This window comes from Neodiprion pinetum, chromosome 4, assembly GCF_021155775.2.
Source record: "Neodiprion pinetum isolate iyNeoPine1 chromosome 4, iyNeoPine1.2, whole genome shotgun sequence".
Taxonomy (NCBI): Eukaryota; Metazoa; Arthropoda; class Insecta; order Hymenoptera; family Diprionidae; genus Neodiprion; species Neodiprion pinetum.
In genome coordinates, this window is record NC_060235.2 from 305257 (window position 1) to 446198 (window position 140942).

At 38.9% G+C, this 140942-nt stretch overlaps 13 protein-coding genes and 3 long non-coding RNA genes across 35 annotated transcripts; 7 read left to right on the top strand and 9 right to left on the bottom strand.

Annotated features, from left to right (window-relative positions):
- Positions 1-1683: 1683 nt before the first annotated feature.
- On the bottom strand, positions 1684-9934 carry LOC124217879 (uncharacterized). 3 transcript variants are annotated; one of them, XM_069135586.1, is made up of 7 exons: positions 9916-9934; positions 9647-9777; positions 7692-8075; positions 7197-7588; positions 6664-6778; positions 5648-6098; positions 1684-5510 (listed from the first exon to the last, which is right to left on the bottom strand). In XM_069135586.1, the coding sequence occupies exons 2-7, from the start codon at positions 9699-9701 to the stop codon at positions 3860-3862; spliced, it is 3048 nt and encodes a 1015-aa protein (XP_068991687.1). In that variant the 5' UTR covers positions 9702-9777; positions 9916-9934; the 3' UTR covers positions 1684-3859. The 3 variants fall into 3 exon arrangements, with proteins under 3 accessions (XP_068991687.1, XP_046479984.1, XP_046479983.1); XM_046624028.2 differs by lacking the exons at positions 9647-9777; positions 9916-9934 and adding an exon at positions 9166-9527; XM_046624027.2 differs by lacking the exons at positions 9647-9777; positions 9916-9934 and adding an exon at positions 9044-9126.
- Positions 9935-9966: 32 nt separating this feature from the next.
- On the top strand, positions 9967-12256 carry mRpL37 (mitochondrial ribosomal protein L37). The gene is made up of 7 exons (XM_046624047.2): positions 9967-10363; positions 10463-10645; positions 10739-10966; positions 11024-11143; positions 11212-11318; positions 11423-11605; positions 11689-12256. The coding sequence occupies exons 2-7, from the start codon at positions 10473-10475 to the stop codon at positions 12108-12110; spliced, it is 1233 nt and encodes a 410-aa protein (XP_046480003.1). The 5' UTR covers positions 9967-10363; positions 10463-10472; the 3' UTR covers positions 12111-12256.
- Vti1b (Vesicle transport through interaction with t-SNAREs 1b) lies at positions 12075-14135 on the bottom strand. Of its 3 annotated transcripts, none has more exons than XM_069135588.1 (3): positions 13875-14129; positions 13438-13678; positions 12075-13015 (listed from the first exon to the last, which is right to left on the bottom strand). In XM_069135588.1, the coding sequence occupies exon 3, from the start codon at positions 12872-12874 to the stop codon at positions 12530-12532; it is 345 nt and encodes a 114-aa protein (XP_068991689.1). In that variant the 5' UTR covers positions 12875-13015; positions 13438-13678; positions 13875-14129; the 3' UTR covers positions 12075-12529. The 3 variants fall into 3 exon arrangements, 2 of the variants coding, with proteins under 2 accessions (XP_068991689.1, XP_068991688.1); XR_011176984.1 differs by lacking the exon at positions 13438-13678 and having other exon boundaries at positions 12873-13015; positions 13875-14055; positions 14121-14135; XM_069135587.1 differs by lacking the exon at positions 13438-13678.
- Positions 14136-22140: 8005 nt separating this feature from the next.
- On the bottom strand, positions 22141-29573 carry FBXO11 (F-box protein 11). 3 transcript variants are annotated; one of them, XM_069135590.1, is made up of 9 exons: positions 29319-29573; positions 27501-27797; positions 26349-27137; positions 25410-26262; positions 25115-25335; positions 24821-25039; positions 24500-24707; positions 24215-24378; positions 22141-23123 (listed from the first exon to the last, which is right to left on the bottom strand). In XM_069135590.1, exons 1-8 carry the CDS (start codon positions 29413-29415, stop codon positions 24249-24251), a joined length of 2814 nt encoding a protein of 937 aa, XP_068991691.1. In that variant the 5' UTR covers positions 29416-29573; the 3' UTR covers positions 22141-23123; positions 24215-24248. The 3 variants fall into 3 exon arrangements, with proteins under 3 accessions (XP_068991691.1, XP_068991690.1, XP_046479988.1); XM_069135589.1 differs by having other exon boundaries at positions 22141-23278; XM_046624032.2 differs by having other exon boundaries at positions 22141-24378.
- Positions 29574-29585: 12 nt separating this feature from the next.
- Positions 29586-32473, top strand: Sras (Ras converting CAAX endopeptidase Sras). Of its 2 annotated transcripts, none has more exons than XM_069135591.1 (6): positions 29586-29716; positions 30402-30507; positions 30577-30715; positions 30799-31035; positions 31160-31222; positions 31328-32473. In XM_069135591.1, exons 1-6 carry the CDS (start codon positions 29601-29603, stop codon positions 31540-31542), a joined length of 876 nt encoding a protein of 291 aa, XP_068991692.1. In that variant the 5' UTR covers positions 29586-29600; the 3' UTR covers positions 31543-32473. The 2 variants fall into 2 exon arrangements, with proteins under 2 accessions (XP_068991692.1, XP_046480007.1); XM_046624051.2 differs by having other exon boundaries at positions 29691-29788.
- Positions 31460-39655, bottom strand: LOC124217884 (BTB/POZ domain-containing protein KCTD3). 4 transcript variants are annotated; one of them, XM_046624040.2, is made up of 11 exons: positions 39449-39655; positions 38866-39179; positions 38083-38244; positions 37786-37986; positions 37194-37673; positions 36984-37100; positions 35738-35758; positions 34936-35075; positions 34658-34844; positions 34298-34576; positions 31460-34142 (listed from the first exon to the last, which is right to left on the bottom strand). In XM_046624040.2, the coding sequence occupies exons 1-11, from the start codon at positions 39508-39510 to the stop codon at positions 33934-33936; spliced, it is 2172 nt and encodes a 723-aa protein (XP_046479996.1). In that variant the 5' UTR covers positions 39511-39655; the 3' UTR covers positions 31460-33933. The 4 variants fall into 4 exon arrangements, with proteins under 4 accessions (XP_046479996.1, XP_046479997.1, XP_046479995.1 ...); XM_046624041.2 differs by lacking the exon at positions 35738-35758 and having other exon boundaries at positions 34936-35096; XM_046624039.2 differs by lacking the exon at positions 35738-35758 and having other exon boundaries at positions 34936-35099.
- A 476-nt stretch (positions 39656-40131) lies between these two features.
- Positions 40132-45396, top strand: LOC124217878 (zinc finger protein 11). 4 transcript variants are annotated; one of them, XM_046624023.2, is made up of 5 exons: positions 40132-40446; positions 40527-40926; positions 41212-41289; positions 41379-41509; positions 41781-45396. In XM_046624023.2, the coding sequence occupies exons 2-5, from the start codon at positions 40743-40745 to the stop codon at positions 44775-44777; spliced, it is 3390 nt and encodes a 1129-aa protein (XP_046479979.1). In that variant the 5' UTR covers positions 40132-40446; positions 40527-40742; the 3' UTR covers positions 44778-45396. The 4 variants fall into 4 exon arrangements, with proteins under 4 accessions (XP_046479979.1, XP_046479977.1, XP_046479978.1 ...); XM_046624021.2 differs by having other exon boundaries at positions 40132-40426; XM_046624022.2 differs by having other exon boundaries at positions 40132-40376.
- A 628-nt stretch (positions 45397-46024) lies between these two features.
- Positions 46025-55463, top strand: Enoph (Enolase-phosphatase). Its single transcript, XM_046624033.2, has 6 exons — positions 46025-46741; positions 47299-47400; positions 48664-48854; positions 49379-49511; positions 49603-49726; positions 49818-55463. Exons 1-6 carry the CDS (start codon positions 46637-46639, stop codon positions 51485-51487), a joined length of 2325 nt encoding a protein of 774 aa, XP_046479989.1. The 5' UTR covers positions 46025-46636; the 3' UTR covers positions 51488-55463.
- Cpr (Cytochrome P450 reductase) lies at positions 54597-70732 on the bottom strand. Of its 4 annotated transcripts, none has more exons than XM_046624036.2 (11): positions 70572-70732; positions 61536-61747; positions 60821-61013; positions 59232-59381; positions 57866-57990; positions 57216-57404; positions 56892-57130; positions 56465-56796; positions 56115-56376; positions 55770-55998; positions 54597-55684 (listed from the first exon to the last, which is right to left on the bottom strand). In XM_046624036.2, exons 2-11 carry the CDS (start codon positions 61712-61714, stop codon positions 55540-55542), a joined length of 2043 nt encoding a protein of 680 aa, XP_046479992.1. In that variant the 5' UTR covers positions 61715-61747; positions 70572-70732; the 3' UTR covers positions 54597-55539. The 4 variants fall into 4 exon arrangements, with proteins under 4 accessions (XP_046479992.1, XP_046479991.1, XP_046479990.1 ...); XM_046624035.1 differs by lacking the exon at positions 70572-70732 and adding an exon at positions 64426-64452; XM_046624034.2 differs by lacking the exon at positions 70572-70732 and adding an exon at positions 62785-62891.
- On the top strand, positions 58403-60262 carry LOC138190881 (uncharacterized). Its single transcript, XR_011176941.1, has 2 exons — positions 58403-58803; positions 59171-60262. It is a non-coding gene; the product is annotated as an uncharacterized lncRNA (long non-coding RNA).
- Positions 70733-71123: 391 nt separating the features above from the next.
- On the top strand, positions 71124-77517 carry LOC124217893 (uncharacterized). The gene is made up of 3 exons (XR_006882939.2): positions 71124-71485; positions 76346-76468; positions 76658-77517. It is a non-coding gene; the product is annotated as an uncharacterized lncRNA (long non-coding RNA).
- Positions 73314-75269, bottom strand: LOC124217889 (putative transferase CAF17 homolog, mitochondrial). Its single transcript, XM_046624050.2, has 2 exons — positions 73681-75269; positions 73314-73455 (listed from the first exon to the last, which is right to left on the bottom strand). The coding sequence occupies exon 1, from the start codon at positions 74814-74816 to the stop codon at positions 73716-73718; it is 1101 nt and encodes a 366-aa protein (XP_046480006.1). The 5' UTR covers positions 74817-75269; the 3' UTR covers positions 73314-73455; positions 73681-73715.
- LOC124217888 (stearoyl-CoA desaturase 5-like) lies at positions 76998-80566 on the bottom strand. Its single transcript, XM_046624049.2, has 5 exons — positions 80228-80566; positions 79191-79321; positions 78863-79068; positions 78119-78304; positions 76998-78028 (listed from the first exon to the last, which is right to left on the bottom strand). The coding sequence occupies exons 1-5, from the start codon at positions 80469-80471 to the stop codon at positions 77629-77631; spliced, it is 1167 nt and encodes a 388-aa protein (XP_046480005.1). The 5' UTR covers positions 80472-80566; the 3' UTR covers positions 76998-77628.
- Positions 80567-83389: 2823 nt separating this feature from the next.
- On the bottom strand, positions 83390-88641 carry LOC124217892 (uncharacterized). 2 transcript variants are annotated; one of them, XR_006882938.2, is made up of 3 exons: positions 88502-88641; positions 84022-84348; positions 83390-83925 (listed from the first exon to the last, which is right to left on the bottom strand). It is a non-coding gene; the product is annotated as an uncharacterized lncRNA (long non-coding RNA). The 2 variants fall into 2 exon arrangements; XR_006882937.2 differs by lacking the exon at positions 88502-88641 and adding an exon at positions 84438-85283.
- On the top strand, positions 83791-108959 carry LOC124217886 (unc-112-related protein). Of its 3 annotated transcripts, none has more exons than XM_046624044.1 (8): positions 83791-83929; positions 104169-104402; positions 104977-105245; positions 105336-105755; positions 105835-106263; positions 106354-106566; positions 106655-106891; positions 107405-108959. In XM_046624044.1, the coding sequence occupies exons 1-8, from the start codon at positions 83791-83793 to the stop codon at positions 107603-107605; spliced, it is 2142 nt and encodes a 713-aa protein (XP_046480000.1). In that variant the 3' UTR covers positions 107606-108959. The 3 variants fall into 3 exon arrangements, with proteins under 3 accessions (XP_046480000.1, XP_046480001.1, XP_046480002.1); XM_046624045.1 differs by having other exon boundaries at positions 105339-105755; XM_046624046.1 differs by lacking the exon at positions 83791-83929 and adding an exon at positions 98841-98877.
- A 21385-nt stretch (positions 108960-130344) lies between these two features.
- Positions 130345-132555, bottom strand: LOC124217234 (glycerate kinase). The gene is made up of 3 exons (XM_046622632.1): positions 132286-132555; positions 130827-132200; positions 130345-130707 (listed from the first exon to the last, which is right to left on the bottom strand). Exons 1-3 carry the CDS (start codon positions 132553-132555, stop codon positions 130345-130347), a joined length of 2007 nt encoding a protein of 668 aa, XP_046478588.1.
- Positions 132556-140942: the final 8387 nt, after the last annotated feature.

Genomic DNA, 140942 nt, shown 5'->3' on the forward strand with positions numbered 1-140942 from the left:
TATTGAGACTTCGCTCAATCGATTTCTCTCGCAAAATTACGTCGGAATAGTGCCACAATTAATTTATTCCAGCACTTTTGAGAATCGCGAAAATTTTCGCCAAAAATACAAAGGGGTTAACCTTCCTTTTTTTTTGACCAAAAAATTTTTCGTCTCAGAATTGATTCGTATGACTCTTTCCCGACCAATTGGACCCCAAGGAACTCAGAAAACGCAGCAAAAGGAGCGTGGGATCAACGGGAGAGAAGATACGAGGAAAAAAGCACCTGCTGAAAAATGTCGAAAATTCAGGTTTTCGTTTTTTGGCTGTAACTTTCGGTGCGTTGATCGCAGCGTATTGGGACTGCGCTCAATCGATTTCTCTCGCAAAATTACGTCGGAATAGTGTCACAATTAATTTATTCCAGCACTTTTGAAAATCGCGAAAATTTTCGCCAAAAATACAAAGGGGTTAGCCTTACTTTTTTTTCATTTTTCGTCGAAAAATTTTTGGTCTCAGATTCGATTTGTATCGTCCTTTCCTGACTAATCGGACCCCCAGAAACTCAGAAAACGCAGCGAAATTGGCCTGGGATCAACAGCAAAGAAGTTACGATGGAAAAAGCACCAGCCGAAAAATGTCGAAAACTCAGGATCTCGTTTTTTGGCTCCAACTCTTCATACGTTGCTCGCAGCGTATTGCGACTGCGCTTAATCGTTTTCTCTCGCAAAATCACGTCGGAATAGTGCATCAAAGAATTTATTCCAGCACTTTTCAAAATCGCGAAAATTTTCGCCAAAAATGCAAAGGGGTTAGCCTTACTTTTTCTTCATTTTTCGGTGAAAAATTTTTGGTCTCAGATTCGATTCGTATCGACCTTTCCTGACCAATTGGACCCTCAGGAACTCAGAAAACGCAGCGAAATTGGCCTGGGATCAACAGCAAAGAAGTTACGATGGAAAAAGCACCAGCTGAAAAACGTCGAAAACTCAGGATCTCGTTTTTTGGCTCCAACTCTTCATACGTTGCTCGCAGCGTATTGGGACTGCGCTTAATCGTTTTCTCTCGCAAAATTACGTCGGAATAGTGCATCAAGCATCTTATCCCAGTACTTTTCAAAATCGCGAAAATTTCCGCCAAAGATACATAAAGCCTCACTTTTTTGCCTATTTTTTTTTAATGGATACTGTATAACGAGACTCAGTTTTTGGTATTTGTGTTTTGGCTTGGAGAGCAGACGAGCATCGATCAAGCTGAAATTTTGCCAACTTCAATAAATCTATTCATTAGTGTTTTAAATTAGTGCATGTAAGCGTGTATTTATTATATCAGTATGCTCATCAACGACGACACAAAATTGAAGCAACTGCGAGAGAAAGTAATTTTCGAGTCAAACGACGCGAAACCACGTAAATCGGCAGAGATCCGAAAGAATTTAATATGGAAAAACATTTTCTATCTAGTATTTTGTCACACATAGTTGCTTGAATCGTATACGGTGTCAAATCATCTGCTGTGCAAATCAAATGCTATTGATATATCATGATCATCTGTGATCCGAAACTAACACATCTAACCGCTACCCTAAAAAACATCTAACGCGTCAAATCATTGTAGTATATTTCAATAAAGTCTATAATGATTTTGAAGAAGACAAACTGATCCTATTCATTTCAATGAAGTATGAGACATGAAGAGGGTCATCACTTTAATGCTTAATATTTATTAAGGGTACAAAATAGGTATAAAAATACGATATCATATGATAATTGACAATTACAATACTTCTGTTATTCAATTTTCTTCGTAGTTTCTGTTTTAGATTATTTTCAATAATGCTGTCATATGTATGGTTATATAGTAGTAAAGAAGTCAAGTCAACGGAGTTTTTGTGCTAAATAGAATTATAAGATATTTGATATAGATCTTAGTTTGCAGCGTATTTTATAAATACATGTACGCCAAGTGCCTATGTTATTATCGAAAAGAACAATTATTACATTATACACACTAGATTACTTATTTTATTTCGCTTGTAACGATAATTCGCCATCATACATACGCCCACGCATTTAATTTGATTTTCCATTGAATACTACAATTTTTCCAAGCCTTATTGCGTATGGACTTAAGGTTAATATACAATATTGGTATTCGATTCAAGGCACTTTTATAATTGTGGACTGAATAGAAGAAAAGAAAAAAATTACTGTAACAATAATGACCGACAATGTCACATGTAACACGCCTGTCACACGAGCGGTAATGCTTTACGAATATAACGTATAATCATTTGTATGGAAATTAAATTCTAATTGCGCATCGCATTACGAATATTTTTCCATTGTGCCTAACGAGCCTTTTCTTGACTCAATTACTTTGGAAAGTTCACGTTAATCACGTCGAGAATGATTGATTGCAACAGAATACCCGTACACCGTCTATTATTATAAATAAACCTGACTGTGATATTATTAATAGAATGATTTTTGCTATCAGGTTTACAGATATTATATTTTAATATTGCTAATCGTTTGTACGGATCAGATAGTGAGAGTTTGATGAATAATCATTGAATTATTGGTCAAGTAAATCTCACCGTGATTTGATCCGAAATAGAATATGCGTACACTGCGTGTTTATTTACCATACGCCTCCGCAATTAAAATGGCCAATTTACGGGGATACGTATATACTGAAAAATAAGACCTCAACTGAACCCCAATTAATGAGAGTGAGGTACCTCTGTTATAAAAAAAACAAAGTCGATAATAGTTTCCTTTTCTTGGCTATTTTTTCAAAATAATATTAACGCACCGTAAATCAGCAAAATTTCATTTATAATATATTTCAAATGAAATTTATTAAATAATTTTCGTGACAGTTTACGCGAACAATTCACTTGCTTTGATAATTACAGTTATTAATTTTTTTCCCTCGATTCTAACCATAGTAACATGTAAAAAAAAATAGAAAGATATTATCTAGGAGGTAGGCTTACCTCAAGCGGAAGACCATTGTGAGCTTTTATACCAATCACTGGCATCATATTTGAGAAGAAAAGTTAAGTTGGTGTAATTTTTTCGATTCATGTTCATAACTTACTTATAACGTACTTATTAGATGAGGTGACTGTGCATACATTATAATCCATCAGCAAAAATTTTAAAGGATACAAACTTCTACATAGATGAATGATAATTGTAAAAAAACAAATAATTCACTTCTTCTTTCATTGTGTTATCACATGCTCGTCAAATTTCACATGTGAAGATGTTTTTGTGCGAATTCATCGCTCGTTATACTCATTGTTAGCTTCAATAACTGAAATCGCGTTGCTTCCACCACAATGTATTTTGTAACTCATATATTTGATTTCATTATGATGAACATTCCTTGAAAAAAGTATAAATACGATGTGAGATACATGAAATTTGGTTTTCACATCACCTTATTCACGAAACTTTATAATACATTATTATTATATTTACGACTTTCAAAGAATTATTTTGATTCGTTCTATTGTGTTTCTGATAGTGTTTTTTTCTTTAATTATTTTTATTCTTAGTGTGCTCATAACTGTGCTTAGTATGATTATCATCATTTTTATTACCATGATGACTATGAATATTATTACTAATAGTTCAGTTACCATTGTTGTTGTTATTTTTGCGTTCATTAGCTTTATTTTTATCAAACGTATGAACGTAATTTGGTTGTTTTCATTTCATTATTTCATTTTCATCATTAGCGGTAAGAATTTAGGCTATATTAGTGATTATTCAATGTCCCCCCTCCCCCCCTCCTCTTTCACTAAATCATTTAACCAATGGAAAACGCCAAGTATAATCAATGTAACAAGAAGTATATTGCTGTTATTTACTTTTGATGTACGGTAATAACTGGCAAAGCTTTGATCCCAATATCACTATCAGCATCGCTTTGTAAAAAATTATTCTTTATCTTGTTGCTGCTGCTTGCTACAAGCAGAACTGTACTCTGTTTTCCGTTTTGTAGCAGATTGAACGATTGAGGATGCCCATTCAGGAGCTTAACAACGTTTCCACTTTTTGGTAACGCAATGTTATCAGTAGATTTCTGCTGTAGGTTTATTCTCTGTGTCAAAAAACTTATAAGTCCTTTATTTTCTATTGTAATATTATTCGATTGATTGGTTTGTAAATAAATACGAGGAGAGGAGTTATGCGAGTTATGCGCATGATTTGCCTCAGCTTCATAATTTGTCATTGGATATTGAACTATGTGCTCGACCGCAACGTTAGCTCGTGAACTTTGATGTTTAAGCGTAGGAGATTGTTCTTGAAGGATGAATTGGTTAGAGTATTGCGTTTTCGTTCTTTCACGTTCTTCGGCCCCTGCGGCTTCACCATCTTCTTCTGCAACTTCTGTTTCACCTAAAATATATACACCTTGATTCTCTCTCAATGTAGTATCCCTGTCAGAATGTGATGAATTATTGTCTTGAGAAAGTTCGCCGTCTCTATCATTGCCAATTAAGAGACGTTGGTTTTCTTCCTCGCAGTTAATCATTTCTTCGGACTGCAGAGGATCTACAATATCCAATTGTGATGATTCGCCATTTTCTACGGCAACACGCATTTCGTCGTATCCAGCAATACTCGGATCTTCATCAACCTGTTCAGGTATTTCCACAGATTCCTCGTATTCAATTTCGTTTTCCAAACTCAAATTATCTTCAAAGTAATGCACGCACGTTTCCTCCTGTTGGTCATGTAAATTGTAGCAGTCTTCATCAGGATTTAAAACACTTGCGTCGTGTTCATAAGCCATGGTATTATCACCGCATCCCGTCACGTCAATCCCCTCAACATATTCAATCAAATCAGTGTTTGCTTTATTTGAATTTTCGTTGTATAAAACTTCTGAACGAGTATCAAAGCTATCGTCAAACGTTGCTTCCCCAGTTTTCACAACTCTTACGTCATCTACGTCATTATCCCCTTTAGTACCGACACTGATACACCGATCATCCATAGTCACATCATCTTTAGCTATCTCCTCATTGTATTTCAGAGTTTCCAATACGTTCTCAACCTTTACAAATTCCAGATTATTTACACCTATTTCAGTCTTGATGTCATCAGTCTTGTCTTCTTGAGAATCGTGAAAATATTCATAATTTCTGTAACGATCTGCTTTCACTTTAGTGTCACCTACTGCTACCACATTTTCATTATCCCAAAATTCGTTGCAACTGGTTTCACTGTCTTTATCTAATGCTTCATAATTGGTTTCCAATCCTTCGCCAATTTGAAGATTCACTTCAGGCTCATTGACATCCTGGTTTTGAAATTGTATGATAGCCTTTGGCGCCGTAACGTCCTCGTCAACCATGCTTTCGGAATTGATAGTCTCTGATCTTCTCTTAGGATTCGTTCGTACTTTTTGAAAGTCTTCCTCCGAAAGATGTAATAATTCTCCAGTTGTTGTCAGCACTTTACCGTGGCGTGTTTTCAAGTGACGTTTGTACGTGTTTCTTGTTTTAAACCTATTTTTTGAGCAAAAAGTTAAAATACCATAAAATCGAATCACATTTCAACTGTTTATTCTGTATTTGTTACAGATGATGGTAATTACGACTGTAATTAAAACCAACAACCACACAGAAACAAAGTCCTCTCATACCTTTGTCCGCAATCCTCACAGCCGAAAGGTGCTTCTCCGGTGTGCCGCCGTCTGTGTTCCCTGAAGTGAGAAGGATGCCTGAACTTTTTTCCACAATCTGCACACGTGAAACGTGTCTGGTTCTGATGAATCAACATATGATACTTCAGGCTGTGCCTTCTTGTAAATACAGCCCTGCATATGCGACATTCGTATGGCTTAATACCGGCGTGACTACGATAGTGAGACACGAGTGTTGTAGGTGCTGTGAAAGTTCGTGGTGGATCGCATATACGACACTGCAGGTTCCCTCCCGCTGGATTCCCCTTGCGTTTTATGCGATCCATTAGCGCCAAAGCCATTTCTCGCTCTTCTTTGCTTGTTCCTATAAACTTTGCCTTCCCTTTTGGCTTCGAAGGGACTGACATCTCCATATTTCTATCGTTCGGATCCTCAGACCAAGTTACAGACTCTAAAAATATTTATTGATTCAAGTTTATTACTGTAATAAGTACAATAAGAGCCATGAAATGCATCTATCTTCAATTGAATTAGAATTTCACTTTTCAACGGTTATGCAACTTAGTATGATTTTATCCACAAGATTGCTAGTTTGAAAACCATTATCATAGGTTGTGTCCAGGAAACCTAACCTGTCAGACTGACAAAATGGTCAGAATGTTTTCAGAAAGTAACAGAGACTTTGAAGTTGAACAACTGTATAATAGGAAAAAACACAATTTTCACAATCTAGATGAACCTCAAAGAGGTTGGATGGTTTTATATGTGGAATAAATTGTATATCGACCAGTATGAATAAATGGAGCATGTCATCTTCATAATTTTGTAAAGTTTACCAGAGTCAAGTTATTGTAATAATAAATGTAACATGTAGCTGTATGGGTGACAAAATGTATTAGTACTATATGTATGAATTGTGTAAATCAAGATAAATTTAACCAGAAATACATGCTTATGGAAGCGAGAGATGATAAACAGACTGATTATTCACTAGGTGGATAACAATTTTACCATACCTGGTACATAAATCGACTCTGATTCATCCTGATCAGCAGGTACGGAAATATCCTGAGCTATGTAAGGCAGCTCTTTCATGTGAACTCCGTCACTTTCAACCACCATTAGCATAATCTAAAAATAAAATGGTTCGGTGTTACGTAACGTAAATGAAAATCATAATGGTAATGAGAATAGAGCAACCATGAATTTGAACAATTCCTTCTATTACATAGTGAATTACACACTTGACTTTCCACTGTAAAATATCTAAAAAAAAAATTAATGGAATGACTAATTGGTCATTTCAGAGGGAAAAAAATTTCGAGTCAGATCCAACTCCAGAAATACTTACAACCATAATATCGAACAGAATACTACATGGAAAACAAATTCAAACATAGATTAATTCCAATAAGTAGGATAAATAGACTAGAAAGAATATACTTTTTTTTTGGCAATTGAAGCTATTGCGTGAAACTAAAAATTAGTAATGAAGTTGAAATTTTTTCGATTAACGCTAAATTTAAACTGTTTACGGTATAAAACATACATTTTCACCCATGGCTTGGTTGACCATAATTTCGTTCAAATCGGGGGTGGTTTTTTCGTCATTGTTGTCAACTTTAACATGCTCATAGTAACTGTGATCACCAAGAACCTGAAAACCTGAAATGTCTTGTGGCTCCTTTTTGACCTCAGCCTTGTGTTCCTCAGTAATTTTGTTCATCTTAGCCAGTGTCTTCTGTTTTTCAAATTCAACGAAACTCATTTCATTTGAAAGTATTTTGCGCAGATAATTGGTCGACTTTTCAGACTTAGACTCCTTGTTCTCTTTGTTTAAAACCTCAACTGGTTTTTTCTGTTGATTTGCCCTCATCTTTTTGGTCGCAGGACTCGACTTGGGACTTCGCTGCTTGATCGCTATCGCCGTGAAAGTAGAGTCTGAAAATAACGTGCTATCATCAAGCTACGCAAATTTCTTTCATTCCTCTCTCATGAGCATTGTTCTCTGTCAATATAACAAATTAAACATCAAGAAACTCACATGCATCCTTATCCCTTTTGAGGTAATCCAAGTGATCGGCAAGATGAGCCTTAATAGACATTCTGGCTCTGCCCTCGCTGGCAAAGCTTGTATACCTTTGCCCGCATCCAGGTACGAGAGCGCAAGTGTAAGAATACTGCCGCTTCAACTCATCGCTATTAAAAACAGAAAACTGTTTTACCAGCTGAGTAGCTGGCATTGCCAATAATTGGGACGTAGTGAAGGATGGCTCTTGTTGACATTTTCGTTTAACGGACACCCTCTTTGACTGAGATTTCAAAGGGACATTAGATTCCGTCCATTTTTTTTCCGAGTGTAAGGTCTGTGATGCAACTTCTGCCAGCATATCCAACAGCGCGCCAGGACTGTCCCTTCCCACGCCATCTGTTTGTTACAAATCGAATAAAGTTCAACAAAGATGCATGTTCAAAAACTGGGTTCTCGAACGAATCCAAATACAAATCGATATAACAATCAATTTTGAAATCAAGACTCTATTACTGAACTTTTATACTTGTTTAACAGAATATTATATTCATATTTGTATAAGGTAGAAAGTATTTACAGAAATTGTGTATCTCACAAGCTTTCTACTTATTTTGTTTGAATGATACATCAACATTTTCTGATCCCACATGATAATTTCTTGAAATAACATTTTTCGTAGTGGCAAAATATTTCTACATTGTAGATGATGGGTAAGATTGCAATAAAAATTAGTTATTCACAGTAAGAATTATCTTTCAATAACTGCATCGAGAAAAAATTGACCAAATAAGTACAATGAGTTTAGCTGAAGCCTTTTTATAAGTACACCTTCTCTGCCCTGAGGGAGGAGGTCCACGAATATTATAATGTATATAGGTTGACGTACATTATGTCAATGTTCGTCAGAAATTGAGTTGAATATTTTTATCGGATAGATTGCTATGTTAATATTACTCGTGGTGTAGTCGTTGGCAAATCGAGTGAAGGGAATGAAAATCGAATTAAAAAAAAAATAATAATAATAGTACTAATGTTTATAAGAAGGTGACATTGATCTGACTGTAATGATTTTAGATTACTTAGAAATTTCAAATTAATACATCACAAGTTGTATTGGGGTAATAAAAAAAACTTAAATATCGACAAGTACTTAAGAACGATAACATTACACTTGTTGCTTGGATAGCATTTTCGCGGTATTGCCCGCTTTCTGAACAAAGCAAGGTGATGCTAACTAACGACAGTGATTATTAGGCTTTTCGGTTATTTTTTTTCTTCAAAAAATACCTCTCACGGACGGTAGGAAGATGGACATGCATATGAAAATATAAGCCAACAGACAATAAATATAATATCATAATTACACATCGTGACGGTGAGGTTCGCATATGCAACGAGAAACGTCAAAACATTGTACGCCTCTATGTGTGGATGTGTGTTACAAATGCGTGCGCAGCCGACACGAATATACGTATCAGCTACTTACACTAAACGACATACGTTGCGTATAGTACATGACATGCGCACGTAGGTGTGCGGATGAGTGAGCACACTGTTGAGCATAGCTCCTGCAAGGCAGATTAGTGACGTCACAACGACAGTGATTTTACTTGTCAAATGACAATCGGAGGTCCATCCGTCAGAGTGATATTTTGGCATCGGCCATCGTTTTAACGTGAAATTTAGGCTAAAAGTTCACATTTCAAGCAAAAATATTCACCCGATATTCGACGATCGAGTATCGGACGCTGTCTTGTTGCTACTTAGCCTTATATGAGTGAAAAGTCAACGAAAAATACGACAACGCCGCGCCAAAGCGGCGTCAAACTAGCAGACGCCATCGGGACGCACAGCAGACGGATTTTAGAGCTTGTTTTCATAGCGGAACCTTTGAAATATCAATAGTTTTTTAACCCGTTATTTGTTCTAAACATAAATTACTCATTCTAGATAAAAGTACAACTTACGTTCTGTTCCGCTGTAATAGTTGTACACTCGTTTCAAGCTTGTTTTTGTATTCATTGTGACCGTTCACTTTCGCGGCGTATCCGCATTCCACTGCCTTCTGGTCGTCTCCAACTCTCCACTCCACCGTTTTCTATTGTTTATCACCAAAATTTCAACTTTGCAGGGCTGACAACCGTCCCGAGCCCGTTAGGTGCGTCTCAGGCCGTGTTCGTAAATTGACTGACAGTACTGAAAATTCCCTAGGACAGAATCAGAGCTATTCACGAACTTGGAAGCGCAAAAGAGATGAAAGATTGCTGACAGTACTGTCAGTCAATTTTCAAACACGGCCTCGATCAGCCCCCTGACACACGCTGCTTAAAAGTGGTTCGCAAAATGTCCCTCGATTCTGCCGCCAGTTTCGACCACTAGTAGGGCTAGTAGTCAGCGATGGCAGCGAGCGTGTCAGAAGTCTACTAGCGCTACGTAGAGGAACTAAAAAACGGGAACAAGACGCGTAAAGTTTTTTAGTATAGGAGCAGTGCTGAGTGTCAGGGGGCTGGTCCCGATCCTTGATGTCCCCTAGGGTCTAGTTTCACGATTCTGTCCGTCTCTACTCTGTCTGATACCGCTAACCGCTTGCGGCGTACCATCAACTTTTCGCATTGTGGCACATATCCTTGAATTAAGGATCATAGCCACAAAGGGAAAAATTTTTACTATTGCTGGAACACAAGGTGCGTAAAGAATCTTCGCCCTCATTCATACGACTGGTTTTTAACCTACCGAAAAATTTTTCACTCGTACGTATGTAAAAATGGATTGACATTTTATAGGTGCGGAAATATGAGACTCTCCTCAAGCCTATGGGCTCAACACCTAGGGCGAATGATAAAAAGGCATTGGTACATTCAAGGAAATCGCCCAATTATTCAAACTGCCACAGAAAGTTACCTCAAATCACAGAACATAGAAATCGTTGAACCAGAAATTTTGTTAGTAAAGCAATTGCCAGAGAGGTAAGTGAGTATTCGACTAATTCAAACGTATCAGCTGTTTACGTTGGTCGTAAAAAAAAATGAGCTAATTCCATTATCTTATTACACATTTAGATTGAAACTGAACGAACCGCTGATACCGCTACCACTACCTAAAGATAAAACTCATCCAAACTGGAAAGACAAACCCTGTTTGTCTTATCGTGATCATAATGTGTTACTCGAAGGTGTGGAACAGGCTAAAGTGTTGACTAAAACTGTTGAGATCGTCGACGGGCTACCAGAATCAGTGAATAATCTAATAACTGAGCATGATGAGCGTGTTGAAGAATTGGTGCTAAGGTAAAAAAATTTTCTATCACTTTCATGCACAATAATTTAAATGTGCTACATTCGTAGGACAGTGTACAATTCAACTATATATGATGCATATCAAGAACGTCTTCCTAAACCAAAAGATCCCGAAAGACCAGGATTTATGTTCCCAAGACCATATGGGATTTCTGCCATAAGAAAAGCGTGAGTATTGCTGTGTTTGCCAATTTTGTTGCCGCTACTGATAAAACTGTGTGCTGTATTAATTCCAGACGAAACTTATCGCAAAAGCTACTCCAACTATGCGAATCTTTGAGCGGTCCTCAAGTGGCATTTGAAAGAAATCTGATATACAATGGTGTCGTTAGTCTACCAATTGGTATGTGTCACTGTTGAGTAAAAAAGGGAAATCAGCCTATTGTAAATATACATATTATAAGTGAATAGGATTCAAATTATCATCAGCATATTCTGAATTTGTAGAAAAAGATGAGAAGCAGTTACAATTTGAGCTGAGAGCAGACATGCTTGTGACTTCTACAAGTCCTTTGAAACCTATGGCAAGTAAAGGTGAAGGGAATGACATTCAGTTGCCGAACCTTCATCCCATTGATTCCACAATCACTTTGGAGAAAGAAAATATCTACACCCTTCGGAACTTCTATCGTAAGTTATGTAATAACTAAAAACATTCAGTTTTTATCTTTGCAACAGCATCCATAACTTTAATTGCTCATTCATTTTCACAGCTATCATGAAAAACTCTCAGTGGATGAACGTGCACACAATTTTCGCACATTTTAATCCACGAGAGGTGAAAAATATTTATGAAACTCCCGTTACTGAGTCGCAAATTCTTGGACGTTCGCTACTCAAGTCATTCGCAGTAGGCGCAGCATGTGCAAGACAACGCTTTGGAAATGAAGTTCTAAGCCTACCAGAGCCTGTGACTGTCCAATGCATACAATCGGATGGAAAGATGTTTCACTTCTCAGTTTTGCAACTTAATACATTAGACTTGAATGGATCTGGTGGTGAAAGAAATATATGGTGGTCAGCTCCGAATATAAATCTCTATGAGAAAGCTGGTTATGAAGGCGGGATACCAACAGTCCAGAATTATAATCCCGAAGTATTCAGGAGAATATTTGCATTTTATAATAACAACTGAATTTTATTGTAACTTGTAATATTCGGTGAAAGTAACAGTGTCCTGTGCTACTGCTATAAGACAGCACTGTCCCTTTTACCAAATCACCCGAATTTATAGCTTGTATATAGTGTCATTTACTTAATATAAAAACAAAAATAACACAAGACGATTTGAATTCTCATTCAAATAATACATTGCCATTATACTTTACTCACAACAGCACCTCATCGCTTTCATGGAATTTACCATTGAGATAAAAACTGTTTTACAGTCGATCTAGACGCTTATTACATGTTCGAGATACATATCTGATGTAGTGGCTTTTCTAACATAGCAAATTGGTTATTGAATAGAAGCTAGTTGTATGTACATAAAATTTAAATACTTGGATATCGATTGGTACACATTTACAAGTGTCAATGATTATGATGTGCGAATCACTTTCTAAAGAATTTCAAATAAACGACAGCAGCAAGAATTCCAACTTCGAGGATGATGATCAATACTAAAATAAATTTATTCGTTAAAACTCTTCTTGTCATTGTTCGAAGAACTTTTTGCGTTTTGGTTAGCTCTTGATCAGTTTGTGATAAGCGCCTTTTAGCCCTCAGTAACGTCTCTCGCTGTTCTCCTAATTCTGCCACTACTTCTGTTCCAACTTGTTCAGTTTCTGCTGCAATGCGTTGCGATCGTGCAACCGAAGATGCAGAACGCTCCAGGGTTGCTCGGCTCTCCAAAAGTGTCTGCCGATGTTGGGCTTCCCAATCGGTGGCAGAATTCATTTTATATATTTAAAAAAAATTGTTTTAACAAGATAAATATGAATTGAAAGAGAAACAACAATTGCTTCTACGCGAGCCAATTCCTACTTTAAGCCCAATTTTCGGATTTGGTCATGATCTCCATAAACTCAGCTTCGTCAACTGTAATCACATACGAAATAAAGTGTAATTAAGTTCCTGTAACTTAATCGACAAATTGATGAATTTTTTTGAGGTATCAAAAATACTTGTTGTAATGTCAAGTTACTTAAACCGTCAAGATCAGTGTCAAACTCTTCAATCATAGATTGCATTTCATCGTCCGTTAATCCACTTCCAGTTCTCTGATTTACTTCTTGTAAATTTTTTAAACTTATTTTATTCGAATTTGTATCAGCAGTGAAGAGCGTAAACGCGTACTTTAGTTCATCCAAAGGATTTCTCTTAGCCATTTTATCTGATACTGTGCAGACGTTAATAATGAAGTTTTACAAGAGATGCAGCCAAATTTGAATATGTGTGCAAAAAATTTGCGTTAAAATGAAGTTACTCTGCTGACACATGTCGCACATTTCTAGACATACTTATGTAGTAGAAATCTTCATAGCCAATTTTATTCCCATGTGGCGGATCGTAAGTTCGCATAATTGACAAAATTTGTGCTTTTTTAGCTTCCAAGCCCAGGGCTCGAGTGGCAGCCTTCATCTCGTAATAATCAATGAACCCATCCTTATCAGTATCCAACAAATTAAAAGCTTCTTTAATGTGAATTTTTTCATCCTCAGAAAGCTGCCGTATCTTTTTACTGGCTGCGTTCGTTGGATTCTGGATTGCATTTTATATGTGATTACATTATTAGATCTGTCCGACATCCGCTAGCAATATCTGACAAATTTAATAGGGATAAAAAAAAAATGGAGACACAAAAGAAGTTAACGTGTCGCGCATTCGAGAGATACAAAATTGTACTTATTCCAGTTTCGAAATGAATTATCAGACCGATACATCACTAATAACTTACCATTTATACGCGATTCATACGAATACACAACTTAAAAGTTTGAATAACAAACTCTCGTAGGTACTTGGAAGGAACGACACTGACACTTTTGACGTTTCTTTGCAGGTTATGTTATTAGTTGGAGAAGTTTTCGTTTGGAGTGCAAATGTCCCGACATTTAGCCATCATCGATGATTTCGGTCTATAGCACGGTCTTATAGACAGGTCTGGGCACTCCAAGCCCCTTCCTATGTAACGCAGCGTGACCGTCTTGAAGCCTGTGCTTCTCAATTTGTGTACCAAAGACCGGAGCGCTGCAATCTCCGAGGCCGGTGTATGCGTACTAAGTAGGCCTCTCCCTCACTAGCGCTAGAGGCGAAAATTCACAACATCGGCTTCATTTTCGAGCACGGTTTTACAGCCGGAGTGTCCAGACCTGTCTATGAGACCGTGGTCTATAGTAAATAGAATATGATCCACTCACGGATTGTTCCGCCATTCAACAACTTATTTCAAAGTGTTTCAAAGCCTATCGGAATTTATTTCGATGAAATGAATTTTATGCGTCGTAAAAGCTCTAGTGTGTAGCATTACTACCACCATACGAAAATTGCGGGAGATTCAAATTGGTATTTCCCGGTTTCAAACATTCTTCAGTCAATCTAACTTGTAACAGTAACTTCTGTGAAAATGATGCATTTCGATAAACACTGAATACGTTGAGTAATAGATTGTATGTATGTACATAGCTATCCTGCCAAGAGATCATTCATAGGATTGCTTTGTATTCCGGCTTATATAAGTATATGTATATGCAGAGTGAATTCGTAACTGATACACTAATCTTCGCACTAACTAAGTGAGAACCGATCAAAGTTGTGTAAAACACACCTGTCTTAATATCAAACTTATACATTCATCTCCTCTACATGCAATGTGTGCCAATGTCAACCGAATCTTGCGTTTTGTGACCTCAAATGTGATCTAGCGACAGTTTTCAAATACCACACCATCGACTTTTCAGTCAGATATCACAGATTCTTGCATATTACTTAATGAACATTTTACCTGCGCCAACTTTTCTTTTGACTGCATACTTATGTTGTTATTTCTTAGGAAACACAATGTAGTTCTGCAACCCTTTTTTGCTTGTCTTAACTTGGATCCGATTCTTACAATAAATAAATAAATAAATAAACAAAACAGAAAATTACATGTGAGAATGTACTTTGTGATTCCTGCAACATTTATAATTCATTTTCGATTGGAACGTAAATAAAGTTGAGCATCTACACAGATCAAGGAAAAAATATCTATTTGGATGTGATAGTTGAACTATGATTTGGATATTAGGCAGGTTTTCACAATGAAAATACCATTACTAAAAAAAAATATTGGCCAGAGGCAATTTTCCAGAAATTTCCAAGTTTTGCTCTTCTAACGAATCTAAATCAAATATATGGCCAGCTTATCACTGGAAATCATTTATGTATGGGTTGTACTTTGTTTATGCTCAAGTTGTCTCCACTATTCAATTACTATCATTATCAATTCCTATGTGACAAAATTAAACTTACTTATTAAAAAGAGATAAAGTAAAATAGTTTCATAGAGAAAATATGCAGGTAATTTGTAAACAAAAAGAGATGGATGATTAAAAGCAAATGCAGTCACAATCAAGTTACAACATATACATATAGGTATGATCGAATGTATATGTGTATAGTAAGTAAACAAATTTTATATCACATCCTTCCAAAATTGCAATGTTGTGATCGACGTGTTTGTGGGGGAAAAAAAACAAGCATACTATTTGCTCGTATAATATAATACTTTCATTTATGAGAAACCTATCGGATTGTTTTAAATCGTAATAAGAAGTGGAAATTAAAATAAAAAATCATATAATTGTATAAGTAGGGTATTGAGCTACTAAGGAATTGTAGTATACAGGCAATACTAATTATATAATGGCATCGTTCAAGTATCAAGTGTAGTAGTAGTAATAGTAGTAGTAGTAGTAGTAGTAGTGGTAGTAGTAAGATTAATAATAATAATAATAACAATAATAACAACAATAATAATAATAGTTGACATTTCTATTTCTAATGCGTAGTATATCATCGATACCCAATTATTGGATAATCGATATAACGTTCGTGAAACATGTAAAGAAAAAAAAAAAAAAAGAAAAGTATGAACAAATTTACTTGAAGGCTCTTCGCCAGGCGTAAACTTGAACACTGCCATGGTCTCTAATAATCTGAAATTTGTCATCAATACTTTTTATTATCCAAGTATATGTATGCAGTCTAGTATGGTTCAGTGTAGTAGCGATATAATCATAGAGTCGAATACATTTAAGATAATCTATTTACAATTCAAGCCATATTATACTTATAATTGTAGTATGTTATATTACACACTAAAAATTATATTATTCAAATAAAAGCCCTGGCCATTTACTTTACTTGTACTGGCCTGAGCTTTAAAATAATTCATTTCATTTCATGAACTAATTTACGCCTATAATCATGTATGTATGTATATATGTATGTAATATGGTTTATATTTTATAAAATTGCACTCTTGCGCATTAGCGTTTACAATACAAAGCCCCCTCCCCCTGATCCCGCATTGCAAAGTAAAATTAACATTAAGAAAAAAGGAATCCTGCTTCCTTTCATTATACAACTGTTCGGTCTGGATTCGATTCTTTTCTTTACACTTACTTCTACTTCTATATGTAACATATGTGTGTGTGTGTGTGTGTTGACGCAACAGTTCAAATATACAATGTATTATGTTCATGATTAGTAACGTAAATGCCACCTTGCAGTACAGTACGGTTGTTTTTTTTCTTCTCTGATAAATTAAACTTATGTAGCGCGATGAACTCTGATAATTTATTACAGTTATTGACAGATTACTCAAAAAATAAAAATTTCAATCAATATCCATCAATGTGTAAATTGAAATGAATCCTGTAATTGGGATGAGATGAAAATGATCAGTTTTTGTTAAAACCGGTTTTGTAAAATCTCATCTACTGGATGACAAGATCTTCTTGTACTAATGAAAAACACCATTCTTTTGAAAAATACCGTACATACCTAGTACTTTTGATTATCATTACAATATATGTAAATAGTTATGTATGACTTAATATATGTCGAAAACTACGCGTAGCGTAATTGTCGCCGTTGCTGATACAATATGTGGATAATAATATTAATAATAAATTTTCGTAATATGTATCTGATCGTCAGATTGTAATTTAGAAATGTGAAAAGCGAAAGTGTAAATTGTGATACGTGTACATTCTATATATTCTTTTATTTTTTTAGTTCTATATAATATATAGAACTAAAAAAGTAAAAGAAAAATAGTTTAAAACAATTCTCTTTTCTTAGGAACTCACATTGGAATAAATTTTCATGAAACTTATAAATTAAATTGAAATTTTTCGAATTATTCATCAAAAACTGTTAAAATTAGTATGCATTGAAGTTTGACGATGAATATCTTTTAAACGCTTAACTTAATCGACAAATCATAAGACACCATTTTTGTAGAGCAGTTGATTTCCTACAAAACTATGAGTTGTGCAATTCATCAAAATTTTTTGTAAGCGAGTAAAAAAATTCATAAGCAAAACAGAAATTTCTCTTAAAATAATCAAACTTTAAGCTTTGATATCTTTTAAACGGTAAGATTTACGAAAAAATTGTAAGAGACCTTTTTTGTAGAGCGTTCGATTTCCTACAAGAATATGAGGAGAGATTTTTTAACGAACAGTTGTCAAAGAGATATGAATTTTTGTTTCTAATACTCAGGAAAAAATGCAAAATTGTAAAGCGGAGGACCTTGTTATCAAAATTAAGAGCTCATATTTGGTGAGAATTTTTTAGAGGTATCTAGCAACCGATTTTCAGAGTATAAAGTAAAAAAAAAAATACTCATTTTTTTTGGCCCACCCTAGTGTACATACAAATATATTGGCTGTGATTTCTGACTCTCTCTCTCTCTCTCTCTCTTTCTCTCTCTCCCCCCACCCCTCTCTGGGCGTGTGTTTGTGTGTGTGTCAGAAATCACAATTTACACTTCCGCTTTTCACATTGTGTGTGTGTGTGTGTGTGTGTGTGTGTGTGTGTGTGTGTGTGTGTGTGTGTGTGTGTGTGTGTGTGTGGGTCAGGATAATTTATTGTTGCGAGTTTAGAGGTTGACAGAGTGTAAAAAGTTTATTCTCTGTTCAATTTTGATTTCACCAAGAGAATCTCGTGACATATAGCCATTCAAGCTACCCGAGGTGACTTCAAGCTTTCTTTGCATTAACCGTTGTCTGTTGGACCCTGGAAGAACCACACTGAGGTGACGAAGCTGAAACTAGCAGCCAGAGTTAGCAGCCAAACGTGATAAAATTTTTGGACATAGAAAAATACAGTTCAATCTTATCCATACAATTCTATGAACACATTGGGGGTTCATGGTATTTCTCAAAATTTTCATTTTCTAACTTCACTATCTTGTTCGAGTAAACGTTAGAACGTTTGGCTGCTAGCTTCAACCTCGTCGTTGAGATATTGGTAGCTTCACTTCACGAGATCTTCTTTGTGTATCGGTTGCTTGTTACAAAATTCACAGCAAAGTTTGAGAGCCAATATTAATATCCGACATTTCTTCATCTCAGCACAGGAAGCGTAGTACGTATATATGTATAATTTACGTAGTTTTAGTAGCATTGATACTAGTTTCAGTAAAGTAGTAAAAGTGGGGCATAGGTGCGTTGGGCTCCGTCTTGAATAAAAAGTATGGAACTTTTAATATTTTGTACGATATTATACAATACGATGAATGTCATGGTGAAAACTACGGGTATATGAATCATGAAAGTACAAGCAAAAAAAATTAATAGCAATAACAATAATAATAATAATAGTGTGGATGATTAATATGTACAGAATACGTAGTAGTATCAACTTTTCCATAGGCTTGCGTTGCACATTTTGTGTATGTGTATATTATAGTAGCTATATTGTCTATACCACAAAACAAAGAATATTATGGCCACCAACATAATAATGGCAAGTATTTTGCTTAAAAAAAAAAAAAAACAATCGTGTAGCGTTCAGTACGGAGTATAATAGTATGTGTATAAAATGTTTGGAATGAAGTATTATTTATTCGCCTAATCGTGAAAAAATTGTCGATCTTATTAGTAATTTAATGAAAAATAGTAAAGAGATTTTTTTCAATTTATTAAATATAGATTACTTCTAATGACGGATGAAAGAAAAGAAATAACAATACTCAGTTAACGTACGACTGTATGTGCGTGTATGATTGAACAAAATGGTATTTAAATAATTATACAAATAAAAAATTAAATTAATAGTAGAGCGGAGGTTACAATGCTAATGAATTATTATTTTTTTTTTAATTGATTACACGAGGTACTCAACAAGGTTTAGAAGTTTCTCATTGTGATCCATAAACGATCAAAGCAAAAGTTGAATATATTCTCTCATTCTGCCATAGCTCTTTTTTCATCTAATTTTTCAAGGAAGATAATTAACCATTAGAGGGCCGGTGTTTTTGGCTTGAAATTTGATATTTTTCAGAGGTATGATTTATGCATATAAATAGTCAGCACGTCCCCAATGGAGCTTCCGAGTTATCTGCTGACTCCTAAAACAGCCAGGCCAGCTCTCTAATGTTTAAATGTATATGGCTATATGTGAATATTATACCTACATTATACATTTTTGGAACTACTATTCGACAAACCAATCAATTCACATGATCACAGTTTTCTTCAAACGTGTTTCAAAATTTATAATTCGTAAACGGTGACATATGCATTCTGATAATCAAATCAACAGAGTGCCCAAGAAATTTCATTTTCAATTTGCATGTGAAAATTGTGATAAGAGGTGAGATTTTGTGGGAGTGAATTGGGTACGGGGGGATTGAAACATGGCGTGTCCACATTGTTTACTAAATCTTACCCTAGTGCGTTCAACAAATATAAACACAAGTATTAGAATCTTGCTGCAGTAAAAAATAATGAATAACAATGCTTTGATCTCTGGAAACAGACATTTGATCAACTACAAAAAACAGCCATTCTAGAAATTTGCCATACAGTAAGAAAGTTCTTGAATATTGTCTGAATCGGTACTGCACTGGATGTTAATAACGACGTATTATAAAATTTCATTGGAAGTAGTGTCAGTTGGCTTTGACTAATTTTAAGTAGTAGTAGTAGTCGTAGTCGTAGTTTCTATTTGTGCAGAATTACTTGTCATATTAATAGTGCCATTTAAAGTTATTTTTCTGTTGCTTTTCGTTTTTGTTCATGTCAAATTTGCAAGTCACCAAATACATGGGTGAGTATAATTAACCATGTATATTCGGAAGGTGATGGAAGAAATGAATTGAGTAGCGGATGCCATGGGCTATAGTCGATCGTTGAGGCTGTAATCACTTAAAATTCATATGCATAGCCGCGGCTATGTCTATATCACTTGTCGGTCGTCATGCTTAAGGCTACGGATTATAGGTAACTACTGTTGGAAAACTTCATTTCATCATGTCCTCATCTTTGGGATAGGGAGAACAAAATATTGTCTACTATTGTGTCATTTTACAATTGGCATAGTGTGATTAAAGTCAACAATGGTTTTTATATTTGACGATTTTGAAAATATATTCTTAGCTAGTCGCCCACGAAATACCACATGAAAAACAAATTAATATTGTTATACAATACAGAAATGGAAAAAACAACAGATATTCTACTTTAAGTTTTCCCTACTAAAATTTCTTTACATAAAGTTGAAAATTTTTCAATCCGTTATAAAGTTTAAAAACAAAATAACAATATACCGGCATACACCTGCATTGCTTCTGAATATACGATTTCTATTCGTCTTTTTCATTTCACGATTATCTTCTATAAAACGTATTTCATTGATCGTTGATAAAAGTTTCCTCTGGAGTCTTTGTCTTCTTGTTTGTTTTTTTTTTTTTTTTTTTTTTTTTTTTTTGTCTTACATGTTTCTAAAAACACTACAGAGAATTTTATACATTGTTTACAACAACTTGGCGTTACTTTTAAAACCAACGGACAATATTCAATGCCAAAAGTAGCTTTTATCTTTACCACTTGGCAGATACTTAGAACACAAAATGTGCTACATACAATTACTGTAATCAATGTACAGAGTTTGGAGTACGAAGTTTCAGGCTTTTCTGTTAGGTTTGTCAAACCATTTTGCAACAAAAAAAATTCGAGCCACTTACGCATAGGATGTTTGAGAAACTGAAATTAAGATGGGTAATGAGGATGAGATTGTAAAACTAAATACAAGCTATTGTTGACTGAAATTTAGTAACAATGATAGTGTTTAGGATGCGGCAACCACTGGGTCCCCGACACCTCGATGTGGAAGGGAAAATACGAGGTTGAAGCCTAGCAGCCAGAAGTAGCAACCAAACGTTTTGACGTTCATTTGAATAAGGTAATAAAATCCAAAAATCAAAACTCTGTAAAATACCTTGAAACCCGATACTTTCATAGAATTATGAGGATATAACGGAACTGCATTGTTCTATTTCCGAAAAGTTCAACACGTTTGGCCGCTAGCTTCAGCTTCATACGGAGAATATCCTAGAAACCAAAAAGAGCCCGTCTCTACAAGTTTTATACAGGCTTTAGTAGAAAAAATTGAAATAAAGACAGTAGCAACTGACAGACGTAGTCGCACCAGTTCCAAAAGAAGAGCAGAGAAAGCCAGAAGTTGAGGCAGGAACCAGAAGAGGCTCCTGTTTGCCCCGTCTCTTTCTGCACTTGAAAGAACGTATCTTATCTTGCCGAAAATTGATTTAAAAGCGTACGCCAAGTGCAAAAATAATGTAATTCGCATGTCCCGGAAAAATTCAAGGCTTGTAACGAGATACCAGGCTATTTTCAAGTTTTTAAGATTAAAAAAAATTCTGGCCCAATTTCCAGATCTTCCAGACTCTGTAGACACAGACTTCTTATCTATTGAATTATACATACATATACATGTGAGTGTGTGTGTGTGTGTGTGTGTGTGTGTGTGTGTGTGTGTGTGTGTGGATTCCCTGGACACATAATGAGAGTGGCAGGGGCGAGGGTCAGGGAGGAGGGGGCATGGCTAATAGGCGCTTGTTCGTATCATAGGGTATTCTCCTCTTCGAGAGTTACGACAGAACATTATATTAAACGTAATAATAATAATAATAATAATAATAATAATAATAATAATAATAACAACAACAATGTTTTTAAAGCAGTTGGATCACTCTTAACAACTCGAGATTCACTGTTCTGCGGACAGTTTATTGTTTGATGATTTGCTGTTTTTTTTTTCTCACCGGTACACACCAATATCTTCATTTTCGTTTAAATCATTAAATAGTTTAAATACTTTTTGTCTTAATTCTTATCCTTCTATTATGCACTTTGCCTTTTTTTTCATTTAGCTGCTTTAATCCATCTTATTTAACACAAGAGAATATATATTTTTAATCAAATGTATACTCTTAACTTTTTACTGTATCATATAAGATACTCCATTCATTTATTTATTTTATTTTAGAATAAATGTCTTCATTCAATCAGTTTTTTTCCATCCCTTTTTTGATTATTTGATTATTTACTTTCCTTTATCATGTAACGTTTTTGTTCGTTATTTATTACCACTCTATCTTTGGGCATCGTACGTATGTAGCATACTTCCTCGGGGGCGGGAAAGGGGGAAAAAAAGAAAAAATATTACCCCTACAATGCGTAAACGTTTGCTGGGATTATTTTACCAAATTATAATGTTTTACTTGCTTTTTAATGTTTTGTGCACAGCACTTCTGTTGTATTGATTGTAGAAAAAGATTTAGTACAACATGGTAATGCAAGTCGTAGATCTCTCCCCTAATTACAAGACGAGACGCATCTTCCGATTCTAATTGTTCGGGTACACGGCATTGTTTGACGGTTTAGTTTTCGGTGGTACCCCACTGCAAAAATACGTTTCTTCGTTCGGAAACAAAATGTTTTATACAGATAACTGCTCAAAGTTGTCTTTAGTTTCTCAATATTATTAGCAAGATGCTTGCCACTATAGTATATACACAGTTAAGCATCTTGTGGAATTCTAGATTTTGCTCTTTTTTTTTCTCTCTTTATCACTCGTTTTTTCTTGTTTTTGCACACACCTCCGTAATCTCGTTCTTTCGAACAGGTCACTGTCAACAGATTATTTATAAACTCGAAGCTACAGTTTACAAAAAATACCACAACAGCATACAACCATTTGGCAAAGTCTGTTATAAACCAAATGGTATTTACTGTTTGATTTATATACCTTCCTCGTATACAGACATCACATTTCACTCATTACCTTTAATAAAAATTAATATATAGATTACATTCATTAAGAAACGTGCTTGCATAGGTATGATACATACACTTTTAATTAATATTGATGAGTTATGTTTTCTGTTGTTCTTTTGTTTCAGTTTCCCTTCTTTTGCATTCACTTATCGTTTTTCATTATGTTTAGAAGGAATTAGCTACCTCAGGCTGCGTCATGTGTATCAGTTCAGTTTTCAGTTTTCAAACTCGATATTTTTCTCATTGTGCAATTAGGTATTTTATTTTTATGGATACAAAACTGACTGCGACAGAGTTCTTCATCATCGTTATTATATTTTGAAACGTTTATGTAAAATTTAGAAAATTTTAGCATCATATAACCAACAACCATTCGTTGCGTGTTAACGACAATGTAAATTTCAATGTTCTTGTATATACCAATAAATCTCTACTTGTATTCAAATTATGCTTATATACAAATATTTTATTCGACTATCAAGAGAAGCAACAACTGAGAGGAGCTCTTGGTTTTGGTAGCTGTTCTTCTCTTAATGTGTCTCAATACCATTGATAATGCACAACTTTTGGTTGAAAGAATACAATGCTGTATTTAGACATACGATATAACAAAGTTATTGGAATTAAATACGCGTACGCGTATAATCTATTGTAAATAAATAAAAACATTAAAAATGGTAAAATTCATGTGAAGATGAAAATAAGTGTTCAGTGAAATTTAACAAGAAATAATTAGTAAAATAGTAGGAATCGCACGGTCTTTCCAATAGTTGGGTATGTCATTTGGAATTTGGTAAAGCTTTAATTATTCAGTTTGCCAATAACTCTGTCGATATTGGGATTTTCATGAGTTTAATAATAATAATAATGATATCAAAGAACTCGACAACAGATTACTATTGTTATTACTGCACGTTTATCTCAACGGATCCATCTAACTTACGGATTTGGGACCAGTTGGTTCACTTTAGCTACATCTAGTTGACCATGAGCGTGTGTGACTCCATGGGTGCAGCACTATCATATAAAGTATCGGTGTCCTGCGTCGGCTCACCCTGCAGCTGACACTGGTTACTCAAGGTTCCAGCTCCACAGTCGCAAAAAAATCTGTGCACAAGAATTTTTGGTACTGAGAATGTGGAATGTATTCGTCGGTGAGACGCTCGGGAGAATCGCCTGAAATGGAGCCATGATTTCGGGGGTTTTCAAATAAAATAATACTACTCACCTATCGTGCCGGATGAATTCTACGTCGTGGCCAGCGTGACAGGTTTTTATACAATTTACACAGATAGCATTACGATCTGTCGTATTGCACGTTTGACAACGGTAAAAGTCATGCATCGGGAACGACGTGTACGATGAAATTTTGTAAAGACATTGGCCATTACCGACAGCTTTCTCCACTGCGTCTTGATTGTTGAATATCTTATTACCTACAGGGCATAAAACGTAATGTAAGAATTACGATTATCGAGGAGATTAACTGGCAGTGCATAATCTTTGCAAACCATAAGGAAAAAAAGTATGGAATCGGCTCGACCTTTACCTCTAGTTGTTGGCTGAACTCCGCTGGCGAGACAAAGACCTCCAAATCGGTTGTTGAAGATCTGATTGAACTCCAATGTGGCGGTCGCATTGTTCGTTATCTCGACTCCTGCGGCTAATCCATCAAAAATACGATTTCTCCTAAGGACTGGATGCGATTGGGTTGAAATTAGAACTCCAGCCTGCGCATTTCGGAATATGTCGTTCTCTTCGAGTATACCTGTTATTTGGACAAAGTTAAAACAGTGAGGCTTAATTCCGAAAGTACACATACAAATGAGTTCAGGGTACAAACCTTTTCCCCCATTGAATATACAAATTCCGCCATCTCTTCCATCGAATATTTTATTCCTTTTTAACGTTGGATTACTGTCAGTTTTAATCCAAACACCTGCCATGGCATTGTCGAAAATTTCATTCTGTTCTAAAAGGCCTAGACCGCTATTGTACACGAGGACTCCACCGTTTTGTCCACCCCATATTTTGTTCCCTCTAATGACAGGATTGCTCCCAGTCCTGAAAGGAAGAATCTTTGTCAATAATTTGTTATACGTAGCATAAATAACGAAATTCTCAGTCTCAAATCATACCTAATCTGTACTCCAGAATACAAATGATTGAAAATATCATTGTCTTCCAATTTCCCATGACCATTGTCATAGAAATAAACTCCGACCTGTTTGCCACTGTGGATTCGATTCCTTCTTAAAACTGGAGTTGATCCCGTCGTTATCCAAACCCCGGCCAACGTATTGGCGTAAACTTCGTTTTCCTCGATCAAACCTTGACCTTTTTCATGAACATATATACCACCATGTTGTCCATGGTGAATTTTGTTGTGTCGGACAATCGGATCTGAGTTCGTCCGGATTTGTATCCCGGCGAGAGCATTGCCGTAAATGTTATTATGCTCTATAAGGCCACGGCCTTCGCCAAATATGTAAACCCCACCTTGATGACCATTGTATATTTCATTTCTACGAATCGTTGGATTAGAATTTGATGTTATCCAAACGCCAGCAAAATTGTTCGAGTGAATTTTGTTGTCGATGAATTGTCCAAGACCGTTCTCATGAACGTATATGCCGCCCGTTTGACCATGATGTATCTCGCAGTGCACAACGGTCGGATTAGCACCCGCTTTGACTTCAAAACCAGCGATTCGATTATTATGAATATCATTCGCCTCAAAGTATCCTAGGCCGTTATCAAACGTAAATATCCCAACATCTCTACCGTGGTGGATGTGATTTCTTCTCATAATCGGATTCGCGTAGTTTTTCACCCAAATCCCCGCCAGTGCATTTCGGGATATTTCGTTGTCCTCATAGGTGCCTTGGGCATAGTCCGTTACATACAGGCCAACGTTTTCGCAGTCAGATATGTCGCAATTTTTCACCACAGGATTTGCCCCAACACCCGACACACAGACCGCTGCTCCAACTGTTTAATCAAAATTCATATATTAATATCAATGAGGGACAATAGTGTCAAGTTTGGAGAGTTTTGTGTCAATCTGAACAACTTACCGACGCTCGAACTACGAATAATGCAGTGATCGACCGTTGGACTACAATTTTCGCCTACTTCCAAACAGTAATGTTTATGATGTTGTACAGTGCTGGTTACATCAGGTGTGAATTTGAGAGTGAGGTGGCCTGCGTACGCGCGTTTAGCACCTTCAACGAACATGACTGTCGATTCTGATTCTCTTTCTAAAATAACAGACTCGGCGACGTTGCCTGCGGCAGCTCCTATCAAAGCTACGTCGCAGTCAATGATGAGAAATTCACCACGGTATGTCCCGGCATGTAAAAATACTAGGTGCAGGGGCGTTTCCTCGGTGCCTTGCGAATTATTGATGCAACAGTTACCTTGAACATTGGTAGTTGAGTTCGCATTTGGCGTCGATCCATTGCTACTCCTATATTCTTCAACAAAGTCTAAAGCCCCTTGTACAGTGTTGAAATATGGGAGATTTCTACCCTTGAATTTAAGATCCTGAAAACCAGGCCTGACGTGCACTCCTCTGTACAACTGTCGAAAACTTTCTTTCCAGGGGTTCGAATAATCCGATTCGTCCGGCGAGATAAATTCGAATTTACAAGGTGCCGGATTAAACAGTGGCAAATCATACTCGTAAACTTGCTGATACAACGACTTCCACAATTCCGTGTCATTCGCAATCGCTTGAAAACGTTTACACACTTGCGAGACACGGCACAAATCTTGTTCCATTAAGTAGTTGAATATCGTCAGCAGCACCTCATCCGGCAACTCGTACTGTAGGTAGTGTGCAGCTGTGTTTGTATTTGTGCCTACCGCAGAGTGAAATAAATAAATGAATACTTTTAGAAATATAATGAAAAAGTACGAATTGATTTTCAATTTTCCTCTAGTGATCATTTAAACATTACCCCTTCAATTTATGTTTAGTTTGAAATAAGGTAAAAGCGATTAAGTAACCTCAGTGTTAACACAGAGTTGAAAAAGAAAATACATGTATAACCGGATTAAGTTGAAAGTTTGCTAATGAAGCTGAAGCTAGCAGCCAGGTTCAATGTGACAATTGCTAAACTCCTGCTCAGCAATATAATGCAATACAGTTTTACATCGATGGCGAGTAAAAGAAAAGATTTGTAATCTTTATTTGAAGAGAAGAAGAACAATTCATTGCCTACCATCAGTTGAAAGTGAGCACGTTCTCCTAGGTCGCTTTCTGGCTGGTAAAGATGAGGTTCCAAGAGCAGCGGCGATACTGCTTCCTCCGGGAGGTGGTAGTGCTGAACTCGTGCCAGGTGCAGGATCCGGATGCGGGGGACTCTTACGGCGAAGATCGTAGGGTGACGAGTGCGAATGAGACGGAGAAGGGGCGGCTATCCCCGAAACACTAGGCGAAGATCCTCTGCCTCCTCCTACACCCCCGCCTCCTGAAGGAATTGGATTTGAAGCTGGACACGGTAGCTCGCATGGTTCGGCTGAGAAAGTGAGCATGAAATTTTTAAATCTTAATATTTGAAGGATATTGATGCAGCTATGGATTTCAAATATTTATAAAATAAATATTTAAAGAAAAGAACTGGTCTCTCCATCTCGTCTTGCTTGTTCTTGTATGAGCACACGACTTGGCTCTAATGCGATAAGTTTTGCACCGATTTATTCGATAATTGAACTTTCATAAAAAAAAACCATCACTATTTTGATCATCGTACAAAATTAGATCGAATCATTTCAATAGATAAATCAGTTTGATAAATATTATAAATTTTATAACTTAGGAAGCACCGATCAGGCTTCTTGAATATTGACGGCGTCTCTGGCGATTGTAGAACACGTATCCACGATGATGGAATTTTTCAATATAGAGATTTGAAGTTAATCTTGTCCCTACAAGGCAAATGAATTTTCTTATTTAATTCATAGTCCTCAGTGAATAAGATGAGATAACCATAAGTTATGTATAGGGAAAAAAAAAAAAACACACACACACGTAGAACGTTGTTCTTAGAGCAGCGCAGATAAAAAACACAGCAGCAACAATGGGAAGTGTAAATCTCTTACATCAAGGAATAACGCAATGGAAAGGTTATTTTTATACGTTGAAATATATTTCAATCCACTGTCCAAAGCAGTAGTGGCACAATGTATAGATAGTGGAAATTTAACATAAATGAAATTGAATTCTGTGGCACATCTGCTGTAACTACAGCATATGCTAATAAATTCATTAGCATACAGACGTTTTTCGTTGCAGACACACGCTACCCAGAATTAAGACAGAAGCAGCGTTTTTTTATTGTTTCATAATTGTATAGTTTTTGTATGGCAAATTAATATTAATTGTGATCGATTTCACGTGACATGATTGGCATTTAAAAATGCCGGATTACACGATTCTGAAATTCCAGTTAGGAAAATCGAATAATCCATGCACCGTGAATATTTATATGACACTCCAGAAGGGTAAAGTAGCTTGGTATAAATGGAATAGACGTCAAATAAATATAGTTACGTCGGGTACACCTCTGGGTGTGGATGATGATAATCGACATTTTTGGGGAGCTTTTCTCTTTGTTGCTCTTTCACGTTACATCGATACACACGTATGTATGTAGATACGCATAATATGCTTTGCTGCATATGTAGTATATTAATTTTTCTGCTCGTTGTAATCGAGATTAGGGAGGGAATGCCGATTTAGTAGTAGTATGATCGTATGCATGTAAGTAGGTACATAGTGTGACAAATGTCCATGCAAATCGGATATTGTACGAACTCGTTGGTAATCGGAGAAATGACATTGGATAATATTTAATAATAGATCGTACAATGAGAATAGACGATGAGAATAGGAAAGAGGAGAATCGATGTTAGTTGAGTAGGCAGGAAAGGAGTCGGAGCGAAACGCAAGCTGAACGACGAGCCGAGCGAGCTAAGCCGCGAACCTTACGAGGAGCAGCAGTAGCAGCAGCCGCCTATAGCCCCGTTCTATTACATACCCGATGTTGTTCTAGAGGGTAACGGGATTCTGTTGGCGCCTTTCCTCCGGGATCTGCGGACGTAGCTACGTGACGATGTGAATGACGCGCTCGGCATCTTGAAGTTAGGTGTATCCCGATTATTTTATAAGAAAAACGGGGAAAAACTATACACTAAACAATGGCGACACATCCATCGAGCACGGCGGCCATCTTCTCACTACACGGACGACTACTGCGCGACTGCCAATCGGACACGATTTTATCCGCTATAGCGTGTCACGTGATTCAACGAACGTCAGTATGGTGGAGACCGAGGAAAATACAGATTTTTCTCGCACCACCGCGATTTTGTCATGTTTCACGTTATCTGTCGTCTACGTAGCCAGTCTCTACATATGGAATTCGCCGTACCATAGGTAAAATTAATTCGCGAGCCTACCCGTAGCTGCGTATATCATCGTTACGCCCTCGCGCCTCAGCCGCACGATGTATGTACATACATAGAACTAGCCCTTTAACAACGGACCACGAAGAAAATGTATAACTGTTTCGTGTCCCAGAGAGCCGCCGGATTCTTGCTCGGGCCCCCGTCTAACTCGTCTGTCGGTGCACAAATTTTCACGATCAACTATGAGTAAATTTTCATGGCCGATGAAAGCCTCGCTTGGCTTTTGTCGCGTCGACTTTCATTTACTCGTTCCCCTACAACATTCGTTTTACTTTTAACGACACTCCGCGTCGTTCAATCGTCATAATCGCAGCACGCACGCGACACGCACACGGTACGAATGCGGGAATCGACGCGCGTACTGCTAAACTCGTCCAAATCAGGTTGCACCCACTAGCCCTTGGAAAGCCAGCCAGCCTCCCCCCTCCCCCGGAAGCCTCTACACATCGCACACTGTTGTTTAATTTTCATTCAACAAGAGTCAAAGAAATCGACGAAAAACTCCCCCCCTCCCACATTGTCGCATCGGCGCTCCGCGTTTCTTCCCGATAATTTGAACTTCGATTTCCCGACGCGCGCTGAAAAATTGATCTCAAACTTATGGGGAGGAACTATAGAGGAAATGGAGATGAACTATAATCTATTTTTTACAGAGAGCATAATGAGACGATTAAAAAAAGATTTCTCAGCGCCTTTATCATGATGTTTGTGTCCCCGTTATTCGTATACTTTGGAATAAGCAGATCCATGTTACAAAAGGTACGTTATTTCGTTTCATTGGCACTGTTTTTGAGCAACATCACATGTAAATAATTAAACAAACTTCAGACTACCATTTGGGAACTGCTGGGCATAAAATTGGTCGGTTTATTTCAAGCGGCTGTTTTACCGCTCCTTTTAACCATGATATTGTTCTTGGGGCCACTGAGTGTCCAGGCACTGAATGGGCCATGGAAATTATACGCCGGTGAGTTTGGGAACGCTAAATATAAAATTTTCATATGTTAACGAACAATTGATTCAACTTTGTTTTCAATTTCACCTTTGCAGCACCCATGCACTCTACAAAAAATATTAGATCGCTCATATGGTGGCGGAACCGAATTGTCGCTCCTTTATCCGAGGAATGGACTTTCAGAGCCTGTATGCTTCCGCTACTTCTAGAGTGTTATAAACCTACTACCGCTATTTTCATATGCCCATTGTTCTTTGGCGTTGCACATTTTCATCACGTTATTGAAATGATCAGGGCGGGTGTAAAATTTCAAGATGCTCTTAAGTTATGCAGTGAGTATTTCGGTACATCATTTGAACTAGAAATGCTAGTGTAAGTTTTGTATTTCATCGCACAGTTGAAATAATTTGTTACCTTATAATGTTTCAATTTTCAACACATTTTTTTGTTTTGCAGGTTTTCAATTCGTTTACACAACACTGTTTGGTGCCTACGCAGCATTTCTATTTGCTAAAACTGGTTAGTAATAAACATTGCTCTCGCACCGCAAGCAAATACATATTGTACATTAATTTTACACGCTCAACTGCACTCTTCAATCTTTTTCCTCAACATTTTTCACAGGTCATTACATAGCACCATTTACAGCCCACGCATTTTGCAACCACATGGGATTTCCAGATCTCACCGAAGTTTTGGCTTGCAAGGATCCAGCGAGAAGAAAAATATTGCTCAGCTTATTTTTTGCCGGAGTAATCGGGTGGTGTTCTTTGTTGACACCTATGACAAATCCTGCTTGGTTCAGCAACAAATTGTTCTGGCATATTGATCCACTTTGAAGTAGTTAGTGCATAATAAAATCACTGTATTACATGAATTACGTACACTGATCTAATCAACTTTTTTCGTTTGCTCTTATCTTTTTTTCTTTTTACAAAAAATTTCAATGTTATTTCATAACAAATTTTCTTCAACGTACGCATCAATAAACTGATGTAATTAGGTACTACAGTTATTAGTGTAATTCGCATTTCACACTTTCTGATAGTTGTTAACGATTAAATCTTCAATGTCTTCCATATCACTTTATAATACCATAAACACAGTATTTAGACGTACAATTTGACATATAGTTCAAAATCCTTAAAGGACCTGCGAGTTTATATTGTTCCTGCACAAGGCACATGCGGCGAATAATACGAGAATGTTTTCTAGAATAACAGTTTCCAAGTTAAATCTCATCGTGTATAGAAAAATATATCACCACAGTGCCTGTAAATGATTCAGTTATTTATACACAAACATGGAAGAGATTTTCTCCTTCCAGTCCCAAGCATAGTTATACACAGGTACATCCATAATTCGATCGTGTAAAATAAAAGTAAGTTGAACAGCTGATGTGATAACAAGGACTTCATTACACTGCTTATGTCACTGTTTTAATCAAGCAAACAGTGGAAGTCCTGTGATAATTGATCGCATTTTAACCAGGCTTATTCACTCGTTATTGTTATCAGTGAAGAATAAAATTTACTTCAGGCGAATGTTCGAAGATATGAATTATTGATAAATACTTATAGAATGGTTCGTATACCCTTGTCTTGGAAAACGGGTGTAGGAGTACATAGGTGTTTAAATAGACTAAATAATTGTGAAGTGGCATTGACATTTTCAAACAAATCTAGATAATGTTGGTGCAAAAGGTATGACTATTTTTTAATGTACCTAATATAAATGTTGATAAATAATAAATAAACGTTTTTAAATAAATTCAATATATTTATGCTCTGTTTGAACCCAGAAAATTTTCAGTAGTAGAAAACTGCATTTAATTTATTTAGATCACAGAGAAGATAATTACAACAGCATTATTATATAATATTCTATTGTTATTATACATTTACTTAGAGTCGCGGAGTTGAAAATGCCTCAAGCATCGGCAATAAATACAACGCATTGTCCTGAAGTGGAGTTTCAACTAAACCTAGAAATTATTTGAAAACTAAATGCAATAAAGATCGCTATTCGTTGCTACCACGTTGTACGTACGTATGATTACACAAGGAATTTCTAGCTGCGCAATTCTACCTATACCATACATGTCTTTGAGATAAATATAACAAAAATATATCAGTATAACTATTTATCAAAACTTTATACATTTGATGCCATTTTAATGGTTTGTTACAATGAGAACATCATCCTCCGTTCATAATTGGTATGAAAATCATTCAGAAGTTCATTTATCAAGCAAACGTCAAGACCTTCAACTATATATTGTAGAAAAAAAAAACATTGTATGAATATTTGTACCTTTGACTTGAAAAATAGTACAAACGCTACGCGCCAATAAAGTACATGCAACCAACTGAAAAATAACTCAGCATTACCATCATTTTTTAATTGCATCGAAGACCAAGAAAATTAGGCTATAATATTATATTAATATATAGCGAATCATAAGATATTCATTATCTTTGTCCTATCAACATAAATTATTTAAAATATACCATGAATGCATAGTGACCCATTGGTGTGATGAGGACGTTCTTATACACATGGGGTCATTTATTGATTCCTGAACGCTGACCCTTTAGTAAGAGAGACGGCTACTTATGCGGATACCACATAAAATGACTATCTCTGACGCTCTTGCGTTCAGCAACGATTCAGTAACGAAATGCAACATATTGAGTCTAGTGCTAATTTTTAATTACTTTCCTCTGGATTTCATTATTAGAAAAGATATTGCACTTCACTTCGAGAAGTTACACACGAGTTACTCGCGGCTGTAATTACCAACGGCGACGGAGCGGTACGCCATATGACGGGTAATTTGGGAGGGGGGATTCTTTAATTTTTGAAAGACTAGTTCAGATTCGGGCCCGTAATTTAAAAATTATAATAATAATGATAATAAGTTAAAGATCAACTATAATTCGAGTGTAACTTCACATCGATAAACGTATAGATGCTGTAGGAACTTCAAATAAAGTTGAAGATAAGATCAACTAATTGTTAATAAACGAAATATTAAATTACGAATCATATAGATTGAGTAACAGTGATGATAGAAAGACGATCAAGTGCAAACAGAAAACTTGCTCCAGATAAAAAAAAACCCGCTGGCCAAAGTTTGCGTTTCAACTCAAATACAACTCTCTATTCAATGATTAAGTTTGACTGGCAAATATTTTCACCATCCCTGGTGTTATTTCTGATATTTGCATTCACGTGAGCTGACTGGAACCATTGGGAGGTTCCAGATGTTGAGATTGATTTAAAAATAGTACATTGCTTGCCTTAATTCGAGTTCCAGCTGATATTAGCGACGGAGAAGGACTGATGCACGGAGTCGAGCAGTGGCTGTTGCTCAAATCACATTGGTCCAGTAATTTCCATAATTCTTCCGGTGTCGGGCCGCCGTTAACTTTTTTCACTGAAATATTATATTTCAATGAGACGCTGCGAGTCTCCATAGTGACAGTATCAAGAAAATCTGACTTATCTAATGTATAAACCTTTGCACAGCATATTTGAAACCGCACGATTATATAGAATAAAGTTAAAAAATAAAAGTAAAAATAACTTTACCCTGGTCAATTTTAGAACACAAATCTAAGGCAGTAGTTAGGTCCCACATCTGGATGGCTCCATTAGAATGACCGGTGAAAATGAACCGCCTAGGTCTAGATCCCATGCGACTGGATCCTTCGCACTCGTGGACACAGAATGAACTTATAACGCTACCATCTACCGATTCAATCACACAAACTCTATTGCCATTGGAAGCGAGTCTCACAAACAGTTGATCTGTTTCCGGCACAACTTTTTGCACAAATACTTGTTCGTCGTCCTGTTCACCAAACGGACCTACAAAATGTACATGATTTGAATAGTGAACTGACTCTGTAGGTATCCGTAAAAAAAAATGTACTTTGATTAGTTACGCACCAAAATCATTGCCAGCGTTGTAACTAACGCACGGTTCAACAGCGTCGAGTGAAACTATCTTAAAACTAGCTTCCGGAGTGGACCCTGGCTGTGTGGATATCATACCTCGAAATCTTGTTACTGCCCAACTTCTAACGTGATTGTATTCAGAGCATACAGATACCAGGAACTTTTCTGACAGTGTAACCTGCAATGAAGAATTAGCAGAATTGAATATGGAAAATTAGGTAATCTTAGTTCCAAGGCGGCATACTGTTAGTTTTCTTAAATTTGAATACCTTAGTAACGCTACTCTGATGGACAGTGAATGTTTGGAAGAGTTGAGGTCCGTGACCGACAGTCTCAGGATGCTGTACGATAACGCGTACGCTCCCCGATTTTGTACCGTAAGCAATTTCAATCCAATTCCCACACAGACCTGTGAGAAGGTATAGGAAATCTTCTGGTAATAATATATCATTAGTAAAGCGTATCAGTCGTTTCTAAAATCGAAATTATTTACTTGACCAAATTTTCGAAATTATATTATACATGAAAATTCATTATACAAATTTGATTTGCAGTGTGTTCAATACAAAAAAGTAGAGATGATTGAGAAGAAATTAATGGGGGCCTAGGTACTAGCTCACGATAAATATGCATATTATCATACAGCGATGAACGACAGATACGGGGTACAAGCTGACACGCAAACATTAATGAATTTATCATAAAAATGCGGTGCCTGCATTAAAAAAAAAAAAAAAAAAAAAAAAAAAAACTCGCGTGCACGCTGATATTTGTAATTGTAAATCCTTTCATTTAGTTTGCAACGACAGCTGCAATGTATTGCACAATCAATAAGGAAGCGAAAAAAACCATGCGTGAGTCCATAGTTGGTCAATAATTGTAAACTACGTTATGGTGAAGCTGTGAGATAGTAATTAAACATATGATAAAAAAATCTTTCTGCAAAATGAGTGAAAGCCGGAGTGTAGATAATTTTTTTTATGGCGATTCAATAATTTTCTTAAGAAACGATGTATATTACAGGTACAAATAAATCTGTGTAAAAGCGAATATACTTTTGATTTTTGTTACCTTCCCTCCCCCTCTCAGATGCTGGCATGTAACATAAGGCTATGAATAGGGAGAGCAAGCAGGCTACTATAATGATGAAAAAAAACCAATAGCCAAACAGATGTAAAGAACATGAGAATGGACACACTCCGTAAAGACCTTGTAATGATGGGATTGATATGGCACAATATCGTACAACTGGACAAGCACATTCAATACCAACTTTTATGGAAAGATTTATATTTCAGATATAATATCTATGTTGAAGTTAAACCCAGAAAATTATTTGAAAGACAATGAGGATTCTCTCCAAGATGGTTTACTCTACGATGATGCGGAGACGATTCTCTAAATAGCGATGTAGAAAAATAAATGGTAACCCCTTGAGAGGGAGGGAAAGCTACGCCTAAGGGTAACATTAAAGGTGCAGTAACACTCGGTCGTCTCCGAAGATGTATGCGTAATGTCCATGCTTTTCAATAATACGATTTTTGTATTTGTATACACAACGCTTGTAATTCCTGAACACCCATGTCATATACTTGCCTTGTGCTATGAATCCAGTTGTACGGTATGAAAATATGAAGGAAACAATGTAATATGTAATATTTCTATAGAGAATCTTGCAAATGCTCGAATAATAATAGTAATGATAAAGGTATTTTGGGAGAGCGCAAGGCAAATCATAAGATTAATCTTTGGGACTTTGTTATAATACACTTATAGCAATGTGATTTCTTATACACACTATCAAGCGTGAATACATGTTGCAATTGGTTAGTATAATGACGTCGATATTCTGATACGTATAATGGGATGATACTGACGATTCTCATGAACATGGAGATAACATGACCAAACACGATGATGGTGAAATTATGATTATCAACGAAAAATATGTGAACGTCAAAACTAAAGACTAAACTTTATACGACGTACAGTCACTGGCCATAAAATTCGAAGCTACTATTGTATTCATGTATAGAACAATGCATCAATTATTCGGCCCGTCATTTTCTGCACTCGCTCACTCAAGGTTTACAGCACTATCTTACGTATTTAAGCAGAATTCTCGATTACTGTATTCAATCTCTATTTAGGGTGAACAACATGCTTAACCTTAATTGGATTAAGTATAGCCCACTGGATCATCGTTGAAATAAGTATCAACACGTCATGTCAGTTGCGGCAAATGAGACACAGTGAGTACAGCACATGATTGCTTAATTCTACAAAATAAATCAACTGACATGTTGATAAAACTTACTGGTCTTTGGTGTAAGATAAACAGAAATAGCAGTGATCGGATCATGACTGGGATCACGGTAGAGCTCAGTGACCAGTAAATCATTGTCCTTCATTCTGAGTGGAAATTTCTGCATATCTAGAACATTAATAGATAAATATGAGTCGTGAGTCTCATAAACACAAGACTAGCATTGTAAAACTGGGCTGAGAACTAAGAGTGAGAACCTACCAATATAATAAATGGATCCATTGTTGCATCCGAGCAACAGAAATGAACCAGCTGTATCAAAAGACGATATCGGAACAACATCTTGTATTTGCCAGTGGTGGGTCATGGCATGCCACACTCCAATTTTCCCAGTCGAAGAAAGGGCAACCAACTGGCTACCAATGAAAAATAGATATTCAACACGAACGTTCAGATTGAATGTTCCGATATTTGTCTTTATCCCTTCCTCCGACACGCTCCACAGTCGAACTTGACTTCCGTATGAAATTGCGACCATTTTACCATCTGTGCCGCTACCCATTTTAGCATTTATTGCTACTCGTTCAATTATTGATTCGATATGAGGACTTGTGAATGCATGCTGCCAACCGGACGAATCTTTTAAACGGTAGCAAGTTATAAAGTGTGCGTAAGCAATGACTATCCAGTTGTGGTGGGCCTTTATAATTTGCACCCTCAACGGATCGACCCATGCTGAAACTTGAAGTAATTTATCGTTAGATATTTTGCAGTTGTTTGTGTTTTCACTGCTGTGACTGTCCTTTTGTTCCCATAGCTACGAAAAATTGCTTAAATCCGATAGTAAACTTACCTTGCTGACCACCAAACACTAGACCAACGTCATTTCTGAATATCTTGTTCAGATCCGCTGAACCATTTCTAACATGCCTCAAATCTAGGGACGGAGTGCGTGTATGGGGTAATCCTCGCTGTGAGACTCGGTAATCGAGAGAAGAATTACGCACATGAGTTGGAAGAGAAGCTCGTTGACTTTGTTGACTTCCATTATTCACTGTGGATCGTAAAAGATTAGATGAGTCTTTATTAAATACTCAAAATGTAGGAAAAATCTAGCGATGGAAGTTTTTCAGTAGTTTCAGCAGTTTACCATTACTATTAGTGGTACTAGAAGAACACGATGTGACGATAATCGATTGCTGGTTATTAGGAATCTCGACTCTGGAAATCATCGGGACGCCGCCTGTTCTGCCATGTACAGAAACATCATTGGCCGGTGTTATTGCTGTGGCTGGTTCTTGCAGAGGGATATCTGTGGGAATATAAAATTTATTTGATCAGTCGAAGCTATTATTCGCAGTATTAATCCCTCTAGTGAACATCATATTTCGTCGAAATACATGTGCGGCTAGGGCAAATTCGCACTACGATGCACCCGGAAGCTTGAAGATTGAAAGTAGAAAAAAAAAAAAAAAAATCAAGTTAGTTTCGTTTCTTTAGCTTTCCGATTAAACTGTCAATTGTCTTTAGTTTATGACCAAAAAAAAAAAAAAGAAGACGCTCAAGATTGAATTATTCAAATATTTACAAGACAATGAAACAACTATTGCTTAATGTGTAAAATTCGCTGATATACTGTGGAGAAAATACTACGAAAATTTTTGTACTGCGCAGTCAAACCTGACGAGATACACCTGTAGCTCTCACTTTTAGTTTGATATATCGAATAAGTAGATGAAATAAATGCCGATGACAGATTGGAAACAAACATCGATATTAGCAACGCATCTCAGGTAAAAAAGGACAAACAAATGGAAACTTTTCAACTCCAATAAAGGCGTAAAGCAGCAGGAACAAAAGAGAAAGAATAACATAGCTAACACTACCTAATATTCACAACAAATTCACAATGATGAAAAATACTTGAACTTACTCGGTGGCGGCAAGTAGCCATAAAATAAAACGTCACCGCATGATGATTGGGATAAATCTTCACAGAGCATTAATCGCTTGACTAAGGGCGCAATGCCGTAATATTCAGCCTCGTGCCTAAGAGCACGAAGATCTGCATTTTTCAGATCGATATCCCTTGTTCTCAGGTAACTCAAAATGACTGAAAATATTTTTGGATCTCTGTCTATAAACAGCGCTCCAGTCTCATCTCGTAAGCTGGAAATTCGGCCACTCAGAAGTGCCGTGAAAAATGAGTCGGGGACCCAGGACAACGTTTGGCGAGATGTGGAGAACCTGAAAATTTGAGCACTTAAGTGACAAGTGTGAGTGAAATTGAAGGCACATGGTTGGTAGTTCTAATTGAGCCGAAGCCAATTAAATAATAAGCGCTGAATAATTGATAATACGCGTGTATCACCATAGCGTAAATTTATTTATTCGAAAACACTGATGAAAACAAAAAACAGTAAGAGGAGAGGAAGAGGGGGAAAAACAGAGAGAGAGAGAGAGAGAGAGACAAAGGGGTATTTTCTGAGTATGATTTGCTGAATTTATAACCGTACCTCGTTCCTCCAACATTAAGATGAACAATATCTCCACAGTTTATTGCATGCGATACCGCCATAATTATTTCACACTTGTATTAATAATTTTTTATGTTGGGATATTATTTTGACAGCTGATCGGGGGAGGAAGCGGCCGCGCAACCGCAGACTTGCAACCAAACCCAAACCGCCGATGATGCAGTCCAATGCAGTCATCTCTGTCACTACTGGACCTATATTATCAAGAAGAGTAGAGAGAGACTCACCTTTACGTACCGATTGCTTGGCGACTTGAGTTGCGCGTGCACGTGTTACGTATGTACCAGCCAATAACTACGATAGCTGCCACTCCGCGCCCTACTTTACCAGCATGCAGTTATCATAAAAAAGTCGTACGCACTCTTACCATATTTCCAACTACATAAACGAAAGGAAGGATCTATTATTATTTACGGCTAAACTAATTCTCGCGAAACGTGAGTCTTCGGCTTCGAGTGTTTGGCTAAATTTGGCGCAACGACTCGTCACGTCGGGTGTTGGTGGTGATCTGATCCAGCAGGTTGACAAACTGATCGGTCGCGCTCCGGTTTTTGGGTCCGTTGCTTCAATTGCTGGTGGCGCCCTCTTCGCGCGAAACAGATTTTACGCGCGCTTATCACAAATTGATAGTGTATGTAGCAGTATGTAGTACATGCCCGAGGTCTTCGTATGCGAGTACTTGAATGACACGGGCTTCTTGCTTTTATTCAGAACTGCCCGTTGCACAATGTGTTCGCTTCGGGCCACCCTGATCGACAATTAAGTACCCGTTTTGAAGACCGTTTTCGTACAATGGTGTTAACAGCAGTCGCAATATCGACTGAACGGTTTGGCAAAAACCAACGGCTCTAATCTTCTTGGCTGCCGGCTAGTTCGGAATGTATCCTGCAACCCTATAACCACAGAGGTTAGAAGTTTTTTACCCGCCGAGTAGCTGGTCACGAAATTTGCCCAGCGGTAACCGTCTTCGATCAACAGTTTGCGTAAACCATAGACTTGCGTAAACACAAATAACAACACTTTGGGATTTAACATTAACCTCAAATTTTACGGATAGGTGATCATCGGTAATTGGACGATGCGATTGTGTATTTTGTCAAATACGGCAACGATAACGTGGCCGGATAAACCGCTGCCAAAAATAACCAGCCCCGTCTTCGCAACCGAATACGGATCTCAGTGGCTTGATCAAGTTAGATGGGGAAAATTTGACCGATTGTGAATGGAACAAAACAAAATTTTATTAAATATACCCTAATACGTGGAAACGCAAATGTCGAACATGAGGACTTTCATTATAAAAGTAAATGAGACTGATAACGTGACGCTGGGCGATAATGAAGAGTTTAAAGATTTGACGAAAAAATTGGACGATAATGATATCCACTTCGATGTGACGTCTATTGAGGAAAAACTGCTGACTGAAGATTCAGTTGTTGCCGACAACCAAAACATAGGTAAACCTTAAAATGAACTTCGATTCAGGATTGCAATTATAGTTACGCGTAACAGATTTGAAAACAAGCGAACCCAAGTTCCGAAACATCAACAAAACTTTCGAGGCTTGCCTTTCAAACAATCGTCTTATGCTTGTAATCCGTACTCATATAGCGGGATAAATGTTATGTGACATACAATTAATAAACTCATTCATATCAGTGAACAACAACGCTAGAGATATTTTCAGAGATTAGGCAGCATTACTGATATCGAATCTATGGTATTTCGTTAAATAATTATAGATAACACAGAGGTCGAGGATGAGACTGTTGAATTTGTACTGCCAGATTTACCAGAATCCGCAGCTTCGATTAGCAATGGTATTGTGCTCTGTTCTTTATCATTATTATTCCGTATTTCATTAACTAATCCGTATGCTATAACCTGATAAAGTTTGATATTCTTACAGATTCCAATGCTCAGCCTATTTGTAATGGATTGCTGTGCCGTTTGTGTGGTATTAAAACTGATGACCCAATTCCAATTTTCAGCAAATTTCAAGACATAAGCCAGAAAATCAGTAACCTAATTCTCGTCTCTGTGCGTTGGAAAGTTATTTCAATAATTACTTTTGCCAAGATTATAAGATACAAAAAATTATATCAATACCGGGTGGAATCTGGCAATTTTGAAATGATTTGGCTTAGCGGCTGAAGTATATTCCATCAGTCAGATAGGGATATCTACAAAAATAGCAGTACATACCTAGAATGTAGCTTTGGTCGCCTAACTGATGACATTGTGGTGGCAAGATTTACGGATCCTCCCGGTATAAGATGTGAATGACTAAAAATACTTTGTACTCTTGCAGATTACACGTGACGACCAGTTATCCAAGCACATTTGTACAGCATGCAATGAGAAATTGGAAGCCATTAATGAATTCATATCCGTCTGCAAAGAAACTGAAAAGAAATTATGCAGTATAACAAAATCGAGAAGCTTACTAAGGGTGAAGCTAAAACGTAAAGCTGATGGAAACAGGGAAAACACTATAATAGTTCAAGATGATATTGCAATTTATAAATGTCCGAACTGTAAAGTCGATCTGAGGATTACGAGGACTGATGAAGCTCAGAATTGTTATAATGGGCCACAGGCTTCCCTTATCGCAACTGATGCATCTACGTCTCCTAATTCCTTTGTAAAAACTATTAAGAACAAAGCTCATACTTCACGAAGTTGTAGTGCCAAGAAAAGAGTTGGCACGAGATTAGGAAAAGCATCGGGGAAATCTGCGAATACAGGCATTGAAGAAAATCATATCAATGATGTTGAAGCAATTGGTGCGACTGTAAATATTTTAACGCCATTAAAATCTACCCGTAAGATAATTTGCAACGTACATCCCGAGGATGACGGTTCCAGCAATTGTATAAGCTCTAGAGAAAAAGGAAAAATGAAACTTCGAGATATCAGAAAAAGAGCGCCAGTCTGCAGTGCTGTTAACGACGTGGCAATAACGAGAAAACTAGAATCTGATGCATTAGAAAAAGCTTTGTTTTCTTCGAGTTCTGATCTCGAAGTCCCTGGTATAACTGGAGAATTTGTAGAGCTTGATGCTCTGGAAGACAGCAGCAATGAGATTATGAGAAAACGCTCGAAATTTAAATGCGAAGCATGCAAAGCGGAATATTATTCCTATGAGAGGTACTTGTTCCATGTAGAAAGACACGGCACCAAAAATTTTTATGAATTCGTATGCAACGTTTGTAAGAAAGAATTTTTAACAGAAGATGATCTGTGGGAACATCATCGATATCATCAGTCCAATAATTCTGAAGGTGGTGAAACTGTGTCTGAAAACGTAAATGCTTTACAGCCAGAGAATAATCAACGATGTACAAAGTCAACTTGCGAAGAATGCGGAGCACGTTTCGTGCTTCGCGAACGTTACGAGTTTCACATGGAGAGACATAAATTGGGCAATATCAAGATATTTTCTTGCATGATTTGCGGTAAGCGATTCAAGAGTGAAAACATTCTTTGGGATCATTATCAGTATCAGCATAAATCTGGAGAACGCATCGCTTGCATGACTTGCAACAAGACATTTGTGAAACGAGCTAATTTGAATTATCATTTAAAAACATTCGGACATAAAGGAGGAAAACGTGTGACCAGCCAGGACCAAATTCGACAGACTGAGACCGACGGTGACTTTAAATTGTCAGATATCAGTAAATCTAGGCCAAAAATAACATGTTCAGACTGCGGAGCGCGTTTCGTCCTTCAGGAACGCTATGAATTTCATATGGAGAGACACAAAACGGGAAGGATGGATGTGTGCCTATGCATGGTGTGTGGGAGGGAATCTACAAACGAGAACGTGCTATGGGACCACTATCAGTACATGCACAAAAGAACAAAGCGATATGCTTGTACAACTTGCGGTAAGCTTTTCCACAAGCAGTCGTTGTTGAGCAGACACCAAGTGAAGTATGGACACAAAGGTTCGAGAGAAATAGATGTTGACACCGATGGAAACGCCCTGGCCGTTGACAGCGCTGCTTTCAAAAAAGTAATAGCAGAAGAGGTCGTTGAAATGAAGTCTGTAAATTGCGTTTTATGCGGCGAAGTCGTTTGGGGTGTAGATCCCAACTTAATAAACGATGCGGTAACTTGCGCGAGCTGCGAAGGACCCGGGCTCTCGTTGCAGGTAGATTCGGACGGAGCTAAAGTAATATCTCGGAGGCAGTATCACTGCAACATGTGCAACAAGCATTTTACAACAAAAGATAGACTGGAATACCATATAATGAGACATTCTGAGAACATGGACGAATTCATATGCAGTACTTGCGGCAAGGAGTTGAGCACGGAACAAGCACTATTCGAGCATTACTTGTTTGTTCATAAGGGAGCAAGGCCGCATGTTTGCGAGTTGTGCGGAAAGTCTTATCAGTTCAAAGCGAGGCTGAAGGAACACATGAGGAGTCACAGCGGGGAGCGACCCTTTGCCTGTGAAATCTGTGGACAGAGATGCATGACCAATAACGCGTTGAGATCTCACAAGAAGACACATATAACTGAGAAACGTTTTCCATGTCAAATATGTAAGAAAGCATTCAGAAAGAGGCAGGACTTGAACGAGCATTTGGAAAGACATTGGAAGAACGACAAGACGATGATGTTCCCCCAAGTTTTCAGCTGCACCGTCTGCTTCGAAATGTTTCCCACGTTTAGGATTCTAAAGAAACACATGAAAGAAACACACAGAGTGAAAAGTCCGGACCCTATATTAACCGATCTCCAACCTTGGTTCGAGTGCGAGGATTGTCATGAAAAATTCAAGCATCAAATGTCACTGAAGGTGCACAGAGAGAGAAAGCACGAGGGAAAAATGAGGCCAGTCTACCACTGCGACGTGTGTAACGTGACTTACAAAAATGCTCGAGTACTCTCTAACCATATCAAGAACAAGCACGAGGGTGGCAAGCGGTACAAATGCGCTCAATGCGGTAAAGAATACAACCAGTCAACGTCTCTGCACAATCACATCCTCCTTCATACCGGAGAAAAACCATTCAGCTGTGAGCACTGCGAAATGACATTCAGGACGAAAGAATCCAGAGACCACCATCAAAGGAAACACACCGGAGAACGGCCCTACAAATGTCCACGATGCGACAAATCATTTGCAACAACGACACAGCGTCGCGAACATCGCAAACGTGAGCATGACGAGGGCAATACTCATCACTGTCCAGAATGTGGGAAAGCCTGCTTTGACGAACATGGAGTAAGAAGTCATTTGAACATGCATTTTAGTGAAAAATTCAAGAATACGCAAGAAAATCAGACCTGAAAAATTGGTGCTTAGGCAACAGATAAAATATCCTTTATTAGATCATTTCAAGTATATGAATTTACGTTAATTCTCAAATTTTTATACGATATTCGTCAATCCGACTTGTTGGATTAGTTTTGTATAAATTTCGCAGTACTATAGGGGATCAAATCCAGAATACAAAGGGATTATAAGAAAAATATTAGTGCACTCTGATTCGACGTGCAGCGAATTGTACTTAATGTACATGTTACAGTTAATTTGGAATTCGACTTTCCTCGTGATAACTTAGTACTTGTAGACACAATTTTCGACAATCTTATAAACAGTATGTATCATTGTAATAACTAATCTGTTATCTCGCGACCTGTGGCAAGGTATTTGTAACAGTCGATATTGTTGTCAGGATGAAAATTGTCCTTGTAAATATATATGTGTATCTGTACTTTTCCAAGTAAAAATGAATGCGTCAAGTTTTTTTCTAATTCGATTTCGTCTTTGTCAGTTAAATCGTAACGAATGTATCGAATTCGAAATTCTTCCACAGATTGTCAGCTCGATGATTCGTCAATCACGTAATTATTATTCACTGGACTTTTCTATTAGGCTGCAAAATAAAGTAATTTAAAGAAATGAATTTATAGAAATTATTGTACCCTTCGACAAACAACCCAATTGATGTCTACGTGTCGTAATAACGGATACAGATCTTGTTTCAGAAACGTACAATGTATTATTGTTTCTTTGATATTGTTTGATCGAATCCAATCTCAAGCTCAAAATCTAATTTAATATAATAATGAGACACATGATAAATAAACAAGGAATACACGTGTAACTGCTCGAGTACAAAATATACTCCGAGCACGATCACCCGTGTAAAATCTTCAACACTGCGTTGAGGCAGTTTCGTAGTAAAAAGCGTATCGTGCGGGTGTCACGTGTTCGTAGTATCTTCTGTCAAAATTTAAATGGTGTTTAAATGACCCGGCTTGACACGCGCTTCACACGTACAAGAGCGCGCGCTGAGATGTGACTGAAAGTGGTGGCCGCGTATTGGCGCAGCTGTGCACTGCCATCTAGAGAGGATTTGCAATTTTTAAATAACCCGTCGTGCAGATAAAGGGAATATACAGATCAAGATTACCCGAGTTTTTGATCAGCTCTTGGAGAAAACCCGACAGACGCGGGTTATGAAAAAGTTATCGTACTCGTTGCCCGTAATTTGCGAGTGGCGAAAGAGAAGAAGCGGAGGCAGGTCGTTGCGGGACTACTTTCTCGCGGAGTAACATTTCGGGGGATGGACCGTTCGCGTACTCACACACAGAGAGCGTGCAACGATTCAAAGAACTCGTTTGTTATCGGCGAATCAATTTAAGCAATACGCACGGCGCGGTCTTTCCTTCGATTGCTCGCATAGTACAGGAGATTTTTCTTTCGTGCATAAATAACCGCTACTCAAGGGTGGATATTTTCGCGGTGAATTTTTCGTGATTTTTCTCGCCCTGTCCGCGTCGCGTAGCAGCCTTCGGTTGCTACTTTGTCAGACGTCGTCGGCGGCGGTGATCGTCAGTTGGTTGCTGCGGGGTGGTTCGTGCGGTTCGACTCGAGCGAGAAGTACACAACCGCTCTAACGAATACGTAGATACGTACATATATAAACACATACATACGCGCAGGGACACAGAGGAAGAAATTCGCCCGTGTGCTCTAGCAGGGGGAAGTTTTAACACACGCACACCGATCGCTCTCTGTCCGCCAGAATTCATTCGCCGGTCCAACGAGAACGATACGCAAGACGCATCGCGCGCAACGGACAAGGGGATTAATATAACGTTATTTCACACGGGCTCTGAATACGAATTAAACGCGTCGAAATGGCCGGGGAAAAGCGTAGTCAGGATCAGGAAGAGTCCTTGCTGAAGCAGAACGTTATCATAGTTGATATCGAGGGAACAACAACGAGCATAACTTTTGTTAAGGTAACAAAGAGACACCGTCTCTCCTCTACTCTCAGCTCCCCAAAGCATGGCCGTCAGATAATCTCGCCCGGCTTTCACATTTCTTTTATCTACCAATCGTTGCTCTGATACTACGCTACAATTATTTCACAAATGCGTTTCAAGAGTCGTGCGGGTTTATCACGGACAGCATCGCGATATTATAAATTTGCAAACAATCGTCCATTTATATCCTTCCATGTGCCAAAGTAGCCAATTTTGCCGGCATCAACGGCGCTCTCGCTCTCTGATGGCTCTCGTTGCGAATATCGCGTGAAAATTTTTTCGCTAATTCCAATCAGATGCTTCCCCACTCGTCACGCGTACCTTTTTCCTTTTATCATCATTTTGATGTCTCGTTTTTCATACAAATCGCATTTTTCACATTGCTCAGCTCGGTTTTTCTTCCTTCCTCTTTATTCCCCCGGCCCCCCGCCCGCCGTTACTGCCTTCGCCGCTTCTATTGTAAATGTTTTCTCCTGCTGCATCGTCCTTTATTCACCGTTTATTCAACGCTGTGTCTCCATTCATTTCTGCAGGAGACACTATTCCCTTACATCCGAGAGAACGTTAAAAAATACATCGACGCTAAATGGGAGGAGGAAGAGTTTAAACGTGATTTAGAAAAACTCAAGGAACAGGTGAATATTAATCTCATCTTTACAGTTACTGTTATTGTCGTATATTCCTTCTTAATGCTCGTCGTAATGTCAGGATTCTTGTTTGATTATATCTACTTTACGTAATAATTCCAATAATATAATATTAGCCATCTAATATTCAAAAATAATTCCTATTGTTTCTTTTCATCAGTCGTACACTAAGGTACATTGTTCAAACCATTTTTTTTTTTTTTTTTTTATTATGTAGAAATGTTATCTTCTTCTGTACAAACTCCCCCCCATACACACCGAATCCAAACCATACAATACCATACCATACCATACCATAAAGTTCTGCGAGGCAAACCATTGCTTCCAAAGTGAATTGCGTCAAGCTGCCCAGGTCTTCTTTTTATCTGCATTAGCTTGATGAGATGTGTAACAAATTACTCTTAAACAATAATGATTTACGAAAGTTAAGGGCAAATAGTTATTATAGAGTATGTAAAGTCGTGCCAAGGATCTTGTGGAGGCAGTATACATACACTCAGAAATATAAAAATATACAAATACCCCCAAGTCTATCCAATGGAAATAATAAGGGAACGGCTAGTCTAGCTGTCAGCCTCCTTCTTTTGACCTGAGTAAGTCCTTTGTCCCAGATTTTACCCTGTTTCCTAAAGCTTGAAGACAATGTAGAGACCCCAAGACTCAAAACTCGGAATCAAGTTTACATTTTACATTTTCTTCAACAATATAATATTGTTCGTATAACATTTTTGCACCTCACTCAGATTTGGTCTGAAACTGTAGAGAATTTTTATTTTCACTCGTGTATTCCCTATATAAATATATTACCGCTTATTTTTGCACAAGGGAAAACACCATATATCATTAGCTGATTAAATTTACTAAAGAAAACTATAGTATGTATATTACAGATTTGTTTCTTTCTCTTTGTGATATTTAACGGTTTAAAATCAAAGAGATACATTACTGGGATCGCCTAATGAAGTAGATTGAAAATGCTGGTTATCAAGTATTTCCAGTAACACCCAGATGTAGAATCAATATTTCAGTATGTATTCACAAATCAAAATGTGCGCAAAGAACGATTTGAAATTTTTTTCCCTGTCTGCGATCGTTAAAATTTTTTTACAGTTGTTAACACTGAAAGAAATACAACAGTGTCAATAATATGTGAAACTCGATAGGAAGAACCGGCATATTTATTTTCTTTCTTTTTTTTTTTTTTTTCATTTTTGTTTTGTTGAACATGCTATTACGTCCCAAAAATTTCAGGCTAAGAAAGATGAAGAAGACAAGATTGAAGGCCTTGTGGCCATTACTGGTTCTACCACTGATGAAGAAAAGGAATCAGTTGTTAAGAATATTTTGTGGCAAATGGATGGAGATCGAAAAACTGGGGCCCTGAAGCAATTGCAGGGTCATATGTGGCGCGAAGCCTATGACTCTGGCAATGTCAAGGGACAGTGAGTTAATTCAACATGTGTATTTCTTATTAGGTTTTGAGCGATATTGTGAAATTGCTAATGACTGATTATTTAATACTAATTACCTTTGGTATTTTAAAACCTGGCTATACTGTTTTAAAGGTAGTCTCCCCTCTTCTTTGACTCGCGATACGTCTGTCCTCAATTTGGCACTTGAATTATTGAAAATTTTGAATATATGCACCTTCTTATCAGTGGTTGATTTTTGGTGTGAAATTATTGATGATTTATTTATTGGGCCAATTCTTAGCACACCAGTGTCAACTTGAAAGTTGTATGAAACTTTGGTGAAGAAAAATTTCACGCAATCGACACACTGAATTATGCTAGCTACTCAACTTTCAGTATCACATTCCGTTCCAAATAAAACGATGATCGGATTCTTTGCACATCAAAAACCAGAAACCAGTGTCAAAACATTTTTCTCTTACTCTACAATAATTTGCATATTTATTTTTTCACATCCTTTGAGTTCTGAATTTATTAGCATAATTTTGATCCAGTGTATACGAGGATGTTCCGGAATGTCTCAAAGCTTGGAAAATTTCCGGAAAGAAGGTTTACATTTATTCAAGTGGAAGTGTCGAGGCACAGAAACTGCTTTTTGGACACAGCCAATGCGGGGATCTGCTTGAGGTATAAAGTGATCATCACGATAAAATTTTTCGTTAAAAATACGTCCGTCCAGTATTTGTTGAGCTCTTTTTATTCTTTTGTTTTCCCTTAGTATTTCAGTGGCCATTTTGATACTGGAGTTGGAATGAAACAAGAGGCTACCAGCTATAAAAATATTCTGGATCAGGTAAAGTCTGAGGCCAGTGACGTCATTTTCCTCACCGATATTGTCCAAGGTTTGCATATTTCATGTGTCTGCATGCACTCTTTTATACTGTATTACCGGCATCTTAAATTTCCTTCCTGTTACCGTTTATTTTTTTGTAGAAGCCAAAGCTGCCAAGGAAGCTGGACTTTATTCAATCCTCATGATTCGTGAAGGCAATGCTCCATTGAGTGCGGAGGAGAAGATGGAGTTCAGAACTGCGACGTCATTTTTGGACTTGTCATTCGAGAGTACAGCTAAGCGCCAAAAGTTGGACACGCCGGAAATTGACAAGAAGGAGTCTATAGCAAAGCCGACAGCCGAAGAAAGGATGGAAATATCTGGTGATGTTGAAATGACTGATGTCAGTGAAAAAGAGAATGAGTCAAAAGTTGAGTCAGAGGATGCTAAAAGGGAGGAGAAGGAGGAAAAGAAGGGAGAAAAGGAAACAAATGAAATTGAAGGAAAGAAGAACACTGATGTGGAAGCTACAGTGTCTGTGACTACTGTGGAAAAAGACGAAGCCATGGAGACTGATGGAAAACCTGAAGTTGTAAAACAAATTGATGAATCTGGTTCTGATGCTAAGCCTGTAGAAGAAAAGAAGGAGGAAAAGGTCGAGGTAGTTGAAAGTGAAAAAGGTACCTTGAAAGTAAGCAAAGATGATGACAAATCTAAAGGGATCTGCGAAACTATTGATAAAGAAAGTAGCAAGAAAAGTGAAGAAAAAACTCTAGAAAAGAATAACGCAGACGAGGCCGATAGAACTACACTCACCGATAGTCAGAAAACTGAACTCTTGGAGAAAAAAGTCGAACTTTCTGAGGAGAAATCTGATTCTATCATAACTGAGACAAATAGCAAGGCGGTCAACGAATCAACCGAACTGTCTGCCTCAAGAAAGCCGGATGAAACTCCTACAAAAATTTCCGATGATGTTAAAGAGATTAAGACCGAAGGTTCTGAAGAAAGTTGTGAAATTTTAAATAACAAGTTGGGCATAGAAACTGAGAAATCCGAAATGGAATCGAAACCCGCAGTTGAAGAAACTCACGTTAAAGTCGACGTACCGTTAACGAAGGAAACAGTGAAAAGTGATGCGAAGATAGAAAGCATGGCAGCAGAAACAGAGAAAACCGCCATTCAAACCAGCAAAGTATTAAAAGCGAACGAGGAATCTGCTCTAAAGTCGGATCAAACAGTAGCTAAGGATGTGGTTAAAGAAAATGGAATGGCAAAGACTGAGGAGCCGTCCAAGACTGATGATCAAAACGTGGCAGTTGAGAACAAAGACAGTTCAGATGCTGTAAAAAAGACTGAATCCAAAGTTGAGGAAACTGTGGCTAACTCAATGAAAGAGACGGAAAGTAATAGCAAAGATGCAATTAAAGCTGAAACAAGCATCGTTGCTGAGGCAAAGAAAGAAACTGCGACTAAGGATGTGGATGTAGAAGAAGAAGAAAACAAAGAACTCAAAAAAGAAGGTGCAAAGAGTCAGGAGGAACCGACGACGGATGCGAACAAAACGAACGGTACGACACAGAATGGGGAAACGGTTACGGAAGATGAAAATAAAAAAATACACACGAATGGGGTAAACGAAGCATGCAGCAGCGTATCAGCTGAGGTAAAAACGAATAAAGACATGTCGTCGCAGAAGAGAGAACCCGAGAGTTCGACCGATGCTAGTGCAGAGTCTATAAAGGTTAAAAAAGTCGTTGATTCAACAGTGGCGGACGGCGCCGGAGAACCTGACGTATCGCCGGCTGTAGTAGTAGCCGCGACGTCCTAATCTCTAAAAAAAAAAAAAAAACAACAACAACAACAACAATTATCTTAAAAATATAAACTATTAAGTTGTCTCCCCACGTCCTAATAAATCAACATTTAAAACATAAAGTGGTAAATTTTAAGAAAATAGCTCATAGATTTACATTACCTATTGTTCCTTGGATGAGAAAAGAAAAACGAAGAACAAAGTACGTTGTACGCTGTATTTCATATTCGATCATCCTCAGTTTGGCGTGTCAAAGAAATTTTATTATTCGGCACATAGACTGACGTTTCTGAAAAAAGAAATACCTGTGTCTGGATTACATTTGATGGTGAGAAGGTTGAATCTACCTTGAATCACGTTTGTTGAAAAATCATTGCGATGTGCGATTTATCAGCGCTCTAAATTTCTCATGTAAATTTTGAACACGAGCAAATCAGTCAAGTTGCCCGTAACTATGTACAGTGTTTTATACTCTGACAAACTCGCAAGCCCATGTCGGGGTGCTGGATGATCGATATTGTCATGCACACCGCACAATCTACGTATATTGTTCAAGTTATTTTACAATAAGCGATTAAAAACGTTGAACCTTTTTTGTTTTTTCTTTTTTCTATTTTTTTTTAAATTATTATTAATGTCTTCACAAGCGATAATAACATTACGATACACAAATACAGATAGGCTAACAATAAGTCATAGTGGGAGAGTATTCTATAACGAATATACTCTGTGCCAAATGATATTATCCCTGTCCTTTTTCGAATTTTCAAAATATTCGTCAAATAGGAAACGTAATATCTTGTTCAACTTTATATATAGTGTGTCTCTGCAGGTAGCATTTTACAATGAATGATTTTCAAAGACTGATTTGGTAATGAAGCGTTGTGCCGCTGGCAAAGACGAACGACTGTCTATTGCGTTTAGTGTACTTAATAAGCTTTAGGGCGTGGACCATTACTACAGCGAATTGTTTTGCTTTTATCCTACGTACTGTTATTATTTTTGGTAAAGTTTTGAAAGTAACCGGTCTTTAAAAAACACGACTAATTATGAATCCAAACCAGTGAAAGTTTGTCGTGAATTTGGTATGTCACATTCGTAAATATCGTTTGCCTGATGTGTGACTGACTTATCGGTGTTTAGCATGTATGCAACAGCAGATTATACATTGTTTGAATGTCTGCGACTAAATTATTTATTTATCGTAATAATTTTATTTTATAATTTTGTTTTTGAATATAAAATTGACTGTGATCTAACAATAATATGATAGACGTACATATTAACAGATATCTGCTACTCGTGTTTGAAATGTTTCAAAGAGGAAATTTACGATTATTTTTCTTTTTAACCTATCTAACTGCTTCTCTCCGAGACATGTCAGAGCTGTACCAAAAATAATAACTCCTTAGGTTTAAGTATATCATTAATAAACTGTCTCATGTGTTTCTACCATGCATACATATATTGATGTTTAGTGTCCAGATATGTTCACTTCCATTATATTCGAAATGCTTCTAGTTTCGGTTTATAATTTCTCAACTACGTTATGCCTTATATACACACACACACACACACACACACACACACACACACACATACTCTAATTGCCATTTATATTTACAATCAAATACTGTATTAGGCTGCTGCATCACAAAGCATTTTATCCTGAAACACCTTAAATTTTCAATGAAACGTCATTGTTTGTATCATTCATCTCAACTAGATTAATCATGTCAATTGTCGGCGTACATGCCAATGAAGGAGTTTTGATCATATATTAGGTTGAAAAATCGAATGCATGCCTTATTTAACTGAGAAAAGCATTTTTGTTTGTTTTATATTATACATATGCAATACAATAATCATTTCATCTTAGTTTCGTATTTAGTTTTGGCTTCGTCTTTTTTTCTCTGTATATATAGATTTTTTTTTTGAGCAGCTCCCTTTGCTAACTCTCAATAATCAACTCGTGCGAAGAAGGTACTACGAGTAAAGAAACTTAATTATTATAAACTAATGCATTTAGCGGAGAGCAACGAGGGAATACAGTTCTTTCTTCTTTGGCTGACTTTCACGACATCGCCTCAATCATCATTCCATATCATTCATATACCGTTTGCGTCAATGGTCAAGAGAAATTACTGTACTCGTCGTTGCTCCGTGTTCAAATTCTTGAACGCTCAAACATGACTCAATTTCGAATTCAACAGCACCATGAGCTGAAAACAATGATCCATTAGATGTCTAAGTTTCTAAAAAGTATCGAATAAAAATTTATAAGTTATCACCACCGATTTTAATTGACTGCCGGCCGATTCATTAATATACCCAATCATTTAGCTAATTCATTGTCGCGGGTGATCAATTAATTGGCTATTGAAACCTGATTAATCCGTTACTAATACTAGGAGCATCCTTGTAGATCAAAAAGAACTGCCATTTTAAAAGTGCATAAAATTTAAAACTAACTGCTTCAATCTATTTTTCCACTGCAGCATTGCAGTATTATCATCCGCTTACTTTCTTTTATTTTTGTTTTTTTAATTGCAGACCGAAAGTTCCTGTGCGGCATAATCAATAAATATCACATAGTTCTATTTATTGCTGACTGTACCGATAGGCCTGTTGTATTCCAAGCACCTCAGAACTTCTCCCGAGAAAGTTCGACTCGCTAGACTCATTGATATATAATTTTCACCTATCCTCATTTCTGATTTACGAAGAAATTTGGGGTACATGTACGTACACTTTTTTTTCTCATTTAGGGCAGTGTTCGATCAAAGTATTCGTACCAAATGTTGTTTGATTCCAAAGGTGTTACTACGTAATATGAAATACTACATTCATAAAACAGATCCTCTTATGGTGATACAGAAAAAAGTTGATCGACGTTTTGTGCATTAGTTTCACTTCTATTGTAAAACCTGAATTAATCCACCGTAACTATCTTGTTAGATATCATGTAAGTCGTATCGTAAGTCGTAATAATTGTAAAAGAGCGTTTTTTCTAATAAAAAGCCAAGATCGGTATTGCAATTGTCGTCTTTGCAATTTTGAAACAATCACATAACCCTTTAACTGTAGCAAGGAGTAGAATAGTAAGGGACATAGAAACGATAAATTCGATTACTATTATGACAAATCTTTGCAACATTTTTATTCTTTACTTTCATGCAATCCATCTTTACACGATATAACATGCACTTTATAATATACCAAAATTTTTACAGTTATTCAATTTTTTAACATGCGTAAAATGCCACCAATTGCTGCAAATACTTTTCCGGTATTCATAGTTATTGGTCAAAATAGAATACAGATAATGTAACTAATAGATTAGTATGACAAATAATGCATACTTCGATCACCCGAATATTAATGTACAAATATGATTTCTACATACATAATTTTTTTTTTAAATTTCTAACCATATTTTATGTTACAGTATTGCTACAAATTGTTTGAAACCTATCATTTTCCTCTGCATCCTTGTTCCTAAAATTAAGAACAAAATATGATGCACGTGTGATTAATTAATTTATAGTATTCAAAATTACAATTAAAATTAAATTGGACTAAATTTTCTTTGACGTCTTTAATAATATATAAAGATATTGTTCATATATGGTCAATCTGACAATGAGGTTCTATATACCGATATTTACCATGTCACAGTGTCAATTTTACTTTTTCATTAACCGCAAAGAGGTGAGGCTGTCGTTCTGAAACATTGATCTTTGTTCTTGTGGGGTGATTTATCTGATCCAATTATATCAAATTTAACAGTGAAATTTTATGAAGTATTATGTTTGACGATTCAAACATTGTGCATTGCGAATCGTTCCATGTCGCGTATTCTTAGTGATGAAACTGTTATGTTACTTATGAGTCGATTATGAATGAATAGAATAATAAAAATATGGCGATAACAGATAGGCTGTATTCCGAATGGTTTGGTATAAAGGAGAAAGAGAATGAAAATGAGATGCAGTTAATTGAAAAGTAATATACATTGACACGTGGATTATTTGTTTCTTCATATTAATCAATATGAAAATGACCATTCAACTCCATACGTCGCTTGAGTAACGCTTTTGCGTGTCCATCTTCTTGATGTACGCGGTCGCTTCCATTTCAGTCATCTTCCCTTTCTCCATCACAACTTTGATAAGAATGTTGTGTACGTCACGAGCCATGTTACGTGCGTCACTGAAATACAGAAAGATGAATGGTGTCGTTAGTGATTTGTGAAAACGATTGGCCAAAATCAAATGTGAGAAAAAGTACAACTTACCCGCATATGTAGATATGGCCATTATTTTCACCGATGACATTCCACAATTCCTCCTTGTTTCGCTCCAGCAGATGCGTGACGTACTCTTTCTGCGCTTGCTCTCGGCTGAAAGCGACGTGTAATTTTAGAGTCCCGCTCTTGACGTACTCGTCCAATTCGTCCTGGTAAAGGTAATCCTCCTCGCGTCTGCGGCATCCAAAATATAGAATCGTGTCCCCAACCTCTTTGCCTGGAACACGATGGTCAATAAGAATCACGTTTTTTCGCGTGTAAAAGACTGTAACGATACACAGATCCGTGAGAATGAATCATGTTTTATCATATTCTTTGCAACTATCCACATACCTTCTTTTCTGGCGTGATCCCGTTCCTGTATGAAACCACGGAATGGTGCTAATCCCGTTCCAGGACCAATCATTATGATTGGAGTAGACGGTCGAGTTGGAAGCCTGAACTGTGATTTACGGACGAAAATTGGAACAAGAGCTGGCGGATCTGACGGATGTTTTTGCTTTAACCAAGTGGTCGTTACACCTTTGTTCAATCGTCCAGTAGATGTCTTGTACTCTACCACAACGGCTGTGATATGAACAGTCGTTGGATGGAACTAAAAAATAGGATATTACGATCAACGAAACCGTGCAACCCAGAGATCTTTTAAACCAGAACGGGATGGTATTCTTCTCAAAGATTACCTTGGGTGAAGAAGAAATAGAATAGTAACGACACTGGAGTCGAGGCAGCAATTCGCAGAGATGATCTAGTGCTGGTTTCAGGCTTGGAATATCTTCCAATATATGAACAATGTTTCTATTGTCTTGAATAACCCATTGATTGAAGAGTGCTTTCCCTTCTGCGCTAGTAGATGCCATCAGCTTCAGTTTCTCTTTGTCCGCCGGGTCACTAGCATAATCAGCCAGTTCTTTGATTACGTGAGTTCTAGGATTACTTGTTATGTCCAAATAATGAGTAAGAGCAGTGCGATATGTACAGGGACAAGGGAAGGGATGCTTCTTGCTTGACTCCTCTGAAACAAGAAAATCAAATTAATAAAATCGTGAAAGAGTGAACCGTGACGTTCGAAACGCCACAATTTTGCTGCCAGCTTCTTTTTTATCTTACCGTCCGTATTTGTCAGAGTTATGATAGTGTCCAGGTCAACGCCGCATTTCTCGCCGATTTTTTCAACCAGATTCGAATCATTTACGGGATAAACGGCTAAATGATCTCCAGCCTCGTAGCGCATCTTGGATCCTTCGATATCAAACTCTATGTGCATGCAAGAACGTTCCGATTTCGGTCCATGTAATTCTCTGTTTACTTTCACCGGTGCCAAGTATGGATTCTTTGCGTCAAATGGCCTGCAAAAGAGCAAACACGTTCAGAGTGCAATTGTGTGAATCAAATGTACGATGTTCAGAGAAAAATATACAACTGAAGACTTACGGCCTTTGGTTTTGGAAGGAGTGGAGACGGGCGATCTCACCGGTGTAAATACGCTCAGGTTTCAACTCTATGTGTTCAGTTAGCTTGTATTGACGAATACTAACATCTTCGCCTGTGGCAACGATGTCAAAGTGTTTGCAAACGGCTGGCCAGAACTTGTCCTTCCATGTTATAAAGTCGTCTTCAATACTGAGAATAAGAAAAAGACACATCCGGTTTTTGGTTACATAAGGAAATGAAAGGGAGAAAAAGTCTGAACGAGGATTTCTAATTGGCTGGACAGCAGTTATGTATTTGGAAAAACAGTGCTAAATTATTTCAAATATGCAAGCTGTTGAAACAAATACGAAAAACAAAACAAATAACAAGAGATAACGTACTTCCTCAATTACGGGAATTAATTAGACTCTATGAATCATTCAGGAACAAGAGGTCATGAGAGGTGATATTGTGCGTAAGAAGCAAACAGCCGGCGGTGTAATTCACTGAGACGATTAAATATGCTCACTCGAAACGCACGTAGGCCATATTTTCATACCGAAAATGAGTTGGGTGATAGTTATAAAACGATTTTACACGATTCAAACAATGTTAATCAATCGAATAAGATCATGAAATGGTTGAGAAAAATAAACAATAATACCACTTACTTAGCATCGTCGTCTCCCAGACCGAGTTCAAAGACCCGAGTAGCTCCAAGCTGCTCTAGTCTGTGATCAATGTATATAGCTACCTCGTTGTAATGCTCATAAGTCTTGTTTCCAAGGCCAAATACCTGAAAACAATTATTTCAACTAATATATGGACATAGCTTATCGGTTGTAATTTTCTTTTTTATACAAAGTGTCACCTCAATTTGCAAATAAAATAAATTCCATATTAAATTAATCTTTTCCAAGATTGGATTACAATTTTTTACCAAATTGATAGCTAAAATCATTGAGGAATTTTTATTTATTTTTTTTTTGTTTCAATCTAAGAAAATTGAGTACTGTTGATTGAGATTCGGAATTTTCGAATTCTGGGAATTGAAGTACACAACTTATTGTTAGATGTAGTTTGAATGCAAACAAAATGAGTAAAAAGAAAAAAACATTTGTAGCAGAAGGAAAAACAGACCTCAAATATTCCCGGCAATTTTAGTGCATCAGACCGACACCATGTAGCGCCAGTGTGGATGACAGAGGACTGTACGAAAATACGGAAAAACTTTCCGCGTAGTGTGACATTCGCGCATTTCGTAATGTTCATTACTGCGAATGATATTCATACAAAAAAGAATTCGTATAATTTCTGACGGTGCTTTTCATCGTTTCAAATCATTGTCCGTTCTGTGATTAGAAAAATACACGTGCTCCGTGCCAAATCAGATGCATAGTAAAAGATAAAGATGAAACGAAAAAAGTAAACACCAGAAGGCAAAAAGAGGGGAAAAAATATTGCTGTAACTTGCCGTCTATGTCTGACAATCGTAATGTTAATAATAATAATAATAATAATATTTATAAGTCACGTGGAATGGATCTGATTTTACGTAACGGTCGTAATGTTCGCTGTTGGCCGACCGAAACAATCTTAAAACTATAATGTATGTATTCATTCAATTACGATTATCGCTAAATTATTTCTTTCACGGCGCCTAAACCGTGCAGAGATATACGGCGTCGTTCGAAACGTGGTGTTTGAATTGAGGTTAGAAACTGAGGCGGCAGGCGAAAAACGTCGGCGGGATTCACTTTAATTGACACTCCGGTAGACGATAATCGAAGATGCGCGCGCAGCCGTTTTAAACGCGGCAGATGGCGCCATCATCGAAATCCCTTCGATTCTAATTTCGAATCGTTGGATCATTTTTTACCACTTTTAACTCGTAATTAACAACACCGCGGGTAGATAGCAATGAAATAATGCGAAACCGTTTTTAGTGAATTTTAAACGTCTTGAATCTTTTGCAGGATTGCAGGAGAATTGGATAAAGAGGTGTGAGAGGAGGATGAAAGATGAGAAGTAACTCACCGCGTAATTGAGACCGGTGAGGTCATCGTCGCCATTTTTCAGCCAATTGACGAACTCCATGGCGTTATCGGTTGGATCACCCTCTCCGTAAGTTGCCATGCAGAATACCGCAAGGCTGTTGGAGATATTTTTAAGATTGACCAACTCTTCCTGAAAAGCATATTAAAAGTAACGAAATTGAAAACGTACGTACAGGGTTTGACATTCGACATAATTCTCGCGATAAGCAGACGCAATTATCGTACATTTGCGAATTCACACCGACAAAGAATAGAAGTTTACGGACACAGATTATCAATCATTCTTTCCGCAATTTCCGTTGTGTGCCCGCGATACAGGAATCACATCATACGGGGAATTCCATGCAAACCCAACCAACGTCCGATCACCCTCCCCATTTTTGATTACGTTTAAAAATTGTCTGCAATTGTCTCAATTCTGAAGCAGTACCCAAATTTGTTCAGATTTTTTATCCCGCTGATTAATTATTTATGAATAATGAGAGTGATTTTGAAAAAAAGTCTTTTTCAAAATTCTAAAATAACTCTTATAAACTGCATTTGTTCGAAACATTTCAATACCGGGCCGATTCTTTTTTCCATTTCTCTTAAGCATTTTCAATTATTGTTGTCAATAGAAAAGTTTTAAAAGAGATCCTTATCAAAATCACTTTAAATATTTATAAATAATCGAACAAGCGAACAAAAAATCTGAAACAGTTCAGTGTACTATATCAGAATTGGAACAATGGCGGACAAATTTTTCATCAAAATCAGAAATGGTGAGGGTCAGACTTTGGTCGGGTTCGCATGAAATTCCCCGTATATAAGTACATACCAATCTGTATCAAGATCCTTAATGCCAACATAACATGTACAATTCTGAAACACGCAAACTTGTTTGTAGACGGTTGACTTTGATGTTACAGACAGTAATTGCTCGTCCCGACAAACGCCTACTCGAGGGAATATAATTTATCCCATGTAGTAGATGTGGTTACGTAAACATTCCTTCGAAATTCAGCACGTTAATTTTTTGCGAAAAAATGTATGGAATACAAAAGTTAATAGTGGGTTAGAAAATTTGCGGTATCTTTTCCGCATCTTCGTGTGGTTGGATTTATTTCTCTTTTATTTACTTGGATAGCGCGTCGAACGACAAGTCGTGTACACATACGATACGTGTGAGTGCTCAAGGCACGCACACTCATATGCGTATGCATGTATGCATGTACGTATGGACATATGTACACATTGAAGTTGCCTACGTGATTCTGCCGTTGCGTATTAAACAGCCTAGTCATGCTTACGATTAGCCCGCTATCTACTACTGTGTGTAGGCCACTAGACTATTTTAAAATGGCTATTGGAAACTTGACCAACCTGTCATTACATATAGATATATGTAAAAAAGTCTAAAATTCCATATGTAAGTGCCGACGAGTATGATACAGCTATTTCCAGTGTATACGATTAAATATAGATGAATATATTATAACAGGTTTCAGGTATGCGGAGTAATTTATGTATATATTTGTTTATTTCTTTACTTAATATTTTTTTCTTCTCTTTAAAAATATGCACATTTACCATTTCGCATTCCTCCGGGTCGGCGACCATCCCTTTTAGCTGGTAGCGTATCCCCTCTTTGGCGATACGACCCGCAAATTCTTCTCCAGTTCCGGTCTGACTTCCGTAAAATACGACAAGACTTCGTCCCGAAGCCTGCAGTTTTTTGATAAATGAATTTTCGGCTGGTGGCGCGGTAGCGAAAGACGTCGGTCTGAAGATTGAAATTTGCGTAATTTTTTTTACTCGCACACTTCCGTATATACTTTTTGTCAAAATTAATTCATCATCAAACAATTATATGATCGCGTGCAATCAAGAGTTGGATGACAGGGCAAAGACAAAATTATAGTCATCACGACACAGGAAGTAGGGGAAAAAAGTATCATATTTCACACGCTATCTCAAACGCGTGTTGATACATCCGAACCGCGGAAAGAACGAGTAAAATCGAAAAATAGCCTGTATGGAAACACAAGATAGGTTGGTACGTAACGAACAAAGATCCTGATGTGCAGCGGAAATTTTTTCTATCTATTTATAATATTCGCAGCGTAATATCGTTAAAAAAAAACTTTCCTTCACCTCTTTATTATTAATTGTGGGTAATTAAGTAGTCCGAAAATGAAAAAATTATTGCGTTTAACTCGCTTGCTGCGAATCGCGTCAGAAAAGTGATTATTATACTGCGTAATTCGTACATATAATAACGATCGTCATATTGTCGTGTACTTACTGAATCGAGTATGACTTCGTTGTCAACGTCTCCTCGACATCCTGCCTGTTGGATCGCATGTACCACCAAACGGCTGCCAGTAGAAGGGCACCCAGGAGCACGATGTCGAAGGTGCTAAACAAGGGCTCGACAACTACTTCGCTTCCCTCTCCATTTTCGAATACTGGCGAATCCCCCATCCTGATTGCTTTTGGCTGAGAGGCGTCGGCAGTCTTTGAGAACAGAAAGATTAAAAAAAAAAAAACCGATTACAACGAATGTAAATTTGAGGTAAATTTCGTCGATCACAGTTTTATGTGTTTCCTTAGTCAATTTCTTGTACGTGTTTCTCTAAAGATTGGACAACGGGTTAGGTTTGTATTTCGTTCTGGTAATAATGCTCCGCTGCGGATGTAGGAAAAAGAAGTGCAAAGGAACGCGAATATTTCGGTTGAAATATCCCCAATTCCGAGCGGCCACGTTAGGGTGTTTCGGAAAAACAAAAAAAAAAAAATAATAATAATATCTCCTCAAAACTTCAGAGTTTGGATGAAATAAAACATCCTCGCGAAGAGGGAGCTCTGTAGCTAAAAATATGACACCGTGAGGATTGTATTTGGAATTGGGAGAAAAAAAAATAAAAATTTCCAATTGTTCGCAACAATTTACAAGCAACTTTTAGTCGCAAAAAAAAATATTCAACTCAAAATTGTTTAGAATTTTTTTATGAAAAATGAGAAATTAGGAATAAAGAGAATGAAAAAAATTATTCAATGAAATTTTGTTTATCTTAATTTGAAATACGGTCCCCGTGGTGTTAAATTTTTCGCTACAGAGCTCCCTCTTCGCGAGAATGTTTTTTTTTTTCTATCGAAAGTCATGTCCGGAGGGATAGGAGAACGAGAAATCGAAATTTTCATTCTCTGGAAACACCACGAGCCGCATACTTTTCATTCCCGACGTTATGTAATCGCGACAAACCGCATAAACATGCAGCGTACATTAATACGGCATCGTTTTTTAGCATGCATGTATAATTTACGTTTAACGGATTCGACATGCGTCATTAAAATGGATTAATTAAATCGTTTTACGTAGTTTACCACCAGCGCGGGGAGAAGAAGTAGCGAATAAAATATGCGAAGTCGGAATTGCGAGTTCGAAGGCGGAAAAATTGAAGGACAAAAATAAAATAAAAAAGATGAAATTTAACGAAGAAAAAGAGAAACACCCACTACATCGAAACTCAACGCTGATTCACTATACCGACTTCTTTGCACGATACTGCGAATCCGATGCGAAGCGACGTTCGAAGCACAGCTAGCTCTTTAAGAGTGATTTGCACACGTGAAGTAGTACGACTGTCTGTCTCCTTAGCGCATAATGATATCCCCCGCACATACATACGTACGTGTTTACTCACAATTTTACCCAGAGACTGATTACGGAGATACACCTGCGTACGTGAACGGATGTAAGCTCGTGTGCAATACCCGTGTCGACGAATAATCACCCGAGGCTACTTAATTTTATCGCTTTTCCAGACATACCTGACAATAAGTGTAATATCTATACAGGCATCCTCATACCCGTTTGTATCACACATAGGCGTGAGCCATTTATATAATACACCTTATTCGCGTTAGTTATCCTGAATTGAAACGAAATTTTGTCTTCCATCGACGGACGCGGGATTTATTGTCAGAGTTACAGCGTGTACGAAATAAAACTTGCGCTTACCGAATAGTTGAACGACTTCGATTTAAAAATTTTTTTCCACGCAGATATACAACATCTCAGGGAGGATAAGTGGTATAATATCCCGAATTTCGGTATGTTTGTCATGCTCATTATTATGGGAATTAGCTAAGAGTCAAATTTGAGGTACCGAAGAAGCAGGCGCGGATTCTAAGGACAAAAATATTCCAACAGCCGTAGATGAATATATAATTCCGTTGCGCGATTTTAGTCGCAATAAAATCTTCTGCTCAAGTCCAATATGATAGAAAAAAAAAAATAAATAAAAATTGGGAATCCCTAACTAACGATAAAATAATTCCATTTACCGCCCCAATCCATTGGGTAATAATTCTGTCGGATATTCTCGAGACTCATACCACGCTCACATCAATTTGCATAAGAATTACTGCAGGTCACGATAAAGTCTGAGCGTACAAGGATTAGATAATGTAACCCTTGATTCCGAAATCCCGCATGAGTTGGCAAAGAATAAACAAAAAGATAATACATAAAACGATTCAGAATGTATTAGCCGTTACAGCAGCATGACTTGACGATTTCAAATCCGTTTATCTGTGACAACCGGTTATGATTATGATTATTGTTACTACCAGTACCCTAATCAGTGCACGCGTTGCGTATTGTGTCTGAAATTCTGCCGCGAGACGATGATTATTACTTATATTATTATTATTGTTACTGGTATTGTTATCATCATCGTTATATTAATGAATTGCTATAGCGGATGAAAAACAATTTGTATACCATGTGCGGAGAAAAATCACTGAATTAGACAACATTCTGTGTTAAGCTGTTGGAATGAAAAAGTGAACCTTGATGAATGATACCAATAATATTGATAGTCGTATAATTTGACAAATAAACTGAATAATAAATCGGAATAACGTCAGTGATATTTTGATGACCGACATTACCGAGCGTGTCATTCGTTTGGGATAAGCATCGCCATCAGTTGCCAGCCTTATCGGTTAACATATTTCATTGTACACAGATCTGAGAATTCATTCTTATTCAACCTTGCACGACGGGATTATTTATACAAGTTACATCTAATCCTAATCGTAATTGTCTTTATCGCCCAGGGAGAATATGATAATAATAACATATTACATTATTGAAACATATCGCGTTAAACGTATATAAAACTTACCGGTAAATCCATGTTTGACGTCGACAAAAAAAAAAAAAAAAAAAAAAAACAAAAAAAAAATCGATATGTTTTCAAATTATAAAAGTATCTGTAACGTACGATGCAGTTTCAACGAGTGACAAATAACCAATCACTTTGCAACATACAACGGTAAAAGATAAATTTTTCTATACTTTGCGGGGATAAATTAAACGAGATAGAATGCAGTGAATTGGAGCCGCAACCGCAGCAACCCGCCGAAGCCGTCGTTGGGACGTAACTGACGTTGAGTACGACCGCAGTAAATCGACTCGACTCTCTCTCTCTCTCTCCCTCTCTCTCTCTCTCTCGTTAAATTTCTTCAACAGCAATATATAAGCGGAAGCACTGCGACACGGTGACCGTGACGTTTTTCGCCCTGGCTAGCGTACGTGCGCGTTTACGTCCGCGTTTGATATTTACGAATGTGTGTAAACGGTCTTCCTTGACGCCGTCGACGTCACCGCCCGATTTCAAGCCGTCGAGTATAGCCGAGGATAGTAGAAATGCCGTTTCGTTCAACGTACAGTTGTATTCACGAGTCACGTTATTCCTGCACGCTGTTCGGACGCATTCCTGTGAAAGTATACTATGTGCACAAAGATATACCTGTTTCACCTTTCGGGTGAAAATACAACGACTAAATAAACGATGACTTGCTGTGCACGCGAATTAGTTATGATGGGTATCAGAGACAGAGTCGGCCACGTTTTTGCTTCGTTCTTATTCCGATCGCTTTGGATACATCTTCTTCTTCTTCTTCCATTTTCCTTTTATTTCGTTAATAACGAGGAAGCGAAGCACAAGTATAAAGTACAAGTGTATCCGAGGTACAAACGAGTGCAAACGTAGTAGAAATCGATATCAGTTTTCGAAATTTTTTCTTCCATAGTCGGGTGCCAGGTGGTGGGAATGACGAGAGAGCAAAGACAAAATCATACGATCCGGTCACAATGTGATTGATGAGAAACACATCCATACATGTACCTATAACGTCGATTCGCGTCGATGACGTTGAAATCGTTCAATTTTTGCTCGTACATGTATACACCTGTATACGTTTTCGTAAGAACGATAAGCGCAACGTGAGCAAAACAACTTGAAAAAACCTTGATTGCCGACATGAGAGCACGAACCTCAAGCGTACTTTTCCTTCGTCGCTACGCAGTAAGATCAACTTCAATTTAATCAATCACAAATATCAAAAGAAGTCCACATCTTTTTAATATGCATTATATGCGAATAATTCAACTGGCAATAAGTGAAACATCAAGCTATCAGCCAGAAAAAAGTATAAAAGACAGGCCATCGTCGCGATCGTCAGAATACTCTGAATAAATTGTAACCATTTGCCCCTCGGTAATTGAAACGCAACGATTTCGCAACTATAAGAAAATTGTTGTTAATTTTTTAAGCATCTCGCCGGATTCGCTCAATCGTCTTCAAGCTGAATTTTGCCAAGCGTTGAGCGTCAATTGTCTGTTATACAAGATTCGATTTTATTTTGCAACAACACGGAAAAAGGTTACGACTCGTAAGAAATTTTAATACGTGCAGACATTAATATTTGGTAAATAAAATTATCCAGTTAAAGTTTCGTACGGCGAGAAACGATATTCTCTTATTTCTTTACTCCCAACCATGGGTGTAATCGACTGGGAAGACTTCAACACGCAGTGCATGATGGCGATGTTCTCGATAAACGCGGCTTTATGCTCCTACTTTTTATACAGCGAAAGCGAGGGGATATTTTCGAGCATCAAGAAGTAGGCCAAAGTTTAAGTCAGTATTTCCTTATTCACGTCACCTTTATCCACCAAAATCTGTCCACCTTTTGCAAAATTTTTCAACCGTCGAGAGGAAATGTCCACGCGGTAGTGTGGTTAATTTGAATTCACATCGTCGCTCCGTTGCACCGAGGCGTTAATACATATCTCAAGAAATGTCACACATTTGTAGCAGAGTACAGGACATCTATTCGGGCAATATGATAATAACACGGAATATTCGTCCCACAGGGACGGGAAATCCGCGTCCACGTCGCCTAAAGTCGAAAGGAAATGCAACAACGGCGAAAAAACCGATACTGTCTGCGAGGGAGAGGGACTGTTTCGGAAGTGGCTGAATGAGAAAATAACGAGACCGAGCAACTTTCAGGCTGGGGGTGAAAAAAATATTAGAGAATATTAGAAATAAAATGACAAGAGAAAAAAAAAGGTGCTAGTTTTCCGTTAACGATAGAACGTGTCGGTAGCTATCAGGAAGAGGAGTCGGTCAAGTACCGATGTTGGGATTGATTCCGTTTTTTGGAAGCGAGAATATTATAATTTTTCATCGGACAAAAGCAACGAACGATACGCGCCTTACGGTTTGTGCTACCGTGAACTTTGATCAGACTGAGGTTTGCAACGTTACTGTAATGATGCATCTTTAGAAAAACTCGTTATCTTGCAACTTTAGAGGATTACATGAAATTTTGGATACCGTTAATAAAGCATGAACAAACTCAGACTTTGTAAATAAAATTTCTCGAGTTATTCCAAAGGTGCAAAACAGTCATTTTTCGTTAAACGTTACGATACGGTAAAGTTACCAACTTCAGCCCCGTGAACTGTGATCCATCGTGGCGTTATTCAGGACACGCGTGCCTTTGTCTATACCTATCGTAATTGCTACGTCCGATTGACTGACTGGCTGGCCGACGATACGATTGCGAACATGGAGGCGAACATAGCCTCAGCGATGCATTGGGGGCGAAAGTAAGTCACTGCAGGGATAAGAGGAGGAGAACCCGCGTAATTGCGAAGGCATAATTTCGCTATTGTTATCGGTGTTGCGTTACGCAGGAATGCTCGAATCGCGATCACGCAACGACACGTGTATTAATTAATCGATTCATCATCCACACACAGGTGGTTTTATTTTCTCAGACCGGGACCGTATAACTCTTATACTTTAGGCGAAATATTCAAGGACTGAAGACGCGCTGTTCTTGAATTCGTCGTTTTTGCCACGAGCGCGGGTAATTTTTTTTTTACACAATCATTATGTAACACGACGACACGTTGGCTATTCAAACGATAAGCTCTAAACGCAATTCTGTCTAGCCTCGAGCAAGTTCGGAAAACATTAGACATACGTAAAAGTGAAGGATGACCGAGGAAAAATAAAACGACGCATTACTTCGCGTAACAATGCAACGTAGAATTTCCATTCGATGTCTTTTCTTTTCGGTCGGTTTGATTCTTTTAAAGAAATTTAAATCGAATGCCTATTCGTTCGAACGTTAAGAGGCAAAAAATTTCGCAATTATGTGTCGATGTAGAGGTTTTGCAATACCTTCGTAGCGTTGAGCGCATCTTATACGTGCAGAAATGTACTCCTCGGGCAATATTCGCAGGCACTTGCGAAGCGCGATGATGTTATTGTGAACAATTTAACTATAATAACGCGAGTGATGTACGCCACGCCGCGATGAGATTGCAAAATTCGCTGACTATAGCGTGTAAGAATTTTAGCGGTAACGTTGCTAGCGCAGCCGAATCTTTTCTCCCTCTCCCGCGTCGGTGTCAAACTGTCAAGGTTCGCTACCAATCGAAAAAAATACTGCGAAATTTAACGGTAGCCGGGTACGCTGTTGATTCGAGGCTCTGCAAAACCATGGAATAACCGACGATGAACTCGTTAATATCCTTCTGTGTATTACTTTTGGAATAGATGATACGTGGTTTCGAAAATTGATCATTATCTAATATATATTCTTTCAACCGTGATCGGCGAAATAAGTTTATCTCCTAATGAAAAAGGTAACTCCAGCCCTGCAGGGTTAAAATGAGGGTAAAAAATTGAGACACAATTTAGCCGAGTTTCCAAAATTTAACTACGTTTTGCTTAAATTACACGGTTTACTGATTGTGAGTTTCAGACAATGGTTAAGTGGAAAAATAGGGGTTATTAAAAATATTACATCTTTACATTAGCGTATAAACCAACTTCGATTTCGTGATCTTTGAAACGGTTTCTTTCACATCGCTGACAATGAGAAAGAGTGGGTCGAGGGGGGGGGGGCATAGAAGTTCTTCTCTTCCACTTCTCCTTCATCTTTTATTCAAATGTATAATATTTGTGTGCTGCTCTAGAAATAGTTGCTGCTGCTGCTGCCACGTCCGAGGTTGTCAAAGAAGTTGTGCGTCCGTAAAAATTTACCTGCGCCCAGGTTGTACCTGTGGCTTAGATTTACGTATATGTATGCATTTACGTATACATCATCTATACGTGCGCCGTGATCGAGATTGATTTTACATGATCACTCTTTGATAGATATCGACTCGAGTGGTCTCCTGTATGGTTGGAGATAAAGTTCCGGACGTAAGGCGATGATAGATAATACGCACGATTGACGATGATACGTATACTGTACGTTGAAATTGAAATCCCCGTATCATAATATAGCAATAACAATCATATCGTTAATTCAATCTGTATGCGTGATCGTGGCAACCAAGGTTTTTCAGTCAGATTAAAGTTCAATGTTAAATGACCATAAATAAGTTAAGGACCTTCACAGGCAAGTGAATTAATACAGTATCGTCGTATGCAACACACGTACACCCAACGTTCTTACGTCCTTGCCGTTTTTGCCTAATTATTACTCGACTCCGGTGAGGGCTGAACTTGAATGTCCGCGCATCAAATTACTCTCAAACTCTGCATGGAGAGTCGGATGTCATGTCTGGATTGAATTACGCTTCTCGGAGTAACATTTTACTCGCTCACACACACTCTCTCTCTCTCTCTCTTTCCGTGCTAATTCGCGCTCCTGATTTTACGTGAAATTTCGCGGTAAAGAGGTGGGTGGATACGAACAGAGAGAATAAAAGAAATGTTCCGATAAAGCGAGGCACTTGCGCCGTCCAAACCTTATTTATCGAACTATTCATTTTTTCGCGATAATGAGATATGACGTGCCTTGATTACGTAAAGTAATAATCATGCTACGTTAAAACATTTCTGAACAGAAAGAATTCAAAACAATTTCCGGTGGCTAAAAAATAGCCGCAATAACGGCCACGTTCAAAAATGTGTACCGGGGCAAAAAAAAAAAAAAAAATAGTAGGGTATTTTCTAAAAAAGCAAAATGAAGGTAAATTTGTTATCTTTAAAACGCCACTTGGAACGTTTGATTATCTTTATTTTTGAGTCCGTTATCTAATTTTCAGTGCAGCAAGAATTTCGACAAAACTATTGGCCGGTAGTGTATATAAGGGAACGATAATGATGAAATCTTGAACAGGGTTTGTTCCTATTACTATAAGCAACAACTCTGCCAAGTTTCAAATCGGTCCCTTAATTTATACCAAACTCATACAAAACGAAATAACTTGGTATAAAAACTACATGTATTCTACATTTAAAAGTTACGGAGCTTAGAAGTACATGTTTAAGTTGACGTAGGAACTTGAAATTTTGCACAGATTTTTCACAGATCTGAGCGACGTCGCAATGAAATTTTTTTTTAATTTATAAAAATTACATATATAAGATATCCCTTCCCTGTAGTCTGCAACTATAACTCACCGTCATACACATAGTAACATTGGTAACGGTTTTAAGATCACGAAATGATTCCAGTTCGAATAATTACGTATTATACTACATACTTGCAGTTGATTACAGTATGCAGTATAAGGTCTACAATTTATTGAGAGATAAGCGACTACACTGGCATTGGCACTTGATAGCAGCAATTTTCTGTCATCTGCCTTGCACGTGTCAACCCGTCATTTCTGTGTAGTGGTTGAACGTGTTGTAATTTTTTCGTACGTTAAGAGACATGACACGGAGCGTAACAGCTAGTTATACCTTGATTGGAAATGTGATGAAATTTGAACGTACCGGAGTTAAGTAATATCACCCGTGTACTTCCCAGGGCGAAAGTAGAATACGCACACATCAAAGAATTTGAAGAGCAAGGGATAATTAGGAGTGGTTGGGGAAACAAGTTAAATCGCCTTCGAAAACTATCTTGTTGAATTAGCTTGCGTACCGCCCGCTCTCGTAACTTTTCGCAAAACGACGCCACCACCTGCTTGACTTACATGCAACAGCCGATGTAAAGCCCGCCTTACCTGCACACTTGTTGAACGGCAGGCAGTCGCGCTGGAGCTTCTCAATTTTTTGCACGACCGTTGTCCTTGACTTGTGACGTAGGTACCGCCGACGTTTCGACTAGGTAACACGTGACTGGATACCGATGATGACGACGACGATGACTGTGTCAATCTGATTTTCTTGTCCCGATTATTATCACCTCACGGTGATTTTTGAATCGATAACTTTTCTTCGATTTTCTTTTCGTTTTTACAATTCTATTTCCCCTCTACCTATCGTTTGCGTTGTCATGGGTAAGTGTTCGTCGGTGTACGTGATTCGCGTTGCTGCCGATATACTCGCGGTGACCAGACCGTCAGGGTTCTTTTAATATGTATAAGAGAGAGAAAAAAATCGAAGCAGCGTACAGGAAAGTTGATACAAGCCAAACATAAATAAATAATGAACAATAAACTGACGAATTTGGCACACCGTCTGTCCGAGCCTCGTTACGTGTTCGAATAGAAATTATAGTTTTGTATAATAAGGCGGAACATCGATGAACCGATTCTTGGGCTGAGAAGCGCGACGCTCAACTCGGGAGTAATGAAACCAGCACTGACAATGAGAAATCTTGAGAAGTTCAGAATCACCGCACCTCGCGGGAACTCCTCGAACTAATTTCACCTTGATTTCATTGAAGTTATCCAGACTGTAATCCGTGATTTACGGTGGTGGCGCCACCATCCGCATATTGGCCGTTGGCTTGAACTGACCACGCGGTAGTAGCGATGGCGTGACCGTGTAGTTTATATCGCTGTGTTCGCAAAAAAAAAAAAAAAAATGTCCACAGGAAAACGTATGAAATCCGTCAGTGTTGCGGAATGGAACCGTGCGGAAAATCTTCACGGTGGCTGCCTCAGAGCGGTGAATTTGAATTTGACTGCGGAACGTATGTTTTTTTTTTTTAATATACCAATGATGAAAACGAGCGAATTCTATAGACTTATTATTCACTTTATAGAATATATTTTTTTAGACTACAGTATTGAAATCTGCCTTCAACGGAACAAAATACCAGTATTTATTTAAAGCGAATTTGAATGAAAATTCATAACTCGATTGCCAACAATATAGCTATTGAAGATATTGCAGGCATTGTGCAAGTATGCAGTTATGGTTGAAGTTTAACTGCACAAACTTAGGGTAACACATTAGGATTTACGGAACTGAAACTAGTAATGCGAATCGCGAATAGATATAAAAAAAAAAAAATTTCTACAAGGTTAAAAAATAAAACTATTATTGATTATAAATAAGACATTTGTCAGTTTCTGTACGACCGTATAAATCGAATATTGTAACAGAATGATGTTGTGGTTTTGAGGAGTAAAAAATTATCAACAAAGTCTTTGGGCAAAACGTACATAATGGTTTGAAAAGTATTGAATATACAGATATTTCGTTACACGATTCATTTGCACAAACTTACCAGGAGTTTAAACGACCGGCTGGTTTACCACCTCTGCCTAGGTTTGGCCAGACAGCATTGGATGGGCCCAAAAAAAATCTAGACACCATGTATACTGTAATTACTAATACGTAGCACACTCCGTTTGGTAGCAGTGCTCGAAAGAAAGAAGTTTTAAGACTAAAACGACTTCGGTAAAAAAAAAAAAATTATTGATTACTATCAGCAGCAGCTTTCGAAAAACAACAAAGAGCGAACGTTGTCTTACTTTAGAAAAGTCACGAACGGAAAAATTATGAAAATAAAAGCTCTGCTGGGATTAGACAATGATAGAAATAGACCCTGATTATAAATGAGGCATTTTTCAGTGTGTGTATGCCGGTATAAATAAAATATTGTACTTGAAATCCACAAACACTCTTTTGCTATATGTAGTTTCGCTAGCTAACTAGTATTTCTTCCTAAACTATCTACCGTTTTATCAGGTCTTTACCAAAATATGGCAGGCTTCAGGTGTAAAGGAAAGCCACTGGATTCAGGAATTTGGCAGAGTCCAGAATTATAAGAGCTACTGCGAAAGCAGACGCTAGAAAACAACGGCGATCCTTTGCTGTCCTTCTCTTTTGTCTTCACTTCTTGCCACTGCGTTCTCCGACTATTACAACTCTTATACCTCTAGATGTGGCATATTCGAATGGTCAAGACATTCTGTAATGAACTGCCGTTTACGCTCACAGGATGTAGCTGTCACGGTAAAAGAATCCGATATAGAACGAATAGGGAAAAAATCAGACTTTGCTTTTCACATTTATATTCAAGTAACGGTCTTCTTGAAATTCAATGAATATGACTCATTTTCCGGCTAGCCGAATCACGAATGTATCACTCGTCGCGTAGGATTTGATCTCATATTTGAATTTTAGGGAACATAGTTTTCTCCCAATACTTGAATCGTTTTATTATCTTATCAGTCGTCAATGTGTGTTGTACATTTACATGATAGTAATGAAAATAAATTAAAGATTGTCATCGATCAGTTAACATCCTTCTTTTTCAAGGCTTTTATTTTGGCATGTAACTGAACGGGCAAACTGGACATTTTTTGTTGGGCGCAAGCCTGGCAGAATCTTTTGATAAAAAATAAACTACAGCCTAGACAAACTGGTTTTGTACAAACTCCACAGTCAGAACCTAGCACTAGGATTTCCCCCCTGTTGGGTAGGCTAAATGGATCCTTCATAATGTAGCATTCTTCCAAGTAAGTCACAGTCCTTGCAAACGGTGGCTTAGAGCCCTTGTAATCGTAACGTTCCGCTAATCCGCAAAAGCTACACTCAAACGTTTTGCCACGATCTTTTTCTATCTTCGTACTTTCCGGCTCCATGTTTACTCGCTTATGAGTTTCAGAAAACTCGGAATATTTCGCAGATGTGGTAGCTACTGGCTCCATCCTAGAAATCAATTATTCATTTGGTTAATAAATAGATTTATTTGTCAGAAGACAATTTTTTCTATAACAATAACGAGATAAAGAATAAATAAGAGGATGTATTACAAGAACACAAAGAATGAACCTAAATCTATCGTATCAGTCTTTGCAGCCGGCATCGCCTATACAAAATAATCTCTCATCTATATTACTAATTGATTTTAAAAAATAGTAATATTGTCTATACAATATTATCCATTGGAGGCCCTTCTACCCTCATTTTCAATCGCTCTTTCCGATCGATGCACTTTCTTTGGGAGCTTCCTGCGGCCACCAGACAGGTTTTAAAGCCTTTCCCTTGAGTCCAGATATTCTGAGAGACTGAGCAGTTAGTGCTTCGGCGATACGGACAAGTCCAAGTCCATTCTCATTGACATGTCCCCTCAATTTACCAATTGATTTCTCACTCTCATCTGTAATGCTCTGGTCGTACTGTATGGGCTCAGGAGGGGAACTTTCGAGGGTAATGGGCATCAGTCGTTTTCTGACCACCCCTGTGTGGTATGTCCTTGCCGTCAATTCCTGGCCAATGTAGCAGCCCTTGTGAAAACTGACACCGTGTAAATAATCGCAGTTTGATTCCAGAGGTAGCGCCTTGCCAGGCGGCAGGTCGTCGCAGCCCTCGCCAATTCCCAGCTTGTAAATGAGGGATCTGTAGCCAGTAGACACCTCCTTACTCTCCACGGTGTCTGGATCGATGCGAGCGACGATGTCTCCGGTTTGTGTCCCAAGGTCGGATAAAATGCGGAAACCAAGACCCGAGAACCTTGGATCTGGGTATATCCTGATGTTTTCTATGACTTTGCTCGAACTGGTATCAACGATATCAACCAGGGAATCACATGGGAATATCTGTCCTTCGAGCTTAATTTTCTTCGTTATGTTCGCGCCAGCGTTCCACGACTCAATCGATGCTTTGTCAGGATCGAATAATGCCCAGACCTTCATCTCGTTGCTCAGATCATCAATGTCTATCTTTCGCCTCACTCTGTAGAGCTTGAGGTGTTTTTGTACGGACATCAAAGCCCGACTGTCACACTCCAGCAGATAGACTCCGATCTCATGCGTTCGGTAGAGTATCGCGTCAAACATCACTCTGCCCTTCGTATTTAGGAACATTGTGTACATGCTCGCTTTCCCCTCGTCCAAGTGCCTCATGTCGTTAGTTATCAGACCTTGCAAAAACGAGGACGATTCTGTGCCAGAAACTCTGAGGAGGCTCCTCTTGCTCAGGTGTTCTATCACTTTGCTAGTTGGATTCGTCGAGTTGCTTCTCGTCATGTTGGCGGCTAGTCGAAGTCGCGATGGCCTCAGTTTAAACATATTTCTATTACGAATTGGCTTTTTACTATCTTTTCCTATCAAATTTCGAACCCTCCCGACTTGATTCCGGCGAATGCGATGAGAAGTAGAGGTTAAGTTAGGTTAGGAATTTTCGGATTTTCGTGCGGATAGAATGCAAGTATATCAACGATACGTGAAATCAGCTTACGTTATATTGTTTTTCATTCGCGCGGATAGTTTTCAATAATTTTACAAACAATTTACGGTCTCACTAGAAATGGGCGGGGGTGGATGGGGGGGACTCGCATTTAGAGGTTATAATATCCACTATCTGCGTTGGTCGGATCGTCACATCGGGAATTCGCAATTTAGGTAATCGATAATCTGCCGATTGTCAGCTGCCCAGAGAGTGATGTCGCTGATCTCGTAGCGCCCTCTGACACAAAATAGGTATTTGGAACTAAGTTTCGAGATGGCTAGTCGACGAATCGACTGATAATTATTCTGCCGTAGATGATAGCACGGAAGCAGTGGATAATGGCGTAGAGTTACTGCCGTATTTGTGACTAAAATTGGCCAGTCAGTTAAAAATTAGTCGATGCATTGATTAGGTACATCGTATTTTTTTTGTAACGGTCCACACGAAACCAAAATTTCGTAAATTTCAGCATGTAGTCTTAATAGTTGAAAAGTTTTGTTGCATAATTTATAGTTTCGTCTAAAATATTTTTCAATTTTAGGTGAATATCTTCATTTGTCTTTTACTTATTATAACAAATAGGTACTTAGTAAGTAAGACAATGATGACGATTGATATTCTAATCACATGAATACGCATAAATTGATATTGTATTACGTCGCTCATGGAAGTCAAGAAACAAAAACCGAATGTGAGGAAAAATAATCGCGTCCATCGATCAAACGATTAAAAAAAAAAAAAAAATTTATTATACTTGATTAATCCGGAAAAAATAATCGATTCAAACGAAAATCGATTGTTATTGATAATTCTTAGTGGTGACAGGGTCAGCGAATTTCTTCCTGGAGATCGATACAGTGATCATTTATTTCGTTATCTCGTATTACCAGGCAACGAATTTTATTGCATCATTCGGCATTACTGATTGTTTTGAAATTTTTAGTAAATGTAAACCGTCGATTGTTGTTTAATTCTCATACATATTAAGTTTCTAAATAAGTATATGGTAAATTTTGAATGCTGTTTAAATCGATTTGAAAAGTTACCTCGCTAGAAAATTTTTTTTTACCCGATCACAGAAACAAATTGTAACTACGTTGATCGGCGTTTGTGATTATTTGAATTGAAAGACTCTGTGAATGAATCTGGGAAGAAATCATTCGCTAGCGAAACTGATGAATTGATTACAGAAAATCAACCGGTGTAAAACGGATCCGAATGATTTCCCACTTGATTATGTAATCAGTAACGTTTTGCGAGACTCGACGTAATAAGTAACGCTCTAAAATTGCATGTACTTAAAGACTCAGTATATGGATGTTGAACACGAAATATTAACAAAATGTTGTGGTCTTTTACCTGATTACAGAATTAGGCCGCAGCTGAACTGATTGAGGTTAGCGAATATCTGAATGTTACTTTAATAATATTCGTTGGTCAACCAAATTCCGAAGCTGAACAGTTCATAATGCTGTGGCAGGATAAAACACAGGTATACACATGAAATTATTCTTGATTATATTAACACGCTACTTTTGTCATCAGAAATTTGTCTTTCAGTTGAATTTTTTTGTTATTCGATCCTTGATTATATTTTGTAAAAACTATCCTAAATTTTCAATGGTTCATGTGTCGGTTTGGAAAATGGAATACTGATAACATGTTGTTATCTCTTACCCAGTTATAGGGTCAGTACTATCGACTGCATTTATAATAGTTATGCTATGAAAAAAATAACCCGACTCAATCGACCTCTGAGAACGAAGTGAAAACTTGACCAACCACTACAGTGAATAAACGTGGAAGGTACGTAACTGATATGATTTTTAATTGCGTTGTCGCTTTTGGCCGTAAACGATTTTAGAATCTCGACTGATGTTGAATGCTGATCACTGATTTTATACTTTCCTCACTGATCGTACGCACTCTTATTCGATACTAACTTGTGCTCATTTTGATAGCCTTGTTACATAATTCATTTCTATAATTTATTTATTATTAAATCAAAAACCACGGCAATATCATGGAAAAATAATTTATTTGCTTCCAACAATGGGCTGATGATGAGTGAACAGGAGGCGAGCCATTAAATTCATTCTACAATCGAAGAGGATGGGTGATCTGAGGTGAATAGTCATAAAAATTTGAAAACGGACCTATTTTTATTGGTCAAGTATTGACGAATTGTAGTTTTTCGTGATACAATTTTTGCTTCTCACGTACATGAAACTAAAAATAATGATTCGGTATTGTATGAGGGGTATGGAGCCGTGATAAATTCGTATTTCCCTATCTTATTCCGAGTGCATCCCGCTAAATACATGTATCGATGTTTCACAATAGCAAATGATGAGACTTAATATTACGAAGGCACACAGTGTGAGAAAAGCGCAATTCGTTTGGTAGATACGGTTGAAACTACACATTTTTCACCATTTTACTTGAAACGTGGAGTTTGTTGACTCAAAGGTAAGCTTTCATTTACCGCGATCACGATTAATAATACACGTACAAAAGTATCATACACGGGACACGTAACAGCGATAATAGGAAAAACATTACATCTATGCTACTTCGTTATCTATCAGGTCCATATGATTAAATGATATAGGTATCTACGTTACATTCGCTCATTGGTAAACAGCTCAACAGTTATTGTTGGTGTGGTCTCGTCTCGCAGAAATGAAAGTTGCCGTGAACTTTCATGGAAATCTGACCGAGGAACCGTTTTGGATATCTGAGCGACAGCCTGAGATGAGAGCCAAGTTCGGAAATGTGCCTGAATAACCAGTACTGCTGGTGTTGCACAGGAACGGTGGACTTCTTGCCGATTCTATGAACTATTTTGTCTATAAGTTCGGGCGAGGGTTGTCGCAGGTCGTATGCCCATCCGATCTGGGCAAACGCGTCAATAAACATCGTTGCCGCGTTGAAGTTTATGTAGGGCAACTCGGAGGCCTTGTAGTCCCAAGGGAACGTGTGGTGATAATTGTGCGATCCTTCGCCACCCGTCAGCACCGAAACCAACATATTTTCAGCCGGGTTTATCAGTCTGGGTACAAAAAGATAAAAAATCACAATTATACTTGCAATTAAACTCAACGTAAAGTAGAAAGACAGAAAAAAAACCGTTCATACTGACCTGTTGTAAGGTCGATCGCCCCAAAGATGTGCGAAACTGTTTATGCTCCAGAGGCAGTGTGCGCCCAGGACGTAGCGTATGAAAACCTGAGTCAGCACAGCATGCATTACAGTTTCATCCCAATATATTACCGGGATTATCGTCGGTAATGTGAAGCAGAATATGATGTTCAGAATGGTACCGTATCTGAATTAAGAATTAGGAAATAGTACATTATGCGACCAAGGAATAAAGTCAAACATTATTCCCGTAAATTTGTTTACTGGTAACACTACTGTAAAAAAAATAGAAAGGCGCTATTTTGATTAATTTTTTTTTTACGGAAGAAACGCTAATAAGATAATAATATTTAAGGATGTCATTAGGCATACATTTAAGATTACATTTAAGTATAATACAGAAGATTGTTATCAAAAAATATTTGAAAATGGCGATACTGGAGCCATTCTCGCGGTACATGTTGAATTCTGCAAATGGCGGAAATTTTAATTAGGAAAAAAAATAGAAAAAAGGATTTTTTTTCTGGATTCTCGCGTGCAAAAAAAAAAAAAAAAAATGCGCGTGTTTCAGGTTTTTACAGTGACGTTACCCCTCAAGAGGGAATAATGTGCTACTTTCGTCCCGCTTTTTAGGTAAAAAAAAAGTCAACATTATATGGCTGAGTCGGGAATAAATAAGTTCTCACTTGCCAATTATAATCGTAATGCGAAAAATCGAAATTAGACGGAAAAGTGGGCGTCGTACTTTCTCTGGAACATGGCGACTCCGTCGTTCCTTACGTCGGTCATGTCGACCTCTCTCCCTCGGCGAAGACACTCCGGGTGACGATGGACGCAGAGCCAGCCCATGTGGGAGAACCAGAAGCCCCGCTTAGCGTTGTGGGGATCTGCGTCCGTCTCAACGTACTTGTGGTGGACCCTGTGGTCCCTTGCCCAGTCGTAGATCGTGTACTGTGAAGTTCGTTAATGCGCGGATTTTGAAAAACGAACTATTGTTCGATGGAAAATTTTTAATGAGTTTTTATTTTGCTCTCTCTCAAATTTCACGGTACTTTGATCAGGGGTACGCTTACCAATCCGAGAACGGAGTAGAGGAACATCAGCAGTATTCGCAACGGGAGATTTGCCTTGTACGAGCGATGAGACCAGAGCCGATGTGCTCCTGCCGTTGTTCCAACGAATGCTCCACAACCGACGATGAATACTGCGGCATTAACGAAATAAAATAGCCATTGTTGCAGAAGTTGTGAGAAATCATTAGTTTTCAAGGGAATTATTGGTTGTCTGATTCCAATTGATAGAGTTCCGAACCTTCGAAAAGTCTGCTTGTTCAAATGTCAAGTACATTTTTCCGTTACAGTCAGTCCTACGAAAAGTTCAAATATCTGGAATAAAATTCAATCGTCTGGTGCTAGGGCATTAGCTTAATATGTATATAAAATTATGACGCGCTATAAACGCGAGAAAATTTGTTGTTACGAAGGTGATCGTACAAAATAGTCATAATTTAATGCATCGTAAATCATTCGAACTTATGAGAGATATTTAGTTCGATAGAAAATATGAATTTTCTCTTGTGCAAGCAAATCTTCTTTCAGACGTCCACCTTAGGTGATCGGCTATAATTGAAGGTGTAACACAAATCAACCATCGAAACCTAAGGTTGTAAAAATTGCTTTTCATTGAAGATTATGACACGTATTTAACGTTCATCGCAGTGTTCTCGAATAGTGAAATCAACGGATTATACTGACGAGGTTGCAGTTCGTAGCATTATTAAAGCGATGCATTTTCAGCAGAACGGATTATTTTGCAACATTAGCATTGTCTGAGATTAAGCAAAACATAGTAAAGTCAGCTCATATTTTGCAAAATAAACTCATTAAAAAATGTTCCGAACATGATGTGAGATTACAATTTTTCTCACCGCGTTTCGGTTCGTTGACGTTACGAATTTCGACCTCATTTAAATTGTTCGTAAAAAGTTTTTATTTAATATAAATTTAGCAATCAACGAAGGGACCGCCTTGAATGCCGACTTTACGTATTAGATTCAGGAATATCAGCTTGAAGCACTTCAATAAATTAGGCTAGATTTCGTATAACTCACTCCAAGCAACGGTCATCGGTTTAATGGGTATCGAATGTAGTCCGAAGGCGTACATCGTCAGGGATCCTACCAATCCAACGTTGAGTATTACCATGGGAATAAACTGACTCCATTTGATATTATTCCAAATGTAATTCCACGTCCAGTGTTCGGCAATTTTCTCTCTGTATGCCTCCTCGCATAATTTCTCGACCGTTGTTTCATCACGTGCAGCTGCACCAGCGTCCGCGAGTGTGACGGACATCTCGAAAACTGCGGTATATTAAAACGGGATACCGCCTCTCGGAGCACCTGAGACCGTCGAAACTATTCAACTAGCCAAAATCACTGCTATCACTGGAACAGCGATGAAGAGCCGACTCGTATTTATAATTGGCAAAGGTAGGCTAAGATTCTGTCGTGGGAGAGAACCAGTGGTCAAATTAAATATAGCTACCTCCAAAATTCGAGTCGAGTTGTGTCTGTATTTCAGATTTCGGAGCTATAATGAAAACATAATATGCACATACATTTCGGTAGATCTTTATGCTATGAGATAATCCTTGATCGATACGTGACGGATTATGCCGATCATTCGTATCGAAATGTCGATGTTGTAAGGTATGATATTAGTGATGGATCTGTCCAACAGATAACGAAGTCGTAGACTTGAATACGGTTGTACGCCGAGGTTGTAGAGTTTGGACAGTTCCTTGAGTAGACATATTTACATCTTGTGGGTATTTTAATCTACGAATTCTTAATTTCCAGATAAACGTTCACTCAAATAGTGGATCGACAAGTTTACGTAACGACAGATTCTGTTTATTATCCTATCGTTTTCGTAATTCTTGGCTTCAAAAATAATTCTCGCGCCCAATCAACCCGTACTGATTGTACTTCAGTACAGTTTTATAACGATTACACAGGGTAAATTTGACAGGAGTCAACTTTGAGCGATTACTGAAGCAGGATGATGCGTTATATTGCCGTGAAATAATTTAGAGACGTAATTTGAATATTGAAAAATATGCTCTCAGTGATTAATTGTAAAATTTTGATTTGATAGTCTGAAGAAAAATTTTTTCGACAAAACACGGATCTTCACTTAGAAATTCATAACTTCTTCAATTTTTCATATTTCTTGGCGAAATTTCAAGACGGTACTTGTGCGGCATCGCACATTCGTGCAAAAAAAAAATAAAAAAATAGTTTGGTACGGTGTGTTTTAAAACGTGTATTTGTTTCAAACGTCGACCTTGGTGATTCAGGGCTTGAAAAAATAAAATAATTCAATGCCATCTCCAAAAATTTATTGGCTCATTTTACTACTGATCATTTCACCTGCATCCCCATCTTCCTCGATGAGATCCTCCGTCATGAGGCGTGAACGAAGATAATACGACATCTGAACAATCGATAAATAACAATCAGCGATGAAAGAAAACGTTTTTAGAAAATTAGGTCGATCGTGCGACATAACTTATTACGGGTTAAAATCGATCATTCGTTCTTTCAGTGATAATATAATTTTTAGAGATTCCGTTCATTTCCTAAGTTACGAACGTCGTGGACCAGAAAGGAAATTCACTGTATCGACAGCATGCAAGTGACCTTTAACAAAGTACTATCGATCTAAGCGACATAAATTATGATAGAAATATTGGCGAACGATGTTAATTTAACCATTGGAAATTATAATACCTGCCAAGCGTCCGCGACAGATACTTGATTTGATTTCTATGTTTTGGCGGACAGGAAAGGACAGAACGACGTTAATGCCACTACAAGGTCACGTTTCAATGAATTATTGATAGGAATTCGAAATACTATGCGCTACCCGCTCCTATTTCTACAATTTCAAACTGAATACGGTTTTATTATTTAGAAATGTTGATGCAGACTCAATTCATTTATAGCTGTATTAGCGTAGGGGGAGCAGATTATTCAAGTATTCTACAACGCCGCCCTTTCGATGAAAATTAATTTGGAACTTGAAACTTTTTATTGCATAAATGTTAACTAGTTTACTCTGTATAAAAGTACTTGTGTCATGAATATTTATTATATATCTATAGTATCGCAGACTCTGCATACAGTATGAAAGGAAAAGGCATGCGTGTTGTTAGATGCTGATTACACAAGGGATCGGATGTTAGATTTATTTCCCAGTACTGTCAATGCGAAAATAATTAAATTTCCGCTCCTCGTCCACGAATGAGAATGGAACGGGAAAATGAATTTATCGACCCTTGTGATCAAGTGCTTTATTATAAAACCCGCAGGAAAACCTTAAGTATTTCCAAAAATAGTTGTTTCCGAAATTAATCAGTCAGTTTTGTAAATTTGAGATTTGCAAACGATGCTCCGCACAAATTTTTGAAGCATCTAATAATATTAAGGGGTTGCCCTGGTTGGTTTCGACGCCGACTTATATATCTCCAAATATCAAAGTCCACGTACCTCAAACGCGAAGACGGGCTTAACAACCCCATTCTATACGCAGTTCTGAATATAAACACTCCGATACATTTTCATTTGACGCAGAAATAAAGAAAATGTCGCGAATTCTGTGAATTCGCAAGGGTAAAGTACATATACCGAGTACATATTTTCGAGGTTTCGTATTTATCCGACTATCTCCCGCTAAGCAGTTTCATTTTTCGACGCTGCAGCAGTCCGTACGATAGGTTGGCAGGAATTACAAGCAACAATTAATCGATCGTAGTTCTTAATCGGAAGGTTCGTTAGTAGAAACACCGTATTGCAAATCTTGTAATAATTATTTTTCATATTATACACCGTTTATAGTTGTACGAAATTTTGACACGGTTCTCTGTTTTCCCGATTACTCAGGTACGGAATTCAAGAATAGCGCCACGGCGTGGGTAACCAAACGTCAAGCTACCGCGTGCGGTAAGGTAGGACTCGATATTACAATCAGATGCGTCCCGCAGCGCCACGAGGTGGGCGACCAATGAACAAGAACGAAAACGGGATGCGGAGCTAACGGAAGTCGGTCGTGGATGTTGGACGAAGCGGCTGAAGGGGGGGAGCGGGACGGACAAGCACGGATGGCTCTGTACGGCGTAGACCGCTGAGCCGTCCGGAGTATTCTGGTTTGTCGTCGAGTCGCGTAACGGTCGCTCGAGTGGGAGATAAGAAAACTTTTGTCGATAAGCCGTGGAAAAAGGCTGAAGATATATAGTAAAGTAGATCCGGTGTGTCGGTGTCGAGTTAAGATCGCGCGTTCCAAGGCGGATAGAATTTTCGTCCTTCCGAAGGCAAATAAAATAAAACCGCGCGCAAAGGTATTGCAAAAGTTTGTTCTTTTTTTTTTTTTTTTCGTTTGTTTTGTTCTCGTCGTTCGATAAAGTTTTACACGAAGAGAAATTCCAGCCATGATTATAGTGCGAGATTTGATTCGAAGAGCGTAACAAAGGCTCAGAGGAAGAGGGAAGAGGGAAGAGAAGAAGGCAGGCAGCCGGGCAAAGTGCGTCGAACGTTGAAATCCGGAATCGCTCACTCGCTCGCTCGCTCGCAGGTATATATCTCGGCTCGCAGGCCATCGTCAGCTAAACAGGATGTACTCCGACGGACACGAGGTCGACGGCAGCTGGGTGCTGCGCGTCTTCGTGACCGATCTCCAGGTCGAGAGAAGCCTCCGGGTTAAGGGGGAACTTCACATCGGTGGCGTCATGCTTCGTCTCGTCGAAGACCTTGGTGAGTTGATTGCCAATTAGCGACAGGCATTTCTATATACATATATATATATATATATATATATATATATCCATATTCCTATATATCCGTACCACACATATGCCTGTGTATCGAAAAGTGAAAATCGGCATCACGATCCGATCACCCGTCACCGTCTCTTCACCGCGTGTTTACTCGATCCGCACTCCTTCGGTCCGGCTGTAGCTTCCGTGCAAGCATCAGCCGCGCTTCGTTCATTCGAAGTTATTCCAAGATTAACGCTGACGCATCGATATTTACACACGTCGTTGCGTGTACTATACATAAGGCGACGCTCGAGGCCGCCGCCGTCTCGGTTTTCTTGTTTCTTCTGACTCTTGGTCGGACAGCCACTGGATGGCTGGAGCCGCCGTTCCTGCGTTGCGGGGCTCTTCGAACTTCTGCAAAGAAGAAAAGGAAATGGAAAAAGAAAAATAAGAAGGAGAAGACGAAAAAGGAGGAAGAGCGAGACGCATTGCGGAGACCGTACAGGTAGCGCGGCTCTTGTCTACGCTGGCTTGATTTTTACTGTTGACCGGCGTTAATCTTCGGCCTTTAATCTCCCACTCTCTATCCCCTCCTCTCTTGCTTTCTCGAAGAAGAAGAAGAAGAAGAAGAAGCAGAAGAAGAAGAAGAAGAACAGTTTTAACCTCGCGAAACTCGGTTCAGAAATCGCGTCATGAACCTACGGCCTCGAAAATAGCACAAGGAGACGAGCTGATCCCCCGCGATTACGAGCTTCGTTACGGGAGAAGACCCGCCTCGAATAATGAGCGTGAAGTTGGTAACGTTACTGTAACGATGCATGTTAAGGAAAAATCGTTACTTTGCACCATTTATTAGTAATGTCTGCAATTTAATAAACCACGATAAACAAAACATGTACTCTTATTTTCGAAAAGCTTACTATTTGAAAAGTCATTCTAAAACTGTGCAACGACGATTTTTTCCCCAGATCTTTCGCGTTACGTTAACGTTACAGACTTCAGCCTCATCATCTCGAATTGAATCGGCCCGTTCTCATCGTCGTCTCGTCGCTCCGTTGGCGCGGCCAATTGCACACTTTCAATAAACCCATTCGCTGTAGTAACTGACCGCCGCCTCCTCGTCCCAGTCTCAAACCGTGTACGTACATGCTTGGGAGTAAAACGAGTAAAACCCACATGCGACCGTCGTTTTGCGCTACGTGACTTGTGACAGGGTTTAACGCACAACCGAATCGGACGATGATATTAACCGGGAGATCGCGCGTATTTTATCGGCGGTAAGACAGGCAGGCAGCGGAGCAAGCAAGCAAGCAGTCAGGCCGACCGAACCGAACGTCAGGCATCATCAAAGGTGTATTTTCGGCGTGGCGTAGAGTCGAGTCGAGTCGAGTCGAGGAGGAGAAACGAAACGTTGGTTGTTTGTCTAGGCGGCCGCACGCCGCGCCGGCTTGCGTTATAAACGCACCACCTCCCCTTCCTCCAGATCTGTGTGTATATATCTATGTGTATATAATATATATACATATCAATGTAGCTCGTACATGCCCGTACGCACGCACATACTGTGCGGTGTGCATGCAACGGCATCCCGCGCCTCCGCCCTTTCACGTTTATTTTAAACTAACACCTTGCGACACGGAGATAATATTGGATAATAGACCCGTGCTCGTGCCAGGCTTTGTGGTAAAAACTTCATCGCTCCTCAAAGGGGTGACCCAGTGGATTTCAACGTTGTCCTACCTAGCTCCAAATATCAAAGTACACGTATCTCAAACGCGAAATAGGGCTAAACTACCCCATTTTCTGCACAATTCTGAACAGAGACACTCCGATGAGTTTTCATCTGACGAACAAATAAAGAAATGGCATGAAATCTACGAATTTACTATTGGGATCTCATGGAAATCGTGCCAGTACTTTATTTCTGCGTCTAAATGAAAATGCGTTGGAGTGTTTTCGTTCAGTATCGTGTGTAACGAATGGGGCTTAGTAAACCCTTTCTTCGCGTTTGAGATACGTGGACTTCGATACTCGGAGATGTATACGTCCAACGTCGAAACCGACCAGGGCATCCCCTTAAACAACCCTTCCTATCCGCATTTTGCGTAATATCGCACTCTTCTAACGATATGCACGCAGAGCGTACTCGTCGGCTGTACTCGGTATTTCGAATGAAACAAACATTACGCACCGTGTGAGCTCGTGTGTGATACTTTGAATCGGCTTTGATGTATTCGGGGTTCAGGGGTTACGAGGCTTATATGCACGTGGGGTCGTCGAGAAGAAGAGCGGCAGGTAGAAATCCCGACGGGCGATATAATCTCTTTCTCCGATCTCCCGTACAATCTACCCTACAGATATACATGCGTATACGTATACACGCGTGGCGCGCGTTCCTCGACAGGTTACGCGTTATGTATATATTGTGTCGCGTATAACTGCAGGTGCTTTTCAAACAACAATTTCGTCAAATCCCTCCGAATGTTCATTTCGCCTTCATATTTATGCGTCGATGCGCTTACAGAATATCGTACATACTGTAATACTTTCTTCAACTGCGCGCTATGCACGTAATAAAGGATATGTGTCACGGTTCTGTTGCAGCGCTTTCCGTTGTACCGTTCTTCTCTCGAAACATACTTACACACTCGCACCCAGGCATGTAGTACGTCATATACACATGCAATCCTCCCGCCGGATGTAATTTCTTTATACATATAAATAGCGTATTAAAGGCCAATGTAAATGCATGATTGTACGAATTATCGCGAGCAGTGGGGGGGGGGGGGGAGGCAGAGAGTCTCTCTCGTCGTCATATGGCTGATTGTAAGAATTAGGGACCCGTAACTGCATTGTATGGTAATAAGAGTTTGTCAAACCCGGCGTATAAACAACGACGTCCAAGTCTCGTAATAACGCAGGCGTTTGTTGTTTATTATTATGACGTAAAAATGAAATGCTCGCGTACGAGAGACGTGGAGAAGAATAAGGAAATTAATATTACAGTACATTGTGTAAGAAGGGAATAATCGAGTCTTATTCGCGTGTTACGTATACGGCTCTGTTCCCGACTTAACTCTGACCACATTACTGACTCAGGGTTTTCCTTTTATGTGTACCCAAGTGTGATCTATCATTCTGAAAACTGTAATATTATTTGAAAGTTTATAGTGGTACGGATGAGAGATGCAGCTCAAAATGGAAAATAAGGAAAGTCCTATTTACTTCCTGCTATCTATTGAAAAAAAGAACCAGTATTGATTATTCTTGTTTTCCTTACTATATTCGGGAAAATTTGGCTGTAGTATGGAAATTCCTAAATTTAAAACTGTTTGCTCAAGCTGAAAACATTAACCAAAAATGTTCTCCTTGGAATCACTCAATATTTTTTTGTCAAGACCGAAATTTTCCGCACCAGTACGCGTCGAAATTCGAAAAACGTGGTTTTGCGACACACCCTTGTATACATGTACAATATGCACGTGTAGAAACAACGCATGTGGCGAAATAAGGAGGACCGCGAGTAACGGTAGTGCAGCATGAGAAAACCGCCAGCGTCTGGCTTCGCTCGTGATCCAGCCTCACAACAATCAGCTGACCGTGCGAGTCGTCGCAATTTCAGTCTCGATTCTCGTCTTGCAACACAAGTTATCTGGTTTCCATTTTGCTTCGGCGACGAGCAGCGTAAAGATTTTATACATGCGTATAACGAATGACAAAACAGAGAAATGGCGAGAGCGGAAGAGACCCGGCGCTTATCGCTCCGCGATTCCGGTCAACGATCGTCGCATTCATTGTTCGCTATTGCGTATCATTTTCTCCTCCTGTTATTCATGCCTGGCGCATATTATGCTATAGGTGTACGTCATTTTTGAAATTCTATTCGCGTGCGGCATCAAAGAGAAGGTTTGAACGTGTAATTTAATTACATTTATTCTGACGGATTGATTGTACGAGTACAGAAGAAGTAGAAGAACAAAAAGTCGAAGAACAAAAAGGAGAAAGATGTATCTACGCTATGTTTGTAAATGATATAACGTGCGGTGCAATCGTTAGTGTTAAATAAGACGAGGTTGAAGTTGGTAACGTTCGCTCGACGAAAGACTGGGAATAAATTACAAAAAAAAATCTTATTTTTACAATGATTTCGAAGGAACTAAGATTGCAAAATATGAGCATGTTTTTTTCTTATTACGGTTTACTCAATTTCAGACAGTTTCAAAATCGTGAAGTAACAACGGTTTTTCCTCAGCAGAAATCGTTACGACAACGTTACTAACTTCAGCATGTTTCGATGAGTCGGTAATTTTTGCTAACGCGTTGCATACGGCTCGTTACGCAAGTGCACGTAATACATGTGCAATAATGTATTTATACAATGATAACGAATTGACGGAGTTTGATGCTGAGACCGGAGAGCAAAATTCTTTCTCTGAAATTTTTCTTCGTTATGAAATGCCACAGCATACGACGTCCAAGTGGATCGCGTGCTATAGCGTTGACTTAGATAGCCGCTACACGCACACACGCATCGAAACGAAAGTACACACACACATGGCGTACCTACCTACCAGAGTTGTTGAAAATTCTGAGAAACAATGCGGCAGGAATGCAGTCTTGGCGCAAAGATGCTGACAAGCTTTACTGCCTCTTCTGCCTCTTCACTGTACGCGTGTCCCAGTCTTATCAAACGTCTATCCGCATCGTGAACCTGGGTCAATAATTAAAGGTGGTCAAGTTCCTAACGTTAACTTAACGATTCATTTTTACGAGAAATCATTATTTCGCAATTGCAGGATCCTCTCGACTTGAGTAATATATTTTTTTAAAGTAAAATGCGCTGTGCAGATTTTGGAAATGAAACACCTTCAACGTCGTTCTAAATTTTCAAAACATTGATTTTAGTTTCAATATTTCGTTACATTAAACGTTACTAACTTCAATCTGGTAATAATGAGTGATTTGCCAAGCTCGCTGAATTTATCAATTCGTCATTCGTCACGCGATCTAATCGGCGAACGGAAGAATAGAATCTGGGCCACAGAACGCGGCGAGCGAGTTGGGAAATGACTAAATCTCTTAATTGAAGCATATTATTGTTTTTGTGTTTTTTTTTTTTTTAAATTTATTTTACGATTCAATTGCATTAGTCTAGGAATGATGTAGCGGAATTTTTAAAAGTTCGCGCATTGCTTGTTCGTTTCACATTATACGTATAGGCAGCGACACTGCCTTTTACGTATATCTCGCGATATAATATCACAATGACGCGCGTCGCCTATACTCGCAACTTCCATCTCGGTTAAATTTGTCGCTATACATATTGCATGTGTGGCGTATACACACGTGTGGTCCGTGTGGGTTTCATACCTCTGACACGTATAGGTATGCGTGTCAGAAGACGTTTGCCCGCCATGCTTACGACACTTTACGGTAGCCTCCTTTATCCTCACCTTATTCTTCTTGTTCTTTTTTCAATACATTTGGATTCGGTATTACAGAGTTCGTTTGTCGTAGGCGTGCTGTTTCGTATATACACACACGCGTTTTACGGCGAGCAGGGCGGACGTGCGTATAACGCCTGCCTCTCACTCTCTCTGCCTTGTCGGTCCGATTTTATGCGTGACGTAGGTGTGCAGCGAGCACGTCTTGTACGAAGGTGGTATAAATGTATAATAAGGTAGGTAAAACGGAGCAGGGGGGTGGCGATATCCTATAAATCTTTCGGTGTTCTTGCCCCATTGAAAAAAAAGAAGGAAAGAAAAGAACAAAAACACCCGATCCTCCTTTTTGTTTATTCATTCAACGTTGGCGATCTTTCATTAGAAACTAACCGACTACGGTTCTTCGTGTTTTCTACTCCGTCTCCTTTGTCAGTTCCTTCACTTTTTCTCTTTCCCGAGTAACGTAGAGTATACGGTAGATGTACAGGCGTAATATGTTCGTATCGAATTATACGAAACTCGACTTTCCGTACCTATAGGGACTATAGAGACATACGAGATAGGTAACCATATACATGTATGACGATGCGTGTGAAGTTACTTATATACGTATACAGTACGATGTATACAAACTATGTACGCGACGAAGCTCGCACCACCACCACCACCACCACCATCAGCGTAACTCTATACCCTTGAAACAGCAGCTTAACCATCTACGTGTCCTTAACGCCGTGGTGCAGTGCGGGCTAATTACGACTCTCTACGACGGCGTCAAGTCGGTGCCGTCGAGGTTCGGTTTCAATTCGTCGCTGCTGTTGCGAATTTTGTAACCCTCGATCAATGACCTTTCCTCATTTTTCTTCAATCATATGTATGTACCTATAATGTGTACCGTTGCTAGAACCATTCCTCCTGACTCCTATTTCTGGGTGCAGCGTATGGTCTTTTCCGTAAAGATGTGAAAATTTTCCCAAATTCAGACCCTTGTCTCGTATTGTTTCTACAACTACTTCCTGACAAGCCTTGGAGTTTCAAGACTCCTGCGGGAGGCTTCCGTTTGTATTATACCTACACCTTGCAGCCAATTATTGGTTAAAGGACCGTAACAAACACCTCAGCTTCCAGTCAAACTCACGTATTCAATATCGAATGCTTGCAGCGTGCTGCGGCATAGGTATAGTCGTATAATGCTATAAAGTATAATTGCACGATGCGTCGATGTTCAAGTTCACCATTTCTCACGCCAGTGGAGAATAATAAAATTTCTCGAACGATGATGTTACTTCGTTACATAGAATTCGTTTCATTCGCACGTAGCTACCCACACACTTCTCACATATGTATGTGATATACACACGACACGGGTAACTATAGACGTGGTGGTCGTTGGATCGGGCTTTGGTGGGAGCAGGGAAAGGAAAAGCGGAGGATGAATACCTCTGCTTGCTGTCGGAGAACTACGCGTTTCGGATAGAAACTTGAATTTGTTATACGCTGACTCGCGACGATTCTGGTAAACATACGTGGGCATTCGCGTATATTTGAGAACGTGTGTTGGACTGCGGGAGAGAAATTCGCTGCTACGACTGCTGCGGCACACGTTTTACGTACATGGAGGTATAAGATAAAAGTTGGCACGAATGTACTTTTATCGCAGTCTGCAATGGCGGTGGTCCACGTGACCTTTGTACACACCGGACCAGTGGCAAAAGAAGAAATAAAGGAGCGAGGACAAGAAAAGAAAGAAGAAACAGGCGTCGTGACGCTCATCCTTCCCACCCCACCCCACAATATCGCGAACTTTCGCTGCTCACGCGGATTCTCTGACTCACGCGATCTGTTGAATCACTCGCGTTATTACACGAATCGTCGACTCTTCTTGGCCGACATGTTTTTTTAAAACTTTTTCTCTAACTATGAAAATAAAGCGCTCGTTATAATGGGTGTGGTGATAAACTGACTAGGGATCGAAGGAGATGGATTCAACAGCCACGAGTAAATCGAATCAGCACCGCGAGGTTCACAAATTATCATACATGTATATAACGCAAGACGACGGTGCGTTACTTTTCGTTGCTTCGTTAAATTTGAACTATACACAGATCATGCGTCAGTTATTGAAAGTGAGAATAATAAATTTTATACGTTTGCTTGTTTAATTAAGGCTATCCGCGTCGTGAGTCGAGACGAAGCGAGATCACATAAGGAGAGCGTCCATCGCGCGGTTCGAGTCTCACTCGTCGTTATAGCTGTCAAGGTTCTTGCGCTGCGCTGCTGCGCCTTCCAGCCATCGCCTGTACGCCGAATCTAATATTGTAATATTTTTTATTTATTTTTACGTGTATACCTTGGGAAATTTTTCGAGTGGAGCCTTGAAAAAAAAAAGTTGACGAACGAACCACCCGGGTGTAATAGATACCGAGGATGCAGACACATCACCACAGATTAAGTGTGTAGGTTGCAGTGTTTGACAAAAGGTTTTTTTTTTTTTTTTTTTTTTTTTTTTATATGGAACGCTGATTCCAAATTTGGGGATCATTATTTCCAGTATAGTATACGACGTACGAGTTCGCTGCGATTCGGTCGGTGAGCTCATTTCACACGCGACTCTTCACGACGTTATTCGACAAATAATCCGTGACTTCACTCGACCAATCCGGTGTGTTTATTTAGAGGAGAAATATTTATCGTTGCTCTACATGCAAGCATGTGTTTGGCTGGTCGTACGGATATGCGTGTGGTATGCAATTACCGACCAATATAATGACAATAATGAACTAACTCTGAGTAGGTGTATGTACGGTACGCGACGATTGTTATTGAACTTGATTAAATTGCATCGCATCAGCTTTTCATCAGACCGAATAAGTTGCGCTCTCATACGTATAACATACGCTGCATGCACTCGTCACGGCACGATTGTATATTTAATTGGTTTACATGACCGTGAGTATGACATTGTACGTTTATTAACTGCCTCGATCAGATAAGGATCCATGGTACGCCTCGATGTCCGGAATATTTCACGTGAAAGTTGAATAAGACGAAAAGACAAGATGCCGTTTTCCCAAGTTTCCTTTTACGTCAATTTTTCCTTTTTCTTCTTTCACCTCGACGTTGACGATAACACCATTGTCTCTCAACTAAAAATAAATTATCTACGTATAATTTTTTATCTTATCACAGTACCTTCCACATACGCGTCCAACGCGTAGGCACACTTACTTACGGTGAATTCTTGGTGCTGTACGGATAGACGTTTGCTTGCCGCCGCGGTTACGTTGCCCGATTTCATACGTGACTCTTGACTCTGATATCTTTCGGTATTAACATAACGCGTAACATGCGGTATTTATAAATTTTAAACAACAATTTGGAAGGCACGTTAATATATACATACGCTTGTAGGTATCTAGAACTGATCGTTGCTTGATTAAAAATTAATCATATAGGAACATCACTAGGTATTGACGTTTGACTTTATAGATTCTTTCGACATTCCTCGACTATATACGCGTAGGCTGTATACCTGCATAATGTCAATATCGTGCATGCGTGTATATTTGTATACGTGTATATCTTGTTTGCGCATTGCATCGATGGTGCAGCGGTCGGTGTTGGCAGCGTAGGCGAATATCTCTGTGGCCGGCCTCCATTCACTCGCTACTCCTAGACACCTCGCTCGCTTTCCTCTCCATTCATGGTGTGCTTACTATTGCCGATAGATAGAATTATTATACGCTCTCTTAGACCGCGCGGCAGTCTGACCGAGATTTGCCAGCTGCCTGTAGTAAATATCGTTATCATTATCATTCTCACTTTTATATAATGCAATTTAATCGTTGATCGAAAAACTGACGTGTGCGTTTTTTTCAACCAACCTGTACGGAATTTTTTTTTTACAAAATTAGCTACCTACAGCGTTATAATTATTACGTACCCGTGTCAACATTACTATTTACAGGTACATTCTGGATTATTTTTATTTCTCATCGTTTGTGTGCTTGATATGCAATGGTTATTGCTTTCATTAATAACGTAATAACAATTACATTGCGCGTGTAATGTAACGATTCTTATATAGAGGCGTAGGAAAATAATATTTTTACACCGTATGTCCGTAGTACGTTCTTGCGAGATTTCCATACGCGGTATGAAAATTCCCGCAATACTTTCATACGCTCAGGCGATAAACATTTAAGGAAGTTGCGGCGTGGCAGGAAAGTTGTGACATCAGTCAGAATTAACAAGAAACTAACGACACATATTGTAGACGTATACAGACGCGTTCGCTAAAATGCGTTACCATCGCCACCATATTCGGCGTCATCGTTATCTGACAGGCATTTATGTATTGTCCGTCGAAAAATAACTTTACTGGCTATAAATAACGATCAAAGGGTGGAGTGAAACTTACACAATTAAAAAAAAAAAAAAAAAGAAAAAATTTATATGTACAAATTGATACGAATTTAACTTCGAGTAGAAAAATTTACGCGAATTTCATACAGACTTGGTGAAAATTTTTCACACATGCCTATATACGCGTACTCAAATCTTATCACGCAAGTTGCCGATTTCTTGCAACAGAACGTGTACAATTTAAAAAGAAAAAGGGAATTATAACGAAGGGGAGTAATTAGGTAAGTGTATATATGTAGGAGTTGAGTAGTTTTAGCCTTTCAAATTTACCACATCTTCGAGCCCTTCTTATATTCTCCTTCGATTTTTCTCGGCACACGTACTTACGCAGGCATGACAACGAGTTCAATCCCCTTCGAAATGATAAGATTAAAGCTATATATAGCGGTTCCTCCGCAACCCTGCAGCAGCAGCAGCGGCAGCGAAAACAGCATCGGCTCCAATACCTACTCGGAGACTATAACAATGCCGATTTATTCGTACTGCTCAATCGTGACAAATTGCAGTCGATTTACTATTACTGTAAATCGATTGCAGGGTCTCATATCAGTCGAATGGGCTAAAATTTATAATTTATTTAAACGAGATAAAATACCGGGAGATGTATCCTGCACGTATATATATCTGTAGAGATATAAATGTAAATGCCTGCTTAAAATACTTTCGCGTAAAATTGTCTTTGTTTTTCCTTAACGCTGCTCGATGCATCGAGTAAGAAAATTAGTTCTGCGCAACGTTAAATAGGATGTTGCGGTTTCCGTTGGCACTGACAGAGATTACGATTCCGGTTTCTACTTACGGGGTTAGAGAATGTTGTTCGGTTTTACGGAAATCAGTTCTACAGAGAAAATGTTGTGCGGAAATAATTTTCTACACAAATGTATATTCGCGATTCGCATGAGAAATAATAATTCACGCATGAATTATTCAAAAGGAGAATTGTTTTACAGAATATTTTTGTAGCGTAAATTTTTCTACAGATTGTCTCCGGACACGACCACACACATTCTGAACAGTCATCGAACCGTCAAAAACTCAAATATATTATAAACTAGGATCAAGGCCGAGGTTAGAAGAAAATTAAGAATCAAGAAAATTGAACCGGAAATGCGTCACGTACAGTAATTAATGAATTTTCTCACCACGGGTGCAAAATATTGAGTTACTCGTATAACGGCAACAAATCTACTTGTTTATCTTTTCCAATATCTCTCTCTCTCTCTCTCTCTCTCTCTCTCTCTCTCTCTCTCTCTCTCTCTCTCTCTCTCTCTCTCTCTCTCTCTCTCTTTCTCTCTGGACGTGTAATATATAGGGAAACGCCCCTGATGCACCACTGATTTCGGTGTGTGCGTGTGTGTTAAAGATAGGAAAATGGGAGCGTCGAAGGGTGAAATCGATTACGTTTGAAGTTTGTTCGGTCTTCCGTTTCGGTTCGACCTGCCGTCACACCGCTGCCTCTTGTAACCACGTTTCGAATTCCTATTTTGCACACGTTATGCACCTTGGACGTAGCAGTGGACAGGCCAATTATAATTTCCAAATTATCCCGATGAAAAGGATTTAAAAAAAATTACGTTAATTAGCAGACTGTACAGACTTTGTACAACGAAGGTAGGCATCGACAGGTGAGTGAAGCTAACAAGAAAAATAAAGAAAAGAATAGTTTTCGCACGCGACTCACATATTACGCAAGTGGAATGAAGATGGAGAACAAGTCTCTTTGAGATTAATACGCAGCAGGGACGGCGTCGAAATGACCCTGTGCTATAAATGTTATTCATACCGACCCAGTTTTATCAGGAAGGGGAATAACACAAATCTATGCCAGCCGAATTTATCTTTGGAGAATGACGCCGCGACGCCGACCGTTGCTGCCGCTCTACGGCTAGAAAGGATAGAAGGGAATATGTTGTTGCTGTAGGTCGCTTTGATGGCGAGCGAAGTAAATTTCGTCAATCATCATCAGTCAACGGTAAAAAACTCGCTACGGGGTCATATACCAGGCGCGTACGTATCACGGGGATAAAAAGTTTCATTGGCAATATCACTGTGATAAATAAAATGATTTCCATGCTCTGTTCTCTGTCTTTATAAAATTGAAAGATTGCGTGGAAAAAGAGAAAAACGTCAAGTTTTCAACCACAGAGGAGCATTGAATTTTTTTTTTTTTCTTACAAAACATAGAAGACAAAGAATCTGTAAAGTATTGAAAATTTTGAAGAAAAATGATAAGGAGAAATGAAAACAGAAGAGTGAAACATGATGTTACATCTACGTACACCGGAGTTGGTACACCTCATATTCTCTGACAATGGGTGACAATGGGTCGAGGTGGCATTTTCCTTAGGATGGTTCGTTCGGAAGTAGGTCATACGGTCCTTCCACTGCCGCATGTGATACAGCCTTTACGCTATGATCCTGCAGACACGAGGCTGCTATCCGCTAATTGGTTGCAGTATAATTGGGTCGCAAAAGGATTCGTGTTTTACAAACGGCCGTAAACGACGACGTCCTTGAATCGTGTATGACGAAGAACCACTTCGTGTCTATGGGTATATTTTCGTACACATGCACGTGGTATAATAACTTGGGGTTATTTCATCTTGACAATTTCGCGGTCCTTTTATAATCTTAACCGCAGCGTTGAATGCGCGAATGCGACCGTTCTCGTCGGATTATTTTAACCCTCCGACACGGGAGACCTCCACCTTTTTGTTTTCGGTTCGACGATTGTTTGAGGGACGCGGAGAGAATATTGCAGGGTGTACCGAGCTATAATTGCGCACATTCTTTTTTTTTTATCCTCCTACCGTCATGGTGTTTTTTGCGACTTTATTTGACAACTCGACATATTGATGTTTGAATTTATTTTATAGGTACACGGAGGGAAAGGGTTACTTAACACAATATACTTACTAAAGTATAAATTAGACATGTGGCAATAGTTTTTGTTTTTTCTTTCTTTGTAGTCAATATCAATTTCGATGACTCGATACTTGGTATTAACGCTCTCTTCGGCTTTGACAGGCCCGATGACAAATTTACCTTTCATCATCCGTATCTGACTTCCTAGCCGACCACTCTATTTTATAACCATCTTCTCTCAAGTTACTTCCCTGGCGAGAAACTTCGCTGCCCGGTGAAGTGATGTATGATATTTAGTTGACTCAATTTCGGAAACACATCAAAAGGTTCACTCGAACGTGAGAAAAAAGGCTTTCGTCGAATCAAAGAATTCGCTCGACTAAATCATTTTTACAAATTTAAGTCATCGTACGTGGAAGAGGTACGGGATACTAGCCTAGATCGCAGCGAATGGTCGAAAGCAACAAATTCTATTTATGTTGGTGGGAGAATTCTTCTCCCTCCGTGCACGTGTGTTTCCGTGCTTGCCGTATTTCGCATTATTTCGCCATGGCGTGTCAGCTGTGCCGGTGAAACTATTCCATGCAGAGAGAATTACGGATCACCGGTCGTGCCCTCGGCTAGCCTCGCGATTCCGCATCACAAAATAGCCGTCTGAATAGGCTAACGCGCATCAATCACGTCGGGCCCTCCGAATATCGTTGGCATTGTTCAGTCGCCATTGCGTCTATCTATTATACATACACGCCTCGTCGGTTTTCGCGCAGCTGAATCTAGAAACTTTAATACAATAATACATGTATGATATGTCCCGCAGCTTTATTATACCTATGCGTATTTGTAACTTTTAGAAAGCAGTTTGACGTGGCAGCGAAAATTGGATGAACAATTTGGATTAGACGAAGACTTCAAGTTGTAAATAATGGATACATGTATTCGAGTATGTAATAAATTAAGCCGGACCCGCGCTGACTTTTGAGAAACTGACAATCTCCACGACTGGAACGTACGTATACAGAAATTGGAAGGATAAAAAAATAATTAGGTCGGGTCGTAGCGAGCGCTGCACCCACCGTCGTTGTTCCAAGTCCTGATATCTCGCTGGGGTTAATCGATATTCGATTTCTCTGGCGAGTAGACGTGTGCCGGCTGATCTGCATCGTAAATGTTATCAACCTGCGGACACGAAATTCAAGCACGTTACGGATATATGTATAGTCGAGGAAGCGAACGGTTAAATCTCCGTCTCTTCCTCGGAATTCACGACGATTGCGGAATAAATTTGTACAAGGTGCGCCCACACGCCTAGAAATGTCGGGGTATTTAAAGGGGGTCATGGAAAAAACTGTAAATATCAGTTTTCTATCGTAGGAATTAGAAATAATTGTTTTTAGGTTTTCAGGTTTACTTTTTTTCGCCGAGAAAACAAATTGGCCCAAACTGACGGTTTTTTGTACATAATATTTTTCTTCAATTCGAATTGAATTTCAAACGAATTTTAGAGTCGATAAGCTGAACGACTCAGGTTTTAGTAACTTACTAGAACTGGGAAAATGTGAGGAGGAACTAGGTTTTAGATCCTGGAAAACCTGGAAATGTTATGGAATTTTTTTCTCCTACAATTTGTGGCCGCCATGTTGCAAGAACAAACAATAAATAAACAAATGAATATAATGCACCCTCAGCCACGTAAAATTATTTTCCTCTTTTCATTAATTCTTCTTCGCCCGATTTCATAACGTATGGTTTAAATCACTGCAGGGTCGCATTTTCTCTTGGAACGCGTCGCCACGTTATTATTAATATTATATTATACGGGCGTGACTACAATAATACACGTAACACCGAAGCACGCTGGGCTATTCTTTTATCGACCTATTGAAATTCATTGGAGTTGATGGTTTTTAATTATGGCTCGTTTCCATTTATCATCCGTGCCCCAGGAGGTTGTAGATAGACGAGTGTGTAAGAGAGCTTTTCATCGCGGAGCCAGTCCGCTGGCATTATGCTGCAGTTTACTGCTGCTTTTGATGCTCGTGATTGTCACGTTGCTCGTGACGCAGTTGTACTTGTACCTGCAGGCATACCATTACACCGTCGCATCCATTACACACGTTTACCACATGGCTCGCCGAACGATTCAACCATCGAACGCTCTGTCTTCGACGTTTACTCGCAGAGAATTGGATGAATTTTATTTTCACTGGCGGTGAGTTTTGAATAAGCCTCGTTTGACTATACGCCCATTTTGTTACCGCAATTTAATATGGCTTATTGTCAGCGTTGACATACGGTAGATTTTTTTTTTCTGTCCCAGCTCATTCTTCACACAAGTTCCATGTTACAAAGCTGAAGAAATTCACGAGAAACTAAAACAACACGATAACGGAATAGAGAATAAAATGTTAAATCTGCAGTAATTAGGTGTAGACGATAGCGAAAGTTCATATCTTTTTGATCTCTGTAACGCGTCGCGTGTCAAAGTACAAGAGAACGAGGACCCGTTACGCCTGGCTAACGAATGCAACCGACGATGCTTCGTCGAAACACGCCCCCGCGATTATCAACGTTCGATGATAAATGATGACATTATTTATGGCGGAAGGGTGCGTTTACGTTTTATCTCAACGGCCGTTGTATCGGCTCTAACCATACCTACGCATCTGCAAGCTTGCCCGTCAGTTTTTAACGTATAATATGTCGCGCCTGTTCCAGGTGTACAATCGGCGTGTTTTTACAATCGCTAATACTAATATGTTTACCCCAAAACCGATCACCGTTCGTCAAGAAACATTCCATTCTTCCGTCGACTGCAGCCGTCGTGGACGCGTTGGAATCGCATATATTCGGTCCATTTGCGGCCTGTATAACGTACGTAATAATAAAGAGCGCTTGACGTCCCAGCGTGTATACGGGACGTGAGTCAGTCTTTATTTTAGAAGATGTAAAAGCGTTTTACTGTATCACTCCGCTACCGTTCTCTTCTCTGTCGGCGCGACGAAGCTTAATACCGCAGTATCAGGTGTAATGAGATTCGGCCAGCAAATTATACTCCGTTATTGGGTCCACGGTGTATGGGTAAAACATGTACAACGCACGTACAAGCGTTGCGTACACACGTGTCACGCCCATTGAACGGAGGTGTAGATCCATGAATTGTATTACAACATCATCGCGTATAATCGTCCAGAGGAATTGGATCATCATGGCTGACGCGATTATGAGTCGCTGGAGTCGACTCGCGCCACTCGTTTGTTCTCTTTGTTGTTGTTGTTGTTATTACTGTTATTGTACCAATTGCGTGCAGTGCAGTTAATTTACGCAAAACTCTCAAAGTTCAAACAAATTGACTCTTGGCGACGAGCGGCTGCGAAGCGAGGTTGAAAATTGAAGAGAATTCCTCGTTTTACGGAGGATGTAAGGCGGGAAAATTGAACGAATTGTTATCGTTATTAATCCGTTGGGAACTGCAGAAGTAATCTTCGTGCCGATAAAACTACAATTCAATCCTCACATATTATCCTAATATCTCTGATATGCTAAATTAAAAAAAAAACATCTGTCGGGGATGCAGAACGGAGTTGGTAATTTTAAGTTTTTTAAAATTTCTACCGAATTATTGAACTAACATGGATGCCAAATGAACTTGGATTTATTCATGACATATGTCGACATTCGAGTTTGCCAAGTTCACACAGTTTACTCTCACGCAGTGCAGAGCTATATCGGATTGATTGCGGAGGAGGCGCGTGGGTTGAACTTGCGTGTTAATATGTACATGTATCCGTTAAATATGTTAAATAAGGCCTATGAGTTTGCCCCCCGCCCGACGCAACAGGTCGGGTCTCTCTTTTATTCTCCCGTAGCCGCTGTCTATTTTGTCATTATCATCATAATTATTACAGGAGTGACGGCACGGTGATCCGACTCCCCCTTTCGGTTTTTGAGCCACAACTTGATTGCAGACATTTAATCGTTTTGTTATCGTTGAACACATGTATGTATAATAATATTCATCGTGTGAATTATTTTACAGCGTATCTGTGATCAGATGCTTGATAATCGTACCCGCGTGATAGTGAATAATTCATTTTATGCGTTGTACAATGCGGATTCTTACATATTGCACAGATTTTTACAAGAAAAATCTGTTCTTGAAAGTGATCAAAATAAATAGCGTTATGTATTTCTTTATTTCTTAATCAAATTCCGATGTAATTGACGTGGTACTGATAACAAAAAATTACATTCGTCGTATTCGTCGCGTGTTTATATCCAACATTTTTTTTGCTGTAGTTGTCATTATAATATTTACGACTGTACGTAGAAAAATTTTCCGTACGATAGATACTTATTGTTAATTAACTTTGTCGTTCTCTATGAAATGCATGACCCATTTTGAACAGCTTGTTAAATTTTTGTCGTTCTGTCGTCGTTTTGAATTAAATACGCAGTCAGTCCGTGCCGGGAATAATTTCACGCACGGAAAGCCGAGTGAATCGTACCACGTGCCAGGGTTTTAATTGTAATTATAATAATGACCTAAGAATTACGGGGGGATGCGCGTCTCGCGAATCGTGAAAATTTAAAACACGCGAAGTACACACGTTGTAAAATATTTTGCAGTGTATAATTCGTGCATTAATTATAAAACCTAGGCATGTTACGTGCCGTGCGAGGATTTAGTATGCCATGTTTTAAGAATACTGGCGCATGTTTCATTCTTCATTAAAGTAATGTTTTACATCTGTATCTGCATATTTTTTACATTTGCAATTATGTTTGCAATATTTTTGCGTTAGTTCTACATCATCTATACATATATAGTTATCTGATTGGTAAATCAAACGGTATAGGCGAGAAGAAAAAAATTTATTATGGATGACACGTACCAGTTTTCATTTTCATGTCAAACGTGTACCTAATTGGAAAAAAAAAAGAAAGAAAGAAAGAAGGGAGGGAGGGAAAATAATCACCGATTAAGCGAGACGGATTTGCCTGCCGTTTGTTTGCACAAAAATGTATAAGTATAGACGATAGCGCAATGCCTATGAACAACGACGCATATATCTTAAAATAAAGCTAGGAAATTGTTCGAACGTATTCGTCATCGCCATTTCCTGCATGCCGCGGCTGCGGGATCGTTTATACGCTTCACAGTTTACACGAATACACGAAGCCTGTCCCAGTTGCACGATTCGATCTTTGTATCGACGCCCTTCGATGCTCAGCTCCGGTTGATTGTTGCCACACCTAATTTTCTCCTATAGCAAGCGTTTCCCCCAGTGTGTGATACTGCGATACGGTGGCAATAGATGGCAATTAACGGCGTGGAATTTGGAAAGTAAACTTTCGTACGGACGGCGGATTTTCGTAGAATATTATTCACGAATACCTCAATGCTCGTTGCTTTTTATTATTCCATGATTTATCGGCGTGCTTTTTCGGCAAGAAATCGGATTTGATCGTCGCTGGAACCGCTGTAGGCGCGAAATGCACGCAGGGCACGCATGCGATAACCTTACGGTATATGCACTGCAGCTATAACGTGAAGCTACGCGGTTTTATTTATAACTTGGAGTTTGGACGCATGCAGCTGCACGATGCAGCAACACGCTTTTAGAAATACCCTACCGCATGCCTCGAGTCTCGGTGCGGTAGGTAGGTAGGTGGCTACTACGTAATAGATACAGGGAACGAAAGTTACGATTAGGCAATTCACAGGAATATTTCGGGATTCGTGCGAGTTGAAATATTCCGAAACGAAGGTCTCAGTTACCTGCGTTCGTATATTGTTCGAGGAAAGGGAAAGTAATTGTTGCAGTGACATTACGCCGGTCCTAATTATCTTCTAAAAGCTACGAAAGTCCTTGAGACGCTCGCTGCCCGAGAGAAAGGAAAAAGTAAAAGCGAAAGCGCACTCACTCGGTGAGGACCCGGGTCAACTCTTGACGTGATTCCCGTCCTCGAGCGATACGCTGGTTATCTGCTGCTGCTCGTGCAACGAGGAAAGACAGACGATGTCAGTGAGGAGAGGAAAAAAGAGAGAGGCTGACTGACGATGAACGAGGGCGAGAAGAAACTGGCTCAAGACCTTTGCCTTTGCAGTTTACTACGCGTAGCTATCTTATATATCTTATACCCAGCCACCCACTCCTTGAGTCAACTTCCTGTGTTTTCCTAAAGGGAGTTTATTGCATCGCGCGTCGCCGCGGCTTATGCTGTCGCCCTTTCTGCGTACGCGAGTCCATTAAGGGACGGGGTCCGTGCGTTGCAGCACAGCATCATTCTCGGCCCTTGTATGCCCGAAAGAACTAAACAGTACAAGCAGCAGTTCGGTCAACACCTGTCATCGCTGTCTTCGAACGCGGCAGCACGCGTCGCTGTGGGGGAAAATTTAACAGAAAACAGCTCTAACAAGCTCGACTCGCGCGTTTAATTTTTTAATTCTCGCTTAAGGTTGAAAAACTCGAAATACTTGATTCTTTCGTTCTTGCGTGGTAGTTTTTTTTTTTTTTTTTTTCATTACCGTCGAATCTCACGTCACGTTGGGAATTATAGAACCCAGTGGGATTATAGCTGCAGCTACGTTGTTGACAGGTATTAGCAAATGTGTATATGTGACAAAAAATCCCGGATCACAGGAAATTAAATTGAATAATTTTCGCATGTATGGAACGGAGTAGAAAAGAGAATGGTCGTTATTTCTTATTGACGATTTATTAGTAATCCTTGAGCAAGGTGTAACGAGAAGTATTTCGTCCGTTGCTGCTTTCCTCTGCAGTAGCAGTCGCTCGGGGTTGAAACCCTTGAACAGCTCCCCTTACGGTGGGCTCTGCCACTCGACACCCTCGTCTTAGCTGCTGCACTGCAGCTTGTCGTGAGGTGCTACGAGGTCCTCTCCCCCGTCTCTCACTCCCCCCCCCCATCCTCTGCTCAAAGTTACGACACCGGGGCGAAAAGCAAATTGCCGGACGAAATTTGAGGAATAAACAGTAAATAAACAATTTCACTAATTCTGCGCGAATGATATTGATGATTTCCTGTTACTTTTTCTAACGGTACGAGGAGTAGCAAAGCTATAAAATTCAGCTAAAGAAATTACACGGAAACTTCTATGCCTCGGTATAGTGATCGTGGTTTGGGATGCGATGTATAATGGTCTAATCTCTGTATGTGCAAGTATAACCAACGACACGTCCATGCGGGCGCCGTAAATGAAAGTGTGAACGGCTGCAGATGTGGCTTTAGTAGCACCATACAGAAGTTCTACAAAGATCCTGGTTGGCGCGACGGATGAACACGTGTTGTTGTTACAGGATGCCGTTTCGTTCGTTCTACGGTTTGCCGTCCCTTCTGCGGTTGAAAAACGTGACCACCTCGTATTGCTGTAGGCTTGCTTTATGGCGAATCATAGAGATAAATTGCCGCCATCTGCAAAATAAGAGGCAACGGTGCAGGGTTAACTTATGTTTCATGCCTTCGTTATTTTGATTACAGACATCGCCATGGACTGGTCCGATCACGCGTTGTGGTGGCCAGCTCGGAACGATTGGCTAACCAGAACTAAGAGCACCCTGGATCAGTACGGAGTTGCAGCCGATGCTGTGCTCCACTTCACCCCCATGCACAAGACTCTCAGGGTTCAGTTACCGGATCTTCGTTGCCTCGACTGCAGAGTCGACTTTTCTGTCAAGACATTCAACGCCGTCATCAATCTCTGCAAGGAGTTAGGTATGTATCCCCCCACGCCACGCTAATTAACTCGATTGAATTTGCTCTATATAAGGATGCAGATCAAATCGATTTTGCGAGATTGCAGTCAGCCTGAAATCGAGTACCTACAGGAGAACTTCGGTTCTCTTTCTTATCATATTTTCTACCAGCCGTACATGTTTATACTAAACAGCACGATTACGAAATATTCCATTTATTTGCACATTTTTATTTTTACACCTATTTTTCACGACGTCGCGATGAAATTAGTCGGACGATATCGCTCGCAGCAACGTTTCGGCTAATTTATACGAGTTTGCAATTATATATTATACAGAGCTCGTTTGCTCGATATGACGACTGATGACCCAAATGATGGCCTTCTTCTTGCTCGTAGGCGAGCACAGCGCGTCCTCTGTGATGTCGTAGAGCGCATACGAATCACGATCTACTTTAAATATATCTCTCATTCATATGCAGTACTGTACGTTGATCGCTGCTGGTAGTGCAACGGGTTTTACACGTGGAGCGATGTTTGCACGCAGTTGCGTCTTGTGTACATTACCTTTTTTTTTCGTTTCTCTCGTTTCAGGCATCAGACACCCTGAGGAGTTATCGTTCTGCAAACCGCTCGAGCCCAATCACTTGAAGTACAACTTGAAGGATCTTCCTGTGAAGAAGAAAATTGAAGTACAGAAAAATGGCCAGTGGAACGTGTCTCCGGATACCAACACTTTCATTCCGGCTACGCAGAGTCCGAGTGGCTCTACCGGCAGTCTCGACCAGAGCAGTCCGTTCATGTGCGCTCCGGTGACGCCGAATAATAAGAATCACAGCACACCCATAAGCTCGCCAGTCTCGGTAAGTCTCCCGTTACCACTACCCCGTCTTCTTTTTACCCTCGGAATCACCGCCACATTTCATCCCTGATCTGATTCATCCCATTCGCAGCAGACTGGAACCTGGAAGCGTAACAACAACTCATCCGGCTTTGGTAGCAACGGTTCCTTCAATGCCAACAACAGTACGATGAGTTTAGAGGCATTGAACGGTGGTCTGAGCGATTCTCTGGCGCACAGTCCATCCTTCGTGTCTCCCGAGACGCGGTCACAAGTTATCAGACCAAAGACCCTGGTGGAACGAGCCAGGATGAACGTCGCCTGGCTGGATTCTTCACTGTCTATAATGGAGCAGGGAATCAGAGAGTTCGATACTCTCAGGCTAAAGTTCAAATTCTACTCGTTTTACGATCTGAACCCAAAAACCGACGCTGTACGCATCAATATGATATACGAACAAGCCAAGTGGCAATTGCTTGCCGAAGAACTCGACTGCACCGAGGAGGAGATGCTTATGTTTGCAGCCCTGCAGGTATGCGCTTGGTAGAGTAGGCGAGTCTTTGTCCATTTGCGAGGTTATCGCTCATTTCGTTTGTCTCCGTACGTTGCAGGTTCAAGTGAACCTCCAGGCGAGCGTACCGCAGCCAAATTTTGACAGTAACGGATCCGCAAGCCCCGTAGAGGACGACATAGACGCCGCGCTCACAGACCTTCAGGTCAGTTTGGAGGGGAGCAGCATCGGCAACAGTCCGAGTGATATTACTCAGGTTCCGGAGCTTTGCGACTATCTCCGCTTCCTAAAACCAAAACGATTCACTCTCAAGGCGTTTAAACGCTACTGGTTCACATGCAGAGACCTTCAGCTGAGGTTGTACAAGACTAAGGAAGAATTGAACGGATCTGGATCACCTGTTCACAGCATTAATCTTCGCGGATGCGAAGTCACGCCTGACGTTAACCTTTCGCAAGGTCGGTACGGAATCAGACTCGAAGTACCCAGTGCTGAGGGCATGACGGAAATGTGGATTAGGTGTGACACGGTAAGAATCGCTTCTAATTTACTCTACACGAGTGTTTGAAAATTGTAGGGTATAAGCTTTCACTGACTAAACTCCTACCCGATACAACAGGAGCAACAATATGCAAAGTGGATGGCAGCCTGCAGATTAGCTGCAAAGGGACGCAGCTTGGCTGACGCTACGTACGAAACTGAGGTCAACAGTATAATGGCGTTTTTGCAACTTCAAAGACCTGCTCCTGCTCCAGCAATCAATCCGAGTTCTTTAGATATCAATCCAGAAGATTATGTAGCTCCAAGATTTGCGAAGAAGCTAAAGGGCAAGGTAAGTTGAGATTCATATAGTGCATAATTCATTCTACATTCGCTCAAGAAAAACACAACTCAATCATCTGCACTCTTTGCATAAGCAGCTGGTTCAGAGAATATTGGAGGCTCACACCAACGTCAAAGACTTGCCACTCATCGAGGCTAAATTGAACTACATCAAGGCGTGGCAGTCACTTCCAGACTATGGCATATCTTTGTTCATAGTCAAGTTTATGGACAAAAGCAAGGAAGAACTTCTCGGCGTTGCGAACAATAGGCTTATGAGGATGGAGCTGAGCAGCGGGGATCATCTCAGAACATGGAGATACAATACCATGAAGGTAATTCAGTTTTTCGATATGATTTTTGTCTTCTCGTTTTCATCTTTTCACTGAAAAGGTAGCGACAGAAGCGGGAAATCAGGGACATTTGAGAAAATTCTCGCGCTTTGGAAATCTCGGGGAAATTCTCCAAAACCTATTAAAATTCGGGAAAATTTGAGGGGAGTCACCAGCTTTATTTTTCAATATTATTTCACTTGAAGTATAGTAATCACAGGCAGAACTAATGACAAATCAAATATTTTACATATATTTAGAGCAGCATTGTAACACCTTCAAGTTTTTAATTTGTACGTTGTTGTAAAATCTGCTCCAACTATTTAATTACACCATTCTCTACAAGTAACCTTGACTTGTGTTTACGTCACCATTACGGAAGCATCATAGGTATAAAAACAGGGAATTTTGAGTAAGTGGGCTTTGGAAGAAAAGGAAATGCCCTGGAATTTTGAACACGGTCCTCTGTCGCCACTCTGACTAATCAAAGAATTTTTCATTCCTTTTCTATACCAGGCATGGAACGTTAACTGGGAAGTCAAGCACATGATGGTACAGTTCGAGGAAGGTAATGTCATATTCGAATGTCATTCAGCCGACTGTAAGGTTGTTCACGAGTTCATCGGGGGCTACATATTCCTCTCAATGCGTTCTAAAGAGGCTAATCAAACCCTGAATGAGGAATTGTTCCACAAACTGACAGGAGGATGGGTATAAGCCCACTGAGATACCTCATTTATTTATTTGCAGTGCGGCAATTTTCTTGTTTCGTTAAAATTTCCTTCCCTCAGTCACATCAGATACTATATTTTGAAGGGAGCAGAAATCGAAGTGAAATTTTCTTTTACCGATATATTATACATATTACATTATTCATTATGTATGAATTGTAAAGGATTAACCAATCTATAGTGAAGCTTTTACTAAGAGATTGTTATTTCCCATTATTATTATTATTATTGTTGTTTTTATTATTATAGTCATTTCTATTTTCTTTTCGAGAAGAATCTAAATTAAACTCAATTCGTGGAACAAAAGTTGTGTGTTTGTGTGGCTGTGTGTGTGCGCCTGGACGTGTAAAAAATCGTGCGCGCGCGCGCGCGTGTATGTGTGTGTGTGCATGCGGTTTAAATCATAATTTTGAAAATAAAAATGTTGACAATGAATAGTTTCAAACTAAAACCCAAGTTGGTCAAATTGTAAATATGTTGAACAGGCATGATGTGAATTTTATCCAATATCTTGTAGTTTGGCTACTGAAGAAGAACGTTTGTCACCCAGCCTTTAGCCTCGGAGTAGAAACAGACAAACATAGCGAGTGAGAGGGTGAGGGAGAGAGAGACAGCAGTAGTTGGAATTTGAGCATTTACTCTGGAGAATTATTCCAGTATATTTTGTACAATATTGCACACGAATTACTACAATCTGGGATGAAAAAAAGTGAATGAATTGTCCCATATCCCTTATTTTCACGAAGCTTCATTTAATTATGTCGTATCTATAGTTATAAAATATATTTAGAAATATCTCGTTTACACAAACCTTTCTTTTATCGTATAATAACATCTATAATAACATAGTAACACCATATGTTATGTTTATATGATATAAACAAATGGATATATAAATATAAATATAAATATAAATATAAATATAAATATGAATATAAAATATAAAATATAAATATGAACATAAATATCGTTTGTTGATCAATATGAATTTATCATATGGGTCGGGAATTACACATAATAGTGATCGCTGATAACTATGTTTCGAAGGCAAATGTTAGCAGCGGTAATTGTATGATTCTTACACATTTCTTGCAATTTCTAAACCAACGTTTAATATTTACACAAGCGTTTTGATTAATGTATAACTTGTAAGCTTGTTAAATAGATAATGTATTTTGAAAGTATTCTTAACTAAAAATATTGAACATGCATACTAAGAGAACAAATACGCGGAAGTATTACAAAGTTTTATGTGCCTTTAGTAATGCAAATAGTGATATGACATGTATGCTTTACATTTTGTACGAAAATTTGGGAGGTGTTAAATTCGATATCTGCTATGCATATTCGTATTTATTCTAGTGAAACTTTCATTACTCCAGGCGTTGTGGATCAACCTTATCTTGAATTATCAGATGATTGGGATGATACGAAGTACAGATATGAACGCACGTTCTTGACTCGGAACTAATATTAATTACGTTTTGTAGTTTCGACTGACGAACTCTGCTGATACTGACTAAAAGTCACCGTGGCTCAAGTAACACTGGCTTAGACACTTCCGCAACAAACTCGACTAATCGCAAACTTTGAGGAAGAGACCTCGAGTAATCGAGGCTTTACTGAATTTATCAATCTAATTATGGTTGATATTCGTCAGACTGTTCATCTTTCCTTTTCATATCTGCCACGCTGACTTATGCGATTCGCCGCGATTAAATCAAATAATCCTATATGTTCGTCTTGTTAGGTATTCTTGCATTGCACCTAAATGACTCAATACGGTCGGGTCTCCCAATAGTGCTGCTTCTCTAGTTTTATGCGTGACCCCTTTTCCCCATATCTCAGAAAATTATCTCGAGCTATAATTTTTCGTACCGTAATGTTAATAATGCCGTCAACCAATATTTCTTTTCGTTCGTTATATGTGTTGTCACTAGAGCGCTCACCACTAATTAGTGAAGTGAGCAGAAAATCCGGGTGTGAGTGCGGAGATCGAAGGTGGGGAAACGCCGATTCGCCAAAAAACTATTCCCCTTTTATCCCTGCCAGGCACTAATGCGGGACCCGACTGTACTAGTAATAAGTGTTAGAAAGCAAGCAAACGCGGAAATGAGAAGAAAGATAGAATGAACTACCAGTTGTTCTGTTGATGGAATTATTTCAAACTTAACAAAGTGCGAACGCAGCCCACAAACTCTACACAATATAATTGACGGAAAAATTCTACATTATTTGTATACATATGCAATTCAAATCAAATAACATAAATCTATATATATATATATGATATGTGTATATATATTAATACAACCACTTTCATTAGCACAAAATAAAAATTTGTATATTGTTGATTGACGATTATGCAGTAAATGGAATTATGATCACCGCGTCAATAAGTTGTTTATCTATTCCTTCAAAATCACATAGTGCCAATTGGGTTAATCCATAAATTGTTAGACACAATGAAATTTGTGACTGTGTTTCATAATTTAAAAACATGTAAGGGAAAACTAGGTCAATTTGGGATGTAGGAGATGAAACTTAGGAAACGTATATGACGAAAATTTTTCATCCGCTGCTAAAATTGGGCTGGTTTCTAAACGATATAAGATTGAATATTTCAGATTTTTATTCGAGTTAGGAAACTTAATTAGGATGACTATAATTTTGGCAATCTCCGGATCAGACACCAGCGAAAATTCTGAGAATTTGATTCCTACATACGCAGCTGCTTGACTTAAGACGGCTTGATTACTTTGCTAATGCCTTCGGGTCCAATCAGACTGAGTCGGATTGTTTGAATTATTTCTGCGGTAAGAGTATCGTTGACCTAAACGTTCGCGATTGTAGGAAATAAAAAAAAAAAAGCTAACTCCTTTGCATTTTTGGCGAAAATTTTCGCGATTTTGAAAAGTGCCGGAATAAACTCTTTCTGGCAATCCCAGGCTAATTTCGCTGTGTTTTCTGAGTTCCTGGGGGTCCGATTGGTCAGGAAAGGGTGATACAAATCGAATCTGAGACCTAAAATTTTTCGCCGAAAAATGAAAAAAAAGTGAGGCTAACCCCTTTGCATTTTTGGCGAAGATTTTCGCGATTTTGAAAAGTGCCGGAATAAATTCTTTCTGGCGCTATTCCGACGTAATTTTGCGAGAGAAATCGATTGGGCGCAGTCCCGATACGCTGCGAGCAACGTATGAAGAGTTGGAGCCGCAAAACGAGAACCTGAGTTTTCGACATTTTTCAGCAGGTGCTTTTTCCATCGTAACTTCTTTGCTGTTGATCCCAGGCTAATTTCGCTGCGTTTTCTGAGTTCCTGGGGGTCCGATTGGTCGGGTAAGAGTCATACGAATCGATTTTGAGACGAAAAATTTTTTGGTCAAAAAAAAAGGAAGGTTAACCCCTTTGTATTTTTGGCGAAAATTTTCGCGATTTTCAAAGTGCTGGAATAAATTAATTGTGGCACTATTCCGACGTAATTTTGCGAGAGAAATCGATTGAGCGCAGTCCCAATACGCTGCGATCAACGCATCGAAAGTTACAGCCGAAAAACAAAAACCTGAATTTTCGACATTTTTCAGCAGGTGCTTTTTTCCTCGTATCTTCTCTCCCGTTGATCCCACGCTCCTTTTGCTTCGTCTTCTGAGTTCCTTGGGGTCCGATTGGTCGAGAAAGAGTCATACGAATCAATTCTGAAACGAAAAATTTTTTGGTCAAAAAAAAAGGAAGGTTAACCCCTTTGTATTTTTGGCGAAAATTTTCGCGATTTTCAAAAGTGCTGGAATAAATTAATTGTGGCACTATTCCGACGTAATTTTGCGAGAGAAATCGATTGGGCGCAGTCCCAATACGCTGCGATCAACGCATCGAAAGTTACAGCCGAAAAACGAAAACCTGAATTTTCGACATTTTTCAGCAGGTGCTTTTTTCCTCGTATCTTCTCTCCCGTTGATCCCACGCTCCTTTTGCTGCGTTTTCTGAGTTCCTTGGGGTCCGATTGGTCGAGAAAGAGTCATACGAATCAATTCTGAGACGAAAAAGTTTTTGGTCAAAAAAAAAGGAAGGTTAACCCCTTTGTATTTTTGGCGACAATTTTCGCGATTTTCAGAAGCGCTGAAATAAATTAATTGTGGCACTATTCCGACACAATTTTGCGAGAGAAATCGATCGGGCGCAGTCCCGATACGCTGCGAGCAACGTATGAAGAGTTGGAGCCGAAAAACGAGAACCTGAGTTTTCGACATTTTTCAGCTGGTGCTTTTTCCATCGCAACTTCTCTCCCGTTGATCCCACGCTCCTTTTGCTGCGTTTTCTGAGTTCCTTGGGGTCCGATTGGTCGAGAAAGAGTCTTACGAATCAATTCTGAGACGAAAAAGTTTTTGGTCAAAAAAAAAGGAAGGTTAACCCCTTTGTATTTTTGGCGAAAATTTTCGCGATTTTCAAAGTGCTGGAATAAATTAATTGTGGCACTATTCCGACGTAATTTTGCGAGAGAAATCGATTGGGCGCAGTCCCGATACGCTGCGAGCAACGTATGAAGAGTTGGAGCCGAAAAACGAAAACCTGAGTTTTCGACATTTTTCAGCTGGTGCTTTTTCCATCGTAACTTCTTTGCTGTTGATCCCAGGCTAATTTCGCTGCGTTTTCTGAGTTCCTGGGGGTCCGATTGGTCGGGAAAGAGTCATACGAATCAATTCTGAGATGAAAAATTTTTTGGTCAAAAAAAAAGGAAGGTTAACCCCTGTTACGCCCCGACGTACCGCCTTGGCGTACCTTTTTCAAAATTCCATTTCATTTCATTTCTTTAATTTCTTCACTGCACAGATATCATTTTATCAAAATCTCATATTCTAATAACGGCGAGTTCCACCCCTCCTGGCAAAAGTCACGTAGAGACCAACGATGATCCCTAGTATAAGGTTCAACTTTATTCTATTTAACTGGTACCAAGAACTGAGATAGGAGACTGCTGAATTAGCATCAGTAGCGCTCAGCCTGGAAATATCCCTCTTTTTAAGTTAACACTATAATCAATAACTAAGATAAACCACTACCTTTAGAACCACCAAATTAAAATAGATTACTTATTGGAATGTATGAATGAATGTGTGAACATTGCATGTAAATATATTTTGTTCATATCTTCAATGTGTCACCGACGAGATTGAGAATCGTCGGAACACCGTCGAGGAGCGAGAAGTAACGCTGACCACGTGGATTTGGGCGCCAGGAGGACGCCCTCGCACCTCATTGGCTAATTACCGTTGTAACTAATTACAACTGCAGCTCCTTGGACCCTCGGGCCCAAGAAGCCGCGTCTTTCGTCTGTCAAGTCGCGAAGTGCGTGGACGTAAACCCGGATTAGCCCTCTCGAGCAAGAGTAGCGTTTGGAAAATCTTAGTTGTGACCGACCTAAAGTCTCGCGCTAATTCGTTAAATTCGAGCATTCAGTTATTCTGTTAGCTGCAAAAGACTCACTATCTTCTACATTTCCATCTTTTCTGTTCTTTACTAAATCTCGTCATTTCGCGAATAGACATTTTTATGATATTCCATTTTCCTTAGTTAAAATTGAGTTCGGCCCTGATTCAAGCGAATCAGGTAATCTTAAGTAAAAATAATAATAATTACACTATCATTTTTACTAAATAATCGTTCCAATCAATTTTAACTTATCATCAAAATCAGAAACAGACACTTTCAAACTTTCGATAACAAGATATTATTCTAAATTCACAAAGACTAAGTGACCAGCGTTCAACATCATTCGATTCATCAACTCTTCCAAATTTGAGGTGAGGCCCCTGGTCCAGCATTCTACCGACGCAGACCGACACGATCCGACGGCTCTCAATCTCGTCGACCGATTCACCCAAAAGCTAAGTCAATCCGAGTGTTAACCCTCAAAAAATTAGACGAATTCTTGTTCACCTTGATAGTCAAAACTACTTCAGTAAATTCACAAAAACCAAGCATAGAATTGGTGGCTAGCTTCACTACCCCCAATTAAATTCCACTTATTGTTTCCAAGAATTAACAAATAAGACTAAACGATTAAATATATATATATTAAATATATATACATAATATTAAACGATTTAAGATAATCTAAAAAGAGAGATACAATACAATTATCACGACCAGCTAGTTATAACCATCGTTCAGAGTAGATGTTCCTGGTACCAAATAATATTATCTTCTAGAATAGTATAACACACGATTTTTATAAACTTGAAAACTTTATGAATTGTTATTTTCGGCTCATATATATATTTATCACCATCGATTGTTACCAGATATTTCAATAACTAAATTGAACCAGAATATACTTCATCTTTTACCAGTTAAATCTTTTTAAACATTTATTTTGAGCGACCTTCTTCCCATTTTCTTTATTATAAAATAGCCTCAACTATTTAAACAAACCTCACAGACCTGTACAGGTCTATAGCGACACGATCCTACAAATTACCGGCTTACCGAAAGGTAAGTCTTTTCTTAGATTTAATTATTATTCATTGTCGTTACGTGGGAGCTAGATTATTCAATTAATCATCAACTACCACCGCTCAGTACACCCTCACCCCCACGTAATACCCCTTTGTATTTTTGGCGAAAATTTTCGCGATTTTCAAAAGTGCTGGAATAAATTAATTGTGGCACTATTCCGACGTAATTTTGCAAGAGAAATCGATTGGGCGCAGTCCCGATACGCTGCGAGCAACGTATGAAGAGTTGGAGCCGAAAAACAAGAACCTGAGTTTTCGACATTTTTCAGCAGGTGCTTTTTTCCTCGTAACTTCTTTGCTGTTGATCCCAGGCTAATTTCGCTGCGTTTTCTGAGTTCCTGGGGGTCCGATTGGTCGGGTAAGAGTCATACGAATCGATTTTGAGACGAAAAATTTTTTGGTCAAAAAAAAAGGAAGGTTAACCCCTTTGTATTTTTGGCGAAAATTTTCGCGATTTTCAAAAGTGCTGGAATAAATTAATTGTGGCACTATTCCGACGTAATTTTGCGAGAGAAATCGATTGGGCGCAGTCCCAATGCGCTGCGATCAAAGCATCGAAAGTTACAGCCGAAAAACGAAAACCTGAATTTTCGACATTTTTCAGCAGGTGCTTTTTTCCTCGTATCTTCTCTCCCGTTGATCCCACGCTCCTTTTGCTGCGTTTTCTGAGTTCCTTGGGGTCCGATTGGTCGGGAAAGAGTCATACGAATCAATTCTGAGACGAAAAATTTTTTGGTCAAAAAAAAAGGAAGGTTAACCCCTTTGTATTTTTGGCGAAAATTTTCGCGATTTTCAAAATTGCCGGAACAAATTATTTGTGGCACCATTCCGACGTAATTTTGCGAGAGAAATCGATTGGGCGCAGTCCCAATGCGCTGCGATCAAAGCATCGAAAGTTACAGCCGAAAAACGAAAACCTGAGTTTTCGACATTTTTCAGCTGGTGCTTTTTTCCTCGTATCTTCTCTCCCGTTGATCCCACGCTCCTTTTGCTGCGTTTTCTGAGTTCCTTGGGGTCCAATTGGTCGGGAAAGAGTCATACGAATCAATTCTGAGACGAAAAATTTTTTGGTCAAAAAAAAAAGAAGGCTAACCCCTTTGTATTTTTGGCGAAAATTTTCGCGATTTTCAAAAGTGCTGGAATAAATTAATTGTGGCACTATTCCGACGTAATTTTGCAAGAGAAATCGATTGGGCGCAGTCCCGATACGCTGCGAGCAACGTATGAAGAGTTGGAGCCGAAAAACAAGAACCTGAGTTTTCGACATTTTTCAGCAGGTGCTTTTTTCCTCGTAACTTCTTTGCTGTTGATCCCAGGCTAATTTCGCTGCGTTTTCTGAGTTCCTGGGGGTCCGATTGGTCGGGAAAGAGTCATACGAATCAATTCTGAGACGAAAAATTTTTTGGTCAAAAAAAAAGGAAGGTTAACCCCTTTGTATTTTTGGCGAAAATTTTCGCGATTTTCAAAAGTGCTGGAATAAATTAATTGTGGCACTATTCCGACGTAATTTTGCAAGAGAAATCGATTGGGCGCAGTCCCGATACGCTGCGAGCAACGTATGAAGAGTTGGAGCCGAAAAACAAGAACCTGAGTTTTCGACATTTTTCAGCAGGTGCTTTTTTCCTCGTAACTTCTTTGCTGTTGATCCCAGGCTAATTTCGCTGCGTTTTCTGAGTTCCTGGGGGTCCGATTGGTCGGGAAAGAGTCATACGAATCAATTCTGAGATGAAAAATTTTTTGGTCAAAAAAAAAGGAAGGTTAACCCCTGTTACGCCCCGACGTACCGCCTTGGCGTACCTTTTTCAAAATTCCATTTCATTTCATTTCTTTAATTTCTTCACTGCACAGATATCATTTTATCAAAATCTCATATTCTAATAACGGCGAGTTCCACCCCTCCTGGCAAAAGTCACGTAGAGACCAACGATGATCCCTAGTATAAGGTTCAACTTTATTCTATTTAACTGGTACCAAGAACTGAGATAGGAGACTGCTGAATTAGCATCAGTAGCGCTCAGCCTGGAAATATCCCTCTTTTTAAGTTAACACTATAATCAATAACTAAGATAAACCACTACCTTTAGAACCACCAAATTAAAATAGATTACTTATTGGAATGTATGAATGAATGTGTGAACATTGCATGTAAATATATTTTGTTCATATCTTCAATGTGTCACCGACGAGATTGAGAATCGTCGGAACACCGTCGAGGAGCGAGAAGTAACGCTGACCACGTGGATTTGGGCGCCAGGAGGACGCCCTCGCACCTCATTGGCTAATTACCGTTGTAACTAATTACAACTGCAGCTCCTTGGACCCTCGGGCCCAAGAAGCCGCGTCTTTCGTCTGTCAAGTCGCGAAGTGCGTGGACGTAAACCCGGATTAGCCCTCTCGAGCAAGAGTAGCGTTTGGAAAATCTTAGTTGTGACCGACCTAAAGTCTCGCGCTAATTCGTTAAATTCGAGCATTCAGTTATTCTGTTAGCTGCAAAAGACTCACTATCTTCTACATTTCCATCTTTTCTGTTCTTTACTAAATCTCGTCATTTCGCGAATAGACATTTTTATGATATTCCATTTTCCTTAGTTAAAATTGAGTTCGGCCCTGATTCAAGCGAATCAGGTAATCTTAAGTAAAAATAATAATAATTACACTATCATTTTTACTAAATAATCGTTCCAATCAATTTTAACTTATCATCAAAATCAGAAACAGACACTTTCAAACTTTCGATAACAAGATATTATTCTAAATTCACAAAGACTAAGTGACCAGCGTTCAACATCATTCGATTCATCAACTCTTCCAAATTTGAGGTGAGGCCCCTGGTCCAGCATTCTACCGACGCAGACCGACACGATCCGACGGCTCTCAATCTCGTCGACCGATTCACCCAAAAGCTAAGTCAATCCGAGTGTTAACCCTCAAAAAATTAGACGAATTCTTGTTCACCTTGATAGTCAAAACTACTTCAGTAAATTCACAAAAACCAAGCATAGAATTGGTGGCTAGCTTCACTACCCCCAATTAAATTCCACTTATTGTTTCCAAGAATTAACAAATAAGACTAAACGATTAAATATATATATATTAAATATATATACATAATATTAAACGATTTAAGATAATCTAAAAAGAGAGATACAATACAATTATCACGACCAGCTAGTTATAACCATCGTTCAGAGTAGATGTTCCTGGTACCAAATAATATTATCTTCTAGAATAGTATAACACACGATTTTTATAAACTTGAAAACTTTATGAATTGTTATTTTCGGCTCATATATATATTTATCACCATCGATTGTTACCAGATATTTCAATAACTAAATTGAACCAGAATATACTTCATCTTTTACCAGTTAAATCTTTTTAAACATTTATTTTGAGCGACCTTCTTCCCATTTTCTTTATTATAAAATAGCCTCAACTATTTAAACAAACCTCACAGACCTGTACAGGTCTATAGCGACACGATCCTACAAATTACCGGCTTACCGAAAGGTAAGTCTTTTCTTAGATTTAATTATTATTCATTGTCGTTACGTGGGAGCTAGATTATTCAATTAATCATCAACTACCACCGCTCAGTACACCCTCACCCCCACGTAATACCCCTTTGTATTTTTGGCGAAAATTTTCGCGATTTTCAAAAGTGCTGGAATAAATTAATTGTGGCACTATTCCGACGTAATTTTGCAAGAGAAATCGATTGGGCGCAGTCCCGATACGCTGCGAGCAACGTATGAAGAGTTGGAGCCGAAAAACAAGAACCTGAGTTTTCGACATTTTTCAGCAGGTGCTTTTTTCCTCGTAACTTCTTTGCTGTTGATCCCAGGCTAATTTCGCTGCGTTTTCTGAGTTCCTGGGGGTCCGATTGGTCGGGTAAGAGTCATACGAATCGATTTTGAGACGAAAAATTTTTTGGTCAAAAAAAAAGGAAGGTTAACCCCTTTGTATTTTTGGCGAAAATTTTCGCGATTTTCAAAAGTGCTGGAATAAATTAATTGTGGCACTATTCCGACGTAATTTTGCGAGAGAAATCGATTGGGCGCAGTCCCAATGCGCTGCGATCAAAGCATCGAAAGTTACAGCCGAAAAACGAAAACCTGAATTTTCGACATTTTTCAGCAGGTGCTTTTTTCCTCGTATCTTCTCTCCCGTTGATCCCACGCTCCTTTTGCTGCGTTTTCTGAGTTCCTTGGGGTCCGATTGGTCGGGAAAGAGTCATACGAATCAATTCTGAGACGAAAAATTTTTTGGTCAAAAAAAAAGGAAGGTTAACCCCTTTGTATTTTTGGCGAAAATTTTCGCGATTTTCAAAATTGCCGGAACAAATTATTTGTGGCACCATTCCGACGTAATTTTGCGAGAGAAATCGATTGGGCGCAGTCCCAATGCGCTGCGATCAAAGCATCGAAAGTTACAGCCGAAAAACGAAAACCTGAGTTTTCGACATTTTTCAGCTGGTGCTTTTTTCCTCGTATCTTCTCTCCCGTTGATCCCACGCTCCTTTTGCTGCGTTTTCTGAGTTCCTTGGGGTCCAATTGGTCGGGAAAGAGTCATACGAATCAATTCTGAGACGAAAAATTTTTTGGTCAAAAAAAAAAGAAGGCTAACCCCTTTGTATTTTTGGCGAAAATTTTCGCGATTTTCAAAAGTGCTGGAATAAATTAATTGTGGCACTATTCCGACGTAATTTTGCAAGAGAAATCGATTGGGCGCAGTCCCGATACGCTGCGAGCAACGTATGAAGAGTTGGAGCCGAAAAACAAGAACCTGAGTTTTCGACATTTTTCAGCAGGTGCTTTTTTCCTCGTAACTTCTTTGCTGTTGATCCCAGGCTAATTTCGCTGCGTTTTCTGAGTTCCTGGGGGTCCGATTGGTCGGGAAAGAGTCATACGAATCAATTCTGAGACGAAAAATTTTTTGGTCAAAAAAAAAGGAAGGTTAACCCCTTTGTATTTTTGGCGAAAATTTTCGCGATTTTCAAAAGTGCTGGAATAAATTAATTGTGGCACTATTCCGACGTAATTTTGCGAGAGAAATCGATTGGGCGCAGTCCCAATGCGCTGCGATCAAAGCATCGAAACTTACAGCTGAAAAACGAAAACCTGAATTTTCGACATTTTTCAGCAGGTGCTTTTTTCCTCGTATCTTCTCTCCCGTTGATCCCACGCTCCTTTTGCTGCGTTTTCTGAGTTCCTGGGGGTCCGATCGGTCGGGAAAGAGTCATACGAATCAATTCTGAGACGAAAAATTTTTTGGTCAAAAAAAAAGGAAGGTTAACCCCTTTGTATTTTTGGCGAAAATTTTCGCGATTTTCAAAAGTGCTGGAATAAATTAATTGTGGCACTATTCCGACGTAATCTTGCGAGAGAAATCGGTTGGGCGCAGTCCCAACACCCTGCGATTAACGCATCGAAAGTTACAGCCAAAAAACGAAAACCTGAATTGTCGACATTTTTCAGCAGGTGCTTTTTTCCTCGTATCTTCTCTCTCGTTGATCCCACGCTCCTTTTGCTGCGTTTTCTGAGTTCCTGGGGGTCCGATTGGTCGGGAAAGAGTCATACGAATCAATTCTGAGACGAAAAATTTTTTGGTCAAAAAAAAAGGAAGGTTAACCCCTTTGTATTTTTGGCGAAAATTTTCGCGATTTTCAAAAGTGCTGGAATAAATTAATTGTGGCACTATTCCGACGTAATTTTGCAAGAGAAATCGATTGGGCGCAGTCCCGATACGCTGCGAGCAACGTATGAAGAGTTGGAGCCGAAAAACAAGAACCTGAGTTTTCGACATTTTTCAGCAGGTGCTTTTTTCCTCGTAACTTCTTTGCTGTTGATCCCAGGCTAATTTCGCTGCGTTTTCTGAGTTCCTGGGGGTCCGATTGGTCGGGAAAGAGTCATACAAATCGATTTTGAGACGAAAAATTTTTTGGTCAAAAAAAAAGGAAGGTTAACCCCTTTGTATTTTTGGCGAAAATTTTCGCGATTTTCAAGAGTGCTGGAATAAATTAATTGTGGCACTATTCCGACGTAATTTTGCGAGAGAAATCGATTGGGCGCAGTCCCAATGCGCTGCGATCAAAGCATCGAAAGTTACAGCCGAAAAACGAAAACCTGAATTTTCGACATTTTTCAGCAGGTGCTTTTTTCCTCGTATCTTCTCTCCCGTTGATCCCACGCTCCTTTTGCTGCGTTTTCTGAGTTCCTGGGGGTCCGATCGGTCGGGAAAGAGTCATACGAATCAATTCTGAGACGAAAAATTTTTTGGTCAAAAAAAAAGGAAGGTTAACCCCTTTGTATTTTTGGCGAAAATTTTCGCGATTTTCAAAAGTGCTGGAATAAATTAATTGTGGCACTATTCCGACGTAATCTTGCGAGAGAAATCGGTTGGGCGCAGTCCCAACACCCTGCGATTAACGCATCGAAAGTTACAGCCAAAAAACGAAAACCTGAATTGTCGACATTTTTCAGCAGGTGCTTTTTTCCTCGTATCTTCTCTCTCGTTGATCCCACGCTCCTTTTGCTGCGTCTTCTGAGTTCCTTGGGGTCCGATTGGTCGAGAAAGAGTCATACGAATCAATTCTGAGACGAAAAATTTTTTGGTCAAAAAAAAAGGAAGGTTAACCCCTTTGTATTTTTGGCGAAAATTTTCGCGATTTTCAAAAGTGCTGAAATAAATTAATTGTGGCACTATTCCGACGTAATTTTGCAAGAGAAATCGATTGGGCGCAGTCCCGATACGCTGCGAGCAACGTATGAAGAGTTGGAGCCGAAAAACAAGAACCTGAGTTTTCGACATTTTTCAGCAGGTGCTTTTTTCCTCGTAACTTCTTTGCTGTTGATCCCAGGCTAATTTCGCTGCGTTTTCTGAGTTCCTGGGGGTCCGATTGGTCGGGAAAGAGTCATACGAATCAATTCTGAGACGAAAAATTTTTTGGTCAAAAAAAAAGGAAGGTTAACCCCTTTGTATTTTTGGCGAAAATTTTCGCGATTTTCAAAAGTGCTGGAATAAATTAATTGTGGCACTATTCCGACGTAATTTTGCAAGAGAAATCGATTGGGCGCAGTCCCGATACGCTGCGAGCAACGTATGAAGAGTTGGAGCCGAAAAACAAGAACCTGAGTTTTCGACATTTTTCAGCAGGTGCTTTTTTCCTCGTAACTTCTTTGCTGTTGATCCCAGGCTAATTTCGCTGCGTTTTCTGAGTTCCTGGGGGTCCGATTGGTCGGGAAAGAGTCATACGAATCAATTCTGAGACGAAAAATTTTTTGGTCAAAAAAAAAGGAAGGTTAACCCCTTTGTATTTTTGGCGAAAATTTTCGCGATTTTCAAAAGTGCTGGAATAAATTAATTGTGGCACTATTCCGACGTAATTTTGCGAGAGAAATCGATTGGGCGCAGTCCCAATGCGCTGCGAGCAAAGCATCGAAAGTTAAAGCCGAAAAACGAAAACCTGAATTTTCGACATTTTTCAGCAGGTGCTTTTTTCCTCGTATCTTCTCTCCCGTTGATCCCACGCTCCTTTTGCTGCGTTTTCTGAGTTCCTTGGGGTCCGATTGGTCGGGTAAGAGTCATACGAATCGATTTTGAGACGAAAAATTTTTTGGTCAAAAAAAAAGGAAGGTTAACCCCTTTGTATTTTTGGCGAAAATTTTCGCGATTTTCAAAAGTGCTGGAATAAATTAATTGTGGCACTATTCCGACGTAATTTTGCGAGAGAAATCGATTGGGCGCAGTCCCGATACGCTGCGAGCAACGTATGAAGAGTTGGAGCCGAAAAACAAGAACCTGAGTTTTCGACATTTTTCAGCAGGTGCTTTTTTCCTCGTAACTTCTTTGCTGTTGATCCCAGGCTAATTTCGCTGCGTTTTCTGAGTTCCTGGGGGTCCGATTGGTCGGGAAAGAGTCATACGAATCGATTTTGAGACGAAAAATTTTTTGGTCAAAAAAAAAGGAAGGTTAACCCCTTTGTATTTTTGGCGAAAATTTTTGCGATTTTCAAAAGTGCTGGAATAAATTAATTGTGGCACTATTCCGACGTAATTTTGCGAGAGAAATCGATTGGGCGCAGTCCCAATGCGCTGCGATCAAAGCATCGAAAGTTACAGCCGAAAAACGAAAACCTGAATTTTCGACATTTTTCAGCAGGTGCTCTTTTCCTCGTATCTTCTCTCTCGTTGATCCCACGCTCCTTTTGCTGCGTCTTCTGAGTTCCTTGGGGTCCGATTGGTCGAGAAAGAGTCATACGAATCAATTCTGAGACGAAAAATTTTTTGGTCAAAAAAAAAGGAAGGTTAACCCCTTTGTATTTTTGGCGAAAATTTTCGCGATTTTCAAAAGTGCTAGAATAAATTAATTGTGGCACTATTCCGACGTAATTTTGCGAGAGAAATCGATCGGGCGCAGTCCCGATACGCTGCGAGCAACGTATGAAGAGTTGGAGCCGAAAAACGAAAACCTGAGTTTTCGACATTTTTCAGCTGGTGCTTTTTCCATCGTAACTTCTTTGCTGTTGATCCCAGGCTAATTTCGCTGCGTTTTCTGAGTTTCTGGGGGTCCGATTGGTCGGGAAAGAGTCATACGAATTAATTCTGAGATGAAAAATTTTTTGGTCAAAAAAAAAGGAAGGTTAACCCCTTTGTATTTTTGGCGAAAATTTTCGCGATTTTCAAAAGTGCTGGAATAAACTAATTGTGGCACTATTCCGACGTAATTTTGCGAGAGAAATCGATTGGGCGCAGTCCCAATGCGCTGCGATCAAAGCATCGAAAGTTACAGCCGAAAAACGAAAACCTGAATTTTCGACATTTTTCAGCAGGTGCTTTTTTCCTCGTATCTTCTCTCCCGTTGATCCCACGCTCCTTTTGCTGCGTTTTCTGAGTTCCTGGGGGTCCGATTGGTCGGGAAAGAGTCATACGAATCAATTCTGAGACGAAAAATTTTTTGGTCAAAAAAAAAGGAAGGTTAACCCCTTTGTATTTTTGGCGAAAATTTTCGCGATTTTCAAAAGTGCTGGAATAAATTAATTGTGGCACTATTCCGACGTAATCTTGCGAGAGAAATCGGTTGGGCGCAGTCCCAACACCCTGCGATTAACGCATCGAAAGTTACAGCCAAAAAACGAAAACCTGAATTGTCGACATTTTTCAGCAGGTGCTTTTTTCCTCGTATCTTCTCTCTCGTTGATCCCACGCTCCTTTTGCTGCGTCTTCTGAGTTCCTTGGGGTCCGATTGGTCGAGAAAGAGTCATACGAATCAATTCTGAGACGAAAAATTTTTTGGTCAAAAAAAAAGGAAGGTTAACCCCTTTGTATTTTTGGCGAAAATTTTCGCGATTTTCAAAAGTGCTGAAATAAATTAATTGTGGCACTATTCCGACGTAATTTTGCAAGAGAAATCGATTGGGCGCAGTCCCGATACGCTGCGAGCAACGTATGAAGAGTTGGAGCCGAAAAACAAGAACCTGAGTTTTCGACATTTTTCAGCAGGTGCTTTTTTCCTCGTAACTTCTTTGCTGTTGATCCCAGGCTAATTTCGCTGCGTTTTCTGAGTTCCTGGGGGTCCGATTGGTCGGGAAAGAGTCATACGAATCAATTCTGAGACGAAAAATTTTTTGGTCAAAAAAAAAGGAAGGTTAACCCCTTTGTATTTTTGGCGAAAATTTTCGCGATTTTCAAAAGTGCTGGAATAAATTAATTGTGGCACTATTCCGACGTAATTTTGCAAGAGAAATCGATTGGGCGCAGTCCCGATACGCTGCGAGCAACGTATGAAGAGTTGGAGCCGAAAAACAAGAACCTGAGTTTTCGACATTTTTCAGCAGGTGCTTTTTTCCTCGTAACTTCTTTGCTGTTGATCCCAGGCTAATTTCGCTGCGTTTTCTGAGTTCCTGGGGGTCCGATTGGTCGGGAAAGAGTCATACGAATCAATTCTGAGACGAAAAATTTTTTGGTCAAAAAAAAAGGAAGGTTAACCCCTTTGTATTTTTGGCGAAAATTTTCGCGATTTTCAAAAGTGCTGGAATAAATTAATTGTGGCACTATTCCGACGTAATTTTGCGAGAGAAATCGATTGGGCGCAGTCCCAATGCGCTGCGAGCAAAGCATCGAAAGTTAAAGCCGAAAAACGAAAACCTGAATTTTCGACATTTTTCAGCAGGTGCTTTTTTCCTCGTATCTTCTCTCCCGTTGATCCCACGCTCCTTTTGCTGCGTTTTCTGAGTTCCTTGGGGTCCGATTGGTCGGGTAAGAGTCATACGAATCGATTTTGAGACGAAAAATTTTTTGGTCAAAAAAAAAGGAAGGTTAACCCCTTTGTATTTTTGGCGAAAATTTTCGCGATTTTCAAAAGTGCTGGAATAAATTAATTGTGGCACTATTCCGACGTAATTTTGCGAGAGAAATCGATTGGGCGCAGTCCCGATACGCTGCGAGCAACGTATGAAGAGTTGGAGCCGAAAAACAAGAACCTGAGTTTTCGACATTTTTCAGCAGGTGCTTTTTTCCTCGTAACTTCTTTGCTGTTGATCCCAGGCTAATTTCGCTGCGTTTTCTGAGTTCCTGGGGGTCCGATTGGTCGGGAAAGAGTCATACGAATCGATTTTGAGACGAAAAATTTTTTGGTCAAAAAAAAAGGAAGGTTAACCCCTTTGTATTTTTGGCGAAAATTTTTGCGATTTTCAAAAGTGCTGGAATAAATTAATTGTGGCACTATTCCGACGTAATTTTGCGAGAGAAATCGATTGGGCGCAGTCCCAATGCGCTGCGATCAAAGCATCGAAAGTTACAGCCGAAAAACGAAAACCTGAATTTTCGACATTTTTCAGCAGGTGCTCTTTTCCTCGTATCTTCTCTCTCGTTGATCCCACGCTCCTTTTGCTGCGTCTTCTGAGTTCCTTGGGGTCCGATTGGTCGAGAAAGAGTCATACGAATCAATTCTGAGACGAAAAATTTTTTGGTCAAAAAAAAAGGAAGGTTAACCCCTTTGTATTTTTGGCGAAAATTTTCGCGATTTTCAAAAGTGCTAGAATAAATTAATTGTGGCACTATTCCGACGTAATTTTGCGAGAGAAATCGATCGGGCGCAGTCCCGATACGCTGCGAGCAACGTATGAAGAGTTGGAGCCGAAAAACGAAAACCTGAGTTTTCGACATTTTTCAGCTGGTGCTTTTTCCATCGTAACTTCTTTGCTGTTGATCCCAGGCTAATTTCGCTGCGTTTTCTGAGTTTCTGGGGGTCCGATTGGTCGGGAAAGAGTCATACGAATTAATTCTGAGATGAAAAATTTTTTGGTCAAAAAAAAAGGAAGGTTAACCCCTTTGTATTTTTGGCGAAAATTTTCGCGATTTTCAAAAGTGCTGGAATAAACTAATTGTGGCACTATTCCGACGTAATTTTGCGAGAGAAATCGATTGGGCGCAGTCCCAATGCGCTGCGATCAAAGCATCGAAAGTTACAGCCGAAAAACGAAAACCTGAATTTTCGACATTTTTCAGCAGGTGCTTTTTTCCTCGTATCTTCTCTCCCGTTGATCCCACGCTCCTTTTGCTGCGTTTTCTGAGTTCCTGGGGGTCCGATTGGTCGGGAAAGAGTCATACGAATCAATTCTGAGACGAAAAATTTTTTGGTCAAAAAAAAAGGAAGGTTAACCCCTTTGTATTTTTGGCGAAAATTTTCGCGATTTTCAAAAGTGCTGGAATAAATTAATTGTGGCACTATTCCGACGTAATTTTGCGAGAGAAATCGATTGGGCGCAGTCCCAATGCGCTGCGATCAAAGCATCGAAAGTTACAGCCGAAAAACGAAAACCTGAATTTTCGACATTTTTCAGCAGGTGCTTTTTTCCTTGTATCTTCTCTCCCGTTGATCCCACCCTCCTTTTGCTGCGTTTTCTGAGTTCCTTGGGGTCCGATTGGTCGAGAAAGAGTCATACGAATCAATTCTGAGACAAAAAAGTTTTTGTTAAAAAAAAAAGGAAGGTTAACCCCTTTGTATTTTTGGCGAAAATTTTCGCGATTTTCAAAATTGCCGGAACAAATTATTTGTGGCACCATTCCGACGTAATTTTGCGAGAGAAATCGATTGGGCGCAGTCCCGATACGCTGCGAGCAACGTATGAAGAGTTGGAGCCGAAAAACGAGAACCCGAGTTTTCGACATTTTTTAGCAGGTCCTTTTTCCCTCGTATCTTCTCTCCCGTTGATCCCACCCTCCTTTCGCTGCGTTTTCTGAGTTCCTTGGGGTCCAATTGGTCGGGAAAGAGTCATACGAATCAATTCTGAGACGAAAAATTTTTTGGTCAAAAAAAAAGGAAGGCTAACCCCTTTGTATTTTTGGCGAAAATTTTCGCGATTTTCAAAAGTGCTGGAATAAATTAATTGTGGCACTATTCCGACGTAATTTTGCAAGAGAAATCGATTGGGCGCAGTCCCGATACGCTGCGAGCAACGTATGAAGAGTTGGAGCCGAAAAACAAGAACCTGAGTTTTCGACATTTTTCAGCAGGTGCTTTTTTCCTCGTAACTTCTTTGCTGTTGATCCCAGGCTGATTTCGCTGCGTTTTCTGAGTTCCTGGGGGTCCGATTGGTCGGGAAAGAGTCATACGAATCGATTTTGAGACGAAAAATTTTTTGGTCAAAAAAAAAGGAAGGTTAACCCCTTTGTATTTTTGGCGAAAATTTTCGCGATTTTCAAAAGTGCTGGAATAAATTAATTGTGGCACTATTCCGACGTAATCTTGCGAGAGAAATCGGTAGGGCGCAGTCCCAACACCCTGCGATTAACGCATCGAAAGTTACAGCCAAAAAACGAAAACCTGAATTGTCGACATTTTTCAGCAGGTGCTTTTTTCCTCGTATCTTCTCTCTCGTTGATCCCACGCTCCTTTTGCTGCGTCTTCTGAGTTCCTTGGGGTCCGATTGGTCGAGAAAGAGTCATACGAATCAATTCTGAGACGAAAAAGTTTTTGGTCAAAAAAAAAGGAAGGTTAACCCCTTTGTATTTTTGGCGACAATTTTCGCGATTTTCAGAAGCGCTGAAATAAATTAATTGTGGCACTATTCCGACACAATTTTGCGAGAGAAATCGATCGGGCGCAGTCCCGATACGCTGCGAGCAACGTATGAAGAGTTGGAGCCGAAAAACGAGAACCTGAGTTTTCGACATTTTTCAGCTGGTGCCTTTTCGATCGTAACTCCAACGCATCCGAACCCAGGCTACTTTTGCTGCGTTTTCTGAGTTCCTGGGGCTTCGATTAGTCTAGAAAGCGTCATACAAATCGAATCCAAGACTCAAAATTTCCGGTCCAAAGTTTGGTAAAAAGCAAGCCAGTCGCCCTTCGCAATATTCCCGAAAATATTTGCGATTCTGAAAGTGCTCGAATAAATTGTGTGTTGCACCATGCTGATGTTATTTTGCGAGAGGATCCGATCCGGCGTAGTCTCAATGCGTCACGAGCAGCGGATCGCGAGATACAACTAAGAAACGAAATATTTTCTGTTCAAATTTATCGACATTTCTGTACGGCACTATGTCACAAAAAAAAAGAAAACCACGCACATTGATCGGAACAACGGAACAAAAGTTCTGACCAAAATACGTGGAATTTGGTGAGGGGACTGCAATAAGGGTATGTAGAAAAATCACAATCACCGAACTACCAAGTTTTATTTTTCATCAATCTGCCATACTTCTAATACAACTGTTTATGTGTCAGTGTGCAGTAATCAAATAAGTTGAAGAATAAAATTAAAGCGACCGCCCAAAAGATGTCAAAAAATATTATAAAATATAACACCAAACATCTCAGTATAATATGAAGAGATGGGTGTTTCTTATGCATTTTCTGAACCATAATTTGAAGAATTCCTATCCAGGTAGTGATTCTTGTAGTTTCCAAACGTAGCTCAAGTTTTTGTCCTCGCACAGCCGCAACGCACTCTTGTAGTAATACGATTTCCCATCCATGGATATCATAATGTCACAATTTCGTGTAAGCTGGATCAAAATGAATAAAATATCAATATAACACAATTAAAATAATACGTAAAACTTATTAACCTTCAGGAAATTATAGGCCCTTTCATAGTTGACATGGAATCACGTATCGAGATTGTAATAGTCTGTTTTCCTTCTGTAGGATAGCATGGCCTTAACTTTTGGTGACCATCAAACAAGATACAAAACGTTGAATACTGCTCCTCTGATTTACTGTGAATATTGTGCAAAAATCTTTCAGAGTGAGCTCGTGGCAAATTAAAATCCTCTCTACCCAAGAATGAGGGACGCAAAGGCTTTATCCATGTGCTTGCAAATACGCATGAACCCGTGCATTTGTAATGTATTCGTAATTATGTATCTACATAATGAAATTGAGCTAGTTTTCACAATTTTTTTCAATTTATTGTAGCTGCTATACTCTTAATTTTACACCGCAAGTGTATCACTTTTATTACCATTCATCTACTGCTGGAGCATTTTATGCTAAATTGTTGTAATCTAATGTGTATGTATACAATTGATTGTTAAACTGTAACACCAAAACAATAATTATATAACTTATTATATTTACCGCATAAAAAGTATTACTAAAAAATAATTCGATTAACATTGTTAACTTCCAGGTACAGGTACATAGATTAAAACTGGTAACAGAAATCAATCGTGTCTCCATCATGAGTAAGTGAAATGTTGGACTTGAAGCTACTTTTGGTTTACTTTTTGTATAAACGAGGTTAATATGTTTCGAAAGTGCAAAGGTATAACGTTAATAAAAATATCACGTAACTGTGATAGAGGAAATGAACGACCTCCTTCCGTCCCCACTTCTATAAAGAACTCCATACCTGAAAGAATTACAAGCCGCTGGTCCTGGTCCAGGGTGTTCATCATTGCCTTTAGGTTGAGCCAGTTTACTTCACCGATAACCACAAGGTACAGAAGTGTTGCTTGTTTTATGAAAAAACTCCAACGACCAAAGGATCCGACTGGAAGGACCAAAAAATGTTAAAGAATGAAAGAGACAAAATACTGGATATCTGAGACGGCAGATTATCTTCGCATAAAATTATAAACACTAAAGTATTTATTTTTATGGATAAATGTTAACTTGCGTTTATTATCTACGTTTGATTGAGCAGAATAGTTATATTAATTATTAGGAGTAGGTGATATTTCCGAGATTCGTATACATCGAAATAAGTTAGTCAAAGGTATGGTAGCGTATCAGAATCAACTCGCAACTTCCTCTTAAAACGTAACACTGGGTAGGAGGCAGAGGGTGCCGCTTGACGATGAATTTATCTCATCCATTATGATCACCGCGTCGAGTTATTTATTTCTGACTTTCAAATCACATACAATTCCAATTGGATTGAGCCATATTTTGTCACGTGGGATGAGATCTGTGACTGTGTTTCGTAAATTGTCTACGTCTAAGGGAGCACCTAATTAAATTTGGAAGATACAGAACTAGACTTGGCACAAGGCACGCCAAGAAAACTTTTTCCCTTTGCTGAAGTTCGTTAGGTTTCGGAACGCGACGGAATGGATTTATCCAGAACCGGCTTCGACGTGATGCTGCAAGTCAAAGTAATTGCGACGAATCTAAACTTCTTGCGAGCAGCGAATCAATAGCCACAGCCAAAAAATGAAGGAGTTTCTTCGTGTGCTTGAACAAAGAGGGCTTTTAACCTTTGTGGAATGTTTCAGCTCATCTTTGTCAGATTTCAACGACGAGAACGAGAGGAAGAGGGCGCCGATCGAAACTACACCCTTTACGTTGGAACTTGTGTTCAAAGAAATGATTGCATTTTCAAAGATTGTTTCATTCTTTAATAATATTTTATACGTCGCACTTATGTAAATATGAGGTCCATTTTGGGACCAATATGTTTGATCGTGCATTGAAACTGCGATATTCGCTGGAACCATTTCTTATGTCTATGGGCGCCGGAAGATCAGTGATTTGAAAGTTTTCAGCCGAAAAGTGGGAAAATAGCAGCAAAAGTATAATTATTATTCAGAAGTATCTAGATCCGTACCTTCGAACTGTGTCGCTCCCTGTTGAAAAGCACGAGTCGAACGACTCGTCCGACGTTGAATCGCTGAACACAGAGCGGTTGGTTGATTTCCTTTTTTTTTTTTGTTTTATTTTAAATTCAGCATTGATCGACAACATGAGCAGTACATGACACCATCATAAGTCGTTAGTAAATTTTTAACTTTGGCCCAGTCGATCTCGCGCAGCACTGATTTCTTGGCGGCACTACAATTTTCGGTAGCGTTCGGTTCGCGGCGCACTTTTCATCCCGGCAAAGTTCTTTCGGGGAAGGTAGCTCCTCTCTGGGTGCTAGACACTGTCCGTCGCAGCTGCATTGGTACCGAGCGATACGTATTATGTGGAGATCACAAACGTTCGTGTACGTATAACCGAGATTCAGGAGCTCGTCACCGTCGTTCATGTTCGTGAACATGAAATTCGCATTCCGTTCCCTCAGAACTCTGTCTGGAAGAATTGCGGAAACCCTGGAAAGCTCATCGCGGAGGCTTTCGTACCTCCTGACAGCATTCTGAAACATTCGTGCCCGTCGTCGAAGAATCATCGTTTTTTATTTGAAAAATTAATTGACGCGTTTATGTTTACCCGGGTTTCCTGGCTCTCTGGATCCGCCCGAAGCATTCCACGTACTTTGATATCCAAGGCCGATTCTTCCAGGGTCAGCTCCTTGTAGCGTTTGAATACCGCCGGTCCAAGACTGCCGTATCCGTAGGCGCCAGCCGCTTTGGTGTTTCCGTCGATTCCGTCGGTACTTCCGCCCAGGAACCAGACGACGTAGTCGTTCAGGATCGGATTTTCCTTGACTTTGAGGTACCAGTCAAGGGAAAAGTACAACGCCAGATCCTGGTTGGGCCCAGTCCTGCTCTCCTCACTCAAATCAGCGTTCGGAGCCCCGCCACTTAGGAGGCACAGCCCAAGTCCCCACCTCTCCTTGCTAGGAAATATTTCCCTGATCTTTTCCTCGCTCAGCGGCAGGACCCGGTCGAACTTCATAGCGTCGTACATCTCAAGTTTACTGATTTTCCCCTCGGCAGCGAGGATCATCAAGGCCGTGACCTGGGCGTAGGCCCGGCTCACTTCGCGGACGGGCCCAACGACCGTGGAACTGAGACTGACGGGGACCAAGCCGAGCCTGAACGCGGCGTCCGTCATTCCCCGAATCGCGTCCCCGGTGTCAGCCAGAACGTGATAATCGACGAATTTGAACTTGTAATTCTCGTCGACGAGGGGGTCCTTAACCGGGGGCCTTTCGTGCAAGACCTCCCTGACGGCGGGCGGCAGGCTTTCCTCCAGCTTGTACTTCCTGACTACCGCCAGGGCCGCGTCTTTGCCGGGATCGTTAACGGTCGGCGATCCCGCAACGAGGTGAGGCAGATTCCCCGGAACGTCCGACATCACCAGGGTGACGACTTTAGCTGGATAGGCCAGCCGGGCGAGTTCGCCACCGAAAACGGCGGACAGCTTGCGCCGAACAGCGTCAATCTCCACGGGAGTCGCCTTGGCGGTTTTCAGGATCGAAAGGACCTCCTCGACTTCCTCGAGTCTAATCGCCCCCTTGGGACAGTTGAGGAGGGCTTCGGTTCCACCTGAGAGAACGACGACGAGTATGTCGGCCTTTCTTAGCTTTTTGCAGTAGTCGGCGATCCCGCGCGTCGCCTCGACCGACTTCTCGTTCGGCATACCCATCGAGCCACCTTCGAGGAAGGTGATCCTGCTGTTCAGAGCTGGGAACCAGAGCGGATTGTCCCACATACCGGATACCGACCCCCTCGGGACTACCAGGAAACCTTTCCTGAGGTGTTTGCCGATCAGCTTTTCCAACGACGCGCCCAGCATCAACGTCTCCCGGCCCCAGCCCACCATGTGCACGTTGCTCTTCAGCTTGTACTTCGAGCCGTTTATCGTCATCGTCGAGCCCTCCAGTTTCACCTTATCGCCGACCACCTTTAGCGCGTTTACTTTATCCAGGCCCGCAACGAGGATGGACTTCATGTCCTCGCGGATCTAAAATTAATTTTTATCTTACTCCGACGTTAGGATTTGAAACGAAATACGACGACGGAATCACTTTTAGTCAGGTATCACCTGCCTGTATCATTCTCTTTTCCTGAATAGTTTTGCTCCGATTCTTAACCTCATTTTCGTACAATTTTATTTCCGCATCCCTCGACGCGTTCTTTTTCTCAGTTCGTTCCGCTTTACGTTTAGTTAATATTTCGTTAATTTCTTCCACCTTCGTTGTTCGCTTCTTCAAGCTCTCTTGCCTCTTGTGATTTCTTGCCAACGCTTCCGCTGGATCCAATTGGGCTCTCTTTTTTTTTGGTTTCTTACGTTTCGACTGTAACTTTTTGGGTAACATGTTGGCACAGGTTACGTTTTACTCATTCGAAGATCCGGTTATGAGAAATTTGAAAAATGCACGTACATTTTTATACTTGTGTTTATTTCAAGATGTTCAAAATTACTAGGTTACAATTTGACAGTTATCGGAATGGGGATGAGTTTGTAAAGTATCGTCAGTATTGTTTTCTCGATGCTCAATCTTTTCCACTCGGGTTTCATTACTGTTAAACCTGTTTAATTTCAAACCCGCAGATGCTGCGCCTACCGAATTGCCTACAGTTAGGCAAGAGACGGAATATTGCATGCCGTAGTGTTGTGAAACGGGTTGCCTACAAGCAGGCACCCAAAGTCCGAGCAAATTAAAGGACACCGCCAACGATAAGCGAGCCCACGCGTTGTACCTGTGAGGAACGCCAATTGCTGAAAACTACACACAGGCGATCGGTTGTGTCAAATTTATAATCCGGCAGTAATTTCGATATGTTGTCGGGTAAAGTATTCGTAAAATAAATAGCCTTTGAATTCTAAACCTGCAGGCCTAAACGTTTATAGGAAACAAGTTGGCTCATTTTTACAACAGATTTGTAGCATTTATTGTCTTATATTTTTCTTAGCACATGAAATGCTGTGGATCATATCTTTTTCCACGTCAGTACGCGATAAGAATCTGAAGGCACAAATTTGAAGGTGAAAAGTGAATCATCATATTTCTCGTCAGCGATTTTACTGTCATCAATTATTAAGTGTGTTTTTAAATTTACTTTGCCTACCTTTGGCAAAAAAATCTTCCGCGAAATACGACAAGTTCCGTGTTATCATTCAAATAGATTACAGAAGTTGTGCAATTAAGGTAATTCTGGAAAAGATCATGACACGAAGGGCAATTTGAATATACAATGAATCATGACTTTATTTGTTATGTGTATATATATATATATATATATATATATATATATACATACATACATACATACATACACACACACACATATATGTGTATATACGTATATACGTATGTATATAATAATATCTACAATAAAAATACCACATCGTTTGGAAAAACAATTTTCGTTACAATTATACAGTAATCTTATGTAATAATATTATATCCAAGTTTCGTAGCAAGTAAGATGTAGCGTGAACGTTCACCTTGCGGCGAGAGTGAGAAAATACATTTTTTTTGTTTTGTTTTGTTTTCTTTTTTTTTTTTTTTACCTTTTTTTTGCAAATTTCGCATTGTTTTTTTCACTCAAAATTTTCTAGTGGTTTACGTGAATTACTTGAAATGACACTTTCTCATATTCATCATGCCCTCCCTCCCCCCCCACCCCCCCATGGTAGCACCATGATAATCAAGAGTGCCACTCCAAACAAGCATCGGTTAGCCCGCTCTTCATACAATATTCGATACTTTGATAAAAAAATTGAACGAATCCAATTTCATATCAGCAAACTCTTGAAATTCCATTTTATCTAAAATACTAGGCTTACATTAGTCAATAGGTCTGTAATAATATCATCTCAATATACATATAATATATTAATCATTAGTTATACCATAATATATAGAAAATCCGTGTAACAATTATTTAAATGACTCACAATCATTCTCCACTGCAACATAGGTCCTCGCAGTATTCCCTACGTATTATAGTTACAGGATGTCATTCTCCTCGCACGTCATATTATATAGGAGGCAAATTTTTTATAAACTAACATTGTTCGTTCCACACTACTTACGAGATGAGTTCGACACAAGGCTCGTGAATAATCCATCCACGAACTCTGGGGTGCGTGCGTGTGTTTGTGTGTGCGTGTGTGTGTGCGTGCGTGTGTGTTTTATAATAATGCTTCATATTTCTATAATGTTAGTAATGAAAGAATAACGTTATATAGTCCGTATACAAAACATAATTATGGCAATCATATTACAGGGTAACGGAGTCATTGTATACGCAATGACCTTATTATCTTTCTTTTGTTTTTGTCGTTTTTTTTTTTTTCTCTTTACGCCCTGCAATCGTACAGGTATAACAAGGTATTACTCGTATCGACAATCAAAGTCTTTCATCTCCGTTGTCGGAAGCAAACTCGATCGCTTCGTTTCTATCCGGATTTCATTTATCGGATGTTGTTACCTAATTGCAACGATAGCGCATATATTATGCGTGTATCTTTCACATCTAGCCTAGCTCAAAGATATACTCTTCACAGTCAATGAAGTGCTACACGGTAAAGGCATACAGATTATACATTTAATAATACGGTAAGTAGTAGTCCATTACACTTAACGATAGAAAATCCGAACGAATATTGCGTGAGGGTTATTTTCTATAAAGTATAAGGAGTATTTTTAAGTACTTAGTACAGAGAGTGGGGTGGAAGGAAAACGGGAAGGACCGACATTCGTACGAACTGATGCTTAACAGGATCAGGAATTCACATTGGCAATAATTTCGCAATCCGTATACCAAGTACTCAAAACAGCTCCGGACTTGCGTTTTCAAGTTCCGCGTGTTTTAACTCTACTCTATAGCTTCTACAATATCTAGGGCCCTTCTTCACTTGCGAAAAAGTTCTTTTTTTGTTTTTATTTCTTTCGTTTTACGTTAATTCTATACTTTTATTATCCATATTGAGCGGAAAGAGTATTGCTGTAGTTTCCTGTCAGAAGCATCATGTGTTTGATATGTCAGACGTTTATTGATTCGTTACTTTATCTTTTTTGTTTTTCATTCTTTACTCGAAAAAACCATCATCTCCATTAAAGATTCCACGTGATTCCGCGTGTATTATAACACTATCGAATACTTTACAGGCATCGAGAGAGTAGATTGTAAAAGTGACAGTATACTCAGAGAATGGTTTTCAACAACTTCGCACTGCAGAGCTGGACAGAAATAAGATTGTTTTTATTTTTTATGCAATTACTGTTAATACTATTATTAATGTTATTATTGTTGTTGTTGTTATTGTTGTTATTATTATTATTATTATTATTATTATTATAATTTAAAAGTAATTCAAACTTTGAATTTCATTGCATTCGCCCCTTTCACTCAACATTGAACAATTAACATCGATTTCCTACCGTGTATCGCATGAAGAATTTCAATTCGTAAACCTTAAGGAACGTTACCGACAAATGTTGAAAACTTTAATATTATACTTTTGAGTTATTTTTCCTCACTCGGGCAAGAAAAGTATTCCAACGCAACGTATCTCCTACACCGAATATTCACATTTAATAGAAAGTACGGAGTTACATACGTATGAGAAACCGTACGGGTATGTATTATCAGAAAATAATGTCCAGCCCTTGGTTACAATATGTATGTATGTACGTATATTATGTGAGTGTATAATATTACTCTGAGAATTTATTGTTTATTAAAATGGGATTCTCTTAATTTATCTCCCGTGCATTCGCGTACGTGCTCTTTTACATACCACTGATGCATGTCAATATACACCGGTATATTACTTAATACTGTTTAATTCCTTACATTATACACACGAGACTCGCGTTTTTTTTCTTTTGTCACTACGCTATAGGTATTATTATAAATACTGTTGTTGTTGTTGTTGTTGTTGGTAATATCATCATCATCATCATCATCCTTATTATTATTACTATTACAATTACCATTATTGTTATTGTTATTATTATTATTATTATTATTATTATTATTATTATCGTTATTATTATTGTTAATGTTGTTGTTGTTGTTTATGATGTTATTAATACTATTAATATTAATTTTCATTAATTTCTTTTGTCAAATCTTCATCTCTATACCACCATTTTGATTCAAGCTTCGGCCAGTGTATTTATTTTCGTATGTATAGTACAATGAATAGAGTGTGTTTTCTTCTGCTATAACATAGATTATTGACTTCTAACATTATCATAGGTACCTATAATTTGTTAACCACGAAGCGAACCCGAAATCGTTACTACAGCAAAGGGTATGATGTATGTAGTTATATGACACACAATTTAGTAAGTTAATCGTGTTATTTATACATGTATTATTGCATGCTACACGTTCGCCGCGGTTCGGCAGCGAGTCGTCAATTTATACCGTCGTACATCGTTCAAGTAACATTATGTAATCGCGATAACATAGAGCAGCCTTTCCCAACCTGGGGGTAGATACGGGGACTCGTCTCAGTGTCGAAGCCCCGACCCAAATACATTCATTATCTTACGGATGCGGGGATGGATGAAATATCAAACAATCGGCCAAAGTCCTGCGTTTCTGTTGTGTAAAATCTTTCAAGTACGCGGATCTTTACGCGCAGACTCTCGCCCATCCGGGTTGCAACGCCGTTGTATAATAATATATTATTTATGTATACATATATATATATATATATATATGTGTGTGTATAGGTATACATAATGTAGGATCGCAAACGGTTTGATTGAAGGATTTGATTAGTCTCAATTTATTGGCACTATACTTATTGTTGAACGGTCTTGTGCATTATAATCATTTGAATAGAGATTTATAATACGATCTCTGCTAACGAGAGTTACGTGTAATATAGGTATAATATTTATCAAGAATACCCGAATATAGGTACAACACACTCCAGGTAGGTATATAATATAATTATTATCGACGATGAAACGTCGAAATTTTTTAGTCTTCGTTTATACGCTCGTATAAGGAAATGATCAATTGCTTTTCCAACCTGAACATGATCAATGATTAATAAGTTTTAAGTAACGAGTATTTTCAAGTCTATAATACGACGTTACACGTTCACCGAGGATTCGTGAAGATCATTTTCCGTTTATCTCATTCGGTTTCTAGCTTCATTCAATTTCTTTTCGCTCACAGTGATTGTGCTCAATTCTTTAAACTGTAATTATTAAGTTTCATGTATTTTATATATATGTATATATATGTATATATGTATGTATATATACAAAATACATATGTATATAATACAACAATGAATGTAATAATACGTATTCCTAAAATCATACTTAGGATACGGTGAAACTAGATTTGTTGTACGCGGATTGATTATTCTGCAATTTTTTTCTCATATTAATCAACTTTGCGCGCCAATACGAGTTGTCAGAATTTCTTATTCGCGTATTTTCACCTTTGCAATATACGACATATCAGCGCGGCCGTTATAAGAATTTTTCTCTCTCGTTTATATTTCCGGTTGATTACGGTTTATAAATATACGGAGTAAAATATAGCTATAGAAATTCACGTCAAGTAGGAAGGATATTACTTTTTTTTACAGTGTATATTACAGTAAATGGTAGGCATACATACGTATATGCATACATACATGCATGTGCCAGATATACCCCCCACCCACACACGCGCACACACACACACATATATATATATATATAATTATACATCAGCATTCGAGTAGAGAAAGATATAAACAAAGATTTAGTAGTCACATAGTATTTGCATATATATTTATAGTTATCCATTTCATACAAATACACAAATTTGATTATGTCCGCTTATAATGATTGTTTATATTTTGCACTACGCACAATTAACAATAACATGTTCAATTATACATACATATATATATATATATATATATACATATGTATATGATATTGTATTATATTATATTATATTAGAATGACAAGAAAATATCTTATACGAGGAACTACAATATTATTTAATACGCGGATATACCGGGTGTAATTATTCCGTAGGTATAAGTAGCTTACGACTTAATACTTTCGCAGTATGCATTCATACAACTGACACACTGATAGATAGATATTATATTCATCTAATTCCTAACTACAGGATTGTCAATGTAGGGGCCTTTTTCATCCATATTCTTATGCGCAACTGCACGTAATTCATTACACGCAGTTTTTCTCAGGTATAACAGTTTCTTCTTATTATTTTTCTTTGTCTTTATTTCCTCGATTTTATCTACATACATATATGTAATTATGTTACAGGTTTGATGCTTTCAAAATCTTTATTGGCACGAATCAGGCGATCCAATTTTTAGGGATAAAAATAAATAAAAAAAAAAGAAAGAAAACCGACGTGCAAAGATTTTTCAAATCATAAAAATTACGGTACAGAACTAATATTTTCGGTTCTCCAGTTAAATTTCAATTGTCACGTAAGTACCTACGTACCTAGATTCGCGAGAATTGAAGGATATTGCGGTGCTTAAGATTTTAAGTACATTGCCAGTAATGATAGCAATGGGTAGCAGTAGGGACACTGGTGAAAATTATACCAAGGATAACAACAACAACAACAACAACAACAGCAACAACAACAGCAACAACAACAACAACGTCAATAAAACCGAGAATAATAATAATAATAAAATTAACGATAATGATTATGAATTCATTCTGTAATTTAATGCAAGTTTAAAATAAAGTAACGGTAACAAAAATACACGCACGGGTGTATTCCAGGGTCTGTCATCTCGGAAAAGCTCTCAGCATTCTTACTGACTATAGAATCGTAATTATGTACATCAATTCCTTGTAAAGATAGCTAAGGTATATATATATATATATGGTAATAGTATAATTTTCATTCATTTATTTTCTTCAATTTTTATATTATCAATTTTTTATTATTATTTTTATTTTTTTATTTACTTATTCTTTTTCAAACATAGAATAAAGATTAGAAAAGACATTAAATATATTTTATCACAACGCGGAAACAATTCCTGCATTGAATGAAAAAGACCCCTTTGTTCAGGGGTACCTATGCTAAATGTTTTTCCTCGTGTTTTCCTTAGAGAAATGAAGGGAAGTGATAGGAAGAAAGTGAAGGGAAGGGAAGTAGGAAAGAAAATAATGAAAATAGCAAGCATTCATTCTTCTAGACGGAACTAAACTAGCACGCTAGCACTCACTTGTCACTCTACCGAGTTGGTACGCGATATATTTATGTAATATATTACAGTAATTCAAGTGTCGATGATTCAGAACTTATCCAACATCTTACGTGTTCTATAGCTTACATATAAGTAGGTGTACCTTTATCAACCGTGAATATGTAATGTGGTAAATTTATCCGATCGCAACGCATAGTTGGGCAGATAATAGAAATACCCACGATCAATTTTACAAGGGCGGGGATGGATGTAGGTGCAACGATTTTTCTACCCCCGGTGCCAGGTGTTCACTCGTTATGCGGTCACGTGGATTTTGACGTGTCGCGTCCGAAAACGCGTTGGAAGCAAAATCTTACGTATTTAGACGTGTGTTTGCGACAAACGATTTGAACGAAATTTAGGATTCACCGGATTCAATTTTGGGTAGGGGTGAAAAAAGACAACAGAATTCCCGGTTGATAAAAGGAACAGAGTACGGGATTTTCATGGACGCGAAAATCTAATTCGTAAAATTGAAAAATGTGGAAAGTTCACGCACAGAAAATCGAAAATACAGAAAGACAAAATATAGAAAGGTCAGAACATGGAACAGCAGAATCGAGAATCTTTATACGATTCTGTATTATCGAGAGATATTCTCACGATTCTACAGTTTGCCGTTCCATGTTCTGACCTTTCTAACGTTTTACTTCTTCATACTTCGACTTTCAGCATTTTCAAATACTACAGACTGAATTATCGCTTCTTTAAAAATTTGACATTGTGACCCTCCGATGTTCCAATCTTTCTCTATTTTTACCCTCACCTTGAATTTCTTTTTACATGGGTATATATGGGTTCAGGCATTAACAAAGAATATTACGTGATCTCCCCACTCAGAACACACATGTATACGTCTTGCACTGATTTCGGCAAGTACTTACATATATTAAAGTGATTTTTATATTTTATTTTTAATTTATCAACTTTTTAATCGTTCAGTATTATTATTAATGTAATTATTGTTGTTGTTGTTGTTGTTGTTGTTGTTGTTGTTGTTGTTGTTGTTGTTGTTGTTGTTGTTGTTGTTGTTGTTGTTGTTGTTGTTGTTGTTGTTGTTGTTGTTGTTGTTGTTGTTGTTGTTGTTGTTGTTGTTGTTGTTGTTGTTTTCGTCGCCGTCGTCGTCTTCGTCGTCATTACTATTAGTATCATGTCTTTTTTTCAACATCGTAGACAGAGGTCGACGACTAGTTTTACCAGAACACAAGGCACTTGGCTTACACATCATACATTTGTTTCATACGCTTTTTTTAAATTTAAAATCTTCTTTTTTTTTTCATTTTAAATCATTTCACCGTTATTTTTAGTATTTTAGTTGAGTTTATTTATTTATTTATTTTTTTCTAGCGTAACTCGCGTGTTGAGACAGCTATCGTTAAGGCACACTGCTATCGCGGTACCGTTCCTTATGAATTATTTGTGAAATTAAATTATGCGTTGCATGCAGCTGATGTAAGATAAAAGCAATCTTTTTTGCAGCTATAC

What these genes read in the sequence shown, in the direction of transcription:
- LOC124217888 (XM_046624049.2), bottom strand. Translation starts at nt 80,471, where the DNA reads ATGTCCGTCACACTCGCGGACGCTGGTGCAGCTGCACGTGATGAAACA. An exon ending in ACCGATGACCGTTGCTTGGA is followed by an intron (nt 79,322 to 80,227) that starts GTGAGTTATACG and finishes TTAATGCCGCAG; the next exon opens with TATTCATCGTCGGTTGTGGA. An exon ending in GGCGATCGACCTTACAACAG is followed by an intron (nt 78,029 to 78,118) that starts GTCAGTATGAAC and finishes TTTTGTACCCAG; the next exon opens with ACTGATAAACCCGGCTGAAA.
- mRpL37 (XM_046624047.2), top strand. Translation starts at nt 10,473, where the DNA reads ATGAGACTCTCCTCAAGCCTATGGGCTCAACACCTAGGGCGAATGATA. An exon ending in GTTGAAGAATTGGTGCTAAG is followed by an intron (nt 10,967 to 11,023) that starts GTAAAAAAATTT and finishes CTACATTCGTAG; the next exon opens with GACAGTGTACAATTCAACTA. An exon ending in TGTCGTTAGTCTACCAATTG is followed by an intron (nt 11,319 to 11,422) that starts GTATGTGTCACT and finishes CTGAATTTGTAG; the next exon opens with AAAAAGATGAGAAGCAGTTA.
- LOC124217884 (XM_046624039.2), bottom strand. Translation starts at nt 39,510, where the DNA reads ATGGCGGTATCGCATGCAATAAACTGTGGAGATATTGTTCATCTTAAT. An exon ending in TAGTACCACTAATAGTAATG is followed by an intron (nt 37,987 to 38,082) that starts GTAAACTGCTGA and finishes TACGATCCACAG; the next exon opens with TGAATAATGGAAGTCAACAA. An exon ending in TGGATCCATTTATTATATTG is followed by an intron (nt 37,101 to 37,193) that starts GTAGGTTCTCAC and finishes TTAATGTTCTAG; the next exon opens with ATATGCAGAAATTTCCACTC.
- LOC124217879 (XM_069135586.1), bottom strand. Translation starts at nt 9,701, where the DNA reads ATGAATACAAAAACAAGCTTGAAACGAGTGTACAACTATTACAGCGGA. An exon ending in AGAGTCGATTTATGTACCAG is followed by an intron (nt 6,099 to 6,663) that starts GTATGGTAAAAT and finishes AAATATTTTTAG; the next exon opens with AGTCTGTAACTTGGTCTGAG. An exon ending in TGTGAGGATTGCGGACAAAG is followed by an intron (nt 5,511 to 5,647) that starts GTATGAGAGGAC and finishes CTCAAAAAATAG; the next exon opens with GTTTAAAACAAGAAACACGT.
- LOC124217886 (XM_046624044.1), top strand. Translation starts at nt 83,791, where the DNA reads ATGTACTCCGACGGACACGAGGTCGACGGCAGCTGGGTGCTGCGCGTC. An exon ending in CAATCTCTGCAAGGAGTTAG is followed by an intron (nt 104,403 to 104,976) that starts GTATGTATCCCC and finishes CTCTCGTTTCAG; the next exon opens with GCATCAGACACCCTGAGGAG. An exon ending in GGAGATACAATACCATGAAG is followed by an intron (nt 106,892 to 107,404) that starts GTAATTCAGTTT and finishes TTTCTATACCAG; the next exon opens with GCATGGAACGTTAACTGGGA.
- FBXO11 (XM_069135590.1), bottom strand. Translation starts at nt 29,415, where the DNA reads ATGCCGAGCGCGTCATTCACATCGTCACGTAGCTACGTCCGCAGATCC. An exon ending in TATTCGTAGTTCGAGCGTCG is followed by an intron (nt 26,263 to 26,348) that starts GTAAGTTGTTCA and finishes TTGATTAAACAG; the next exon opens with TTGGAGCAGCGGTCTGTGTG. An exon ending in AGTTCAGCCAACAACTAGAG is followed by an intron (nt 24,708 to 24,820) that starts GTAAAGGTCGAG and finishes TATGCCCTGTAG; the next exon opens with GTAATAAGATATTCAACAAT.
- Vti1b (XM_069135587.1), bottom strand. Translation starts at nt 12,874, where the DNA reads ATGAATTCTGCCACCGATTGGGAAGCCCAACATCGGCAGACACTTTTG.
- Cpr (XM_046624035.1), bottom strand. An exon ending in TCCTTCCAAAACCAAAGGCC is followed by an intron (nt 57,131 to 57,215) that starts GTAAGTCTTCAG and finishes GCTCTTTTGCAG; the next exon opens with GCCATTTGACGCAAAGAATC. An exon ending in GGCCATATCTACATATGCGG is followed by an intron (nt 55,685 to 55,769) that starts GTAAGTTGTACT and finishes TCTGTATTTCAG; the next exon opens with TGACGCACGTAACATGGCTC.
- LOC124217889 (XM_046624050.2), bottom strand. Translation starts at nt 74,816, where the DNA reads ATGTTTAAACTGAGGCCATCGCGACTTCGACTAGCCGCCAACATGACG.
- Enoph (XM_046624033.2), top strand. Translation starts at nt 46,637, where the DNA reads ATGGCCGGGGAAAAGCGTAGTCAGGATCAGGAAGAGTCCTTGCTGAAG. An exon ending in TAGAAAAACTCAAGGAACAG is followed by an intron (nt 47,401 to 48,663) that starts GTGAATATTAAT and finishes CAAAAATTTCAG; the next exon opens with GCTAAGAAAGATGAAGAAGA. An exon ending in CCTCACCGATATTGTCCAAG is followed by an intron (nt 49,727 to 49,817) that starts GTTTGCATATTT and finishes ATTTTTTTGTAG; the next exon opens with AAGCCAAAGCTGCCAAGGAA.
- Sras (XM_069135591.1), top strand. Translation starts at nt 29,601, where the DNA reads ATGGTGGAGACCGAGGAAAATACAGATTTTTCTCGCACCACCGCGATT. An exon ending in TGGAATTCGCCGTACCATAG is followed by an intron (nt 29,717 to 30,401) that starts GTAAAATTAATT and finishes TATTTTTTACAG; the next exon opens with AGAGCATAATGAGACGATTA. An exon ending in ATTTCTATTTGCTAAAACTG is followed by an intron (nt 31,223 to 31,327) that starts GTTAGTAATAAA and finishes CATTTTTCACAG; the next exon opens with GTCATTACATAGCACCATTT.
- LOC124217878 (XM_046624023.2), top strand. Translation starts at nt 40,743, where the DNA reads ATGTCGAACATGAGGACTTTCATTATAAAAGTAAATGAGACTGATAAC. An exon ending in TGCCGACAACCAAAACATAG is followed by an intron (nt 40,927 to 41,211) that starts GTAAACCTTAAA and finishes AAATAATTATAG; the next exon opens with ATAACACAGAGGTCGAGGAT. An exon ending in CGCAGCTTCGATTAGCAATG is followed by an intron (nt 41,290 to 41,378) that starts GTATTGTGCTCT and finishes ATATTCTTACAG; the next exon opens with ATTCCAATGCTCAGCCTATT.
- LOC124217234 (XM_046622632.1), bottom strand. Translation starts at nt 132,555, where the DNA reads ATGTTACCCAAAAAGTTACAGTCGAAACGTAAGAAACCAAAAAAAAAG. An exon ending in AGGAAAAGAGAATGATACAG is followed by an intron (nt 132,201 to 132,285) that starts GCAGGTGATACC and finishes AATTAATTTTAG; the next exon opens with ATCCGCGAGGACATGAAGTC. An exon ending in AATCGGCCTTGGATATCAAA is followed by an intron (nt 130,708 to 130,826) that starts GTACGTGGAATG and finishes CGAATGTTTCAG; the next exon opens with AATGCTGTCAGGAGGTACGA.